General features: G+C 44.9%; 1 protein-coding gene across 1 annotated transcript; it reads right to left on the reverse strand.

Annotated features, from left to right (window-relative positions):
- Positions 1 to 21,484: 21,484 nt before the first annotated feature.
- LOC142290537 (cytochrome P450 4V2-like) lies at positions 21,485 to 115,460 on the reverse strand. Its single transcript, XM_075334502.1, has 11 exons — positions 115,265 to 115,460; positions 103,221 to 103,333; positions 92,431 to 92,516; positions 72,663 to 72,853; positions 72,446 to 72,515; positions 69,376 to 69,502; positions 46,391 to 46,582; positions 42,603 to 42,705; positions 23,775 to 23,909; positions 23,500 to 23,679; positions 21,485 to 21,722 (listed from the first exon to the last, which is right to left on the reverse strand). Exons 1-11 carry the CDS (start codon positions 115,458 to 115,460, stop codon positions 21,547 to 21,549), a joined length of 1,569 nt encoding a protein of 522 aa, XP_075190617.1. The 3' UTR covers positions 21,485 to 21,546.
- Positions 115,461 to 144,179: the final 28,719 nt, after the last annotated feature.

Consider the following 144,179-nt stretch of genomic DNA (forward strand, 5'->3'; position numbering starts at 1 on the left):
GAGGGAGATGGGGGAAAAACAGCCATCAGGCTTTCCCGTTCCTGCCAAGGTTTTAATAGGTTGACATGGTATATTTGTTCAGGTTTCCGCCTACCGGGCTGCAATACTTTATAGTTAACCACCCCAACTCTTTCCTTTATCTCGTAGGGGCCTTGCCACTGAGCCAGGAATTTACTCTCCGCCGTGGGGATTAATACCAACACCCGATCCCTGGGTTTAAAGGTCCGCACGGTGGCTTGTCTATTGTAGCGGCCGCTTTGCGCGGCCTGAGCCTCCTGTAAATGCTCCTTCACAATTGGCATGACCGCGCTTATGCGGTTCTGCATACCCAAAATGTGTTCAATCACACTTTTATGGGGGGTGGGCTCTTGCTCCCATGTTTCCTTTGCCAGGTCCAACAATCCCCGGGGATGTCGCCCGTATAACAATTCAAAAGGCGAAAACCCCGTGGATGCCTGTGGCACCTCACGGATGGCAAACATCAAATAGGGAAGCATCATATCCCAGTCTTTCCCGTCTTTTGAAATCACCCTTTTGAGCATGGTTTTCAGGGTTTTATTGAAACGCTCGACTAAACCGTCCGTTTGAGGATGATACACAGACGTACGCAACTGCTTGATCTGGAGTAGCCGGCATAGCTCTTTGGTCACTTTAGACATGAATGGGGTCCCCTGATCCGTAAGGATCTCCTTGGGCAACCCCACCCGGCAGAAGACAGCAAACAACTCCCGAGCTATAAGCTTTGCTGCAGTATGTCTGAGAGGTATCGCCTCGGGATACCGGGTGGCATAGTCAACGATCACTAGGATGTGTTGGTGCCCTCGAGCGGACTTTACGAGGGGCCCCACCAGATCGATCCCTATCCGTTCAAAAGGGACTTCTATAATGGGTAACGGTACCAACGGACTGCGAAAATGGGTCAGGGGTGCGGTAAGCTGACACTCCGGGCAGGTTTCGCAGAACCGTTTTACCTCCCCAAAAACCCCGGGCCAATAGAACCTTTGCAATATTCGCTCCTGCGTTTTCTTGACCCCTAGGTGGCCACTCATCAGGTGTTTATGAGCCAAGTCGAGGACCCGCCGGCGATACGGCTGGGGCACCACCAACTGTTCTACCCCCACGCCCCGTATTTCATCTACCCGGTAGAGTAAATCTTGCTTAAGAGCGAAATGGGGGTACCTTACCTGGGCACCGGGCAGCTGTGCCACCCCGTCAACTACTGTCACCCGACTCCGGGCATGTATTAACGTAGGGTCCTGGAGTTGGGCTGTCCCAAACGTATCCGGGGACGCCTCCAACTCCGGGATGGGCTCGACCATTTCAGCCTCTCCTGCCAATACCTCTAGGGGTGACCTATCGGGTTCACACTCTGTCCCTATCATGGTGACCCCTACGGCAGGCGTCCCGGATTCAGGATTGTAGGGCTCAGGTCCCGGACTGACCAATATCTGAGGGGACTTAGGGGGTCCCCTCCATAAAGTCCAAAAATAGGGCAGATCCCTTCCTAGGATCACATCATAAGGAAGAGTGTTAAGAAGTCCCACCTCATGTTGCACCTGACCGCAAGGTGCTGTGATGGTGACAATCCCCGTGGGATAGTCTCGGCGGTCCCCATGTATGCAAACCACCCCCACGGTACGTCCTGTGGCCTTTACTTTAGCCCTCAAGGTGGATCGCACAAGGGTCACTAAGCTCCCGGAATCCAACAATCCTGTAACCGGACATCCATTCACCTGTATTTGGCACAAGTGGGGCTCCGTCTTTGGGGAGACCAGGTCAGCGGTACACACCACCTGAGCATACATTGAACCCCGCCGGGTAACCCCACAATGCATGGGCTCCGTGGTGAGTGGACACTGGGCTTCCATATGTCCCACCCGCTGGCACCTCCAACATCTAATGGGGACGGAAACCCCCTTGACGGGTTGTCGTTTAGGGTACAGAACCTTCCGGACCTCAGGAATGGCGGGCGCGGCCTCTGACGGGACGGTAGGGGACTCCTGCACCGTTGTCAGCGGTGGGTCCTTGGCCCTAGGCTTGGAGGGGCCGGACCGACGGGCGGTACGCAAAGTCTCAGTGTCCCGTATCAAGTCCTGCGTAGCCACATGCCGCTCTACCAGGGACACTAATTGGTCCAGGGTACTCGGGTCACCCTGTCCTACCCACCGTTGAACGGTGACGGGTAAAGTGCGCACAAAACGATCCACTACTACCCTTTCCACCATTTGCGCCGGGCTCAGAGTGTCAGGCTGCAACCACTTTTTTACAAGATGCAATAAGTCATAGGCCTGGGAGCGTACGGGTTTGGCTTCCTCATAGAACCACTGATTTACCCGCTGAGCCCGTACATAGGTATTCACCCCCAACCGAGCCAGTATTTCGGCTTTCAGGGTCACATAGTCAATGGCGTCCTCGGTACAGAGGTCCAGGTACGCTTTTTGGGGTTACCCCGTCAGATAGGGCGACAATACCTCAGCCCACTGGGGGGTCGGCAGCTTTTCCCGCTCGGCCACCCGCTCAAACACCGCCAGGAACGCTTCCACATCATCCCCCGGGGTCATCTTTTGCAACGCTTGTCTCACCGCTTTCCGGACGCTGCCGTCGTCACCCGGTCCCGGGGTTGTTGCTGCCGGTCCGGCACGGATCGACTTGGCCAGGAGGACCATCTGTTCTTGGTGCCTCTGTTCCTGCAATTTCAAGGATTGCTGGTGCTGTTGCTGCTGATGATCCAACGTCCGGAGCAGGTGTGTATTTATCTGTTGTTGCTGTGCAGTAGCCTGAGCCAGCTGCTTTAGTATGTCCTCCATGGCGTTGCCGGGTTTGGGCTGTAGTATAGCCGCTTGAATCCAGGACATGTGCTACCGGGTCACCAGAAATGGAAGCTACACCTCACCGGGCTGGCATGCCCGCATTCTCCACCATATGTGAGGTAGCGTGGTCGGCTGCGCAGCAGAAGACACGGGATCCAGGCATTAAGGTTCACAGCACACGGTTTAATGTCCAAACAAAAGTCCACAACAATATACATGTGCCTCTCCGGCAGAGAACTCAGGGAGTTCTGTTCACTCCCTCACACCCGGCACACCTGCCCTTGTTCCTGTTTCCATTTAACCCTTCCTTCAGCCTGTAGGGAAACAGCATTAACCCTAGAGTGGATTTACTTTCTATCATGGAGTGAGCACAACCGGGGCGAGACATACCGGCCGTCATAGATAACCCCGGTCACAGTCTCACAATATATATATATATATATATATATATATATATATATATATATATATATATATACAGTTAGGTCCAGAAATATTTGGACAGTGACACAAGTTTTGTTATTTTGGCTGTTTACAAAAACATGTTCAGAAATACAATTATATATATAATATGGGCTGAAAGTGCACACTCCCAGCTGCGATATGAGAGTTTTCACATCCAAATCGGAGAAAGGGTTTAGGAATCATAGCTCTGTAATGCATAGCCTCCTCTTTTTCAAGGGACCAAAAGTAATTGGACAAGGGACTCTAAGGGCTGCAATTAACTCTGAAGGCGTCTCCCTCGTTAACCTGTAATCAATGAAGTAGTTAAAAGGTCTGGGGTTGATTACAGGTGTGTGGTTTTGCATTTGGAAGCTGTTGCTGTGACCAGACAACATGCGGTCTAAGGAACTCTCAATTGAGGTGAAGCAGAACATCCTGAGGCTGAAATAAAAGAAAAAATCCATCAGAGAGATAGCAGACATGCTTGGAGTAGCAAAATCAACAGTCGGGTACATACTGAGAAAAAAGGAATTGACTGGTGAGCTTGGGAACTCAAAAAGGCCTGGGCGTCCACAGATGACAACAGTGGTGGATGATCGCCGCATACTTTCTTTGGTGAAGAAGAACCCGTTCACAACATTAACTGAAGTCCAGAACACTCTCAGTGAAGTAGGTGTATCTGTCTCTAAGTCAACAGTAAAGAGAAGACTCCATGAAAGTAAATACAAAGGGTTCACATCTAGATGCAAACCATTCATCAATTCCAAAAATAGACAGGCCAGAGTTAAATTTGCTGAAAAACAGCTCATGAAGCCAGCTCAGTTCTGGAAAAGTATTCTATGGACAGATGAGACCAAGATCAACCTGTACCAGAATGATGGGAAGAAAAAAGTTTGGAGAAGAAAGGGAACGGCACATGATCCAAGGCACACCACATCCTCTGTAAAACATGGTGGAGGCAACGTGATGGCATGGGCATGCATGGCTTTCAATGGCACTGGGTCACTTGTGTTTATTGATGACATAACAGCAGATAAGAGTAGCAGGATGAATTCTGAAGTGTACCGGGATATACTTTCAGCCCAGATTCAGCCAAATGCCGCAAAGTTGATCGGACGGCGCTTCATAGTACAGATGGACAATGACCCCAAGCATACAGCCAAAGCTACCCAGGAGTTCATGAGTGCAAAAAAGTGGAACATTCTGCAATGGCCAAGTCAATCACCAGATCTTAACCCAATTGAGCATGCATTTCACTTGCTAAAATCCAGACTTAAGATGGAAAGACCCACAAACAAGCAAGACCTGAAGGCTGCGGCTGTAAAGGCCTGGCAAAGCATTAAGAAGGAGGAAACCCAGCGTTTGGTGATGTCCATGGGTTCCAGACTTAAGGCAGTGATTGCCTCCAAAGGATTCGCAACAAAATATTGAAAATACATTTTTTTTTTTGGGTTTGGTTTATTTGTCCAATTACTTTTGACCTCCTAAAATGTGGAGTGTTTGTAAAGAAATGTGTACAATTCCTACAATTTCTATCAGATATTTTTGTTCAAACCTTCAAATTAAACGTTACAATCTGCACTTGAATTCTGTTGTAGAGGTTTCATTTCAAATCCAATGTGGTGGCATGCAGAGCCCAACTCGCGAAAATTGTGTCACTGTCCAAATATTTCTGGACCTAACTGTATATATAAAATATATATATATATATATATATATATATACATATAAATAATTGTAATACAGTTTTACAATCAGCACCATATAGTAATTTAGGCCAACATCTTGCAGTAGTGTTCCCATCCTGGTTCTCATCGTTTAATGTCCCCCTTCTTTTAGCAATGTGAACTATCCTGTTCCCCATTCTGTAGTAATGTGCTCATCCTTGTCCCCTTGTAGTGTTGTGGTCATCTTTATTTCCATCCTGTAGTAATGTGCCAATCCATGTTCCCTTGTAGTGATGTGCTCATCCTTAATTCCATCTTGTAGTAATGTGCTCATCCTTATTTGCATCCTGTTGTAATGTGCCCATCCTTGTCCGCATCCTGTAATAAAATGTCCATCCTGGTCCCCTTCTTGTAGTAATGTGCCCCTCCTTGTTCTCATCCTGTAGTAATGTACCCATCCTGTAGTAATGTACCCATCCTTGTCCCTATCCAGTAGTAATGTCCCCATCCTGTAGTAATGTGCCTTAGTAATGTGCCTATCCTTGTCTCCTTCTTGTAGTAATGTGCCTCATCCTTGTCCCCATCATGTAGTAATGTCCACATCCTAGTCCTCATCCTGTAGTAATATGCCCCATCCTTGTCCTCATCCAGTAGTAATGTGCCCATCCTTGTCCCCATCTTGTAGTAATGTGCCCCATCCTTGTCCCTATCTTGTAGTATTTTGTCCATCCTTGTTCCCTCCCTATCCTGTAATATTGTGTCAATCCTTTGGCCCATGCTATAGTAATATGCCCCATCCTTGGGCCTATGCTGTAGTAATGTGCCCATCCTGTGGTAATGTATCCATCCTTGTGCCCATACTGTGGTAATAAGTCTATCCTTGTGCCCATCCCGTAGTAATGTCCCTTTTACTGGACCTCTTTTTGCAGCAATATGCCCCTTCTGGTCCTCATCATGCAGCAATGTGTCCATCCTGATCCTCATCAATGTAATGTGCCCATCTTGTAATATTGTACCCCATCCTTGTCCCCATCGTGAACTAATATGCCTATCCTTGTCCCCATCCTGTAGTAATGTGCCTATCCTTGCACCCATCCTGTAGCCATGTGACCTTTCTGTAGTAATGTGCCCATCCTTGTCCCCATCTTAAAATAATATGCCCATCCTTGTACCCATCCTGCAGTAATGTGCCCATCCAATAGTTATGTGCCTTTCCTGTGGTAATGTGCCCTTGCTTGAGCACATCCTGTAGTAATGTGCCCCATCCTTGTCACCATCTTGAAGTAATATGCCCATCCTTGCTCCCATCCTGTAGTAATGTGCCCCATTCTGTGGTAATGTGAACATCCTTGTGCCCATCCTGTAGTAAGGTGGCCATGGAGGTCCTCCTCTTGTAGTAATGTGCCCATGGAGGTCCTCCTCTTATAGTAATGTCCTCTTTACTGGACCTCTTCTTGTAGCAATGTCACATCCTAGTCCCCTATTGTGTCATTACACACACACCCTCTCCTGTGCAGCCTCAGCAGGCAGCACACACACGCACACAAAGGCCAAAACTTTCTTCTCATCTGTCCTTCTTTCCTTTGGCGTCCCCTTTCCTCCTTTATCTGGCCCGCATTCATGTGTACCCGGTAACAATCGCAGCCACTGTCAGCATTATGCTTTGCCGCCGCTGCGCAGAGTCAAGTTCTCACTGCACAACTATTCCCACAGCAGCCGCTAGCCAATCCGAACAGCTGAGGACATACGCATCAGTGGCTTGCCTCTGATTGGCTAGCAGCTGCTATGGAAATAGTTGTGCAGTGAGAACTTGACTCTACAGCGCCAGCAAAATGTTAATCTGAAATAAAGCGTTGATGGCTGCAGCCCAGCATCAGCAGCGGTCATTACCGGGTCCACGGCCTGCGGGCCACAAGAAGAATCTTGAGGGGCCACATGCGGTCCGCAGGCCGGGTGTTTGAGATCTATGGTGTATACAGACTCTTTTCAAAAGAGAACGGCTCTAAACCTATTGAGAGCATGATCTGACAAGCTATAGTCTTCCGGCGTTCCTTCGCTGTACAGTGTGGAAAAGTGAAAAGTTCATATCAGCAGTCAACCATGCCACGTCAGAACTGATAATCTGCAGGACTACGTCACGCCATGGCAAACAGAGAATCGGTGCACTCCCCAAGATGACAAATTAGAACAACCTGTCATGTCTCCACCAAATCCTGCTTCGGTCACCAGGCACTGCCGTGTTCTTGCTGTAGACATTGCTGGTGATAATGGGTGGAGCCTGCTTCCTCCTCTAAGTAAGCAAGGTATCACTGGGACCTGCAGTACCAGTGGCTGACTGGTGGTGTGTGCTTTCCAGGTGAAGTTATCATCTTCTAGCTCCAGCCAATGGGAAGGTACCACACCCTTCTTATACCTTCCGTGGTCTGCTGGAACCTGCCAGATATAGGTTAGTGTTTGTTAGTGCTATACCTTTGTTTGGTCCTGTCCACACCTTGCTGTTTTTCTCCCGTTTGAAGTCGGCCTGTTTTCTGATGATTGTCCTGCCTGCTGTTTTGTACTTTGCTCACATCTCCGTTTTGACCTTGGCTTGATTACCTGACTACTCTTTTGCCTGCTGATTTTGCCCCTTTTTTACCTCCTGCTTTTTGACCCTGCCTGGTGACAGGCTTGCACCTATATTGTCCATGATAGCCGTTTTGTGCCTGTTCTCCAGACAGCCATCACACAACCCTTCAAGAATAACCCACCGCGTTAGAGTACTTTAACACAAAGGGGTTTTTGTTCTTCTCTATGTACAGTGTTGTTGATGCCAAGTTGTTTGTTCACCATAAACTTAACCATCAGGGAATAAAAATCAATTAATTTGAATAAGCACAAGATTATATTTTAATTTCCAGAGGAGCATTGCATGGCATATGTCATGTTATGCCAACTTGGCACTCACCACAAGGAGACATTTTAGTGCCTTCTGTCAGAGTCTCTTGCACAGCCAAACTAGTTATCCTGCTTGGCATTGATGAGGGAACATATATCCCAAGACATGTCTGAAAACATGTTTCATGGTTTCACTTCTTTTCCTGGCAAGTTAAAGGCTTGATTGACACATAGGATTGCAATCTCCAATTCATGGCACTTGAGTTCCTGTTCTCATCATCGCTTAGAAGATTTATATTACATAAGTGCAAATATGAAAAATTTGTTTGGTGTTATCCTTCTTATATACATCCCTATCCCTATTGCACATTTACTGTGCCCACAATGTAACTGTGATGTATAATTATGGTAGTTTACATTAAAGGGGTTCTTCAGTGAAAATAAAATATCACCTTCTGCAGTATGTGTGATAACTTACTGATCGGTGGGAGTCTAAAGGGGACTTTACACGCTACGATATCGTTAATGTTTTATCGTCGGGGTCACGCTGTTAGTGACGCACATCCGGCGTCATTAACGAAATCGCAGCGTGTGACACTTTTGTGCGACCTAAAATGATAGCAAAAGCGGCCAAAATCGTTTGCCGCAGAGAGGTCGTTCTAAAACCAAAAATCGTTTAACGCTCATTAGCTATGTTGTTCCTCGTTCCTGCGGCAGCACACATCGCTGTGTGTGACACTGCAGGAGCGAGGAACATCTCCTTACCTGCCTCCACCGGCTATGCGGAAGGAAGGAGGTGGGCGGGATGTTACGTCCCGCTCATCTCCGCCCTTCCGCTTCTATTGGACGTTTTGCCGTGTGTTCGCAGGGCAGGTAAGTCCGTGTGACGGGGGTGCGTGATTTTGTGCGTGACGGGCAGCGATATGCCTGTGTCGCACAAACGATGGGGGCGGCTATGCACGCTAGTGATATCGGCAATAATATCGTAGTGTGTAAAGCCCCCTTAACTGCTAGTACCAGCACCAATTGAAAGATCTTTTATCCCTGTTTCAATATGGAATGACAGGTTGGATGTCTGACCGCCACTTCATTAATTCGCTATTGGGCTGGAAGAAACAGCCAAGTGCTATGCTTGACAACCACAGAGGGAATGAATGGAGCAGTGGTCGAACATGCTGTTTCATTCTCATGGGGATAACAATTCCCTACTTTGTCCGTGTGGTTTCCAAGAGACAGAAACCCATCAATCAATAAGTTATCATTTGTCCTGTGCATAAAGTGATTACATATTCAAATAATAAATGTAAATAAAGAATCTTCTCCTTATTGAAAATAGACTCCACTCCTCTCCAAACTAATCTCTAAACTGATCTGCCTGCTTTTCCCGCCTCCAGGACTGTGAACTCCTCGGTGGGCGGGGCCAACCGCCTGGCCCACCCCCTGGTGTGATCATCAGCCCCTGGAGGAAGGCAACAAGGGTTTTGTCTCTGACTTAGGTGTGCCTGACCGGGAGTGTGGGGTGTGTTGGTGTTGTTCTCTGTGGCCCCTGGCTTTTCCAGGGCGCCACATAACCAACTTTTTAGACCATTATAGTTTTTTCTTAGTTGGCTAAAGGTTTTTGTTTTTCCGTTTTCATTGAAATCATGTGAAGATAAGCCACCTCTGTAGCCAATTCAGCTGGTCTGGGACCCATGGAGGAGGGGTGCCCAATAACACTACAGGTTGCTCAGACGCTGCTGTTCTTACATTCTCCTTCTCCAGCGATGAGGAAGGAAACCTTTACAATTTATCAAGTATATGCTTTTTTTACAGTGTGGTTGGTCTGTCGAAGAATTCAAAGTCAACCTTTTTCATGACGGGCAAAAATTTTAGCAATGAAACACAGGCTTTGCATCAACATTTAAGGCTCTCTTCACACGTCAGTGTAAAACACACACATTTTTCACTGACGAGATAAAGGTGCGCATGTCCCTCCATGTGCCGGGATATTGGCACATGTGTGATCTCCATGATAATACACAGAGAAGAGGACCTTATACTCACCTGCCCACACCGCTGCTGTCCGTGGTGCTGAAGTCTCCAGCGATGCTGTGTCCGTCCGCTGCTGTCTCACTGCTGCAGCTACTGTGCAGTGAATATGCATGAGAATAACTAGCCAGCCTGGAAGCAGGAGACAGCAGCTGCTGAAGACAGCATCGTGGAGACGGGTGAATTTAAAAAGCTTTTTATTTTAAATGTACCGTATTTTTCGCTTTATAAAACGCACCTGATTATAAGACGCAACCCCAAATTTGGTGAAGGAAAAGAGAATTATTTTTTTTTTAATGTTAAATGAGGTCCATCTTATAATGCCAGTGTCCGTCTAACAAATCATATAGGGTATATGTCCCTCATAGCCCCCCATCCTAAAATTAGCCCCCCTTAATCTGGTTATGGCCCCCTTATATTGAATATAGCCCCCTTGTGCAGGGACACGTCCCCCTGTGCTGCCCATGGCCCCTATAGATGGTACACCTCCCCTGTGTTTGATATGGCCCCCATGTGTGCTGCCCATGGCCCCTATAGATGGCACACCTCCCCTGTGTTAGATATGGCCCCCATGTGTGCTGCCCATGGCCACTATAGATGGCACATCTCCCCTGTGTTTGATATGGCCCCCATGTGTGCTGCCCATGGCCCCTATAGATGGCACATCTCCCCTGTGTTAGATATGCCCCCCATGTGTGCTGCCCATGGCAACTATAGATGGTACATCTCCCCTGTATTAGATATGCCCCCCATGTGTGCTGCCCATGGCAACTATAGATGGCACATCTCCCCTGTGATAGATATGCCCCCCATGTGTGCAGCCCATGGCCACTATAGATGGCACATCTCCCCTGTGTTAGATATGCCCCCAGGCTGCTGCCCATAATAAAATAAAACACTCTTTCCTTACCTTCTCAGCGCTGTCCCTCGCAGTTGAGCTCCGGCTTCCTTACTTCCTGGTTCTTGCTGCCGGTAATGTGATCGGCAGGGCAGAGTGATATTATCTCTGCATGCCTTATCACAGACAAAAGCAGCAGGAGACCGGAGATCAACCCTGGAGGTAAGTAAAGCTTTTTTTTTTTTACTATGGGCAGCAGCACGGGGGCCATATCTAACACAGGGGGGATCATGTGCGATCAAAGGAGGGCGCAGGCAGATATAATATGCCCCGCTGCCCCAGCCCCTCAGCGTGATGCAGTTTCAGCACCACACTGCTGGACAGCGGCTGTGCATATTATATGAGCGGGAGCAGGAGATCAAACGCTGCCGCTCGCAACTGTCACCTGCCCCCAGCACCACTACAGAGCGAACCCTGCAGTATATATATATATATATATAAATATGTACACCCCCTGTATATTCGGTTTATAAGACGCACCCCCTACTTTCCCCCAAACTTTGGGGGAACAAAAGTGTGTCTTATAAAGCGAAAAATACGGTATATGTTTTTTCTGGTATGTGCTTCGCGGATCACAACACTGTGTGGTCCATCGGACATCAGTGATGCTGGAGAAAAATGGACATGTCTCCACACACTGTCAATGATGACACACTGTCAGTGAAAAATCACTGATGTGTGTGCAGACCCATTGATTTTAATGGGTTTGCGTATGTCTGTGATTCTGGTACGTATAAAAACTGCAACATACATACCAGAATCACTGACGTGTGAAGGGGACCTAAGAGGGTTTTTTTGTATCTATAGTTAAGTGGCAGTCTTCTTCAATACTGGCACGTTGTACTAATACATAAATATACTATGTATCGCTACACTATATACCAGTGCATTTCCAAATACCTTTTTTTGAGGTAATAGTCAAAATATTTTTCCCCAATAAAAAAATTATAACATTATAAAAAGAAATACACTGTTTAATACAATTATTAAGACAAACATTACAATTTCGTAAATAGCATGGACATATTTGGTATCCTTGTGATAGTAACGGTGCAAACAATAGCGTGAACAGTCTATTTATGCTGACAGGAAAATGGTGCAAAACTGGGGTTATTGTTTTTTTCTCCCTTAAATCCCTAACAAGTGTAACTTGCACAAATGTGTTTGGCAACATGGCACTTAGAAAAAAAATGAAGACACACTTTGTATGCAGTATATGGGAGACTCCATACAGCTAGTGTCTATGCATCCGCTCAAAGCCAAAAACATTATTTTGAGATAGAGACTGATCGGGGAAAAACTGCTGGAAAATCCAGGATACTGCTTCCTAAATAAATAAAGATTCATTGCAATTGTAATTTTTTGGGAAGTATTTTAGTATCTTTGGGCTCCATTCTGGTATTATTCAATTGTCCAGAGTTTTCTGCTCTTGTAGATAATGAAGAACTATTATAAAAATTAGTGCTGTGTTAAAACTGAAGGAACCCAGTTGTTGTTATTGTAGTACAATGGTACTTGATCCTTAGAAAGTGTGTATAACCCATTCTTTAAAGAACCATTTTAATAATTTGGTTTAATTGTTAAGCTCTAAACCATCTTTATTAATACTGCAAAATGATGGATGAAGTTCTCAACAAATATTTAAATGGCTTATGTCAAGTTGAATGAGGTGTTTGATTGCAATTATTAATGTGGAAGAAATGTGGTGAAACTAAAAATGATACGTTTGGTAATTATTTAGGAATTCAGACACTACTTGTATAATTTTAAACTGCCTGTGGAATGAATCAGCATAATCAAAATCAATGCTTACAATGCTAAGAGGGGTTTCACTTCATTACAGAAAAGCAGATAATAGTAAAGTACTGTAGCATGATGTACTGTTGAATGCAATCTACCGTACTTTTCGTTTTATAAGATGCACCAGATTATAAGACGCACCGCAAATTTAGAGGAAAAAAAAGAGGGGGGGGATATGGGGTCCATTTTATAATCTGGTGCGGTCTTACCAGAGGGAGGCTGGCAGCAGTGGTAGAGCAGGGTCGCAGGAGACAGGAGCGGTGGTGGAGTAAAACAATGCTGCGGGCAGTGCAGCAGGTGTCCAAGATGCTCACTGAGGGCACTATGAGGCAGTAGGAGCATCCAGAAACTGCCGCCTGTGCAGGCTTCAAAGAAATAGGGCCCGGAGTCAGTGCATGCACAAATGACGCTCTCATCTCAATGACATGCCAAGATCCCATCTGTACACACTCCACCTTCAGGCACTATTTTCCTTAAGTTCGCTGTAGGGAGAACAATGGGACAGAGGCGGCATGCACAGATGAGATCTTGAGCCAAGAGCTCCATCTGCGCACGCGCTGACTCCGGGTGCCATTATTTTAAGCCTGCACCGCCGACATTTTCAGAATGGCGGCCCCTGTTTAACAGTCCGCAGCACAGCCCCCAACACAGCCCGTAGCACAGCCCGCAGCACAGTGCACCACCTGCAGTAAGCCAGCAGCACAACGCCCGTGGCCCGCAGCATCTCTCCTTTCTCCTCTCACCTCTCTCCACCACCCCCGGTAAGCTGCATTCAGATTATAAGACTCATCCATCATTTTCCTCTCAAATTTTAGGAAGATGAAGTTCGTCTTATAATCCAAAAAATACAGTACATGCAGTATCAAATAGGTCAAAAGGAAAAATAAATGCACTGAAGAAAGGTCACAAGCACACTTATTTGTAGCATTGTAACTGGCAATGCCAAACATTCGTCTATCCCATCCCCCCCAAAAAAAATAAAATTGTGTACTATTAAGTTAGTAGCATAGAATTGGAAGTGGTAATTAAAACTTCTTCTTGTACCAGTCAAAAATGGCCTTGTCTAGCATTTTAAAATGCCACTGAAATAATTAAGGTGAATATCAAGGGCACAAGATTACTTGCCAGGAAGACTGGTAAGCAAAGGGTTGTCAGGAAGTCCACATCAAAGGCAGAATAGTAAGTCAGGTGACTAGTCTGAAAAACAGACCAAGATCTGAACAAAGATAAACATTAGTATACACAGGGGGATAGAAAGCAGCAGAGCAGCCAGGGACTAATGTCAGGAGGTTTAAATAGGGAGAGTTCCCACTTCTGGTTTGAGCAAAACTAAACACTTAACTATTGAATAGAGTTGAGCGCGGTTCGTGGTTCGAGGTTCTCCAGTTCGCGGTTCGAGTGATTTTGGGGGCTGTTCTAGATCGAACTAGAACTCGAGCTTTTTGCTAAAAGCTCGATAGTTCTAGTTACGTTCGAGAACGGTTCTAGCAGCAAAAAGCCAAGCTAATTACTAGCTGGCTTTTCGCTGTAATAGTGTAAGTCACTCTGTGACTCACACTGTTATGAAATTTCAGTGTATAGTGTGCGGGGACTGCGCATTCAGATCACTGCTGCTGGGATAATGGCGATCGCCATTTTTCATTTTTCCTTGTCTTCCTTCCCTAAGCGCGCGCGTGTAGTGGGGCGGGCCAGCATGTCAGCCAATCCCAGACACACACACAGCTAAGTGGACTTTTAGCCAGAGAAGCAACGGCATCTGTGATAGGATGTCCATGTCACATGTCCCTGCATTATAAATACGGGCATCTGCCCATTTGGACACCATTATCCGCCTTCTGCGTCTGTGTGTCAGTCACCGCTGGCATAGCTCCTGTCTCCGATACTGCTGTGTACGCTCTACACACATACAGAATAGGGATAGAAGTTTCTTTCAGCCCTTGTAAGGGCTAATAACAGCAGGCTCAGAGCCATAGGTGACAGTCAGGTCCGTGGAAAGAGGTTTTAACAGCTACAGATAAGAGCATCTGTGTAGCTAAGGTCAGGGAGTTCCTTGCTGCATTTCACCATTAGGAGAGATAGAAAGTGAGGCTTCCTTTCCTTTACACTGACCCACAACCCGGCCACTGTACCCTCCTGCCCTTTGCACACTTAAGCTCATTGTTACTAAGCCATTATACTAGCAAACACTGAGGAAACTTAGTGGCATCCTAAAAGTGGCTGTTGGACTTCCATTAGTGTCCCACTAGTGCAAATCTATTTGCAGCACCTCTGCATTGCACATTCAAGCTCATTGTTACTAAACCATTATACTAGCAAACACTGAGGAAACTTAGTGGCATCCAAAAAGTGGCTGTTCTACTCCATTTGTGCCACACTGGTGCCAAGCTATTTCTAGCACCTCTGCATTACACCGTCCTGCACATTTTTGTAAAGCCATTTTAATTTAAAAGAGTGCTGCCAGTTAGTGGCATCCAAAAAGTGGCTGTTGTACTCCATTTGTGCCACACTGGTGCCAAGCTATTTCTAGCACCTCTGCATTACACCCTCCTGCTCTGTTTTTAATAAGCTATAACAGCAAAAAATGCTGCCAGTTAATGGCATCCAAAAAGTGGCTGTTGTACTCCATTTGTGCCACACTGGTGCCAAGCTATTTCTAGCACCTCTGCATTACACCCTCCTGCACATTTTTGTAAAGCCATTTTAATTTAAAAGAGTGCTGCCAGTTAGGGGCATCCAAAAAGTGGCTGTTGTACTCCATTTGTGCCATACTGGTGCCAAGCTATTTCTAGCACCTCTGCATTACACCCTCCTGCACATTTTTGTAAAGCCATTTTAATTTAAAAGAGTGCTGCCAGTTAGGGGCATCCAAAAAGTGGCTGTTGTACTCCATTTGTGCCACACTGGTGCCAAGCTATTTCTAGCACCTCTGCATTACACCCTCCTGCACATTTTTATAAAGCCATTTTAATTTAAAAGAGTGCTGCCAGTTAGTGGCATCCAAAAAGTGGCTGTTGTACTCCATTTGTGCCACACTGGTGCCAAGCTATTTATAGCACCTCTGCATTACACCCTCCTGCTCATTTTGCTATGCAAATTTTATACCAAACTATAAAACTATATAACTATAGCCAACAAGAAGGTGCCCAGTCTTCTATTATGCTCCGAAAGAGCACACCTCCATGTGTTGAACCCATTGCGGCTTTAGGCCAGGGGTAGGCAGGGAGAGGGCATCGATGCAGGCCGCCACCACAGTTGGTAACGCAGAACGTTTAAGAACAGCTCCTGTCCTTTCAGTCCTGCTAGTGCAGCCCAGTGGCATAAACAGGCCTGCTGCTGCTGATGCGCCTGCTGTCCACAGGTGTGTCCCCTACGCACACGGACAGCGTACCCAATGGCCCCTGTGTTGCTAACAGTGAGTTCCGGGGCTGGGTGGTCGTGTGGAACCTATGACGCTAACAGGGCTCCCAGTCTCCAGATCCGAGTGGCGTCTAACTCGGTTCAGGCTACTATTTGTTTCAGAGTCAACCTGCTCTATATCCTCCACCTAACCTTCCAGTTGCCAACCTCTCCTTTTCCATCTGTGAGCACGGTGGACACCGAATGGCGATTGGGATATCTACCTTTCTCTTTCTTTTCTTCTTAATATTTTTTATATAGCGGTAACATAGTATATACCACCTTATCCAAATCTGCCAGTCCCACCATACCAGATGTTGTTTCTTCAGCAAATGTTAATGTTGCTTAACCACCAAACCCACGGACACAAACTTTTTTACCCTTTCAACACACCTGTTCCCCTTTCCACCAGCATCTGTCCTTTTTCAACTCAGTTTATATATGACCAAAAATGCAACTCTGCAGAGACACCGTACTCAACGCCGTCTCAGCACAGCAGCCAGCCCTCGGTCCCTCAGATATGGACAAGTAAGACCATTTCCTCCTGTCGATGAAAAAGCATTGAGATTCCCTCTGTGCATCACTGGTGTTTAGTGGAAAAGCAGATGTAAGATTGCGTAACACCTTCTGCTGATACTCCTGCATACGTGCGTCCCTTTCTATGACAGGAGTTATTTCGCAAAATTTTGTGTTGTACCGGGGATCTAACAGTGTGGCAACCCAGTAGTCAGCATGACTTGGAATTCGTACAATCCGAGGGTCATGTTGTAGGTAGTGCAGCAACAAGGCGCTCATGTGTCTTGAGCATCCAGGAGGACCAAGTCCTTGGTGTGTTGGTGGCGGAGAGGTGAGAATCGTGCCTCCTTCCTCTGCCCTCTCCCCACAACCTCGCACAACCGAAATGTGAGCAAGCTCTCACTAATCTGCTGAGTCTTCCATGCCCATCGCCAGTTCGTCCTCCATTTCTTCCTGGGCTCCTGCACCTTCCTCAACTGTTTTGCTGATACTATGCGCCCTTGATAATCCCTCTCCCCCACCGTACTATGACTGCCGCCAAGGTCCGCTGACCGTCTGGACCTTGTAGATCTTGTTATCCTTTCCGCATATGACTCCTCCAGTACTTCCTCCCTTCCTCTTGGACCAACACCTGACTCCGAATAATGCTTACAGTGTGCTCCATCATGTAGATGACCAAAATTGTCACGCTGAAAATGTCATCGCCAGTGATAAACATCTGCGTCGACATTTGTAAACTGTGTAGAATGGTGCATATGTCCTTGATCTGACACCACTCCAGCAGCGTGATCTGCACCACCTCTGAATCAAGTTAGCCCAGGGTATACATCATAACGTATTTCAGCTGAGCTCTGCGGTGCTGCCACAGACGCTGCAAAATGTGCAGATTCAAATTCCTGCGTGTCGGAACATCGCATTTCAGATGTTTAACCGCCAGACCTTAAGACTTCAGGAGCGAGGAAATTTGTTGAGCTACTGGGTGCGAATGATGGAAGTGAGCACATAGCGAGCATGACCGCTGTACAAGGCCATGTAGGTCGGGATGTTGTTTTATAAATTGCTGGAGAATCAGATTAAACACGTGAGCCATACAAGTCACGGGTGTCACATTGGCCTGACGAAGGCACGCTGCCATGTTTGCATCATTGCCGCACACGGCTGTTAAGTCACCACCGTAGTCCGCTACGTCAATTTGTACTCCTGTCGCAAGGTGACAACGTGTTCCTTTCGTGCATAGTGCTGATGATGGGAGAGGAGTCGATGCCAGCGGCGCAGGTGGACGCAGGTTATGCTCACCCATTGGGCTGCGTTACCTTGACATATGCAGAACCAATGGCTGAATGCAGGTGGTGGGTATCTCACAGATGAAGTACCATCATTCAGCTACAACCAATAGGAAGACACAACACCCTTTTCTTAGGCCCCTCCTGTCTGAAGACCACTGCCAGACATAGCTATGAACCTCTGGTTACTGTTACCCCCAGTTTAGTTTTATGAGTTTGTGTGCTTGTTACCTGACTACTTTTCCTGCTTGCTGTTTAGGTACCTCGTTGGCCGATTTGCATTTCACGTCTGCTTGTTTTCTGATTAAGTCCTGTCCCTCCCATTCTGTTCCTCTTCCTCAATTAATGTTTTGACCCTGCATGACTACTATTCTCTGGAACTGCAGCCTTCCGCAGGTATTGATCAACTTGGGCCCTGTGTCATTCAAAATCACTGTATAGGGGTTAAAGGGTTTCAGGGTTCTGGGGGTCCAGCTTGGTGAGTGGGTTCCCTCTAGCCTATCCTTTACAGCCCGTCTGAGTGTGTCGATCCAGGCAGGCGTTACACCGTGCCCTCGACAGAAGGACATGTAGGCCAGGATAGTGTTTTAAAAATTGCTGGAGATTCGGATTCAACACGTGAGCCATACAAGGCACGTGTGTCACACAGCCCTGAAGAAGGGCCGCAGACTGTTTAGCATCATTGTCGCACCCGGCATTCCCTGGCTGCTGGTTGAGTGGAGACAACCATTGATGAAACTCAGTCTCACTCTACAGAGCTAACCGTCCACAACTTCTCAGCGGTGTCTCACATTTCCCCTACATTTCAAAGTAAACATTTGACCGCCTAATGGCCTTGAGCTCTGCTGCCAGCATAGTAAGGAGGTGTGTGGGATTCCTTGGGCGCAGTTACAAGGAAGGGTGGCCTGACCACACAGGGTTTGGTCTGAGGTGCAGGAACAACATGAAGTTGATGAGGCAGAAGCAGTGGAGGAACTTGTACATACAGAGGAAGGATTGAAACACACAACTCGTGGGGACGGAAAGACTTGTACAGCAGACACTTCTCCATCTATCACCATAGTTACCCAGTGCCCAGTCAGCGACATGTAACACCCCTGTCCATGCTTACTGTTCCAAGTATCTGTGGTGAAATGCACCCTGTCACACACAGAGTTTCTCAAGGAAGCGGTGATGTTGTGTGCGACCTGCTGTGTTAGCGCGGGCATCCCTTTCTTGGAGAAGGAGTGACAAATGGCCATCAGCTCTTGGGGCACTGCAATGGGCATAAGGTCTCAAAAATCCTCGGTGACAAAAGAGTGTAAAGGCAGCCTTTCTGTAGTCAACAAGTTTGAGATGCTGAAACTAAACCTCTTAGGCATGTCATGCACTTCGAAAATCATGTAAAAAACAGCGAGGGGACTCCAACCACAGTCTCCCTCGTTGCCACTAATTGGGCCACACACACCCCACTTGACTGGCATCAGTTGACCCCCCTTTTCAAGATGAAAAAGATGCTTTGCATGAAGCACTCTCAAAAATACGCGTGCCTTTCGCCTCCCCAGGCTGACCCAGGGGAAGAAAAGTCCTCTGAGAGCCATGACTTGTTCATCTTGGTTCTTTTAGAAACACAGCGAGGGGACTCCAACCACAGTCTCCCTCGTTTCCACTAATTGGGCCACACACACCCCACTTGACTGGCATCAGTTGACCCTCTTTTCAAAATGAAAAAGATGCTTTGCATGAAGCACTCTCAAAAATACACGTGCCTTTCGCCTCCCCTGGATGACCCAGGGGAAGAAAAGTCCTCTGAGAGCCATGACTTGTTCATCTTGGTTCTTTTAGAAACACAGCGAGGGGACTCCAAACACAGTCTCCCTCGTTTCCAATAATTGGGCCACACACACCCCACTTGACTGGCATCAGTTGATCCCCCTTTTCAAAATAAAAAAGATGCTTTGCATGAAGCACTCTCAAAAATACGCGTGCCTTTCGCCTCCCCTAAATGACCCAGGGGAAGAAAAGTCCTCTGAGAGCCATGACTTGTTCATCTTGGTTCTTTTAGAAACACAGCGAGGGGACTCCAACCACAGTCTCCCTCGTTTCCACTAATTGGGCCACACACACCCCACTTGACTGTCATCAGTTGACCCCCCTTTTCAAAATGAAAAAGATGCTTTGCATGAAGCACTCTCAAAAATACGCATGCCTTTTGCCTCCCCTGGATGACCCAGGGGAAGAAAAGTCCTCTGAGAGCCATGACTTGTTCATCTTGGTTCTTTTAGAAACACAGCGAGGGGACTCCAACCACAGTCTCCCTCGTTTCCACTAATTGGGCCACACACACCCCACTTGACTGGCATCAGTTGATCCCCCTTTTCAAAATGAAAAAGATGCTTTGCATGAAGCACTCTCAAAAATACGCGTGCCTTTCGCCTCCCCTGGATGACCCAGGGGAAGAAAAGTCCTCTGAGAGCCATGACTTGTTCATCTTGGTTCTTTGAGAAACACAGCGAGGGGACTCCAACCACAGTATCCCTCGTTGCCACTAATTGGGCCACACACACACCACTTGACTGTCATCAGTTGACCCCCCTTTTCAAAATGAAAAAGATGCTTTGCATAAAGCACTCTCAAAAATACGCGTGCCTTTCGCCTCCCCTGGATGACCCAGGGGAAGAAAAGTCCTCTGAGAGCCATGACTTGTTCATCTTGGTTCTTTTAGAAACACAGCGAGGGGACTCCAATGACAGACTCCCTCGTTTCCAATAATTGGGCCACACACACCCCACTTGACTGGCATCAGTTGATCCCCCTTTTCAAAATGAAAAAGATGCTTTGCATGAAGCACTCTCAAAAATACGTGTGCCTTTCGCCTCCCCTGGATGACCCAGGGGAAGAAAAGTCCTCTGAGAGCCATGTCCACATTGTCAGTGGACAGACGCATTGCTTTTCTGTCAGCAGACCCCCAGCAGCACTGAAGACAGGTTCCGAGAGAACGCTGGCTGCAGGACACGACAAGAACCCCAAGGCATACGTGGCGAGCTCAGGCAATTTATCCAGATTGGAAGCCTAAAATGAGCAAGGCTCAAGTTGCACAGTAATGGCATCGATGTTCCCTTGCATATACTCATATATCTGTGTCTCCTCTTTTTCCTCGTAACGCTGTTTTGTTTTCGCATGAGAATTTGTTCTTGTCACTTTCCCATGTGTTTGTGTTCTGAGTTGTTTGTCACCTTTTGGACACCTTTGAGGATGTTTTCTAGGTGTTTTTATGTGTTTGTGATTGCCTCCCATTGTTTCCTATGCGGTTCGAGCAGTTCGCCGAACCGGTTCGCCGAACCGAACTCGAACGAGACCTCCGTTCGGCGGACCGAACTCGAGCCGAACCACGACCGATTCGCTCATCTCTACTATTGAAGTCCCAGAATACACACAAGGGAAACTGGAATGAGCATAAATAGTGCTACCCGCTTACCTTACCCCACGGCAACCACAGTCTCACTGCTGTGCCGCCTAACACGAAAAGCAGGAATAGAGCTCTGTCATAGATGGTACAGATATATAGCAAAGCTGACATAATTGATGAAATGATAATTGGTCCTATTTTTATTATTGATTATGTAACCAATTGAAAGCACAATAAACACTATAAATTTTATGTATAATTCTAAGTTTTACATATATATGTAGTGTTATATAAATGAAGTTTATAATAGCCAGTATGTATGAAAAACACCAAACCAAGACAATGTTGTGATATCACAAAGTACTGTATAACATTCAGAAACTGTATAAACTTTTATTTAGTCTCAATAATATCACAATTTTTTTTTTATTTAGCGATTTTCTTATTCACTTAGAAATTGTCTTCTGTCTTTTAGCTGAATCCAAATACCTTCCTGCGGACGAAGGATGAGCTCTCCTACAAGACCCAATTCATCACGTTTTTGATTTGTTTCAATCCAGAACTTACGCAATATAGTAGATAGAACAACTTTTTCTTCCATTAAAGCAAACCGTTGACCTAGATGGCACATTACAAAATAGAAGAACTATGTAAGATGCTTGATAGATCACTCTTCGTCTTAAATGGAATCTGTCAGCAGGTTTTTGCTATGTAATCTGAAGACAACAGGTGATAGAGGCTGACACACAGATGTCAGCAATCTGTCATTTATTACCCTGCTGTGCTGTAATTTACTTACAGTGAAGGTTTTATGACCTGCCTGGACTACACTAGTCTGACTATGTCCCCTCCCCCTCTGATTAGCACCTTCTGTCTATAGACCTTGTTCATTGACAGCATGGTGCGGGCTTCTGAGCCCTACTGTATTGCTAAATCTAAAATCTGATTGTGTTAGAACTGCTGCACCTAGTAAACTAAATCATACATCATTGGATTCAGAGACTCTTTGCCTACATCATACTGCTCTCAGATGAGTTAGCAAAAACCTGCTCAAAGATTCCATTCAAATTTGCAATTTTCAATCCATATGCCTCACTTTGACATGACCCAATCATCACTGTCTCAGTGAAAATAGTTTACTACATAATAATACTCAACTCTAAATAATCGGAAAAACTTCTCTGTGGTTCCGCCATTGTTTATAACACTATAAATTCTCATTAGCATTTGTTGTCTCTCACAATCTGCCCCACTAAATACTTTTTGCCATTCAAGGTGTGTGAATACATTTCTAAAACTTTATATAGTTAGGTCCTGAAATATTTGCGACTGAAACTTTCTTTTTTGGGCTCTGTATTAGAGATGAGTGATCCTGCCAAGTGATGTGTTGTAAAATGGTGTAGGAGGACTGTAAAAGAAAGAAAATAAAAAAGGGTTAAAGCAGTATATACTTACCGAGTCTCCCGGCGGCTGCAGCGCTATTTCCAGGGCCGCCAATTATTCCTCATCCATATTCACTTTTCTCCCCTTACACCGTCGCCTTTAATTTGCTGCCGTTGGACCACGCCCCCACCCTCTGAGACAGAATCTGTGATTGGTTGGAATCACAAATGCTGTCTGTGTCCTTATACTGGCGATAAATAAATAAATAAAACAATTGGTGTAGGGTCCCCCTGTATTGATTCTAGCACAGATAAAGACACGGTGCTACTGGCTGCAGTCCCCAGCCGTGCATTTATCTTGGCTGTGTATCAAAATAAGAGGAACCGCATGCATTTTTTTTTTAAATACATTTAAATAAATAAATCATTTTAAAAAACTGTGTGACATTCCCCCCAATTTTGACACCCAGTCAAGATAAAGCCTGACAGCTGGGGCTGGTTGTCATGGTCATCTCCCTTTGACAGGCTCAGGCTCAGAGTATCTTATTACTATCTGAGACTCTACACATTAAATGTGCTTTTTCCTTTTGGCATGCACGGGGTTAATGTCAGTTTTCTTGCTAGAAGAAAGCTCATTACCCCTCCTCAGGTGTTTCCACTGACAACCACTCACACCCTGGATAAATACCCTCTGCTCCCAGCAGAGGGTGCCAGTTATTCAGAATTTATTCTGGAGCTTGGTCTTGAGTGGGAAGGAGTTGTTTCCTGCCGCTGCTGCTGACATCTTCAGTTGTTTGCTATGGATGTACTCTGTTATTTAGTTACCTTCCCCTCACCTTATTAATCCCCTATACACCTTCTTGTAGTCCCCCTGGTATTTGTTTTTGGGGTGTGTGAGTTTTGCTGTTTCCCCCAGTCTGTGTTGTTTGCTAGTGGGGTATATATATATATATATATATATATATATATTAAATATTATATTTATATATTAATAAGTACTATTTTTTACTTACCAATACAGTTTCGGAGTCCTGCAGAAAAAGGAATATAGGCATAGGGGTTGCGACCATTTGTGGCTTCAGGAAAAAACCTCTCTGGTCTAAATTCTTCTGGCTCTGGAAAGTATTCTGGGTCCCGGTGTAATGCATATGGAACAATTAACACATTAACTCCTTTAGGAACCTTAAATCCCCCTGAACAAAAAAAAATTGATTATTTCTGATTGAAAAGTGAAGATCTGATTTGTTGTAGGATTACAATGACTGATAATTTGATATGAGACTCATACGGATAATGCAGTCTTCACAAATAGTGCGGGCATAGAAAGGAACTGATGGGAACAATCGCAGGGCCTCCTTGATCACTGCTTCAAGATATCGCAGGTTTTTCAGATCTTCCATTGTGACAGGCCGATCCGATTCACCTGATAAAAAATAGGGTAAAATACATTCAAGAAAATGTTTAAAAAAATAATAGAACTTGCAATTAACATATAAATATCAGGAAATATTAAAAAGTTTTACTTTTGGGTGAATATTTCTGAATATCAAATACATGCCTTTTTTAGTTAACCATTAAAATGTTATTCTACATGTAGATTTATTTGACATTCCAGGTTTTACAGATGTGTAAAATCTTGATAGAACAGTAGTATGGTTCAAATTTCTTTTTTCTTCTGTCTTGTTCTATTAGTTGCCATTTTTTACACCAAATTCTTCAAAATGCTGCATGTGATTCAGGAATTTGGAACAAAGTAAAAATGGTCTTTTTTTCTGACTTGAAGTGTTTTTGCGATTTTTGTTTTGGAGCCAAATGTCACACAATTCTTTTGTGCTCAAAAATACACCAGGGGGGAAATTGGAGGGGAGTTGTGTCAAATTTTGCAAATTTGTAAAAAGCTGTAATTGATGAATCAGGTGAAAACATTTTACATCCCTAACATTCACTAACAAACCTCACCACCCTAGATACCATCCGCACCTATGCACCGAGTAGGATACCTGACGCTGACTGATCCTAGAACTGGGCCTGATGTGGGGAATGGATTGGATGAGCGCTTAGTCATCCCCACTAAGCAGTAAAGATGACATAGGGACCATACACATAAAAAAACTAAAAGTTGCCCCATTTTTGCCCATTGAAAATAAAACAATAATAATAATAATACAAATATATGCATGTTTGGTATCGCCGCTTTTGGAAATGCCAGTCTATCAAAATATAACATCAATTAATTGATTCATACATGTCATGGCACAAAAAAGTTTAAATTGCCAAAATTACAGTTTTTTGGTGGCTAAAACATTTAATTAAAATGCAATATCAGGCAATCACAACATCACATTTACACAATAATGGTCTAATTAAAAGCCAGCTCATGACGCAAAACAAATGCCCAGATCCCAAAAAATCAGAATGCTACGGGTCTCAGAAAATGGTGACAAAATGTGCTATTTTCTTTTTGACAAACACCTGAATTTTTTTTTCACCACTTAGATAAAAGTAAACCTATTCATGATTGGTGTCTATGTACTCGCGCTGACCTGGGGAATCATATTGCTAGGTCATTTTTTCAAAATAGCGAACACGGTAAATTAAAAATCCCAAAAACCAGTGTGCAATTGTACTTTTTTTTTTTTTTGCAATTTCATCGCATTTGGATTTTTTTTTCTCTTTTTTTCCAGTACAATATGGGGCAGAATGAAAAGTGTGAAAAAACAAGCCCCTTATAGGACTATAAAAATGGAAAAATAAAAGTTATGGCTCTGGGAAGAAGGGGAGGAAAAAACAAAAGTGAAAAACGGAAAATCACCGGGGGGTGAAGGGGTTAACATATGTCAGGCCCACAGTGAAAGGCAATTGGTCATTTCCCCTTTAAAATTAGGTTCCCTAGACATGTCACACATACTATGATTAGGGATGCCCAGCGCAACAGAAACGCGTCAGTTTTTCTATCCTGTTCATCATTACTTTACTTTAATGGACTGAATTAAAATAAATATTTTAACTACCATTTGTATGTGCTGAAAAATCCTTGTTTCTCCAGTCACATTGCTGTTCTCCGAGCACCCACCGGTAACGTCTTAACCTGGCACTTCAACATCGACCGGCATGTTGACCTTCACTTCCCTTTTTTTTTACCAAATGATTGATAATATCCAACGTTTCGCATAAACTGTCTTAGAAATTCAAAATAAATGTATTCTATATATAATTTTTCTTGTTTTAGTCCATAGATCATACGTTGGTGTATCTCTGCCCATAAATCATACTTAGCTACGTCTTTCCTTGTAGATCACTTTATTCTATCTCTTCCCATACATCATACTTTGTTGTATCACTTGATGTTTAGGACACTATGTCAGAAATACTTTATGGTGAGGCCTTTATATTTTACTCCATGGTATTATTTCTTAGTACATACATTTTACTATGTATTTATGCAGGATATTAATTCAAGGCTGAGAAAATTTTCAATTTAATCAACTGTTTATATAAGAAAAAGAATATTGCACGTACAGTGAATGCATTTCCAAATCCCACCGGCTGATGCATTAACGATGAATTCTTTGATGTTTTAGGAATTAATTACACATCATTCTGGTTGTTCTTCAGGGTAGCAAAATGCATGTTTTATTGGATTTTAAAATTAATTATTATGAACTAACACAAAGAATAAAGAGCATCTGCTTGCCTTATTTACCAAAGACTTATAGAGGCAACAGACAATGGTCTAATGGTGCTAGGTACAAAATGGGTACAGTGCTGAACCAATTGGACCCAACTTTCTAATTCTACCAGAGCTATATTAATAGCATGTCAAGACTCATGGGATGGAAAGCTACAGCCACATAAATTCCACTGAAAAACTTTGTTAGCACCCGATTTTTGCCCTATATTTTACCCTGACAAAGTTACCAATGTACAAGCTAACTGTAACGGGTGTGTCACGGGTGACAGATAGTGGTTTCTGGCCATAAAAGGTCACAGCATTTGGCTTTTGGACCCAGCAGGAGCTCGTATTCCACCCAGCTGTTGATTGTCAGTATTCCCTTGGTGTTTAAATACCTCTTCTTTCCATTGGACTGGTGCTGGTGATATTTTCAGTTCCTTTAAGCCGAGGTTGAAAGCAGGAGGCTTGTACTTCTCTGTGGTATCGTTACTGTTACTTTACTGAACTTCTACCTGAGTCATCTGTAGATAAGTAGTTCATGCTATTCCCCTGTGTCTTCTCCTTGTGTCTTCTATAGTGGTTAGTGGGGTTGATGAAGAGCTCATCCCATTCATTCCCTATTTAGAGCCCGGCATTAGGAATACCTAGAGTCAGGTATCCGGCTTGGCGCATAGGTGCGAAACCTATCGAAGATGGTGAGGGACCCCAGGGACCAGCAGTAGGTTTGGTCAGGGGTTGCCATCTTCCCTCTCCCTAGACACAGGGTTTCCCTTACCTTTCGCCATGCGCTTGGTACCTCGCTGTACCTAGTGTGACACTGATGTACCCATGGGGTTCTAGACCCAGATGAGAGCAAAACATTTTTTTTTTTCATTTTGTATGGCCATTGTACTTTAGGATGCCACAAAACAAGGCAGAGAATAGTTTGTTTTTGTTTACATCTACCATATGGTTCCAGAAATATGGGCATAATGCTAAGACTTTCCCCTATAGAATCCTGTGAGCCATATCCAGTTGGTTAAGACCATAGAAATTAGCACTATAAAGACCCATATCTGTGAAACCAATTAAAAAAAGCAATTGATTATTCAGGGGAGCAGCAAGAATTAAATCAGCGCAAACTCTGGTCACTTTTGACCTGGCAACAGATTATTTTTTAATAACACTGCTATATGAAAATTGAATAATGCTAATATACAATACAATGATGACAGGATTATCAACCTCCTTAACAAATTTTTCTGGGCAAGTGAAGCAAAAATCACAGGAGGTTGCAATTTTTCAAAAACATATTTATATTCCTAAATATAGAGACCACTCATACATGCCACATCCTGAAAGCGTCCTCAGCATAAGGCCCTTGACTCACAAAGACCCCCATGTGTGTCTTGTATTGGCATATGCCCAGTTCAGAGAATCAGAAGCAGTATTTCTCTTTCACATGTACACCAAAGAGGGCAGAAAAAAATACTCTGTTTTTATGGATTATTCTTAAATGTCACATGTCATGTATAGAGTTAATCTTCAGACACCCGCACTCTGAACACGACTACTCGGAGGAAAAAACTTTAATCCTCCTGACAGCGTTTCAGTTTCAGTCATCGGGGGTGAAACCAGCGAGGGTTCAGTCACCGCTCAGTGTATCAAGAACGGCTCACAGAAAAGGGCATGAATTTAAAAAAATCATAGAAAAAGAAGTAGCCATTACAAAAAAAGTGGTTGTTTCATCAATATTTTGCACCTCTGCTCGCCCATCCTTTATCATGGGGACCCGCTAGTGCATTGGTAATCTGATCTTGTTTTGGTAATAGCTGTTTCTTTTTATTTTTATTTTTTTTACATTTATGTTCTTTTCTGTCAGCCCATTTTTTAATTTAGTTATGGGCAAAAATGAGGTAGTCTTGCCACTGACTGTTGGGTTCAATTAAAACTGGCCATTTTTGTGTGCTAAGTATTACAATTTTTCCATGTTTTTTCATAGCAGAAATGCATGTCAATATTCTCATATTCATTGTTCCACATATCTTAGCACTGCAGTGTGCAACTGTCTCCTTTTTATTAACATTGTTAATAAGTCATAAGTCACAGGGTAACATCCACCACTTGCCCTTCAGGTGACATGGTGTAATTGTGGCCCCCCTGGGCTTCAGGCGCCACAGGGTATTGCACCTCATTTCATGGGTAAAATTCCTCCCGGGTTAGGAGGGGGTTAACTGCAAAACACACACATATAACAGTAAACTATAACAATGTGCTTTCCCACAGGGAGATGGACTAGGACAGACAGGGTGGTTAGCCATCACGAAGCATGGGACTTCTCCAGTCGCTAGGATAACCACTGGAGTTGGGCACCACTTGGGGTAAAAAGTAGGCACAACCATCACACTAGAGTAGACTTCCCTGGGCACAGCTTGAGATAACATCTAGCACAGACAAGAGGAGTTGAGCATTCCTCTCTCTTTGTGGGCCCTTGGCTTGGAACTGGAGGCTTGGCCCGGGTTCCGGATAGCAATCGAGGGACACCGCACTAGAAAGACTTTCATGGGCACTGACAGTGACCGCCGACTATCTGGGATCGGCTGGAGCACATTGGAAAAGACCTGAAACCGCAGCCCCTGCCTCTGTCTCTCAATTGCCGTCGCCGTCACTCAGCACTGCAGCGCCAACGGGGACTACCACCACCCATCATCCTCCCTGGGGTTACCCCAGTGACACCATCCCAGCTGTGACCCTCACCATCAGCCCCCGAGAGCAGCACCCGCAGTGGTGGCTCATTTCAGGCTGCGGACCACAGGTAGCGTCACGATCTAAAAAGACTTTCCTCACCATCACTACCACCCCATCCTCCATCCTTTCTCCCGTCCACCACCTTCCCTCCCTTCTGTATGCCTCAGGGTTACGAAACCAAGCCAGATCAGCCCGTGACGACGCAGCGGATCTGCACCCCCGGCCCGGTGATGAGTCGGGTGAAAACCCCTCGACCCCAGGGTGTTACATTTGGCGTCACAAACAGGATATTCATGCCTGCAACAACCGGGTACTGTGCGCCTATTGAACTTTCTGTTTATGGACTGCATGTGGCATATTCACTGGGAAGGAACAACCACGGGAAGGGCAGTCTCCAGTCAAGGAAACCGCCTATACCAAAACATGGTATCCATCCACAGACAGCTGTTTTGGGGTATTTGCCCCTCTTCAGTGGGGAGTAGGAAACTGGCTAGTGGGAGCAATGCCTAATAGAAGACTACATAGGTAAGGATGGTTGACCTCGGGGAGATCAACATCCAACACCGCGGAAACACCATCACGTGTTTCTCAACGCAGTGACACTAGAACAAGGCCCCCTGAGAAAATATGCAAAACAAGAATGCCATGGAGACACCATCACATGTTTCTCAAGTAAGTAAATAACAGCACAGCGTGTGATAAGAGAGTCACAGCTTATTTTTGATTAGTAACTTGAGTTGAGCGAGCATTAATATTCGCATATTTATTCTGAATAGTGTGTGCAACGCAAGTCAATGGGAAATTCTCGCAATGTAACGAGTAACCCAAATACTATACTATTCGCTACTCGCATGAATAGTGTGCCATTCGGGTTACTCGTTACATTTCGAGTTTTCCCCATTGACTTGCGTTCCACACACTATTCGGAATGAATACGCGAGTATTAGACAGTACTTGTATGAGTATAGCGAGTACAAATAGTTAGGTACTCGCACAACTCTATTTTTAACCCCTACAGCATGCTGTCCTCAGATTACACACCTGACTTGCTGACAGATTCCCTGTAAGTGGAGGTAAAACGCTAAAACATTATATTAATTTAACATTCTTTTATTGTTAAATACCATTTAAATGCTACATGCAAAAGTACAAAAACTATGGTGAAGTGAAATATAATTAAAAAGTACAAATCCATAGCAGTTATTCTCCTTTGATGTGACTTTGTGTAAAAACTTCAAAAATGTAATTTTATAGTAAAAGCCAATTCCGGATATAATACAATTGAAATACAATTATGCTATCAAATGTCAGACCCTTTTGAATCTTTTCTTTAGGATTTCCAAATTTTGGGGTTTTAACATCCCCCGTAATGGATGCGTGTGTTATTATATGCAGTTTTAGATATGGAAGCTGCACAAACTTTGGTAGACTTAAGTAGAAAATCACCATACCGTCTGCATTAATCAGTGTCATCGGCTGCTCTAAATGAGTTCCCTTGATGCTTAAACAAATTTGAGCTTTCATTACACTGAATTTATAGAGTTAAAATATTTCCAGTATGTAGGACACAGAAAATTCATTACCTGTAAACATGTAGCTACAGATTAAATCAAAATTATCCAACCCCCATTGTAAATTAGGTTTATTAGCAAAATTTACAAACTTCCTGCTTTTTACAATAAACCAATGAGACAAGAACAATTTAAATGGCTCCGTACAGCCAGTATATAATGGATTACTCCAAATTCAACACAAAAATACACTTTTACCAAGTCTACCAAGGTTGGGTTTCAAAATAAGTCATAGCAGATTCTGGAGTGCTCTTCACTAGTGATGCGCGAGCACTAAAATGCCTGGGTGCTCGTTACTCAAGCCAGGCAATGTGTAATGCTTTAGTCCTCATCTCGAGTAACGAGCATTATAGAAGTCAATGGGAGATTCAAATACCGCCAGGTCCACCATGAGTTCTGCTGGGAGGGATAGAAATCACTGTGGAGATGATAGAGAATGCTGGCAGAGGAGAGAGAGAAAGATCTTGGCATTTATTTCCTAAAATACTCTGTGCTGCGGGTGGAACCAGCACTTTCCAGCATGTGACCTACTACAGTATCTCATCACTCATTTCCTGAAATACTCTGTGCTGCACGAACACTATTCTCATTAAACTGTGTAACTCTCAGGCTGTGACCAGCCGCAAGATTATCATACCCTGAAATAATCTGTGCTGCAGGTGGAACCTGCATTTTCCAGCTTGTGACCTACTACAATATCTCAACATTCCTGTCCTGAAATACTCTGTGCTGCAAGGGGCCCTGCATCATTCACATTGTAATGTTTCTTCTGTGACCTACCACAACATCAGCTTACTGTTTTTCTGAAATAATCTGTACCTCTGACCTCTTATAAGACTGTGACATTACTTTGCTGAATTACTCTGTGCTGCTGGGAGACCCTTCTTTTTCCACTATGAAACTCTCAGTCTGTGACCTACCCTAAGATCAGTACACTCCTCTATTGAAATGCTTTGTGTGGTTGGGAGACCCCACTTTACTCTCCCCATTGTATAGACCCAGCATAATACCACCATATAGTAACGAAATTGCATTGTAAAGACCCAGCATAATAGCACCTTATAATAATGAGATTGCATTGTATAGACCCAGCATAATACTACCATATGGTAACAAAATTGCATTGTACAGATCTATCATAATAATATTATGTAGTAACCACATTACATTGCATTTCATTGACACAGCATAATACTGCCATATAGTAACCACATTACATTGAATTGTGTAGACCAAGCATAATACTGCCATATAGTAACAAGATTGTATTGTAGAGATCAAGCATAATACCACCATATAGTAACGAGATTGCATTGAAAAGACCCAGCATAATACCACTATATAGTTACAAGATTGTATTGTATAAACCAAGCATAATACCGCCATATAGTAATGAGATTGCATTGCAAATACCCAGCATATTATTGCCATATAGCAACCACATTACATTGCATTTTATAGACCCAATATAGATCCACCAAATAGTAACCACATTCCATTGCGTTTAATAGACCCAACATAATACTACCATGTAGTAACCACTTTACATTGCATTGGATAGAATCGGCATAATACTGCCATATAGTAATCACATTGCATTGTATAGACCCAAACACTGTGAAACACTGGCACAAGATCGACCAACATGGCGCATGCTGATCCACAAAGGCTGCAAGACTTCTGAGGCCAGAAAAACATTTAGAGCAGAAGAGAAGCGAGTACTCTGCAAAGTTAAGGGTGCTTTACACGCTGCGACATCGCTAATGATATATCGTCGGGATCACGGTGTTTGTGACGCACATCCGGCGTTAGCGACATCACAGCGTGTGACAGCGAGGAGCGACGATTAATGATCGCACAAATGGCAAAAATCGTTGATCGTTGACACGTCGCTCCAAATCATAATGTCGTTGGTGTTTCATTCCACAGGTTGTTCATCGTTCCTGCGGCGTCAAACATCGCTGTGTGTAACACCGTAGAAATGACGAACATCATCCTACCTGCGTCCACCGAAAAGGAGGAAGGAAGGAGGTGGGCGGCATGTACCGGCTGCTCATCTCCTCCCCTCCTCTTCTATTGGGCGGCCGTTTTGTGACGTCGCTGTGACACCGAACGCACCTCCCCCTTGAAGGAGGGAGTGTTCGGCAGTCATAGCGACGTCGCTCAACAGGTATGTGCGTGTGACGCTGCCATAGCAATATTGTTCGCTACGGCAGCGATCACCACATGTCGCACGAACGACGGAGGCGGGTGCTATCGCTCGCAACATCGCTAGCAATCACTAGCGATGTCACAGCGTGTAAAGCACCCTTTAGGGCTGCAAATGCTGAGACAATGGTGCCCACACATGACTGCCCAACATGTGACATTTTGTGCCCGCATAGCCCTTATCAGTCACTTGGGGACACATCGCGCACAGCCCACAATCCTTTAGATGTCAAGGTCTTCTTCGAATACGATGGAAAAACATAATCATTATGCTGGGGTCTATACAGCGCAATCTTTTTACTATATGGCCACCTCAGCTTTGCTACAGCTGAGTGAGTGGAGATGTAGCAGAGCAGAGACAGTAAGAGATGCTCAAGGACGCTCCATCAGTCTTTGCTCTGCAACATCTGACTGTCTCACTCAAATGTAGCAGAGCTGAAATGGTCAGATGTAGCAGAGCAGAGACAGTCAGAGATGCTACATCTGTCTCTGCACTGCTTTTTCTGACTATCTCAGATGTAGTAGAGCTGAGATGGTGAGATATAGCAGAGCAGAGATGGTCAGAGACGCAACATCTGTCTCTGCTCTGCTACATTTGACTGTCTCACTTAGATATAGCAGAGCTGAAACAGTCATATGTAGCAGAGCAGAGATGGTCAGAGATGCTACATGTGTCTCTGCACTGCTATATCTGACCATCTTACCCAGTTGTAGCAGAGCTGAGATGGTTAGATGTAGCAGATGTGAGACTGTCAGATGTAGTAAAGCAGAAATGGTCAGATGGTCAGATGTAGGAGAGTGGGTAGAGTAAGGGGTACTTTGCACGTTGCGAAATCGCTACTACGATCTCGTCGGGGTCAAATCGAAAGTGACGCACATCCAGCGCCAGTAACGACGTTGCAACGTGTAAAGCCTAGAAGCACCGATAAACGATCGCAAAAGCATCGAAAATCGGTGATCTGTGTAGTGTCGGTCCTTTCCATAATTTCGCTGCAGCGACAAGTACAATGTTGTTCCTTGTTCCTGCAGCAGCACACATCTCTGTGTATGAAGCCGCAGGAGCGAGGAACATCTCCTTACCTGCATACCGCCTGCAATGAGGAAGGAAGAAGGTGGGCGGGATGTTTACCTCCCGCTCATCTCCGCCCCTGCGCTTCTATTGGCCGCCTACCGTGTGACGACGTTGTGACGCCGCACGACCCGCCCCCTTAGGAAGGAGGCGGGTTGCCGGCCAGAGCGACGTCGCAGGGCAGGTAAGTGCGTGTGAAGCTGCCGTAGTGATAATGTTCGCTACGGCAGCTATCACAAGAGATCGCATGTGCGACAGGGGCGGGGACTACCGCGCTCGGCATCGCTACCAGTGGCTAGCGATGTCGCAGCGTACAAAGTACCCCTAAGAGATGCTACATCTGTTGTAGCATCTCTAATCGTCTTTGCTTTGCTACATCTGACCACCTCTGCTCTGTTACATCTGAGTGAAACCATCAGATGTAGCAGAGCAGAGACAGATAGATGTAAGAGAGAGATAGAGAGAACTAACCTGGGAGTTCTTCAGCTCTAAAAGAGTCCAGCTGAGAGGAGTCCCTGAACTCAGCTGGGGAAATCCCTGACTTCAGTGTGTGGCATTGAAAGAAGCTGCTTCACTTTAACCCAAGCACCACCAATGCTTAGTACTGCTTGCTACTTGATCGAGCATCCTAATGCATGATCAAATAACAAGCAGTGCTGACCACACTTGCTCATCCCTACTCATCCTATTCGCAAGAATTGAACCCTATAGAAAATCTTTGGTTGCTTGTCTATATTTTCGCCTTGTCCTTTTATTCTTCTGACCATTATGTTCTTCTCCAGGGATTGCTCTCTTTGTATGATGTGTCAAAGTAGGAAAGTCATAGATTGGTGATCCTTGCTTCGAGTGACATGTGTGGCTTGATTTGTTTCAAAATTGATTTGTTTGTTCTTCTTACCATCCATGGTAATGATAACATCCTTCTCGTATTTCGATTCTTGTTATATTTTGTTCCTTTATCATCTAGGTTTCGCATCCATATGATACTACAGAAATGACCAGACTATGTATGAGCCATGATTTCATCACAAGTGAGTTGGTCCTCAAATTGAAGACCTTGTCCAGTAACTTCATTGTTGAATTTCCAACAGCTATCCTCCTATTGACTTCAGATGTCGTTATTGCATCTTGAGTGATCATTGATCCGAGTAGGTTGAAGAGCTTTACAACTTCCAGTTAGTCGCTGTTGATCTTAAAAGTGTCCCAGTCATACCTGGCAGTAGTCAATATCTTTGTATTGCATACGAGTCCCATATTCGAGCTTTCAATCATGATACTGTAATAAGTCTTCCATTCCATCTATGTTTGTTGCTATCAATGTTGTATCATCTGTGTATTTAAGATTGTTGATCATTCGTCCAGTAATTTTGATTCCTCCTTTTTCGGCAAGTTCAGCTTTCCTGAATATAGCTTTTGCATATAAATTGAAGAGAAATGGTGCAGGATGCAGCCTTGTCTTCTGCCTTGCTCTACTTTGAACCATGCCGTGTCATCACGTTCTGTTAGGACTGTTGGTTCTTGGTTGATATAAAAATTACGGAAGAGGCTGACCAGATGGTTCAGCACATCCATATCCTTCATGGTATTCCAAAGTTTCTGGTGATTAACACAGACGAAGGCTTTGCTGTAGTCAATGAAAAAAGAAATAGATCTTGTTCTTGTATTCTTTGGCCATTTTCTATTATTTATCTGTCAGCAATTACATAATTAGTTACTCTGCCTTTTCTGATTCTTGCTTGGCCCTCTGGCGTGTTCCTTTGTCAAAGTAAGGCCTTTTTTACATGCCAAAAACAAACACGTTTTTCATTGACATGTATGTGCCATGATTTCGGCACATGTGTGTTCTCCGTGTGCTCTCCGTGGTGCTGATGTCTCCGGCTCTCCTGTCTCTGGCTGCTGCTGTCTCCCCTCTGCTGTTACTTCTGGATTGCAGTGCAGTAAATATTCATGAGCATAATTATCCGGCCTGGAGGCAGGAGACAGCAGCGGCCAGATACAGCAGCGCTGGAGACAGGTGAATATAAAAATCATTTTATTTCAAAGAACGTGTTTTCTCTGGTACTAGAGATGGGCGGACTTGCAGAAAAGCAGGACTGGCGGATCCCTGTTATCTTTTTTTTATATTCCAATCTGGAATCCGGTCCCCATATAAGTTTATGGGGATCAGAAACTAGAGATTAAAAATGTTGGTAGAAGAGATAGGGAGATAAGAGTGTGGTATACTCACCAAGGCTCTGTCATGGCGGCAAGCTGCTTTCAGGTTGCGCATTCACTTCCGAAGCAGCGTTCATTGAATATGCATTGCTTTCCCATCCCATCAGTGCCTGTGATTGGTTGCAGTCAGCTGTGCCCCTATACTGAGTGGCAGTGTGACAGCTGACTGCTTCCATTCACAGGCACTTTGCTCGTCTGTATCGTAGGCCGGGGTCACACTGGCATATGGTATCCGATGCAAGAGCATTGGATGCGATATGCTAATGACCCTCGGCTCAGGCTCTGCTGCGAGCTTGGTCCGAGTGTCATGTGACTGTGACCCAATCCTGTGATCAGATGATAGCTGTGAAGGAGAGTGAGGGATTAATTCCTCCACCTCCTCCATTGTCAGCCTGTGTGTATATTTCACTTGGATAACAGCAGAGTGCAGTCTGATGTTTCTCTCGCACCCATAGACTTGTATGGGAGCAAGTGATTAGGAGACTCGCAGACAGGCAGGTGTTACACTTGTGTGTGACTCGCGCGAGTATTGAGTCGCATCTCCTGGCATGGCCTGCCGATCTCTGGACAGGAGCGTTCACCTGCATGTATTTCTATACAGCTGCACACTTGTGTCCAAAGTCTGGCAGGCCATTCCAGGAACTGCGAATTATTATTATTACTCACGTGAGTAACAAGCAAGTGCAACACCATCCAGAATCGCAGCATGCTGCAATTTTTTCCCCCAGTCCGATTAGGGCTGAGGAAAAACTCGCAGATGTGAGTTGCAGCATTGTCTTACATGGGGGCGAGTGCAATGCGGACGCCGACGCCCCCTTCATGGGAGAGACAACAACAAAAGCTACACTTGGAGATCACAACAGGAGAACAGCGACGACGGGAGATTGCTGGTCACACCAAACAAGAATAGGAGCACTTCAGGAATGCCACCTTCCGGGTCAGAGGCCCACAGTACCATGGCCTAGTGGAGCGATTTGACCCCGACAAAGGATGGGGGTTCAGTTGGAATTGGGCTGGGGTATTTGTTTCCGGAGAGATGTGGAAGGGCACCTTCCGAGGGGGCATCCGGGACGTAACATGGAGCCGAGGGAGGTGGTTTCCTACACCCGGCATTGTGGAGAGCGGGACTGGTATGCCCTAAATGTAAAGAGGCATGTCCTCCTGGATGCAAAAGCTATGCCAGCCTCTGCCGTGAATTATGGGTTGTAATGGTAGCGGGACCCGGCTATCTAATTCTAATGTTGTGTTTTTTCTTTTGTTATTTTTCTAAGTTTGTTATTTTCCTGAAAATGATAAGTAAAATTTGAAAAATGCTAAAAATGTTGATTATCTGGGAAAGTCACACAATTTTCTGCCAAATATTTAAAAGTTAAAAATGGACCATGGCCGTGGGACTGGCAGCAGCCAGCACAAACTTCTGCTTTTGTATATAGTTGTGCCCAGTGCGCCCAACAGAGTCGTCTTTTAAGCCTCCAGGACTTCAACTCCGTCACGTACCCAAGTAGGAAGCAGCGGGTTAGGTTGTTTGGGTGGCAGGTTGAAGGGAAAGGGACAATGGGAATGGACTGCAGTACAGTAGGCTGAGCCACCGACTACCGCTACAACCGGTAGCGTTCCCACAGTTCTTTTAATAAAAAATTAACTCTGCGGGTTTAAAATGTAATGTTTAAGTAATGTGCCTCCCCTGTGAGGGAAGTGAAATTGTAAATTGAACCTGTTATCTTTTCTCTTTTCTAGTTAACAAAATAAACCTCTGGTTGTCCTGTAGCTCGGGGACGAGCTACATTTTTCCAAGGGGGAATGTGATGCCCCTGGACTAGTCAGGGCGTCACAGGGGACTGCATGCTCTTTATTCTTGCAGGACTCATCCCCTCTTGGTTCTGGGTTCCCAACTTGCAGCACTGCCTCCATCAGCATCCAAAAATCCTAATCACACCTCACACCACACCCTGTCAGACACACCAGTGGGCTGCTAAGCTGGAATAGAGCCACCCGAGGGGTCAAGCAGACTGATGGGAGATGACAAGTCAGAACAGTGTAGTCCTCAAGCAGAGAGGAGCTAGGAGGGTGCATGTGGCTCCCGGGGAGGAGAAGATTGGGTTGTAGACGGTGGTCTGGACCCGGAGGAGTCGGAGACCTGGTCACGGGATATTGGGACTGGGTTCCTGACTTAGTCTTGGAGGATGGTAAGCAGCAAGTACAATAGCCAGTCTGGGACCGAAAGTATGGCGGATTACTGGACCCTGCCATCTGAAAAGCCGCCTATTTGAATTCAACTTTACTTTTTTCAATTTGGAAGGGGATCATGTGACACATCAAACACAGAGAATTGCACAAGAAAAATAATGGTGTGCTCATTTTTAACGTAGCTTTATTCATTATCGAGTTATTGACATGTTTGTGACATGGAACAACGACAGTAACCCACTAAAGGATGTGCTCAAAGTGCTGCCCATTGTGTTGAATTGTCGACGTAATTCTCTTTTCCCACTCTTGACACAATAGAGCAATACCGCAGAAAAAATGCCATCACAGGCCTCCTGTATCCGTTGTGTCAGGTCCCCTAATCATGGATCCTGGATCTGCGGTATTGCTCTCAGTGTGTCAAGAGTGGGAGAAGAAAATTGTGTTGACAATTCAACACAATGGGCAGCACTTTGAGCCCATCCTTTAGTGGGTTACTGTTGTTGCTCCATGTCACAAACGTGTCAATAACTCAATAATGAATAAAGATACGTTAAAAATGAGCACACCATTGTTTTTCTTATGCAATTCTGTGTTTGATGTGTCACATGATCCCCTTTCAAATTGAAAAAAGTAAAGTTGAATTCAAATAGGCGGCTTTGCAGATGGCCGCCATGGGCGTTACTCAGTCTCAAATGTTTGGCCCCTCTCAATGTAGTAATATGCCACAAATGGTAAGATGATATTTGCAACCCCTTCCATTTCATCACGGTGTATTCATACTTATGGCCCACCCTGTACAATGTCCATATAATACCAACAACACAAATATCAACATAAAATGCCCAAATAATAATGTACGGTCCCCAAATAATACTAATTTACTGTGCCCAAGTATTACAAACCAAATAATACAGTAAACAAAATATACCAGTCTACCATGTCTACAGGGGTCCAAAAAGCATATAACGAAGTGAGGTTTGGGCCATATATATGTCTGGGACACCATGAAGTTCACAAAATTCTTAGAGAAAAAGATTTTGAAAAAAGTAGATTTCTGTGAGGTCGGCAGTGTCAAATTAGATTCCTGATGGGGCAACAACATCAGGTATCTGAGGCTCATATTTTTAAGGAAGTGAAGTCCATAGGGGGTTACTAACAATAGGCACTGACTCATTTGCTGTCCTGTAGCATCTGCGTGGGATTTCATTATCATTAGAGGGAGAAGAGGAGGAGGAATAATAGAGTAAGGTAGCATTATCTCCCTCAACATTAGTGTTGGCGGCAAGGAAGGCATATGTCTTTTCGGCTGAATACCTTCTTTGGGACGAGCTGGACATTTCATTCTTCCCATGTAAGGTGTGTGTAAAATAACCAAATTTTGTTCAGGTGTGTGTGTGTTTCGTGTAAACTTTTTTATTAGTTTATTAGTATCAGTATCAGCGTGCAATCCCTGGAATAATAATGAACTGGATGCTAATGCCCATGAGGAATGGGCTGAGATTCGTCAGGAACACTGCCAGAAGCTGGTGTCTGGCTACCTTTCAGGTGTTCAGCAGGTCATAACAAAGAATGGGGTTGAATAATTATGAGACCTCAGTTATTACTGAAAGTGGAATTTTGTGTTGAATTTGGAGAAACCACTTGTAATATTAGTTGTGTTAAGCTACTTTAATAGTTTTTGTCACGCTCACCACCTGGGGATGAAGCGGCGAGTATGGTTATGTTGCATCCCAAAGGTGAGGTGGACCCACTTCACCAGAAGGGGGGGACCTGGATCCATCCAGGCAAGGAAAGTGCGGCGTTCAGGGACTGTGGCAACTGAGCCTGGGCTAGGTGACAGTGTGGCGCCCTGGACTAGCCAGGTCGTCACAGGTAACACTCAAACACCCCCACCCCCACTAGACAGTAACATTAGCCAAACACAAAATCCTTGTTGCCTCCCTCCAGGGTCTGATGTCCACACCAGGTGGGGCGGAGCCAAGCGGTTGGCTCCACCCACCGAGGTGTTTACAGGCCTGGAGGCGGGAAAAGAGACAGTTTAGTCCAGGAGGTGGAAGAGAGAGGAGTAAACACTTGGGTGTCTGGGTTTGTGGCCCAGGCACTGACAGCAAGGTTGGCAGACGGTGGTGGCCGTCTGCAGGGGTGGTGAAGCAACGCGGAACCGTAGGACCGGGGTCGGGCGTTGGCCTGCCAGTACCGACCGGGGAGTGAAGTGAAGCCAGCACACACAGGCAGGGCCATCGGACCCTGACCAGGCTTGGAGCCGCCGACAATAGTCCAATCCGAATGTGACCGGAACCCCAGGGGTTTCCTAACAACCAAAGACCCGATAGAAGGCAACCGCCCACACCGTGAGGGTATACAGCTACCGCCTAAGGCTAGAGACCCAAGGTCCAGCGCCTGCGGGCAAACGGGCTCCTCCGGCATCCATACACCGGGGAGTGGACTACCGTTGGGGATCCATCGTAGTCAAACAAGTACATCAAGGTGCAGGGAAAGACAGCCACCATCATCTATCCGGGGAGAAACCCTGCAGCCGGCTGCGGGACCCGTCCATCCAGCTGTTTGGTTTACCGAGGACTTTGTGCATCTCTTGCTGAGTGAGTACACTCATGCCATCTGGCACCGCACCGCGCTGTCACTGCAACCCTGCACCTCACCAACCCTGCCTCCCCGTCACACCACCGGGCCCCGGGACCACCGACCCCTACCCACGGAGGGGAAAACAACATCCCAGCTGCTCCCTACCATCGCTCCCGTGATCCCCGTCACCAGCAGCGGTGGTGCCCATCTTCACCACAACCCGTGGGTGGCATCACGGACTAAATCACCCAAACCAACCACCTCTTTCACTCACGGGCAAGGAGCGCCGCTCGAGTTCCCGAATCCGGCCCACCGCTCGAGCCACCGAGCAGCAGCAGCCGCAGCAGCACCAGACCCGAGCGTTAGCGAGCGCGCAGCAGCGGCGGCGTCCTCCCAGCCCGCGACAACAGCAGGACAGGGGACAGCCTACGGTCAGACAGGACTGGTATGGAACACAGTACAGTTCAGGAATGGGTCAGGATCATTCTGGTCCCAGGAAGCAGGAACATATACAGGGCAGGCAAGGAATACTGGCAGTCCTGGCCACAGAAACAGACAGGAAGACAGGACAGAAGAGACTGGAAGTCATCAGGCAAAGCTCCAGACATCGGGCAGAGGTTGTCAAACAACAGACATTGGCATAGCTCCACTCATCGGGCAGAGGTCGTCAGACACCAGACATCGGGCAAGGCTCTAGACATTGGGCAGAGGTTGTCAGACAACGAACATCAGGCATGGCTCCAGGCATCGGGCAGAGGTTGTCTGACACTGGACATCGGGCAAGGCTTGACTTCGGGCAGAGATCGTCAGACACCGGACATTAGGCATGGCTCCAGGCATCGGGCAGAGGTCATCTGACACCGTAAATTGGGCATGGACCACAGCAGGAGTGGTGCAAGCACAGCAGGCTTGGACCATAACAGGGTGGTTGCAAGCACACCAGGTTTGGACCACAACAGGGTGGTGCAGGCACAGTGGGCTTAGACCGCAACAGAGTGGTGCAGGCTCAGCAGGAACTTCGGTCATGAGGTTTAAAACACAAACGGGACTTTATTTACAGAAACAGGACATAGCAGGGTTTCAAGTACAGAAAACAGCAGGAATTCATAACAGGACACAAACTTGTACCAGGGGAAAACATGGACAGGACAGGTTCAGGGTAGACATAAGCAGGCCAGAACTAATTACACAAAGGATTGGTGCTGGATACAGGGAGATCAGAGTAACATGGCAGGACTAACACAAGGCTAGGTTATGGAACCTAAGGCAGTTGCTTGGCCATGCCCATCAGCAAAGAGGAAATAGCAAAGAGGAATTTTTATACCAGATGTCTGCCATCCAAAAGCTCGGGACACCAATTCAAGGTGCATACACAGCCCCAATATAAGCGGGGAAGGTGAGCGTGCACACAGCCTAGGCTTTAACCAGGAACCCAGCAGGAGACGTTCAGGGCCTGGGACCTAGGGACCGAACACATATGGATGGCCATATGGGACAGCAGAGGTCCACACAACACATCAGTGGCAGTGCAGCAGAGCAGGGAACCGTGCAAGCAACCAAAAGTAAACAGCAACAGTATCCCAGCTGGGTAAGGGGAGGAGAGTGCAGGGACATCAATGCTAGGATGCACCGGGATGCGGGTATAAGTTTGGAACCAGAACACTGACGTTACAGTTCTTATTTGGTTTGCAAAGGGGTTGAATACTTTGCTTGCAGCTGTACATGAATGGATGTATTATGATAAGCAATGCTATAGTTTTCATAATTTTAAAAAATAAATCATGTTTTGAAAGTTGTACATTATGATATAAAATAGTAAGAAAAGTAGCCCTGTATTTAGTCCAGAAATAAGGAGAAGAAAATACAAATGTAAGGAAGACATACCAAATACTTCATCTAACTCTTTATGGACTTCTAGCTGTGCCTCTGGGTGAGATCCCAACAAATATAAAGACCAATTCATAGCAGCAGCCGTTGTATCATGGCCCTGGTAAAAAATAGAAATTAGGTCATCATTTTATTAAAGATCATTAATCTAGTTTTCCTAAAATCACAAGTATTTCCTAATCCCAAGGAATCGAGAAAATGGGGCAGAACTGAGCCTCATCTTCAATGTAGCTCTATGGGACTGCTGGAGGACTGAATGGAGCCAAGGCATGCATATCTCCATTCTAATCAAGACAGGACTCTGCAGGGCCCTGTTCTTGGAATTTGAAGATACCATCTACCCAACGGAACTTGTGGTTTTGAGAAAACTCCTTTATTTATCGCCTTACCGCCAAAGCCTCTTTTCACCTTCCCACCAGGCCAAATCTTACAATTGTGACCAGTGTCTATTTATGAAGATCAAAAGGGTGTACCAAATCTAAAATGAAGATTAGGAATGGGGACATCAAGGGAACGCCAAAACAATAAATGGTTCAAAAATATAATTTTTACTGAAAAAATATATTAAAAGTTAACTGAATTAAAATACAGAAAGGTGGCTGACAAAGGAAAGCAAAAGTTTAATTAAGCTATCAGGTACAGGATTGTATACCCAGATCAGAATACATCAACATCCTACTATAAATTATTACCCCAAAGTTAATTAGCATGTGCGATACCATAAGTAAGTGCCAGCATGCAGTAAGTGAATACCAAGACTAGGGAGATTAATGAACAGTAATTACCTGGAAATGTAGCTTAGCAAATACAGTTGAAACTAGAAGTTTCAACCAGAACATACACTATCTAAGGCTAGCGCCACACATCCGTGCTGCCGGCACGTGTTTGTCATTTTTTACACGTACCGGCGGCACGGAGACACGTTAACCAATGCTACCCTATTGTAGCAGGCACACACACGTAAAACCACACGGAACGTGTGTCCGTGTGCGTTTGTACGTGTGTGCGTTTTTCAAAGCGCTGACATGTCAGTGTTTTCTCCGGCAGCACGGGTGTCACACGGCCCGCACCCGTACCACACGGGTGTAGTGTGGATGCGGTCCCGTGTGACACGCGCCGGAGAAAACACACATGTCAGTGAAAAAAACAAAAAACATTAACTCACCTTCTCCAGCCCTCCTGTCTCTGCTGCTGCTGCCTCTTGCTGCTGACCGCCGCTCATTATTCTCATTGAATATTCACTTCACTGCCTGGCAGCAGCAGCAGCGGAGAGACGGGAGGGCTGGAGACCGAAGATCAGCACCACGGACAGCAGCGCGGACATCAGGAAGGACCAGGTGAGTATGATAATTACCGGTTCTACGTGTGCTATCGCGGATAGCACACGTAGAACACACGTGTCACGCACGTACCAGAGACACGTACTTACCTGCACGCAACACGCAGGGAAAATACGTGTCTCTCGGCACGTGCGTGATTTTCACGTGAGTGTGGCAGAAGCCTAAAAAGACACATCTGCACGTTTTTCTCACTATCTGACATGAAATCAGAATAAATCAATTAGGAACCAAAATTATTTCTATTTGCCAAATGACCAAATAATGATATTATCAGGCAGGGAGAGACCATGGACATTGGCCCCTTCCCAGAATGATATCAGCCTGGAGCTGCTGCTTTATCTGGTTAGTAAAATATGAAGGACCCTAAGTCATTTTTTTTTAATTATTTATTTACTTTTACACTACACTTGTAGCTGTCACGATCAGGTTAGGTGACCAGGTAGGCAGTATGAGAAGGAATACAACAGGCTGACTGCAGCCAATCATAGAGGGTGGGTGGGGAATCAGTGAATATTAATTTTGTTTAAACAGTGGGGGGCATGTATAACAGTCTGACTGCAGCCAATAACAGACACTGACACATAGGGTGGGCAGGGGAAGCAGTGAATATTTATTTTGTTTAAACAGCAGGCAAGTACAGCAGTCTGACTGCTGTGTTATCTTTGGGAAACATAGTATGTATAATATTACTGCTCTTACCCCCATTTGCTCTCTTTTGCAGCCTTCTAGACCTTACTAGGACTAATTTACCGCATTTAAATTTGAGTCCCATTGACATGTATGGGGTTCGGGTCCAGGTTCTGATGCGGGTACCCGAACTGAACTTTAGACTAAAGTCCGGCCGAACCTGGCGAACCCAAACAATCACTGGTCTGCTCATCCCTAAACCTGACGTCTCTTTAAGCTTATGGTGCTTAGTAAAATGCACAACAGGCTGACATTACAAAAGGGCCTTCCAGGTCACAGTCTAGTGTGATCCGGTGAATCTGAAGAGCAGTGACGTCACTCAGAACAGGATTGGAACTGCAGGTGGTAGGTGAGTATATTAACAGACTATCACTATAGTACAAGTACATACACAGGTTTGAGGGAAAAAAATATAATTGGAGGACTTTTTTAGTCAATGAATTCAAGTTTTTCATTCAATCCCATTACAATATGGGTATAAAATCTTGTCCATAGCCATGCAGTCTGCCTTTGCGAACAGATGAATTAATCAGTTGGTCTAAAAAGATCAAATTGAAGTATGGTAACCACTACAATAATCTGTGATATTTCATGCCTCCTAAATATTCCACAATAAACTGTGTTATTATTGAAAATTGGAAGCATTTTGGAACCACAGGTACTCAGCATTTAAAGTGGTGGACTGTATAGTTACAGAGTGAGGTTACTGAGTGCTAAGACAGAAAGTGCACAGAGTTTGCCAGTGCTATGCTGAATTAATAACTACAGGGCTTCAAACCTCCTCTGGCATTTACATCAGCACGAGAGCTGTGCACCACAAGCTCTACGGCATGGTCAAGCAGGCACATGCAAGCCTTACATCACCAAGCACAATGCCATGTGCCAGACGGAATGATGTAGAGCACATCACCATTGGACTCGGGAGCACTGTAAAGTGGCATGTGTTCTGTGGAGTAAGGAATAACACTTCTTTATCTGGTAGCAGGAATTACGAGTCTGGGTTTGGCAATTGCCAGTAGGACGTTACCTGCCTGACTGTGCAAATTGTAAAGTTTAATTGTGAACGGAAAATGAGATGGTGTTTTTCAAGGGTTGGCCTGGGTTCCTTCGTTCCCATGAAGGGACAGACATCTTATTGTTTCAGCATAACAAGACATTTTGGACAATGCTATGCTTTCAGCTTTATGGGAACAAATTGGGGAAGGCCATTTTCTGTACCATATAAAAATACCAAGTATATAAAGCAATGTCCATAAAGGCATGGTTGGTTGACTTTGATCTTAATGAACTAAACTGGGCTCACAAGGCCATGACATCAACCCTATGATTGAACATCAGTGTTTGACATTTCAAATGCCTTTCTGCATGAATGGGAACATTTCCTAGATATATACTCCAAAATATTTTAGAAAGTTTTTCCCAGAAGAGCTGAGGCTGTTTTTGCTGCAAAGAGAGGAACAACTCAACATTAATATCTATGAATTTAGATGTGATAAAGGCTCCTGTTGGTGGCCCGATACAATATAGTGTATTTATATTGCTTAAGGTGAACCTGTCAGCTCGACTATTATCTGTGTTTTAGTAAATAGGAAAAAACTATGCTGGAGCATCCTTTCTAAGAACTCTGCATTGTGTACCATTCTTTCTGTATTGCTCCTTCAATTGTATGATGGATATGTTGACAAGTAGGCATTACTGTTCGTCTTGTCAATAGACTATTTCATTGCACAATGTGGCACTGTCAACACTTAAACATACCTCAAACATAAAGGTATCGACTTCTTCTCGGATGTCCTGGTAATTTAATGCATTTCCTGATTCATCTGTTGTATTCAGAAGCATATCTAAGAAAGCACTCCGCTTCTTTCTTTGAATGGTTTCTAGCTCACCGGTTAAGTCTTGTCCTTGTGATCGTTGTGTCTCCATCTCTCTGGCTCTTTCTTGAATGACCTTATTATAAAAATACATTTGAGAGGAAGTTTTAAATATTCAGCTCATCATTTATATGGTGTATTCTTCATACATGCTGTCTTATATGTTAATCTGGTAGTTTTACAACTCTAAACATTCTATCCATAAAATAACTGTAAAGTAGAAGTTAAATTGAAGTAGTCATGGCTCTCAGTTATGGTTGTTATTTATATGATATTACTTCTACTTTAGTTTTCCAACATCCTTGTACATGATGGTGATGACGAGAGGCAAAGAACCTATGTGTAACACTAAACACTGGAGAAGGCAGTGAGTGAGAATGGACCCACCGGAACACAGGGGGGATTCAGACTTACCCTGTAGTGAGAGGGGCTTAATTAAGCGCCCGCCACGAGGCAGAACACCAGTTGCCACTCCTGTGGTTGCAGAGTGGAGCAGGGTGACAGAAAAACACGGACACAATCACAGACAGGATGGACAGGATGGGCTTTGGCAGGACAAACAAGGCAGAATTAGGGAGCACAGTCTGGATGGGAAACAGACAGGATGGGTGCAGGCAGATACAGAACTTCCGGCACTGGTCATCAGGCTCAGGTCACCAGGCATTGCACATCAGGCACAGGACATCAGATGGGCAGCCAGGATAGGATCTCAGGAAGAACTCTGGTTATCAAGCTCAGGTCACCAGGCACGGGACATCAGGCACAAAAGATCAGACAGGCATAAAAGATCAGACAGGCGCAGTCAGAATAGGACCTCAAGAAGAACCCCGGTCATCAGAGTCCAGGTCATCATGCACGGAACGCCAGTCGTCAGGGTCCAGGTCATCATGCACAGATCACCAGTCACGGGACAAAAGTCACAGGCCATCAAACACAGGTCCGATTTATATGAGCCATTAAAGTAATTTTGTCAACAGGTTTTAATACCCCTGATTGATCTAATCTGTATTAAATCGCCGTTATTAGGAGAACAATAATTGTGCCCCATGTGTATTTTACAAACTGTCTAATATTCAGATTTGTGCTAATTTATTTAAATTCGGTGAATGCAGCAAATTCGAAATTTCAGAAGATCCACTCATCTCTTGTACAGTTCCTGTTTAGCAATCTTTGAATATTAGAAATATAGGTGTCTATCACAGTACATCATTCCTGCTGTATTCGGAGGTGTATGTCATCTGGGTCCAGTACTTCATCTATTTTAATGTTATTTTAATGTTATTTTAGGCAATGCTGTACTTCCTATTGGATTAAACAAGTGAGATTTAATGGAGAATTTATAGAATCCATTCCTATATGTTATGGGATTTTCTTGTGTAAATGCTTTAGAAAAGAAGGCTTTAAAATACATTAGCCTTTCCCTCATCTTCTTTCTTCATTATATCCAGATTATTTTTTAGAGATTCAATGCTATCATTTTTGAGTCTTTTACTGTTTATGTAGTTGAAGAATATTTTTATTTTTACTTTTGTTGACATTGAGTTTTTATGTCACAATAGTTACTTGATTTTTACACAATTTATTTGTTTCCCTATAATTTTTTTGTCCCCCAACTGATACTGTTGGATACTCTGTCTGGCCTATTTGTTAAAGTGTCCCTCTCTTGTTGTTTCCTACACTATTTGCGAAGGTTTATTGTCTTTGGGCAGCATGATGGCTCAATGGTTAGTATTGTTGCTTCCCAGTGGTCTTGAATTCAAATCCCACCAAGGACAATATCTGCAAGGAGTTTGTATGTTCTCCCCAAGGTTACAAAGACATACTGAAGGGAAATTTATCTTGTGAGCCCCAAAGGGAACAGAGATGCTGATGACTTCAATAATGTTATAAGAAGTGAGTAACATTACCAAATACAGTGGAACCTCGCTTAATGAGTAACCCAGTTAGCGAGTATTTTGCCTAACGGGCAAGGCTTTCTGTAAATTTGTAACTCGATTTACGAGAAAGCCTTGCTGTACGAGCAAAATACTCACCGCACACACTTCCGGTTCCGTACATCCACCGCGCTCTAACCCGCTCTTGCAGTCCACAGAAACACACACAAGCACACACAAACACACACAAGCACGCACAAACACACACAAACAAACACGCACGCACACACACACACAAATTATGCTCACCTTACCTTCCATTCCCTCGCCGGCTTCCTGGAACTTGCATGTATCGGGTAACAAAGGCGACCGATGCCGAACCTTCCGCACCTCAGCGCGCTGACTTCAAAGGCAGGAGCCGCTTCCCTCTGATTGGCCAGCGTGCTGCCTTTGAGTAGCGGCTGACAGGGGAAGGTCCTCCCTTCACAGGATGTGTATCCGGTAACTATCGCGACAAGGGAGGAACTTCCCCTGTCAGGTGCTACTCAAAGGCAGCGCGCTGGCCAATCAGAGGCAAGCGGCTCCTGCCTTTGACATCAGCTCGCTGAGTGTGGAAGGTCCGGCATCGGTCGCCTTGGTTACCCGATACACGTCTTGTACAAGCGCACTGCAAGAGACCGGCGAGGGAACTGAAGGTAAGGGGAGCATAATCTGTGTTTGTGCGTGTTTGTGCTTATTTGTGCGTGTGTGGAATGGCACCAGGATGGGACATTTAACAAGTTGTGGAACGAATTGTCTGCATTGCAATGATTTCCTATGGGAAATCTTGCTTTGCTGAACGAGTAACTTGGTTAACAAGCACACTCCCAGAACAGATTTTTCTCATTAACCAAGGTTCCACTGTATTTTATTATTGTCAAAAAATGATCCCGCAATGGAATCCTCCTAAGTACTTGGAACTTGCTGGACTATATTGTGCACCCTGAAACCTTTCTCTCAGTATCTGAACCTTAGTATTGAAATTCTTAATGATGAATTGTAGGTTTAGGGTCAATCTCATAAGCAGCAATGTCCTTGCCTGTAAAGCCCTCTTCATACAGATCAATGATAACTGCAGATGTTTCCTTTTGAGATAACCATGGCTAACAGAAGAAGACAATGTTTTCAAACTCACTTTTAAAGTAATCAGTCTAATAATGTAATCACTATGAAAGATCGATATTAAGTTCCTTTTTCTTGATAACACTTTTTCCTGTACTAACTAATAGCTCACTAAAATTATTTAAGCAGGTAATTTTATGGCAGGGATTAAATTCAGTGTAAATTAAAAAAAAATCATGACAAGAAATGACTAACATTTTTTTTTGCAATTTATCTATTACTCATTTATTCATTGCAATCTACAGTTTATGCAAATTGCCACTATAAAAACTGAAACATCAAACTTTCTGAAAATCGAAACTTTTGGCCCTGACTGTACATTTTGACATAACTATTATCAGAAAATCATCTCTGCATTATTTTCTATGATACATAACTGGATGTGAATTAAACCTTGACCTCATTTCCACAGCTATCATTTGCTATATATTTAGCAGTTAATTAAACTTAACAGACTGTACAGTTCTTTAGTAGAATAGAAGTAAATCACTAAATAGTGCTCCCTTTTAGAATACATTTAGAGTAGATCTAATGGTGTCAATACAAATAATTACTGTTATTAGTAAGAACTAGTCCCATCTATTTTACTAAGGAAAGTGTATTATATTTATGCATTAAAACAGATTAACATTGTGTGAGTTCTGGTAAGAATATGTACAGCCATTATTCTCCAGTGTTTTATTGTATATACTCCTGTTGTTATGTAGGTCAGAGCGGCACATTAAATTGCTGGTCTTTAGGAGGGTAATTTTCAATAAATATAAAAGTATGTTAGCTAACAAAAGAACTATAAATGAATAATGATACTAGTGTGAGATCAAGAGTCATTGAGACTTTTTTCTGATTTATGTAGAGCAATAGAGCAACAACTTTGTTTCATGTTTTTATTTTTAGATTTTTTTTTGAAAACTTAAAAAAAATAATAATCACAAATCAACCATAACTTTAAAATCAGTGGCTTAGTAAACATTGACCAATGAGCTCCACAAAACCCTTAAAGATGTCCTGTGATGCTTAGCATTAACAGAATATTCTGTAAGTTCTGAAGGGCGTGCTCTTGGACAACTTTAGTGTTTCGAACCGTTCTTGGCCGTGCCTCAGGTCATCCAGTTGGCTGCTTCTTCCACCACGTCTAAGTGTGGAGAGGCGGCTAGTGCGCATGCGTGCGTCGATTTACCCCAGCCAGAGTCTAAGTCCGGTGTTTTGCCTACTGAGCATGCTCAGTCTGATTGTGTCATTTCTGAGACTAAGTCCTCAGTTCAGGCTACTGAGCATGCTCCCACAATTAATCCTAACAGCCTCTTTGCACAGTTACTTGGACTTCGTGCTGTGTCTAAGTTCTGGGATGTGCCTACTGAGCATGCTAAGGCAGATAGTCTGATTTCTGAGGCTGTTGTTCAGGCTACTGAGCATGCTCAGGCACTTAGTGCATCAGAGGCTAGGTCTGGTAAGGACCTCACTGAGCATGTCCGTGAGGTGGCAGGCCCTGATAAGGCAGAGGGTGTCAGGTGTCCTGATGACGTGGCAACTCCGGACTGGCTCGCAGAGGACCACCCCTATGATCTGGCACCTCACCATTGGTCGTTAGACGATGACTGGTGAGGTGTTTGGGGTGTGGCTGCCATGAGGTCATCAATGATGTGGCGGTTCTGGATAGGCCGCTGGTGACGTCGCTGATGATATGGCACTCTGCTATTGGACCGTGGTGGTTCCACCCTGGGTTTGGGGCGGATCTAGGTTATAAAAGGGGCTGGAGACAACATGGAGGTGCGCAGTCTTCACTCATATTCACTTAGAATTCATGGTGGCTTAAGCCTTGTTGGAAGCGGTAGGTAGGGATAGGCGAACAGTGCCTGTCATGCCAAGATTCGTGGCTCAGCACATGAGGGTCAGGCGCCTTGCTACCGGTCCTGTTGTGCTATAGCAGTCCAGTGGCATTAACTGGGCTGCGGCTGCTGCGTCACCTGTCCAGTTGTGCCTCCTACGCACACGGACAGCATACCTGCTGCGTCTCCTGTCCGGTTGTGCCTCCTATGCACACGGACAGCATACCTGTTGTGACACCTGTCCGGTTGTGCCTCCTACGCGCACGGACAGCATACCCCAGAACCCCTGTGGAGTTAACAGGGTGTTCCAGGATTGGGTGTGTGAACCTATTATCCTCCTTGGCTTCCCAGTCAACGCTACTGGTGTGATCCCTTGGCCTGACGTGTCCTCTACACTTGTGGCCATTCGTGTAGTGACCAGAAACGCTAATCGAAGGACCGCTCGGCCTGTCGTGTCTGACACACGTGGCCGACAGGGCGCTGTCGCAGCGGTCTTCTCGGTCAACGCTACCTGGTCACCATCCGGCCTGATGTGCTCCCTGCACACGTGGTCGGGGTTGCGCCAATTCCACCGAAACGCTAACTGGGTTGTCGGCCGGTCTGACATCTCACTACACACGTGACCGGTTCCCTGGATTATCTCAGAGCAATCCAGCTCTATAGTCTACGCCTAACCCACAGGGTGCCAGCAGCTCCATTAGCATCTGGAGCACGGTGGGCCCTGACTGGCGATTGGGATATATACCCCCTGGTCCTAATATGCCGGCTCCCCCGTAACACTTAGATCTAACTTCTTTTCCAGCTTAAACGTGCTCAACTGGATTAAATTCTGGGGAACTTGAAACCTTGAAATCATTATCATGTTCCTCAAACCATTCCTCAACAATTTTCAAGACTGAAGCGTCTTACTGCCTTTTATCACACCTCCTTTTATCAAACTTCCTCCGGTGGCTTGTCTTCTTCTTATAGTGAAAATCCTGAAGTCATGTCTTTATCTAAGTGATGCATTTGCACCTGACAATGAACATAATGTTACAATGTAGTGTGACATGGGGTGGTAGTTGTAGGTGGGGTAGTCATCTGCGACATCACGGCACATTACATAAACATGGAGATCCTGCTTGGGTGTGTGGATTTTCACTATTCGGCCGTTGATTTCGGTTGGCCGGGAGTTGTTACACAATTCACTGAGAGAGACCACTGCTTCTTTAAAAATGTTATTTTACTTAACATTAGTTTGATGAAAAATGTATACACATGACAGCGGGCACGTATCTTTTCTGACATTTTGTTTTTATTACAGAGTATCTCCAAACATATTTCCTCTATCTCACATATTTTTTCTCTTCATAATCCTTCATGTTTCTCCACCACGTTGCACGGCACAACAACACCATCCAAGAAAGTCATCCTGTCCTCCCTGCGGCTTTGCATCTTTTCCTTTTTAAAAGGAATAATGTCAATATGGTCAGACTGAGCTGCAAGATCTGCTACGCTTAGTGGACACCTGACTTGGACACTCATCTCATCTTTCACCCTATTCTGTCCTTGTCCATTACTTTATGAGCTATCTCACATTGTCACTCAGTTGCCAGCTAAATTCTTTAATCAGTATCTGGCAGAATTCTTTGTGCTTCAGTTACCTCTCTCTTTCTTTTGATCATGCTATCATGGTTCTTGGTCTCCTGTCTCTTCCTCAGGACACCCACGTCATGCAGCTCTGCTCAGACCTAAGGTCTGGCTCTGTCACAGGCTGGGCCCTATATGATATTGTAACAGAAACTGTCTTTCTCCTTATGCACTAGCTCCTCCTCTATGGGCTAGCCTCAACACTTAACTATTCCTTACCCTACTTATTTTCTGTTGATGGGCAGAACATAGCTTCCTCAAAGTTCAGAGCATTACAACAAGATTATATATTTGTGTTCAAAAACATGCATTAAGCCCCATATAATAGTTTTTATTTCCATACATTGGGAACATTGCACACCGCTTTCTAAATTAAAGCATGCATTGAATTGCATTACATTTTTACATTTTTAAAACTATTTTACAGAAAATATAAAAAAATGAACATTGGGTTGTTCCCAAAAATACCAGTGTCTTTAGAGTAAGACCTATACAACCAACCTCAGCACAGCCAAGGGGAAAAGACAGCAGGCTGATCTGAAACTCATCGTCTGGGGTCAAATCCCACAGAGCGCAGTAGCTGAGGACGGGGATCAAACAACAGACAGATGAGCGGCTCTTCCCGATGAGCCTGAAGCCCAGCCAGGTAGTGTGCGATATTGAGTGAAATCTTGCAGCAGCTCTGGGACTAGGCAGTTTAAATCATATCTCTTTAAAAAATGTGTACGTCTGGAACACCAATGGTGTGAACAAGGTGCAAGACTCAAAAATATACAACTAAACAATAGGATAAAGAGTTGCACACCAGTCACAATGTATAGGGGAATAATGAAAAACAAAACTGCTATGGGAATACTAGACTGAAAAATTCAATGGACTATCTGAAAAAAGTGAAAAACATGAAAATGATATGTGCATAACTGCTATGAATAATAGGAATGAGAGATGTTTACACATTGTATTGATCAATGCAAAGGAGCCCCAAACCAAACGCCAAGGTAATCTCTATTTTTGGGGTCCCTAACTTATGTGTAACCTCACCTGCAGTTAAAAAACATGCTCAGTATGGGAAGCAAAGGACCAAGCTATATATGTGAAATAAGACACATGGCTATGGGTGGGGCAGGTTTCTCAGACAGAAAATGCATACTAATTAAAAAATGTGTACGTCTGGAACACCAATTTTTCAGTCTAGTATTCCCATAGAAGTTTTGCTTTTCATTATTCCCCTATACATTGTGACTAGCGTGCAACTCTTTATCCTATTGTTTAACTCATATCTCTTGACCATCACATGTGCTGAATTTGGTGGTTAAGAGCTTCCTTAAAAATGACCCACATATATATATCGGAGCTGCTGCTGCTGAACGTGCGAGCAGTCTCTGCGCACTTTCAGTGTTCTCACCCTGCTGCTGCTCACCTGTCTGCACTACAGAGTCACTTTGGCCTTCCAGCTCACTACGTCATCTGCGACGTACCAACAAGATGGAACTATGGAACTACACCTTCATATGCTGAAGAGGCTGTGGATCTCTGGCATCTTGGCTGTAGGGGTTAACAGGGAAAAAGAGGCTATTTAGTGGCCTTTTTAAAAATTGTATAGTCTGTACTGGATCTCGGACAATTTTGACTAAGAGGGTCAATCAGCAAAATAGGCTGTTTAGAGTTTTTTTTAAACAATGTGTGCTCTGTGGTGGATCTCAGGCAATCTTAGCTGTGATGATCAACAGGGAAAAGAGGCTGTTTAGGGGCCCTTTTTAAAAATTTGGTGTTCTGCGGTGGAACTTAGGGAGGCGTTACACGGTACGATATATCGTGCGATCGCATGAGCGATCGCACCCGCCCCCTACGTTTGTGCGTCACGGGCAATTTGTGGCGCACAAAGTCGTTTACCCCTGTCACACGTACTTACCTCCCGAACGAACTTGCTGTGAGCGGTGAGCATACTCTTCCTGAAGGGGGAGGGGCGTTCGGCGTCACAGAAACATCAAACAGCGGCCGCCCAATAGATGCGGAGGGGTGGAGATGAGCGGGACGTAACATCCCGCCCACCTCCTTCCTCCCTCATTGCTGGCGGGACGCAGGTAAGCTGTGTTCGTCGCTCCCGGGGTGTCACACGGAGCGATGTGTGCTGCCACGGGAACGACAAACAACCGGCGTGCAGAAGGAGGAACGACTTTATGAAAATGAGCGACGTGTCAACGAGCAACGATAAGGTGAGTATTTTTGCTCGTTCACAGTAGTTCTGTCTCCCTGGCAACCACTGAACTGTCTGCACCTGTCCTACCCTAATCTAAGCAACTTGCTATTCTTCGTGTGTTCCTGCTGAGCCCTATTATAGCTAACTAACTACTCCTCTCATCTTCCTCCTGCTGCTTGTTTCCCTAGTTGCCTACAATAAACATCCTAAATCCTTACCTAATGATTACTAACTGCAGTTCTATAATATTAATACTCTATCTATCTTACATATTAGTCTTTCTCTATATTGCTCCTGGCTGACACTGCACAAGGGGCCAATCCCTATTTAAATTACACATTGTTTGTATAATAATACACACATAACATACATGCATGCACATGGGGAATACACCTACGTATTGGAGGTGTCTGTTCTGTGTAACAATACCCTGTAATAAAACACATAAATAAACAGACGCTAGAGGGTGCCGCCTGACACGCCCATCCAGCTCTGCTACATCGCTGACACAGCAATGTATTTACCCAACCATTCACATTCAATATACTACTCTGTACAGTTCTATGGAAGTTGCTCTTCTATGTAGGGGTGGACATGGCGCTGCCACCTCCTACACACTCAAGCCACAGGAGGTCCCTCAGCACACCACAACATTCAGCACCACCATCTGATACACTCCGTAGTAGGAGGAGGCAGAGTTTCAACAACATGGTAGAAGAGTATGTGTCCACCTGTATGATCGTACTAAGTGATGGGTCTTCTCCATGTAGTTATGGTTCCTTCGCTTTGACTTACACATGGTACACTCTTAATGATGGCCCCATTTCCGACAACAAACAATGAAAACATAGTGCTTTTCCATTATTCATAGCAATGTATTCAGGCATGGCTGCTTGCTTTGAACAACATTTTTTTCAAAACAAATACATTGAGTCCCAAGGATACTCAGTCTAGAGCATTGGGGAGGTGAAAAGCTATCTGGCGGATCGCCAGCTCGATCCAAAATACAATGACTAGCTTTTCATCTGCAACTGCTATAGTGTACGCAACTGGAGCTGAACATTAGGCTCTGTTAAGGGAACTTGGAAAACAGGCTCTCTAGCTGCCTTTTTCAAAATTGTTGGTCTGTGGGGATACTCTTCGAATCTTGGCTGTGATGGTCAAATTTGAAAACAGATGATGTAGTGGCCTTTTGTTAAAATTGTTGCTTCATGGGGGAACTTTGCCAATCTTGACTGTGTGGGTGAACTGGGAATACAGGCTATATAGGGGCCTTTTGTTAAATGCATTGCTCTGTGGGAGTACTCTGCCAATCTTGACTGTGTGGGTGAATTTGGAATACAGAGTCTGTAGGGGACTTTTGTTAAACTTGTTGTTCTGTGGGGGAAACTCAGCCAATCTTAGCTGTGTGGGAGAACTGGGAATACAGGCTATAAAGGGGCTTTTTGTTAAACTTGCTACTCCGTGGGAAATCTCTGCCAATCCCATTTGGTAGATACTAACCAATATATATATCTGGAAACACCCCTCAGCTCCTGCCATTTTGAATATGCTTTGACCAGGTCATTTATACATCACAATTTGCATTCTGTCATAGTCCATACATATACTTCCCAGTCTGAATATCAGGCAAAGCCAAAGCCTGTGGGAGTTGAAAGAGTTCTCTGTAAATAAGATTAAATGGCTTCACTGATATAATTCAAAGTGCAGCCCGTCCTAGTCACATGTAACTACGGGTTGCAGACTGAAGATATACGGTTCTCAACAGCAGTATCAGATACCTCAGCTGCTGGCTGTGATGTGTAAAGAAATATTTTAACCCATTTACTGCTTGATGAAAAGTTCTCCAATTTCATTCCCGTTCTCCATTAGTCTGAGAGCTAAATAGCAGTGCATGGAGACTAATACGGGCGTCACATGGTCCGATATATCGGGCGATATGTTGGCGGGGTCACGTCGTAAGTGACGCACATCCGGCATTGTTTGATATATCGTAGCGTGTGACAGCTACGAGCGACGGTGAACGAGCAAAAATACTCACCTTATCGTTGTTCGTTGACACGTCGCTCATTTTCAAAAAGTCGTTTCATCTTCTGTGCGCCGGTTGTTCATCGTTCCCAGAGCAGCACACATCGCTCCGTGTGACACCCTGGGAACGATGAACTGCAGCTTACCTGCGTCCCGCTGGCAATACTGAAAGAAGAAGGTGGGCGGGATGTTTACTTCCCGCTCATCTCCGCCCCTCCACGTCTATTGGTCAACGGCTGTGTGACATCGCTGTGACGCCGAACGTCCCTCACCCTTCAGGAAGAGGATGCTCGCTGCCCACAGCGAGGTTGTTTGGAAGGTAAGTGCGTGTGACGGGGTTAACGACTTTGTGCGCCACTGGCAAGTAATTGCCCGTGACGCACAAATGACGGATGCAAGTACGATCGCTCTTGCGATCGCACGATAGATCGTCTAATGTGACGCCTGCTTTACACGCTACAACATCGCTAGCAATTGCTAGCGATGTCAGTCACGATAGTACCCGCCCCCGTCATTGTAACGATATGTGGTGATCGCTGCCGTAGCGAACATTATTGCTACGGCATCGTCACACGCACATACTTGCTCTGTGACGTCACTGTGACTGCCGAACAATCCCTCCCTCAAGGGGGAGGTGCGTTCGGTGTCACCGCGACGTCACAGCAACGTCACTAAGCGGCCGGCCAATCAAAGCGGAGGGGTGGAGATGAGCAGGACGAACATCCCGCCCACCTCCTTCCTTACTCATTGCTCGCGGGACGCAGGTAAGGAGAGGTTCCTCCTTCCTGCGGTGTCACACGTAGCGATGTGTGCTGCCGCAGAAACGAGGAACAACATCGTTACTGCAGCAGCAACGATAATTGAGATTAGGTGGGGATGTCACCGATTAGCGATTTTGAACGTTTTTGCAACGATTCAAAATCGCTAAGAGGTGTCACACGCAACGACATCGCTAACGCGGCCGGATGGGCGTCACAAAATCCGTGACCTCAACGACATCGCTTTAGCGATGTCGTAGCATGCAAAACCACCTTAAGTGCACCCAACTGGGAAAGAAATATTGAGGAGAATGAACCTGAATTTGACAATCTTTGTAAACAGCAAGGAAGAGATATTTTCTTCACATATGACAGCCTGACTTGCAGGTTAACACACCATTGTTGGGAGCTATATATCTTCAGTATGCCATGTGTACTGAGTAAGGGTGGCTTTACATGCTGCGATATCCTGCCCGATATCGCTAGCATGAGACCCAGCCCCATCGTTTGTGCGCGACGGGCATATCGCTGCCCGTCGCACACAAAATCGCGCACCCCCGTCACACATACTTACCTGCCCTTTGACATTGCTGTGACCGCCAAACCGCCTCCTTTCTAAGGGGGCGGTCCGTTTGGCGTCACAGCGACATCACTAATTGGCCGCCCAATGAAAGCGGAGGGGCAGAGATGAGCGGGACATAACATCCCGCCCACCTCCTTCCTTCCGCATTGTGGCCGGGAGGCAGGTAAGGAGATGATCCTCGTTCCTGCGGTGTCACACGTAGTGATGTGTGCTGCCGCAGGGACGAGGATCAACTTCGCCCCAGCGACAGCTGGCAGCGAACCCCCATGTCAGCGAGGAGCGATTTTGGACGTTTTTGTAACGATCCAAAATCGCTCCTAGAAGTCACACGCTACGACATCGCTACAGCGGCCAGATGTGCGTCACAAAATCCGTGACCCCAACGAGATCGCTGTAGCGAAATCGTAGCGTGTAAAGCCCGCTTTAGGAGTAAGAAAATGTATAGACCATATGGGCAGTAGGCTTATAATCTGTATCATAAAAGGTCTCCACAGTGCCTTGATAAAGTATTTATACCCCGTCAACTTTTCCACAACTTTTCACATTACACCCGCAAACATAAATGTATTTTTTGGGAAATTATGTGATATACCAGCAGCAAGTATTTGTGAAGTGTAAAGAAAATGACATGTGGTTTTCGTATTTTAAAAAAGTATCAATATGAAAATTGTGCTATATATTTGTATTCAGCCCCCCAAGTCAATATTTTGTAGCACCAACAGAAATTACTGTTGCAAGTCTTTTGAGGTATTACCAGCTTTGCACATCTAGAGGCTGAAATTTTTGCTCTTTCTTAAATTTCAAAATATCTCTACCTCAGTGAGGTTGGATGGAGGTGTCTGAACAGCAATTTTCAAGTCTTACCACAAATTCTCAGTGGGATTTAGGTCTGAACTTTAACTGCGCCATTCACACACATGAATATGTTTTAATCTCAACCATCCATTGTAGCTCTGGCAGTATGTTTAGGGTCGTTGTCCTGCTGGAAGGTGAACCTACCCTCAGTCTTACATCTTTTGCAGTCTCTAACAGGTTTTCTTCCAGGATTGCCCTGTATTTATCTCCATCCATCTTCCCATCAACTCTGACCAGCTTCCCTGTCATTGCTGAAGAAAAGCATTCCCACAGAATGCTGCCACAACCATGTTTGATAGTTGGGATGTTGTTTTCATGGTTATATATAGAGTTAAGGCTGCTTTACACGCTGCGATATCATTACTGATATCGCTAGCGTGCGTACCCGCCCCCATCAGTTGTGCAACACGGGCAAATCGTTGCCCATGGCGCACAACATCGCTCAGAACCATCCACTACTTACCTGCCTAAGGGGGCGGTTCTTTCGGCCTCACAGCAACATCACTAAGCGGCTGCCCAATAGAAGCGGAGGGGCGGAGATGAGCGGGACAAACATCCCGCCCACCTCCTTCCTTCCTCATTGTGGGTGGGACACAGGTAAGGAGAGGTTCCTCGTTCCTGCGGTGTCACACGTAGCGATGTGTGCTGCCACAGGAACGACGAACTACATCGTTACTGCAGCAGCAACGATAATCGAGATTAGGGGGGCATGTCACCGATTAGCGATTTTGAACGTTTTTGCAATGATTCAAAATCGCTAATAGTTGTCACATGCAACGATATTGCTAATGCGGACGGATGTGCGTCTCAAAATCTGTGACCCCAACGAGATCGCTTTAGCGATGTCGCAGCGTGTAAAGCCACCTTTAGGCGGGTTTACACGTTACGACATTGCTACCGATATATCGTCGGGGTCACGTCGTTAGTGACACACATCCAGCGCCGGTAGCGACATCGCAATGTGTAAATCCTAGGTGCGACGTTGAACGAGCTCAAAAGCGTAAAAAATCGCTGATCTGTGTCACGTCGTTCATTTCCATAATGTCGTTACTGCTGCAGATATAATGTTGTTTGTCGTTCATGCAGCACCACACATCTCTGTGTGTGAAACCGCAGGAACGACAAACATCTCCTTACCTGCGTCCACCGGTAATGCGGAAGGAAGAATGTGGGCTGGGATGTATGTCCCACTCATCTCCGCCCCTCCGCTTCTATTGGACGGCCGCTTAGTGATGTCGCGGTGACATCGCTGTGATGCCGAACGCACCTCCCCCTTGAAGAAGGGATTGTTCGACAGTCAGAGCGTCGTCGCCGAGCAGGTATGTGCGTGTGAACCTGCCATAGCGAAAATGTTCGCTACGGCAGCAAGCACCAGATATCGCATGTACGTCGGGGGCGGGTGCTATCGCGCTCGACATCGCTAGCAATTGCTAGCGATGTCGCAGCGTGTAAACCCCGCCTTGGTGTCCACCAAACATAGCAGTTTGAATTTAGCCCAAAAACTTCTACTTTGGTCTCATCTGACCAGAACACATTCTTCCACATTCTAGCTGTGTCTTGTGCATGGCATGTGGAAGAAGATGCTTCAACTTCATAATTCACAAATACTTGCTACTTAGCTTTGGTATATCACATAAAATCCCAATGAAATACATTTAAATGGGGTAATCTCATCTCTAATATCAAATCCCAAGATTTAGTATGTCCAATAATTATAGTATTAGGAAATAGCTCCAAATAGAAATGTAGTATAGTTCTTCTGCTTAGTTATGTCACTTTCCTCATGTGCAGGGCATGGCAGTTTCGGTATCCATGGTTACAACGAATAGCAACTTATTAGCTGACGAACTGTCACTATATGTGTGGTGTTATCCATGGATACCTAAGTTGCAATGCAATGCACATGTCATGTGGTGTCCGGCTCTGCACACACCAGCTGGCATGGTGTCATCAGACTCTGTTCACAATACTGAGTCTGACAACATGAGGCTTCTGAATTGGTCAGCCTGAGCTGGGCATCGGCTGGTTCAGGTTTACTGATCTTCATTACAGAAGTTAATTTCTGCAGACTGCTGAGTAGGACCTAAGTGCTCAGGTTGCTAATTGCCAAATGCAGCTGTTGCTTCCCTATTTAACCTTTGGTCCCCTGAATAGGTACAATTGTAACTATTCTGTTTTAAAATTGCAATACATTTTTTTTTCCAAAAGCCGTAGAGGGCTGAAATTTCGGGACATCTCTGCAGCTTTGGTCCAGAATATATTGGCCAAATTTCAATAAAATATCTCCACCCCCTTCCGAGATAAGGGGTCACTGTTAACGTTGTAAAATTATGCAGCCTGACGAGGGTTAAGGCACTGCCTTCTTCCAGGAGGTATTGACGTTAGCTTCAGTTTTTACTCCAGCGATCCCGGTCTTGGTGTTTTTCCTCTATATGGTGATTCGTGCTGTGCTTCTGAGTGGCGTGGACATTGCCCTGTTGTGCATTACTTCCTCCCCTTTTGCATTGCCCCATGGTACACATATTGTCTCTCCTTTGTGTTTTGAGTGCTGTGTGTACGAGTTTCCGTTATCCCTCGTCTGTGTCATTTTGTGGGGTTTTGTCTTCCTGTTTTCTGGCCCGTCCCGAGGGAGTGGGAGAGGGAGAGTAAGATCAGGGTCCGGACAGGAGTTAGGGTCACACTGGGGGCTCAAACCTGGTTACCATCAAACCTACCTGCAAGATAAGGGACAAAGCAGGGTTGAAACCCTTAGGACCAGCCTATAGACCCCTGTCCTGTATCTGTATATCCTGTGACAGCACATTAGGTAAGAGACATAGCTTATGAGGAGCAATATACTACATTTCTCATTTGAGGTATTTCATAATATTTGTTTTTATTACTATTACACCTTCTACATTTCACAGGATATGATTTTTTTTTCAAGGCACTGTATATGCAATCATTAGTTAGTGGCTAGAGGGTCAAGGATTTATTCTTCTACAATGTTGTACGGAGTATTTATAAATGAAAATGATAGAGTCAATTTGTGTGCTAGTGAAGTATGTTATCTTTTCTATAGAATAAATATATGCCAAAGTAGTATGTGTTATTATGGGTAATGAATTAGAGTGCTAGTAAAAGAAATATTTTTTTTTAATTTTTTTTCTATAACCCCAAGACTCATTGGAATCAAGACAATCATGGCATTTCATTAGCATTACATAAAAGTGTTCATGATCACAAGAAAGCACTTAGTCCTAAATGCTAGAATCTTAAAAGTTAAAGTACATCTTCACAGAAACAAGTCTCTCTTCTACTCAGTAAAAGCTATCTGCATATATTGGCCATTGGCATAACGGAACATGATTCTATGTAGGAGCTAAGTGCATAAATGTGGCCACTAAAGACTAGAGTTGAGCGCGGTTCGTGGTTTGTGGTTCTCCAGTTCGCGGTTCGAGTGATTTTGGGGGCTGTTCTAGATCGAACTAGAACTCGAGCTTTTTGCTAAAGCTCGATAGTTCTAGTTACGTTCGAGAACGGTTCTAGCAGCAAAAAGCCAAGCTAATCACTCTGTGACTCACACTATTACGAAATTTCAGTGTATAGTGTGCGGGAACAGCGCATTCAGATCACTGCTGCTGGGATAATGGCGATCGCCATTTTTTTTTTTCCTTGTCTTCCTTCCCTAAGCGCACGCGTGTAGTGGGGTGGGCCAGCATGTCAGCCAATCCCAGACACACACACAGCTAAGTGGACTTTTAGCCAGAGAAGCAACGGCATGTGTGATAGGATGTCCATGTCACATGTCCCTGCATTATAAAAACGGGTATCTTCCCGTCCGGACGCCATTATCTGCCTTCTGCGTCTGGGTGTCAGTCACCGCTGGCGTAGCTCCTGTCTCCGATACTGCTGTGTACGCTCTACACACAGCGCTATACAGAATAGGGATAGAAGTTTCTATTAGCCCTTGTAAGAGCTAATAACAGCAGGCTCAGAGCCATAGGTGACAGTCAGGTCCGTGGAAAGAGGTTTTAAAAGCTACAGAAGATAACAGCGTCTGTGTAGCTAAGCTCAGGGACATTCTCACTGCATTTCCTTATTAGGAAGGATAGAAAGTGAGGCTTCCTTTCCTGTACACTAATCCACAACCCTGCCACTGTACCCTCCTGTCCTTTGAACACTCAAGCTCATTGTTACTAAGCCATTATACTAGCAAACACTGAGTAAACTTAGTGGCATCCCAAAAGTGGCTGTTGGACTTCCATTAGAGTCCCACTAGTGCAAATCTATTTGCAGCACCTCTGCATTGCACACTCAAACTCATTGTTACTAAGCCATTATACTAGCAAACACTGAGTAAACTTAGTGGTATCCTAAAAGTGGCTGTTGGACTTCCATTATTGTCCCACTGGTGCAAAGCTATTTGCAGCACCACTGCATTGCACACTCAAACTCATTGTTACTAAGCCATTATACTAGCAAACACTGAGTAAACAGTGGCATCCTAAAAGTGGCTGTTGGACTTCCATTATTGTCCCACTGGTGAAAAGCTATTTGCAGCACCTCTGCATTGCACACTCAAACTCATTGTTATTAAGCCATTATACTAGCAAACACTGAGTAAACTTAGTGACATCCTAAAAGTGGCTGTTGGACTTCTATTATTGTCCCACTGGTGCAAAGCTATTTGCAGCACCACTGCATTGCACACTCAAACTCATTGTTATTAAGCCATTTTACTAGCAAACACTGAGGAAACTTAGTGGCATCCTAAAAGTGGCTGTTGGACTTCCATTATAGTCCCACTGGTGCAAAGCTATTTGCAGCACCACTGCATTGCACACTCAAACTCACTGTTACTAAGCCATTCTAATAGCAAACTATGCTGCCAGTTTAAGGGCCGTAGTTGCATTGTCAGGGATAGTTATTGTTGTTTATTCTGCTGTTAATAAAGATAGACCACCGCTGCAATCTACACCACCTCTCAATTTTTACTACCACATTTTAAGTGCACAATCTTGTTGCAATCAAAATGAGTGGCAAAATGACAGATGCTGGTGGAAAGGGGAAGAGGCATGTTGGAAAAGGAAAAAAAGGGTTTGTCCGTAGGGAAGGTGGCAAAGCTCCATTAACATAGGCTGAAGATAGACAATCTTCCAGCAAAAGTAAAATGTCTACTACTTACTGTGGACAATCCGATGTGCTCCCTTTTTTACGGACACGAACAACTGGAACAAAGGTAGATGATGGCCAAAAAAAGAAAATGCTTGAATGGATCTCAAGTGGTCCAACAAGTACCCACTCCGCCACCTCAACTACCGCATCCAAAAAACACCAGTCCTCTGAGTTGTCATCCTAATCACACTTGCTTTCTCCCAGCTCTGAAGTCTCCATCCGCCCTGCACAGTATGGTGGATCTGAGATGGCTGAGTCTGCAGAGTTGTTCAGTCACACTATAGCCTGGGAATCAGAGGTGTGCTCCCAAGCTACAGTGAGTACAGACCAGGAAATGGTCTGCAGTGATGCCCAGAACCTTTGTGACTCTGATTCAGGCCGTGAGGACCAAGTTTCTGAGCATAATGTTGACCCTTATTCACAAACTGTAACACCTGTTGTTATAGACAATGAGGAACATACTGATGACGATGAGACGCAGATACCAGATTGGGATGAGAACTTAAATATTCGGTCAGGGCAAGAAGAGGCTTGGTCTGAGGGTGAGGGGAGTGCAAACACAACAATTGATGAGGAAGTTCTAGATCCCACCTACTGTCAACCCACAGTCAGGCACTCGAGGAGGTCAACAGAGGCGGTGGAGGAGGATGCAACTGACGACGAAGTTACCTTGCGCCTTCCTGGACAGAGTTGGAGTACTGGTAGCACATCTACAACTGCATCCTCAGCCACCACTGTGCCTCTGAGCACTAGTCGGGGTGGATCAGCAGGTCACATGCCCTCTAAGCCTTGCCTTGCCTGGTCCTTTTTTGACATAGCAAAAGATCGCCCAAATTATGTGATCTGTAAAATTTGTCGTCCTTCTGTTAGTAGAGGGAAAAACCTCAGCAGTTTGACAAATTCTTCCATGAATCGTCACATGAAACATAAATATCATATGTCCCAGTGGGAAGCTCACCGTGCTGCAATGCGGCCTAGCGGAGCGACCCATCCACCGCCTGCCCTTTCCAGTGCATCCGCGCGCTCTTCATCTTCTAGGACTGTGGGGACAGCTGTCACACCTAGTTTTCCGCGCACAACTTCCACCACTGTAACCGCAACAGGCAGTTTGCTTGGTAGGTCGTCAGTTGGTTTGGAAGGGGAAAAAGTGCATGTGTACAGCTCTCTCAGACATCGATAGCACCAACGTTGGATGAAGGCAACATCATGTCTACGCCTGCACTTTCCTCACAAACCTGCATTTTTCCAGGGACACCCTACTCAACACCGTCTACACACAGCAGCCAGACCTCTGTCCCTCAGATGTGGACAAATAAAAGGCCATTTCCTGCAACCCATGACAAAGCTAAGAGGTTGACTTTATCCCTCTGTAAGGATTTTAGAGACCTTATGTCTGTCGCTGTGCCCCAGTACCAGATGCCCAGTCACCACTACTTCTCTAAGAAAGGTGTGCCTGCGCTACACCAGCATGTCGCACACAACATCACCGCTTCCTTGAGAAACTCTGTGTGTGAACGGGTGCATTTCACCACCGATACTTGGACCAGTAAGCATGGACAGGGACGTTACATGTCGCTGACAGGGCACTGGGTAACTATGGTGATAGATGGTGAAGGGTCTGCTGCACAAGTCTTGCCGTCCCCACGACTTGTGTCTCAATCCTCTGTCTGTCCAAGTTCCACCACTGCTTCTGCCTCCTCCACCTCGTCTGGGTCCTCCACCTCCGCCCCAAGCCTGCCTGGTCAGGCCACCAGCGTTCTAACTGCGCAGAAGGAATCACGCACCCCTCATTACTATGCTGGCAGCAGAGCGCAACGGAATCAGGCGGTCTTTAGCTTGAAATGTCTTGGAACTAAGAGTCACACAGCGGCTGAGTTGTGGGAGCTCTGGAGACTGAGTTTGGTAAATGGTTGTCTCCACTCAACCTGCAGCCTGGTAAGGCCGTGTGTGACAATGCTGCAAACCTGGGTGCGGCCCTTCGCCTGGGCAAGGTGACACACGTGCCTTGTATGGCTCACGTGTTGAACCTTGTTATCCAGCAATTTTTAACACACTATCCCGGCCTAGATGGCCTTCTGAACAGGGCACGAAAACTGTCTGCTCACTTCCGCCGTTCAACCACCGCTGCTGAGCGACTTGCATCGCTCCAGAAGTCTTTCAGCCTGCCGGTTCATCGCCTGAAATGTGATGTGCCGACACGCTGGAATTCGACTCTCCACATTACAGCGACTGTGGCAGCACCGTCGAGCCCTGGTGCAATACGTCATGACGTAAAGCCTGGGCCAACGAGATGCAGAGGTGGGGCAGATCACCCTGATGGAGTGGTCTCAGATCAAGGACATATGTACCCTTCTGCACAGTTTCGACATGGCGACGAAAATGTTTAGCGCTGACAATGCCATTATCAGCATGACAATTCCAGTCATTTACATGCTGGAGCACACGCTAAACACCATTCGGTGTCAGGGGGTGGGAAAACAGGAAGGGGAGGAACTACAGGAGGATTCATATGCGCAAGAGACACCAACATCACCAAGGTCCAGACGTTCATCATCACCAACGCGGCAGGCATGGGACCATGGGGGACAGGGATCAACAAGGGCACATGGTAGCAGGCGAAATGTTGAGGAAGGTGCAGGAGAACATGAAGAAATGGAGGACGAACTGTCCATGGACATGGAAGACTCAGCGGATGAGGGAGACCTTGTTCAAATTTCAGTTGAAAGAGGTTGGGGGGCGATGTCAGAGGAAGAAAGAACGGTTAGCACCTCTATGCCACAAACACAATGTGGACTTGGTCCGCATGGCTGCGCAAGACACATGAGCGCCTTCTTGCTGCATTACCTCCAACATGACCCTCGTATTGTCAAAATTAGAAGTGATGATGACTACTGGCTTGCCACACTATTAGATCCCCGGTACAAGTCCAAATTTTGTGACATAATTCCAGCCATAGAAAGGGACGCACGTCTGCAGGAGTATCAGCAAAAGCTGTTACTCGATCTTAGCTCGGCTTTTCCACCAAACAACCGTGCAGGTGCAGCGAGTGAATCTCCCAGTTGTAACTTGACAAACATGGGACGGTCTCGTCATCTTTAACAGTCTACCCGTACCAGCAGCACCGTATCTTGTGCTGGTAACAGCAATTTTATGGAATCTTTTCATAATTTTTTTAGACCGTCCTTTGCAAGGCCACCAGAGACAACAAGTCTGACACATAGTCAACGGCTGGAGAGGATGATACAGGAGTATCTCCAAATGAACATCGATGCCATGACTTTGCAAATGGAGCCTTGCTCATTTTGGGCTTCAAATCTTGAAAAATGGCCAGAGCTCTCCACTTACGCCTTGGAGATTTTGTCATGTCCAGCTGCCAGCGTTGTCTCTGAACGTGTCTTCAGTGCTGCTGGGTGTGTGCTGACAGATAAGCGCACGCGTCTGTCCAGTGACAATGTGGACAGACTAACGTTCATCAAAATGAACAAGTTATGGATCCAGAAGGAATTTACTACCCCTGTGTCATCCTGGGGAGAGTACATGCTTGTGTATTTTGAATGTGCTTGATGCAAATCTAGCTGTGAAGTGTACAACTGGGGCACAAGTGCTGCCACTGAATGGGTGGGTGTCTGTGTGGCCCAATTTTTGGAAAAAAGGGAGACTCCGCTTGGAGTAACCCTTGCTTGCTGTGTTTTTTAAAAGGAGCCAAGATGAACAAGTCATGGTTCAGCAAAGACTTTGCTACCTACCCCGGGGTCATCCTGGGAACGGTTAAGAATGGCGTATTTTTGAATGTGCTTGATGCAAATCTAGCTGTGAAGTGTACAACTGGGGCACAAGTGCTGCCACTGAATGGGTGGGTGTGTGTGCGGCCCAATTTTTGTAAAAAAGGGAGACTCCGCTTGGAGTCACCTTGCGGTGTTTTACATAATTTTAGAAGGGCGTGCCATGCCTATATCTGTGTCTCATCCTCTTTTCCTTGTAACGCTGTTTTGTTTTCGCATGAGAATTTGTTCTTGTCACTTTCCCATGTGTTTGTGTTGTGTTGTGAGTTGTTTGTCACCTTTTGGACACCTTTGAGGGTGTTTTCTAGGTGTTTTTATGTGTTTGTGATTGCCTCCCATTGTTTTCTATGTGGTTCGAGTGGTTCGCCGAACCGAACTCGAACGAGACCTCCGTTCGGCGAACCAAACTGGAGCCGAACCACGGCCGGTTCTACTAAAGACCAGGCATCTGGAATAACATCCACACATTATTTATCATCATGTCTTATTACTGAATGATTCTGTACTATAATGGGAACTCACGTTTACATGATAACAGAGAATAACGTGTATCTACAAGTCCATTGTACACAAATGTCTGTAGGCATGCTGTGCTGTACAGGTTCCAGATGGTTTTGCCATGTGAATGAGATCCAAATCTGTCACCAGGTTTTTACTCCCCCATCTAAAAGCAGCATAATGTAGATACAGAGACCCTGATTCCAGCGATGTGTCACTTATTGAGCTGTCTCAATTATGAAAACAATGTTTTCTCTGCTTCAGATCTAGCAGTTATACAGAGCTCATGAATATGCTGGATAACCTGCAGCACACCACGTAGTCCTGTTATGATAATCTACTGCTGATTAAACAGTGATTTTATCAACACTACACTAAGTAGCCCAGTAAGTGACACATCGCTGGAATCAGGATCTCTGTATCTCCTTTATTATGCTATCAGATTAGGTGGCAAAATCCTGGTGACAGATTCCCTTTAAGTGACTGCCACAACCATGAATAGTAGAAAATCTACTTACACTGTCAGTAAATGAATGAAGGATGCGCAGGTTCCTGTCATGTTCCTTTCCTTCTTTTAGCTTTGAGTACAGAAAGTCTGGCCATAACCACGGCATTTTCTGTCTGCGGTGGATGATATCACTCATTCTTGATAAAAAAAAGGCAAATATAAGTATAAATGGGCATCACACATCTTTGGACAACTAATATCCAAGGGAAAAGATAATGTGTTTATGTGCAACATGTTTGGTAAAGGTTCAGTTCACGCTACTATCCTGATTTTCTATCAGACCTGGTTATTTTTGTAACATTCATAACAAGAAACAAAATTGTTTGTGTGACACCCCTGAACTAGTCACTGTGTTACAGGGTACTGTACTTCTTTCTCTTCTGGTGGAGGACTCAATTCCCCATGGTTCTGGGATCCTAACCTTTGGTATTGCTCCAGCAGCATCTAAATCCTAGTCACACCTCACACCACACCCTGTCAGGCACACCAGTGGATAGTCTAGCTGGAACAGGGCCACCCGCCTAGGGGTCAGGCAGACTGAAGGAGGGAGCAAGTCAGAGAGAGGAAGTGAGGGAGAGTTGAGTGGTAGCCCTCAAAGAGTGAGCAGCTGGGAGTTGGAGCTCCTTGGGGACTTTTGGCTAGGTCGTGGATGGTGGTCTAGGACCGAAGGAGTCGGAGACCCAGTTGCAGGGTATTGGAGAAAGGTGCCAGGCTTGGAAACTCCACACTGATGAGGGGCAAATACCCCGAAACAGCTGTCTGTGGCTGGATACCATGTTTGGCATAGGTGGTCTCCTTGACTGGAGACTGCCCTTCCCGTGGTTGTTCATTCCCGGTGAAAGACCTGGCTAGTTTCCTGCCAGCGTTGAGAAACATGTGATGGTGTCTCCGCAAGCTTTCTTGTTTTGAATATTTCCCAGGGGGCATTGCTCTAGAATCACTGCGTTGAGAAACACATGATGGTGTCTCCGTGGTGCCGGATGTTGATCTCCCTAAGGTCAACCATCCTTGCTTATGTAGTCTTCTACTAGGCATTGCTCCCACTAGCCAGTTTCCTACTCCACACTGATGAGGGGCAAATACCCCGAAACAGCTGTCTGTGGATGGATACCATGTTTGGCATAGGTGGTCTCCTTGACTGGAGACTGCCCTTCCCGTGGTTGTTCCTTCCCGGTGAAGACCTGGCTAGTTTCCTGCCAGCGTTGAGAAACATATGATTGTGTTTCCGCAGGCTTTCTTGTTTTGAAGGCTAGGAAGTCAGTCAGGAAAGAGACACAGGAGGGGTGCATCGGTATTGACCTCAGAACTACCCGGGATCGGCGGAGGCACCTGACAGTGGATCCCAGCATACTGTGGGCAACTGGACAGCTGCCGAATTGAGACCTAACAGTGAGTAAAGACCTTAACTGCAAGCCCTGTGTCGTCTGTTTTATCCTGCACTGCATCTACAACACCATAGACTTTACCAAGCACCAAAGGTTGCCCCGGGGTACCCGCTCTACCTGTGGAGAGCAAGAAACACCTTAGCTGCCATAACATCAGCCCCGGAGGTCCCTTCCAGCAGCTGCGGCTCCATAGCTGCAAATTACCACAGGTGGCGTCACGAATCATATATAAACTTTATCATCATCTCCCCAATATTGCCACATTAATTGACTCCACCATGGTCACGGAATCGGGCCCCGCCACCGCTGACTACCCCGGACTAGTCCGGACCGACACTGAGTCACTTAAGGCCCTGGGGTGGGCGAGTCACATCCATTGTCCCATTGATGCGGCAAAGTAGTCCTGTGTCCTTGGCAGAGAAACACCCCCAAAACGTAATGTTGTCACCTCCGTGCGTGGTGTGGGGACAGTGTTTTTTGGGTCATGGACAGCATTTCTCTTCCTCCAAACATGGCGAATTGAGTTAAGGTCAAAGAGCTTCATTTTTGTCTCATCTGACCACAGGACCTTCTCCAAATTACTCTCAAAATCATCCAAGTGTTAATTGGCAAACTTCAGACGGGCCTGCACATGTGCCATCTTGAGCAGTGGGACTGTGTGGGCACTGCACGATTTTAAGCCATTATGGTGTAGAGTGTTACCAATGGTTTTCTTAATGACAGTGGTCTCAGCTGTCTTGAGATCACTAACAAGTTCCCCCGTGTAGTCTTAGGCTGATCTCTCACCTTTCTCATGATCCTTGATACCTCACAAGGTGAGATTTTGCATGGAGCCCCAGATCGATGTTGATTGACAGTCATTTTGTATTTCTTCCATTTTCTTACTATTGTACCAACAGTTGTCTCCTTCTCACCCAGCACCTTACTTATGGTTTAGTAGCCCATTCCAGCCTTGTGCAGGTTTATGATCTTGTCCCTGACATCCTTAGAAAGCTTTTTGATCTTGTCCATGTTGTAGAGGTTAGAGTCTGACTGATTAATTTGGACAAGAGTCTTTTATACAAGTGACAATTTAAGACAGCTGTCTTTAATGCAGGGAATGAGTTGATTAGGAGCATCTAAGTGGTCTGTAGGAGGCAGAACCCTTAATGGTTGTTGGGGATCAAACACTTATTTCTCTCTGCAAAATGCAAATAAATTTATATAATTTATATAATGTGATCTTCTGGATTTTATTTTGGAAATTCTATCTCTCACTGTTAAAATTAACCTACCCTTAAAATTATAGACTGTTCATGTCTTTGTCAGTGGGCAAACTTACAAAATCAGCAAGGGATCAAATACGTCTTCCCCCTACTGTAGCTGTAGAAAAAGATATGGACTGCACATTTATATGTACAATTATGCCATTTTTAGTCATGTGGGTAACAGGGTAAATCTAAATCAACCCCTATAGCTATGTTTTCATGCTGACTAGCTGACATAGCTACAAATATTTGTGTTTATATGTGAACCTAGATTCTGATCTAAGCTTTCACTGCAACAGAAAATCATGGAAAATATGGTGAGGCACCGATGTCCGGCAGATATGTCCTGCTCTTTCGTAGATTGAAATTATGGACTTTGAGAAAAAGATTGTAAAGTCATTCACTGTAGAAAAAAAGAAGACAAATCAAAAAAGAAGAAAAGCCTTACTTATAAATTGCGTGTATATAATCAGAATTGCTGTTACTCTGGGCATATATTTTCTTTCCCATAGCAGTTTCTGTAAAACCAGCAAGAAGAATATATTACTAAACAAAAATAATAATTTGAATAAGGGATAGGTAGATAGATGGATAGATAGATAGATAGATAGATAGATAGATAGATAGATAGATAGATAGATAGATAGATAGACTATTAAACCTACCAGATATTATGTCCAAAGCGCAAAGGGTTACATCCATAAAGCAATTGAAAGCTTCTTTGTCCATTTTTACCTTGAATTTTTCCACCAACACTTTTGATTGCTCATTCATGACCTCCAAGAATTCAGACAGAATCGCAAAATGAAAAGTTGGAGTTATCATTTTCCTTCGGGAATGCCATTTTTTCCCTGTACTGTAAACATTGAAAGAAATATTACATGACTTATTTATTTTGCACAGACTTTTATGGTTGTTCAACTGTATTGGAATGTGAAAATAGTGAGTGTTATTTCTTATGCTACTCATATACCAACTATTCTCTTACTTAGGTTCCAGAGGGTCCACAAACCTTTAGTCCTTGTAAGGCCGAAGTCCAACAGCCGTATAACATGGACGACGATAGCATCAAAATGCCTGGACTGGCCGACGGCTCTCCTGACCTGAGCTTCAGAGCTGCATAAAAATACAAGAAGCTGTCATGCTCAGATCAGGAGATCCGCCGGCCAGTGCACGCACTACGATGTGATCCTCGTCTGTCTGACCCAGCCTAAAGGTAAAACTGATTTTCAATTTGTAGGAAGGTTTCATCATTTCCATATGTGTTCCAAATATAAGTAGGCAATTTCATTCAAAATTAGTAGCTGTGTACACAATATTTTCATGTGGAATATAAGGAAGCAAGTAGTTAGAGGCAATTAGTTATTAGAGTAAAATGAAAAATATATATTGTTGCTCTAATATAGCATAGCTTGGGTGTGTCGTAGCAGTAGCCTTCATGCAGTATGATCAGAATCTAAAATTAATGATGTAGTGTTCCATTTTGTCAGTACATTAATATATAAGTTTTACATTTACACTGGCATATACAGGTTTTGGCACCCCTGGTTAAAATTAATGTTATTGTAAACAGTTTAGCAAGCTAAAGATAAAATGATGTTTAAAAGGCCTAAAGTTAAGGATGACAAGTATCCTTTGTATTTTAAGAAGAAAAAAAAAAAATAATATATATATATATATATATATATATATATATATATATATATATATATATATAGTTAATCTTTTACATGTTAAAAATTACAAAAAGGAAAATGGGCAAATGCAAAAGTTTGGGCACCCTTGGAGATTTGTGTGCTCAGATAACGACCTTAATGAGCCTGTTAGAGTTATGGCTTGTTCACTATCATCATTAGTAAGGGTCAGGTGATGCAAATTTCACAGCTTTATAAATGCCCAGCCTCCTCTAACCTTGTGCCAAAAAACAGCAGCCATGGGTTTCTTCTAAGTAGCTGCCTAGCACCCTGAAAAGGAGAAGACTATAAGAAGATAGCAAAGTGTTTTCAAGTTGCCTTTTCCTCAGTTTGAAATGTATTTAAGAAATGACAGTTAACAGGAACATTGGAGGTCAAGTTAAACAAGCAAAACGTCTCTAAGAGCTGCTTGTAGGATTGCTAGAGAGGTAAATCAATATCCCCACTTAATTGCACAAGACCTTTAGGATGATGTAGCAGACACTGAGGTTGTGGTACATTGTTCTACTGTTCAGAGACACCTGCACAAATATGGAGAGAAAGTATGCACACCAATGACTATGTAAGGGGAATATATGAAAAGCAGAAACTGCTGTGTGAATAGTGACGTGAAAAATCCAATAGCTATATGTAAGAATGAAGGTATGAAAAATGGAATCTGCATTACTGCCATGAACATATGAATAAAGAGAAATTTAGCTATTGAAGTGATCAATGCAACAGAGCCCCAACACCTCGTCACGGTATTCTCTTACATTGGGGTCCCCAGCTAATGTGTCTCCTCTCGTGCAGTTAAAAAACTTACCGTGTTGGGAAGCTGAGAACCCGGCTATATGCTGGGTGCTCATTTTCCTTTTTTTGTTCATTTAAAAATGTAAAAGATTTAAGCTTAATATGATTTTTTTGCCTAAAATACTAACAAAATATATCTTTAACTTTTAGAGATCATTTCATCTTCAACTTGCTTAACTGTTCAAAATATCAGTAATTCTAACAAAGGGTCCCGAAACTCTTGCATGCCACTGTACGGTCCATGTCTTTTTCTATAGCTATGATTTATTGCTCTCATATATTTACAATAAAACATAAGAATCACAGCAAATAGTCTTGATTACAATAAGTATTGCTTTGTGTCTACAACGCTTATATAGACATTTTGTGTCTCCATAGTAACAGACTACAAACCTTGAGTAGTCGGATCTTGCAGTTATGTATTATTCCACACATTCAGTTTAGCTAAATGAAAAATTAGTGAAAGAAAGTAATGCATGACTATGATGTCAGACAACTAAAAAAATTTATGAAGTACGTATTACATAAATACTATGATTTACTTTTTAAAACAGACTGAATCAAGAAAAAATAAATACATACCAAGTTGTACATGCCAACAGTGTATAAATTTAAATTCTAAAATAGTTCTACTTCTAATGAAGGATTCTCTATTCACAATCGCTAATGCATTTTTTTGGTTTGGATCAAAGTCTTGTACGTGTAGTACCAGAATTGAAATTAAAATCCACAAAATTTTATTTATTACATATTGAAAATACTGATGTTAGTTACAGCAAGTTCTACACATTTTGAGCTCTTAGTCATATCTACCGGTAGTTTGGTACCAACAATATTTCAAAACAATAGCCAACCAATCAGAACACAAGATGAAAAATATACTAGAACATTCCTAGTAACAGCCATTATATACTCATTTCCTGGAGTTGTTTGATTTAAAATTATCACTTGACAATACACACTAGCTGAAATGTTACTAACAAAAATGGATACCGAACATCAAACCTGAACATAAAAAAGAAGGTACTATGCAGGTGTGTACATAGAAATCAATTAAAATTAATTAATTTTTGGCTGGGTCATATAAGCACATATCACAACTGCACCCCTTACAATTTAATTTTCCTCCTATTGAAGCCCCTACATTCCCCATTTATTGCACCCAAAAACTATTATGCCAACAAAAGTGCACCACATTGTATGATACCCCCAAAGTGAATTCCTCCACAGTACCCCCCACACGCACAGTATGATGCCCCTACTGTACCCACTCTCAACTACCCTGGCAAGGTATGGTGACCCCAACATAGTATGATCCCCAACTGTGACCCCCACACAGTCCTCCATGCAGTATAATGAGCCAACATACAGTATAATGGCCCCAATACCTCTTCATACTGTATAATGGCTCCCACTAGCCCACCAAACAGTATAATGGCCCCCACGTAGCCCTCCATACAGTAAGATTGACCACACACAAACCTTCAGACTGTACAATTGCTTGCATATGTACCGCCCCTGCAGCAGTCGGACTGCTCGGATCCGGGGTCTCCGGACCCGGGGGCTTGCGGACACTTGAAAATGAAAAATTGACTATTTAGTGGTTCGCGATAAGAGGAGTACCGCCGATGGGAGTACCCGGGGAAGATGGAGTGGGCAGCCAGATGACGTTCCCTCCACAGGTAGTGTAGACCCCGTGACTCTGGATGGTGGTGGCGCAGGGAAGCGTGGTGCTCACCATGCAGCAGGCAGGATGAAGGGGGGAGGCAGCGTGCTCACTCAGGCTGTGTGGATGTTGGTGCGACCATTAAGTAGACTGACACAGGAGTAAACCAAGTTTCTGGGTGCCGCTGCCACTCTGGGGAGCTTGTCCAGGAATCCGTTCCCGTTGGTATTGCTGATGGTCCTGGCCTGCCTCCATGCACTGATGTTTAGACGTTTCTGAGTGACCCCTTGGCCTGAAGCTCTCGGGGTCCTGCTCCCTATATATTAATAGAGGAGCTGTGCTCTAGATGGCTGACACTTGGGATTTCAGTTGGCTGCATGGGTTGGAAAGCCCTATCCCCCTTGTTGTGTTGGTGCCTTTGATCTCTGAGCTCTTGGGGAAAGTTCATAAAGAGACTATCCTCAACAGGTTAATTATCAGGTTGCATGAAGCTACTCCCTGCAACAGTCGGCACAGCAGCCACAGCTCAGTTAACTCCACTGGGCTGCACAACAGGATTGGAGGGATAGGAGGGGAAGCGCGGCTCCTGACCCTAACGTACTTAGCCACAAATCTTAGCGTGAAAGGCACTGGATGCATCACCCTACCTACTGCTTCCAGAACTAGTGGGTGTAGGAAAAAATGTGGCTCTACCATGTGCATAAGGGCAAGAGCATATGAACACAGCGCACCATGGTGCGGTCTCCAGGCCCTTTTAACACCTAAGGTCCACCCAATACCCAGTGTGAGCCTCAATGGTGCCTCCAGGGGTCAATAGTGGAGTGCCACATCATCAGTGACATCACCAATGGCCTATCCGGAACCGCCATGTCACTGATGACACAATTGCAGCACAGCCCCAAACATCCTACCAGTCATCCTCTGATGACCAATGGTGGGGTGCCAGGTCAGAGGGGCGGGCTTCTCCAGTCCGGAGTGGCCACATCATCAGGACACCTGATGCTATCCAGCCTATCAGGGCCTGTCAACTTACGGACATGCCCAGTGGAGTCCTTACCGGACTTAGCCTCTGATGCTCTAAGTGCCTGATCATGCTCAGTAGCCTGAACAACAGACTTAAAGCTGCTTTACACGCAGCAACATCACTAGCCCCCGTCGTGTGTGCATCACGGGCAAATCGCTGCCCGTGGCGAACAATATCGCTAGTACGCGTCACACGCACATACCTTACTAACAACAGCGCTGTAGCGGCGAACAAACTTTTTTTAAAGGGGGAGGTTCATGCGGCATCACAACAACATCACACAGCGGGCCACCAATAGAAGCGGAGGGGCGGAGAGCAGCCGCATTAATGTCACTCCCACCTCGTTGCCGGAGGACGCAGGAACGCTGTTGTTCGTCAATCCCGGGGTGTCACACGTAGCGATGTGTGCTGCCCCAGGAACGACTAACAACCTGCGTCCAAAACGAGCAATGATATTTTGAAAATGAACGACATGTCATCAATCAATGATTTGTGCCGCTTTTCAGATCGTTAGTGGTCGCTCGTAGTTGTCACATGCAACAACGTCGCTAACGACGCCGGATGTGCGTCACGAATTCTGTGACCCTAGCGATATCTCGTTAGAGATGTTGTTGCGTGTAACGGGGCCTTTAGTCTCAGAAACAAGACTATCAGCCTAAGCTTGCTCAGTAGGCACAACACAGGACTTGGACACGGAACGGAGTCAAACTACCTGAGCAAAGAGGCTTTTCGCACAAAGTGTGGGAGCAAGCTCAGTAGCCTGAACTGAGGACTTATCCTCAGAAATGGTACTAACAGGCTGAGCATGCTCACCAGGCGAAACACTGGACTTCGGATCTGGCTGGGGCAAATCGGCAAGCACATGCGCCCTAGCCGCTTCTCCACACTTATACGTGCAGGAAGCAGCCAGCTGGATGACCCGAGGCGCGGCCAAAAATTGTGGCGCAGCAGGAACCGCAGCAGGCTGCTTGTGGCTACGGCGGCGCCGATGTGTAACAATTATAATGCACATTATAGTCCTCCATATAGTATTATAGGCCCCAATTGCATTTCATTTAGTATATTCCACCCCATACTCCTACAGGTAGTATAATGGCCCCAACATAGCCTTCCATGTAGTATAATTGACCCCACATAGTCCTCCATATAGTTTTATCCCCCCATAGTCTTCCATATAGTATAATGGGCCCCACATTACCTTCCGTATAGTATAATGCACCCCTCATAGTCCATTGTGACCATTGGCCACCAGTGTACTCACTGATTTAAAAAAATATATAAATAAATACTCATATCTCCTCTTTCCCCTGCTGTTTCGGTCTCTGCAGTGGCATGTATTCTTTAGATCTGCACATCTCGGCACAGCAGGTGCGCAGTAGTGATGTCATCGCACCCCCTGCACTGAGACCAGGGCCGGTTTTAGACAAAGTGGGGCCCCAAATGGTAAGATATTGCACCATCACACAGCAGCCTTATGACGGAGGCTAAGGCCCTGTGCGCACTTACCGGATTTTGCCGCAGATTTTCTGCGTATTTGCTGCATGTTTCGCTGCAGAAAATGTTCATAACATCTCTGCAGTGAATCACCAGCAAAACCTATGGGAAAAAAAAATCCTGTGCGCACTAGGCGGATTTTGACAGCTGCATGTTTTGCTGCGGGATTCCCGCAGCAAAAACAATTGCATGTCAATTCTTTTCCGCACATCGCTGGGGGATTTCACTCCATTGACTCCAATGTAATTGTGAAATCCCGCAGGGAATAACGCAGGCAGCAAATTCTGTGCGGTTCACTGCATTTTCCGGCGTTATTCTTTGCGGTATTTCGCGGTTTACCTCCGGTAATGTACATCGCGTGCCTGCAGTTTTGCAGGGAAGTGATGTCATTACAGGAAGAGGAAGCGGAGCAGAGAGTAAACACACACACATCACAGACACACAGACATAGGACACAGACACAGACATATAGAACACACATAGAAAGCAAACGGAAATATAGAAAACAAAGCATGTGGGCTCCGCTGTATATTTACCGTCCAGCCGAGGTAAGCACACAGCGGCGGCCTGGTATTCTCAGGCTTGGGAGGGAGAGGGGCAGGATTAATGTCCCCCGCCTCCCTCCCACCTCCCGCAGCCGAGAATATCAGCCGCAGCAGCCCCGGGACTGTCGCATGCATTATGCGGCAGTACCGGAGTGTCCCCGGCTCTTCTTGCTGCCGTGTAGCAGTGGCAGTCAAGGTAATACAAGGAGTTAATGGTGGCGGATCACCGCCATTAACTCCAGGCTTGATCATGGCAGCGTCTATGAGACAGCTGACATGATCAACCCGTAAGTAAAGTGAAAAAACACACACACCGAAAAATCCTTTATTTTAAATAAAACACAAATAAGCCTTGTTCACCCTTTTATTAACCCCTCCCGAAACAAAGCTCTGACGTAATCCACAGCTCCGGCGTCCTGCGATGCTTGCATCCAGCCGCGACTGACACAGACACTGCTGAATGCAGCCTCGCAGCGAGACAGCAGAGGTAACTCCAGGGCATTTCCCACGGCCGGTAATGTGAACTCACTGCCGACCGTGAGAAATGCAGAGTGTGCTCACAGGGACTCTATCTATCTATCATCCTTCTATCTATCCCTCTGTCTGTCTATCTATCTATTCTTCTGTCTATTTCTCTATCTCAGAATGAAATGACTTTTTTTTTTCAATGTGCTTTATTGCATTGAATGCAATAAAGCACATACCAACCCGCACGCGGCAAAACCGCGGCAATACCGCGAACAATGCCGCGGTATAACCGCAGCAAACCGCATGCAGTTTTCTGGTGCGGTTTGCCGCGGTTTTTTACCACGGGTGCAGTAATCTTTGAATACCTGCGGAATTTTCTTGAGAAAATTCCATTTTCCAGTGCGCACAGGGCCTAAAGGTTGACTCCTGGTTAAATGTTTATCTATAAAATGAGAACCTCTGAGGATACATAGAATTCATTAAAAGTGTGCTAGCTGGAGTGGTACTCTTTTTCTACAGATCTCAAAAGAGCCACAGAAACTGCAACTATAATACACATATCCTGTATATGCTCAATCTGCGCTGTATTGTATACAGCTGAAACCAGACGTTTACATACGCTATCTAAAAAGACACATCAGCATGTTTTTATAACTATCTGACATGAAATCAGAATAAACCTTTCCCATTTTAGGTCAATTAGGATTAACAAAATTATTTATATTTGCCAAATTCCAAAACAATTAGAGAGAGAATATTTTAAAGCATTTTTATTACTTTCTGCAAAGTCAAACGTTTTCTTACATTTCATTAGTATTTGGTACAATTTCCCTTAAACTGTATGACTTGGGTCAAACATTTTGCATATCCTTCCACAAGCTTCTCACAATAGTTGGTAGGAATTTGGGTCCATTCCTCGAGACAGAACTGGTGGTACTGAGCCATGTTTGTAGGTTGCCTTCCTCGCACCTGCCTTCTCATCTTTGCCCATAAATTTTAAATAGGATTGATATCAGGGTTTTCTGATGACCACTCCAAATCATTGACTTTGTTATCATTAAGAAAACCTAAAGAAAAAACTCCTAAAAACAGTATTTATTATATTTAAATTTAAAAATGCTCTAGAAGACAGAGCATAATAACTCTTAATCTGTCAAAAAAACTGGTCAAGTGAGGTGAATAACAGGACAGAAGAGATTCAAACCAGAGTGAACAAATGAGGGAAACTATTGTCTCAACACTCAGGGTAGGGTTCTAGGTAACATAAATCAGAGGATTTTTTGGTTCTTACTAGATGGAATGCCCTCTGATTCTAGAAGATGTAGAGAGGGGGATAGTCTAACCCTCTCTTTTACCTGCCTACCAGCGGAGGTGCACCATAAAGTATTGGGTACCCCCCGCTCCTCGTCGGCTCTCCCTATTCTGTCCCTTAAACCCGCAAGTCGCAGGAGCACCCACCACCAAGAATAAAAGGTGCAAATATAGTCATAAGGTCATTATCATAATCTGGTTACCTAAGCAGCTAGGCAACCCTGATGCAACTTATCCTTTATAGTAAATAGGAAAAAACAAGAAAGGTGATGCTTGTTAGTGTATTTGCATCAGATATGGAAATCCATAAATATTGACTAAAAATTGGTCACGATGAATATGATAGCTAGATCATAAACTGTGCACAGGTACATTCCTGCACAGTTATGCAGATGACATTTGGTAATGATATACCAGTGATATTAATTATTAGCAAAAATCCCAGCAGGGAACTTATCTGCTAGGATCACTGTAGCAAATCCTAATCCCGACACGTTTGCCCCCTAAATATTTCTTCTAGGGGTTCATCAGGGGAAGAACAAAGGATTTCATCATATCCAGATAGTAGTAATGCCAATTTTCTTTCTAAATAGAAAAAGATCAGACATATCCCGATCCTGTACTGTTATTTGTTATGGGCTGTTAATACGGGTGCCTTTCTTCCCTTACAAGTGCGCATGCGCGTGAGTCATGTCGCCGTAATGGTATTGTGGTTATGGCTTCCTTTACTGAGGAATTTGGAGGCGGAGGGTCGGAAGTGACATCTATGTATCATTAGAGCACCTCCGACGCCGCCTCCGTCTGTATGCACGGATGTTGAGATGACGTCTGTGCTATCACCTGACCACCCTGGACGTGCACTTTTGCCAGGGTGCGCAGCTGCGGAAATGACATACCTAACATTCAGTGACCACTTCCGGTGTCTTACCGCGGGACAGGAAGTTATTTCAAAATAAGAAGCTGGCGTGACACATAAAAAGATACCACCGGGGAAGGTATACCGTGCTTCTATACGGTGGATTGGGGGTCATTATACCTCAGCAATAGTGGGTAATACATACTACAAATCTTGCCCACCACTGAAGACTATCGATGTCGGTCTAATATTCCAGGAAAGCCAAACTAAGTAAGGTATGATATTATGGATAATTTGGCACAATAGTGTTTGATCTAGAGAATGCATATGGATTGTTTTGGACGTGATACTATGTCCTAATCTGGGAAATGGATATCTTTTTCTATTTAGAAAGAAAATTGGCATTACTACTATCTGGATATGATGAAATCCTTTGTTCTTCCCCTGATGAACCCCTAGAAGAAATATTTAGGGGGGAGACGCGTCGGGATTAGGATTTGCTACAGTGATCCTAGCAGATAAGTTCCCTGCTGGGATTTTTGCTAATAATTAATATCACTGGTATATCATTACCAAATGTCATGTGCATAACTGTGCAGGAATGTACCTGTGCACAGTTTATGATCTAGCTATCATATTCATCGTGACCAATTTTTAGTCAATATTTATGGATTTCCATATCTGATGCAAATACACTAACAAGCATCACCTTTCTTGTTTTTTCCTATTTACTATAAAGGATAAGTTGCATCAGGGTTGCCTAGCTGCTTAGGTAACCAGATTATGATAATGACCTTATGACTATATTTGCACCTTTTATTCTTGGTGGTGGGTGCTCCTGCGACTTGCGGGTTTAAGGGACAGAATAGGGAGAGCCGACGAGGAGCGGGGGGTACCCAATACTTTATGGTGCACCTCCGCTGGTAGGCAGGTAAAAGAGAGGGTTAGACTATCCCCCTCTCTACATCTTCTAGAATCAGAGGGCATTCCATCTAGTAAGAACCAAAAAATCCTCTGATTTATGTTACCTAGAACCCTACCCTGAGTGTTGAGACAATAGTTTCCCTCATTTGTTCACTCTGGTTTGAATCTCTTCTGTCCTGTTATTCACCTCACTTGACCAGTGTTTTTTGACAGATTAAGAGTTATTATGCTCTGTCTTCTAGAGCATTTTTAAATTTAAATATAATAAATACTGTTTTTAGGAGTTTTTTCTTTAGGTTTTCTGCACTTATACTCCTAGGTTTTCACCTGTGTTGGTTTATATTTGTTATCATTAAGCCACTTTGTAACCAGTTTGGCAGTATGCTTCAGGTCATTATATATTTGGAAGACCCATTTCCGCCCAAGCTTTAAGTTTCTGGCTGATGTCTTAAGATGTTGCTTCAGTATTGCCACATAATCTTCTTTTCTCATCATTCCATCTTTTTTGTGAAATGCACCAGTCCCTCATGCAGCTAAACAACCCCACAACGTGATGCTGCCACCCCTGTGTTTCACCATTGGGATGGTGTTCTTAGGCTTCAAAGCTTCTCGCTTTTTCTTCCAAATGTAAAGATGGTCATTATGGCCAAACAGTTCAATTTTAGCTTAGTCAGACCACAGGATATGTCTCCAAAAATTAAGGTCTGTGTTACTGTGTGCATTTCCAATCAGTCTGGCTTTTTTTAAAGGGAACCAATCATCAGGATTTTCGTGTATAAGCTGCAGCCAGTGCAGTGCTGGCACTATCATGCACAGTGTGTACATACCATTGGGGTGCAGCTCGGGTGTTTAGGCAGTGAAATTCATCTTTATAAAGTTTGAAATTTCGTGCACTTTTTGATTGACGTGTGCACCTCTGCAGATAATGTCCGGGCGGGTTATGCAGGAGTTCCCCGCCCCCCCTCCAGCCTGTTCCTCCCTCTCTCATGATGCCCGGGCGGGTTATGCACGTGTTCCCCGCCCCCCCCCGCGCCGCCTGTTCCTCCCTCCCTCCCTCTGGCTGTATGTAAATATCTAATCTTCAGAAACATGGCGCATAGCGCTTATCTCCGGCGCCATGTTTCTGAAGCCCCCGCATTACACAACTTGGTGTCTGAGAGGGCGGCGCCACAGCGATGTCACACCGGCTGGTGTGTTGGCCCGGTGTCCTGGGGCGGCACGATACAGGAGCAGCAGGTAATCGCGTCCTCCGATCACCTGTTCTGCAGTCCTGTTGTGATCGCGCTCGCTCCTGCGGTCACAACGGGATCTGAAGGAGCGAGGGCGCATGCGCCGCCCTCTAACACCAAGCTGTGTGATGCGGGCTTCAGAAACACGGCGCCGGAGATAAGCGCTGTGCGCAGAGGCCCACTCCGGCGCCATGTTTCTGAAGAATAGATATTTACATACAGCCAGAGGGAGGGAGGGAGGAACAGGCAGCGCGGGGGGGCGGGGAACACGTGCATAACCCGCCCGGGCATCATGAGAGAGGGAGGAACAGGCTGGAGGGGGGGCGGGGAACTCCTGCATAACACGCCCGGACATTATCTGCAGAGGTGCACACGTCAATCAAAAAGTGCACGAAATTTCAAACTTTATAAAGATGAATTTCACTGCCTAAACACCCGAGCTGCCCCCTGATGGTATGTACAACCTGTGCATGATAGTGCCAGCACTGCACTGGCTTCAGCTTATACACGAAAATCCTGATGATTGGTTCCCTTTAAGTTTCTTTTGGATTAATGGTTTATTTCTGGCAGAGTGGCCTTTCAACCCATGTTGATACAGTGCTCGTTTCACTGTGGATAATCACACAATCTTACCAGCTTCCGCCAGCATCTTCACAAGGTCTTTTGCTTTTGTTCTTCAGTTGATATGCATATGTCTGACCAAAGCACATTCATCTATGTTACACAGAACCCGTCTCCTTCCTGAGTGGTAAGATGGTTGGACATTTCCATCTTGTTTGTACTTGTTTACAGTTTTTGTACAGATGAACAAGGCAACTTCAGGTATCTGGAAATTGCACCCAAGGATGAACCAAACTTGTGCAAGTACACCGTTCTTTTCTTGAGATCTTGGCTGATTTCTTTTGACTTTACCATGATGCTACACAAAGAAGCAGTGTGTTTCAGGTGTGCATTAAAATACATCCACAGGTGTATCTCTAATTAACTCAGATGTTCCCAATAAACCTATCAAAAGCTTCCAAAGACATGAAATCATCATATGGGCTGCCCCACATTGTTTAAAGGCATTGTACTGTTAGTTTATGTAAACTTTTGACTTTGCAAAAAATAATAAAAATGCCTTAAAAACATTCTCTCTCTCTCTCTCTCTCTCTCTCTCTCTCTCTCTCTCTCTCTCTCTGTCTCTCTCTCACCTCATTATTCTGGCATTTAGGCAACTATAAATAAATTTGGTTCCTAATTGACCTAAAAGAGAAAAGGTTCATTCTGCTTTTATGTCAGATAGTGAGAAAAACATGCAGATGTGTCTTTTGAGAAAGTGTATATAAACTTTTAGTTTCAATTGTACATAACATAATATACATAATCTATACCATATTTACATTGTCTACGCTATATACACAGGAAGAGTGTAGAGCGCTCACCATAATCTCTCCTCTTCAGTTACTACAGGTTCCAACACAGTGAAGGACCATTGGTCACATGATAATGATGTCAGAAAGGTCATTCAACTCTTGGCTTAGCTTTGAAACTACACTGATATTGCAGGTCTGGCATTATCAGTGCAGCTTTTAGTTTTTTAAGGCGGGCATCCTCTGCAAACCTTCACCTACAGCTTCCAACTTTATCTCCAATTTTAGTTTAACATGTAACTGATTATAGCATTCTTTTTGTTTGCTAATTCCCACAAAGTGTTTACCATCCTGCAGGTAGCCAATCATAACTAGAAAACATTGCTCCAAATGTATGGGAATTGCATCTACTTCCAACAGTATTTTTATATATGTGTTAAGTGATTTATTTTTTTTTTGTTTTGATCTCACTCTTGGTGATGGATGTAAAACTCTTGGATCTCCTCCATCTTTGAATTCGAACCAAGCTATTGATGCACCCTACCACAACCCTGTCAATTATTGGAACTGAATGGTTTGTTAATTGAGAGCTTACTACTTTTTGTTTTTCTATAGTTACAATACAATTTTGTGGACTAGTGTCAGTTTGATATTTCCTATTTCTACCTTACAACAGGTGGTTAGTTTTTGTATTCTACTCTACTTTTCTACTCTATTCCATTGTATACATCGAAATAACTGTGCAACCTTGAACATATGAACATTGACCTCTTGAAGTCTTGTTTATTTTGATAGCATGGCTGTGTGATAACCTCATTGCACTCTAGTAGTTATATGGATCCTTTAACGTGAACTGGTGGATTAATAGTCAAATTTATTGTATACATTCCTGTAAAACTAAACATGAAAATTCTTTTAATACAATTGTGAAAAACCTTTTGCTGAATCCAGTTTAACTTCCAACCCTTTTTGCATATTAAAGTCAGACACATTAGACAGACTGGGAAGTGTAAGCCCTGATTCTGTAGTACAACCTATGGAGCTGTGTTCTGAGAATGACACTTGAAATGTCACTCCCAATGACTGTGATGAACTTTGATGACCTCAGTAATGTTACCGTTCATCATCGCTCTCGATGGATCACACAGAGACTGGTGTAGCGCCCCTCGGGGCAGGCACATTTAACCTACTCATCACTGGGCCGTCGACTGTCGTCGTCACGGGCAGCCTAACCCGGCTCCGTTGCCCCTTGGCGTACAGATGATGGCAGGGGAGAGATGTTGGGGGTAGTTGTTAGGTATTTGTCGCGATGCCACCTGTGGTATGTGGCCAGGGAATGAGCCGCAGCTGCTATCGCTGTCCTCCAGGGCAGATGGTAGTAGCAGCTATGGGTGGTATCGCTCCCCACAGGTAGAGTGGGCCCCCGGGAGGATGATGAGGGAAGTAGTGATGGCAGCTCGGAGCGGCAGTACGGGTAATAAAGAGTCAGAGTCTATGACTACGGTTCCAGGTTGTTTACTCACTTTTGTACTATGCCGCTCACCCAGGTAATACCTGTCACTTGCTAAGATGGGCTCCGTCAAACCCGAATACCTTTAGAGATCAGTCCGGTTTGGTGTTCGGTGGGTTCCTCCTTGTAACGCTTGTCTGTGGATCCCCTGGCTTGAAGCTACGAGGGGACCCTGGGTTTCACGAGCTTTACTATTGTCCCTATCTACCGGTGCCATGGTTCCGATGTGGGGTTCGGCTTCATGCGAAAGCCCATCCTATATGGCACTGTTCTGTCGGGCGCTGTGTGGTCAGGGAAACTTGAAACTTTCGCCGTCCAGGCAGATTCTGGAAAACCGTGAACTATGATCTTCCTTAGGGTCTTGCCGCCCTGCGTGGCGTCGGTTCCGAGGGGAGCAGATTCACTCTCCCCACGGCAACCGTGTGAACTTTCTCCTCCTTCCCACTGGAGCACCTGTAAGATGCGATTGCTCCCTTCCTCTCCTACTGGAGAACTCCTCTAGACTGTTGTGTTGGCTCCTGACTACCCCTACTGGCTGCATCTCCCCCTCCCAGATCCTAAGCTAGTGGGACTGGGGCCCCTGTTGAGGGCATCCTGTAAAAGCCTCTCTGTTAGCGACACCTTTATTCCTGACCCTAGCCCAGTCCCCAGTGGGAACAGGACAACCTGGTGTGTATTTGAGTGTGTAATGTGGTGTAACCGGGATTGACCTCCTCAGGAACCAGGTTTAGCATTACACCCAACTGGTTATTACAAATAGGGGGGAACCTCAAGTCATTTTTTTTAATAATTTATGTATTAGTTTCCAGCAGTGACCTAACAGTCAGAGATGTGTTTAGGCATCTTCCTGATGATGTTCCTATTCCATTTGAGCACTTTTTCCATCCATTTCAGAAATTTTCCAGTCCTCCTACCTTCCTGTTAGGGTCTCCAGGTATTTCCCTTTGACTCTCATTATATTCGGTACTCAAAACGAACCCTTCCGAGTGTCCAACCTGCTCTACTCAAGTAACGAGCAGTCAAGCATTTCAATGCTCGCTCATCACCATAACACATGCTTTCTAACTTTTTTGCTGGTAAAATATTTCAATATACTTTACATACTTGAATAGGAAATCTTTTATTTTAGCTGCTCTATAACACAACTTTTTGAATATTATAGGACACTTTGTGAAGTTTTTCACACATTTCCCCTGTCCTTTATAAGTAGTAAGAACCCCAGTGTTTAATAACTGGTATTGCTCATTCCAGCAGACTTAATTTAAAACTATTTGCCTGAGTTCACATGTCCTGTATTCATCTGTTAGAATGGATCCTGCAGAGATCTGTTGGGAAAAAAGTTCTGAAAACACAACTTTTTGTCCGTTTTTAAATATCTGATATCTGCCGGATCCATTTTTTTAACATTGGTACCTATTGAGAATGGATACTTTAAGGGATTGCTATTTAGTCATCCGTTTTTTAAGCAAAGTGCTTTGCTTAGTTACCCAATATTTACCCTGGTTACCAAGCGTAGCATCGTTACATGAGTCGCCGGTGGCTGGTCGCTGGCCGTTGGGAAGAGCTGACTGTTTGACAGCTCACTAACAACCCTGTAGCGACGTACCAGCGATCCTGACCAGGTTGTATCGTGGTCGGAATCACTGGTACGTCGTTTAGTGAGACGGTACCCTTACTCATCCTGAAAAGTCTCCTTAAGCCCTATTTAAAGATAACATTAGTACTGCACTACAAAATCACCTGACAGATTCCCTTTAAGGACCTGATTAAAGTGTAACTGTAGCGCCCCACGTGGCCTGCAGGGCTACTCGTCACCGGGCCAGTGGTATTTTAGGGTTGCTGTGACTGGCCTGACCTTGCTCTGTGGCCCTGTTCGCTATTTGAAAAGAGGGTGCAAGGAGGATGGGTGTTTTGCTTTGCAGCACCACCCATGGTGCGCGGCCAGGGATTAGCCACTGCTGCAAGATGTTGCTCTCCTTCGGGGCTGATGTTACCACAGCTCAGATACTCCAGCTCCCCACAGAGCGAGCCCTAGGGAGGACGGTGGCGACGGACCATTGGTGCCAAAGCGTAGAGCGATGGCGCTGGTAATAAGACGTTGAGGCAGCGGTTGCGGGTCTAGGTCTTTTACTCACAGTTCTTAGGATGCTTCCCTCAGGGTATCGGTCACTGCCATGCTGGGCCACAGCCGATCCCGATGAATCAGAAGTCACCATCGGTGTTGTGGAGTGTGTGAGACCTTCCTCCTTGCGCCTTGTAGTGTGGATCCCCGTAGCATGAAGCTACTTGGGGACCCCGGCGTCCTTAGCTTTAGTTACCATGCCATTCACTGGCAGCGCGAAACAATTATGGGCCTGACCATGGTCTTGACTCCTGTCTCTATATCCTGCTGTGCCCTGGGATCTCTGTGAAGGTGGGCAATGGGACATGAAATCCCCCTTCCATGCAGATTCTGGTAGTCCAACCTGGAGTATGTTCTACCCTAGGGCTCTGCACCCTGATGGCGCCTGTCCCGAAGGGGCTATTGGGGCTCACCCTCTGGATACCGAGTTGCTCCTCTGTCTCACCAGCTCCACTCGGTCGTCTCTTGTTTCTCCCAGTATGCCCGATCCTTTCCAGTCTGCCCAGTCCTAATGGAGGGAGCTCTGAAGCACGCCCCTCCGCTGCTGTGGTCCTATGAGGCCATGATGGCCTGGCACTCTCCTTCTCTCCTTCGTCGGGATAGCTCTGAAGCACTCATCCTGGACGGTCTTTCTGAGAGGAGCTGTGACCTGGCTTCTCCTGCATCTCAGACTGATCTGAATTGATTTCCTGTGTGTTCTGTAACTTCCCCAGTCAGCTCCCACCTTCCTGATGACTCACCCTGCCCAGGAAAAACCCACTGCCACGGTGCCCACCTTTGTTGTGTAACTGCTGGCTGGCTGTGTTGTGTAAGCCAAGAGCCCAGGATGTTCTGTAAGGTATGAACACCAGTATGCTAATCTCTTCTTACCCGGGATAAGTACTGCACCTTAAGGCAGATGCAATACCCTGTGGCGGCTGAAGCCTCAGGGGCGCCACATTACCATCATTTTCATTTTTATTTTATAAATCAACTTTACACATGAAAATAAGCAACTTTGTAATATTTTGTATCTGAGAAATTTGTTTCTTTTTCTACCAGAATTGATCTGTTATGATCAAAATTCTCATTTCTGAGGTCAAATCTGTATTCAATGAAGACTTTCCCATTAGATAGGAGATGGTAGCTGTTACTGAGGAGATTCTTTGATGATGGGACAAGGGAGTGGCTAGAGGCAGAGCTCCAACCCCTCTACCATCTACATAGAATCTCATTAGTAACAGATGTATCTCCTATCTAATGGGAAAGTCTTCACTAGAGATAAGTAAACTTTTGGAAGTTCAGTTCGGAGGGCACAGTCGAACTTTAGATAAGGTTCGGATTGTGACCTGGACTTGACCCGAACCTTGATGGATGTCAGTTATTGGGCAGTTTGTGTCTCCGCACACATGCAGCCAGCCATAAGCAGAACACTTCCGGGGGCTGGTGGGTGACCTTTTTCAGGTTTTTGTTTTTTTGAGTGTGGATGCACATTACATCTGATCACGATGATTTTACCCCAATTGTGAGCCGATCAAACACTGCCCCAGCAGATGGGGTTCAGTTTGTGACCTGGACTTGACCCGAACCTCGATGGATATTGTGACGCCCTGGACTAGCCAGGTAGTCACAGGTAGGCCCTTACACAAACACCTTCCCCTAATAAGGTGACAGCAGACAACCTAAAAACCCTTGTCACCTCTCTGTGTTCAATGGTCACACCAGGGGGGCGGAGCCAGGCGGTTGACCATGCCCACCTAGGAGTCCAGAGAGCCTGAGACAGGAAACAAACAGTTCTATTCAGTTAGTGAAGTGGAGTGGAGTTCTAGTTCAAGTCCAGCAGGCCTGAGGCGTCAGGTCTGCAGCGACAAGACTAACCGGTGCCGGGGTCGTAGCCCTAGTACCGTGTCAAGGTGGCAGACAGTGGTGGCCGCTTGCAGGAGCTGGGATTACAGCCGGTGGAACCATAAGGGACCGGGACTGGGTAGTGGCCCGCCGGTACTGAACCGGGGAATCAATTGGAAACCGGAGCACCAGGAGGGGTACTCAGACCCAGTACGAGGCCTAGAAACCACTGGACCAAGTTGAATTCACTGATTGGGGTCTGGACTTTAGGTCCTTTACCACCCAAGACCTGACTAAATACAACAGCCCAACCAGAGGGATAGAAAGCCACCGCCCAGGCATCGAGATCCCACGGGCCAGCATCTGCGGGCACACGGGCTCTGCCGACACACACAAAGCTGGGGAGCGGACTACCGTTGCTCAGGCATAGGAGTCACCATTCTACTAAAAGTGAGGTGCAGGAAAAAAGCGGAAACCACCAACCTGAAAAAGGGGAAAAGCGCAGCCGGCTGCGGGCACCGTCCACCATCTTGTTTGGTTTACCAGAGACTCCAGTGTGTCTGTAATAGTGAATACAACATTGCCCTCGGGCCGCGCACCGCGCCACACCGCACCAACACGCCAGCACGCATCCATCCCCCCGCCTCAGCAGATCCCTCGGGCCCCCAGGACCCTCACCCCCTACCCACGGAGGGGTCAACACCAAGCTGCAGAACACCATCCCCGGGAGCCTAGTCAATGGCAGCGGTGGTGTCCATCCATTCACCACAACCCGTGAGTGGCGTCACGAACTTAACCCCCAAAAACAACCGCGTCCTCGACCGTGGACCTCCCCACCGAACACCACCCCTCACGTAGCGACAGCATCCCTTCAGAGCGACGTGACCCCCTGGGTCCGGGAGGAGCTCGAGCCACCCACCGACGAGCCCGGATCCGAGCGGTTCAGCAGCCGGCCGAGCCCCGGGGCGGTACAATATCAGTTATTGGGCAGTTTGTGTCTCCGCACACGTGCAACCAGCCATACGCAGAACACTTCCGGGGGCTGGTGGGTGAGCTTTTTCAGGTTTTTGTTTTTTATGTGTGTGTGCACATTACATCTGATCACGCTGATTTTACCCCAATTGTGAGCCGATCAAACACTGCCCCCCCTCGCATAGGGCTGAGCACCGAGCGTACCCAAGTACAGCGTTGCTCGCTTGAGTGTTTTGCACTCGTAACTCACTCAAACTTCGAACCCGAACTCTGTTTTTTTGTAGGCTTTGTTCGAACCTGAACTTCAGGTTCCATCATCTCTAGTCTTCACTGAATACAGATTTTTTTCAAAATAATTGAGAATTTTGATAATGACTGATCAATTCTGGCAGAGAAAGAAGTAAATTTGCCTGATTAGATACATTACATAGTTGCTTACTAGTCCTTCAATAACAATTGTCAGCAGATAACACAATGATATTTACAAAAGTGCAGTGAGCGGCCGAGTAAAACACATCACTAGAATCAAGGTCACCTGCCCCTACATTATATTGCTGTCAAATTAGGTAGTAAAAATCCGTTGACAGGTTCCATTAAATCCACAGTTCTACAACTGCTAGTATTCTGAGTTGACTCGTATAATAACATACCTGGTGAGCAGTCCTGTGCCAAGCCACGGATGAAGAAACTTGTATGGATATGCCTTGTCCATATGTTTTGATGTGTTTAGTATAGGCTATAAAATGACAAAAAGTATTTTATGAGAATAGAACAAATTTGGACATACTGTAAAATGGTACCATATTATTTGTATATATAGACTACACCCCAACCTGAAGAATTTTTAAAGACAAGAGAACTAATGGTAGTCAGAGCCATATAAATGACTCACATATAAATAAATCACATAAGACCTCATTGCAAAAAATAGAGAAAACCTTTATTAGAAAAAGTTATCACAGCAAGAGGTAAAATACAATATGTAACATCTACTTACTGAGGATCAAGTGAACAGAGGGCGTCCCTAGGAAAACACTAGGTGTAAAACATGATAGTTGGGAACAATGTTACATTACTGGGCATACTCCAATGGGTAAATAATATAGTCAGCCAGGTATCAAAAAGATCTCATATACCACTAAATGGCACAATAATTACTATATATAGTGAAGGCCCATTTTATCTAATAATTCAATGACTATAGTGTAAAAATGTCATCCCCCAAAAAAATCAAGGCATTATTGATATAACTTAGTCCACCAAAACATTATACCCATTAGTATGCCACAAAGAAGGTAAGAAAAAACCCAAACATTTCCATGATAACAGCTCACCCATATCAAGTTATACACCCTGGGGCACGTTGCACGAGGTATATAACTTGATAAGGGTGAGTTGTTATCATGCTTATATTATGTTACCTCTTGCTGTGATAACTTTTTCTAATAAAGATTTTCTCTATTTTTTTGCAATGAGGTCTTATGTGATTTATTTATGAGTCATTTATATGGCTCTGACTACCATAACCCCTAGTTCTCTTGTCTTTAAGGCTAGGATCGCACTTTGCGTTTCCAACTGCGTTTCAGCTGCTTTTTAGGTCCGTTTTGAGAAGCACCTTTTTTCTGCCAAAATGCATCCGTTTTGATTTTCCAGCAAAGTCAATGGAAAATGTTCAGACCGCACTTTGCGTTTCAAAACGCTGCGTTTAATTTGTATATTTTGTGGCAAAAACCATGCGTTCAAAGAAGTAGCATGTCAGTTGTTTTTGCCATTTTAGGTCAGTTTTGCTAACATGGAAGTCAATGAGAAATGGCAAAAAACAAGTTTTCTTCAAAGTTCCTGCGTTTTACCTGCTTTTTCAGTGCAGAAAACATAAGTTTTGGACATCAAAATAATAATTTCATATGTCCCTTTACACACACACATAATCCGACAATTTTATTTAGGAAAAATATGCATTTATTGCTATTTTAGTGATAAAATGTATATTACCGCTATAATTTTATGAAATATATCTATTATCATTATTTTTTCAATTAATATAGATTTGATTCTTTTTTTTCTCTTTTTCCATTTTGTTTGACTTTATTTACCAGTGTCTTGATGTTCAAAACGCATCTGTCAAAACGCAGGTGAAAAAGCATGCAAAAAGCGCTGAAAACGCATCTAATACGCGGCCAAAACACATACGTTTTCAGCTCTAAAGTTCTGAAAAAGGCAACTTTGGTCAAACCAATTACCGTAAGCCCAAAACGTGCGTTCTAAACTGCAAGTAGGTGAACGCAAAGTGCGTTCCTAGCCTAAAAGTATTTTATGTAGCAGGATAACAGGATAAATAGTGATAAATATCCCAAATATAAAAAAGTAACCAATAAAATGTATATACAACATCATAACAATAACCTTTATGAGACCACATGGGAGGACATTAAATTAAGGGAAATAATATTGCACCAAACCACTAATCTATATGGAACTGGGACTTGAGAGGTTAGATTGGACAGAGAGATCTAGTAACCATGGTTTTTATTTAATAGCACTAACAACATACTAAAGGTACCTTTTAGAAATTACGTATTTAGTTATGTTGTATTTCAGTAGATTCAGACTGTGGACAAAATTGGCTGCTGAATAGTAAGGTACAGATGTGGCTGTATGGGTTTGAAAAGAAAAAAAAATGGACAAAAAACAATACTTTGCCTTTAATAATTTTTTTTCAATCAATAAAAGGCTGTGTCTGAAGAGCTGATAATACTGTATGGTCCACAGCACAATGAACACTTTTTTTTTGTGCACTAATAAGATAACAAAGGACATGAATAAAACTATGTGACGCATATTGATTTATTCATTGTAGTGTTCCTGGGGAGCAGTCGATTGCTCTCTTAGAAGGACTAGATTAGGGTTAGTAGATCCCATCCCGCCTCTGAGACCTTGGTCCCACTCAGTGGTGTAACTAGAGTTTGATGGGCCCCGGTGCAAAGTTCAGACCTGGGTCCCCCCTCCACATACACTGACACTTCGGGTACGGGATAATGACACTGACACTCGGGGTACAGGATAATGATGCTGACAGGCTCTTACCCACAGCACCCAGATTTCCCATGATCTGAAATCCCTCTATCATCACCCAGCTTTCCTATGTTCTGATATCCATCTTGTCCTCGGCACACTGCTTCCCATGCTCTGCTATACATCTTTCCCTCAGCACCCAGCTTTCCCATATCAGAGCATGGGAAAGCTGGGTACTGAGAAATGATGTATAGCAGAGCATGGGAAAGCTGGGTGCTGAGGGAAAGAGCCTTTTTCCCTCAGCACAAAACATTCCCATCCCATGGTTGTATCTTTGCCCCCCCTTGTATATAGTTCTCCAAATACAATAATGGCCCCCACATAGCCTTCCAAATAGTATAAAGGGTCCCACATAACCCTTCATATATTAGAATACACTTCCATAGTCCTCCATGTATTATAATTCACCCCATAGTACTCAATATATAATACTGCACCACATAGTCCTCCATATATTATAATGCACCCCCATAATCCTCTATGTATAAAGTAGCCCTTCAATTAATATCATGAATTTCTCATAGTTCTCCATATATTATAATTCACCCCATAGTTCTCCATGTATTATACTGCACCACATAGTCCTCCATATATTATAATGCATTCCCATAATCCTCCATATATTATACTGCACCCCATATTCCTCCATATATTATATGCACCCCCATAATCCTCCATGTATAAAGTAGCCCTTCAATTATTATCGTGAATTTCTCATAGTTCTCCATATATTATAATTCACCCCATAGTTCTCCATATATTATACTGCACCACATAGTCCCCAATGTTTTATAATGCACCCCCATAGTCTATGTATAAGGTAGGCTCCATAGTCCTCCATATAGTATAATGTAGCCCCCATAGTCCTATATGTATTATAACCCAACCCCATAAAACTTCATATTGCATTATGCAGCCGCATACTCCTCCATGCATAATGTACCCCTATATTCCATGTATAAGGTGTCCTTCATTTTGTATTATGCAGCCCCCCAGACCTCCATATATAATAATGCAGCCAGCCTCTCCAGGCCTCCATGTATAATAATGCAGCCAGCCTCCTCAGGCCTCCATGTATAATGTAGCAGCCAGCCTCCCCAGGCTTCCATGCATAACAATGCACCTAGCCTCCTCAGGCCTCCATGTATAATGCAGTATCTCCAGGCCTCCATGTATAATGCAGCCTCTCCAGGCCTCCATGTATAACAATGCACCCAGCCTCCTCAGGCCTCCATGTATAATGCAATATCTCCAGGCCTCCATGTATAATGCAGCCTCTCCAGGCCTCCATGTATAATGCAGCCTCTCCAGGCCTCCATGTATAACAATGCACCAAGCCTCCTCAGGCCTCCATGTATAATGCAGCCTCTCCAGGCCTCCATGTATAATGCAGTATATCCAGGCCTCCATGTATAATGCAGTATCTCCAGGCCTCCATGTATAATGCAGTATCTCCAGGCCTCCATGTATAATGCAGTATCTCCAGGCCTCCATGTATAATGCAGTATCTCCAGGCCTCCATGTATAATGCAGTATCTCCAGGCCTCCATGTATATTGCAGTATCTCCAGGCCTCCATGTATAATGCAGTATCTCCAGGCCTCCATGTATAATGCAGCCTCTCCAGGCCTCCATGTATAATGCAGCCTCTCCAGGCCTCCATGTATAATGCAGCCTCTCCAGGCCTCCATGTATAATGCAGCCTCTCCAGGCCTCCATGTATAATGCAGCCTCTCCAGGCCCCCATGTATAATAATGCAGCCTCCCCAGACCTCCATGTATAATAATGCAGCCTCCCCAGACCTCCATGTATAATAATGCAGCCTCCCCAGACCTCCATGTATAATAATGCAGCCTCCCCAGACCTCCATGTATAATAATGCAGCCTCCCCAGACCTCCATATATAATGCAGCCTCTCCAGGCCTCCATGTATAATAATGCAGCTTCCCCAGACCTCCATGTATAAAGCAGCCTCTCCAAGCCTCCATGTATAATAATGCAGCCTTCCCAGACCTCCATATATAATGCAGCCTCCCCAGGCCTCCATGTATAAAGCAGCCTCTCCAGACCTCCATGTATAAAGCAGCCTCTCCAGACCTCCATGTATAAAGCAGCCTCTCCAGACCTCCATATATAATGCAGCCTCCTCAGACCTCCATGTATAAAGCAGCCTCTCCAGGCCTCCATGTATAATAATGCAGCTTCCCCAGACCTCCATATATAATGCCGCCTCCTCAGACCTCCATGTATAAAGCAGCCTCTCCAGGCTTCCATGTATAATAATGCAGCTTCCCCAGAACTGCCTTCCCAAGCCTCTGGCCACCGTTTACTCACTTATATTAAAAAAAAACCAAAAAAAAAAACAAGTACTCACCTTCTCTCTTCCGTCTACCGCTGCTGTCCTCCCCGCTGCTCGTTCTCCCGGTGCTGCGGTCGGCGTCCTCCCGTCCTGCACTCTGTGCACTCAGCATAGCAGTCGCTCGGGAGTGACGTCACCGCACAGGGGGAGAATGGTGATGCATAGCGCGGCACCGGCCGCGCTATGCTTCATCATTACTGTGCGCGGTGACAGGTGAGACGCTGCAGCTGCTGACACCAGGTAGGGGGCCCCGGTGCCGCCGCTGACACCAGGCAGGGGGGCCCGGTGTTGGCGGTGGCAGTGGGTCAAATAGCGGCCGCGTGGTCTGTGACAGATCAGCGCGGCTCCTCTCACACAGACAGGAGCTGGCTGCTGATCTGCCTGGTGGCCGCCAGGCCCCTATCCTCCCGGGCCCGGTCGCGATCGCGACCGCTGCGACCCCGGTAGTTACGCCACTGGTCCCACTAGACCACAATCACAACATTCTGGTACATTAAACCAGCCGATGGCGGCCGTCAAATGACAGCCAGCCGGCTTACATATAGTTACCTAATAACCTATTACAGAGGCAGATAAGAAGTCTATGGCATAGAATGATCATTTGATTATTCGAGCAATTAGAAGTAAGCAGCTGCAGCACAGTAGAGAACGTGCTGCACTGGATCCTACAGCAGTATATGCTCATAGGCCAAAGTTTTCTATTCTGACAGTACTGACTGTGGCGCTGTCCATTTACAAAGAGGGAGGTGGCCAGGTATGGTAATTGAAGAGTGGACCAGTGTATGGAGTTAGTGCATGTGCTCCCTCATTTGCACATCAGAAAAACAGCTTTTAAGCCTGCTTTACACGTTGCAATTTCGCATACGATATCGTATGCGATTTGCAACGCCCCCATCGTATGGGCAGCATGTTCAATTTGTTGAACGTGCCGCACAAACGATTAACCCCCGTCACACATACTTACCTTCCATATGACCTCGATGTGGGCGGCGAACGTCCACTTCCTGGAGTGGGAGGGACGTTTGGTGTCACATCGATGTCACGCGGCAGCCGGCCAATAGAAGCGGAGGGGCGGATATGAGCGAACGTAAACATCCCGCCCACCTCCTTCCTTCCGCATTGTGGGCTGGGAGCCGCAGGAGGCAGGTGAGATCTGTTCATCGTTCCCGGGGTGTCACACACTGCAATGTGCGCTACCCCGGGTACGATGAACAATCTGACAATCAATTCGTCAGGAATGAACGACGTGCATGCAATGAACGATTTTTCGTTCAATCGCAATTTCACGTCGCTGTCACACGCTACAACATACCTTACGATGCCGGATGTGCGTCACTTACGACGTGACCCCGCCGACACATCGTAAGATATCTTGTAGCGTGTAAAGCGGGCTTTACTGTACATCCAAGGCAATGATTTATTACATCAATGGTAAAATTGTGTGTGTGTGTGTGTGTATGAGATTTCTGGAATCTCATAGGTTTTGCTGGGACTGTAAACAGTAGCTTTATATTTCCATTTATTTGCATAAAACCAATGAAAAAAATGCAAAAAAAACCAGCAGCAAAAATGCCCTGTGTGAACATACCCTAAATACTTTGGCAAATCTGCCTCATTTCAGTGGAAGTACATTGAGCTGCTATTCGTTAGTGATAAGTCTGAGTATGGGTCAGCACACTGTTCTATGGTACATTGGTATTAAAAATGTTCAGTCAATGTAATGTAATGTATAATGTATATCATAGTCAGCCAATTTAAAGAAAACGCAACAACATATATTTTAGGTGTACCTAGGCCAAAATCTTGGATAAAAAAGGTAATTTTTCTTGACACATGAGAAAACATGCAGAACATCACAGGAGTGATGGGTCTAATCCTTCTTTGGGTTTACCCTGTTTAGTTTCTAAGAAAAGTAGGTATACATTGTAGATGGAAAAACAGATAAATGTTCCCTTTTTTATATCTTGTGATATGTTTTATAAAAAATATAAACAAATGAGTATGAGAATCTCTATATAAATGGCCCCAACTGCACATTAAACAATTTTCCTGTAATAATAGTCACTGGAGTTTGCTGTATCATCATTTAAATGTCATTGTCCTGTGATTTTGGTGCCAATGGGCCCCCATGGCTGCCATATTAGTCCTCCTGTGAAGCTCAGTCTGTGACTTGGCTTCATAGGAGAACATCATTTTGCCTTCATACTGCAATGCAGACACTATATAAAAAATTGATCTAAGGTAGTGATGGGCGGACCTGGACTGTAAAAGTCCGGATCCACACGTTTTCATATTTGCACAGGTGCTGGGCCCAGGATTCTGGGTGCTTGATCCAGATCCGGCACTCGAGAAATAAAAAAAAAAATAAAGGAAAAATAAAGAAAATAAGAATGAAGCGAGCATTTCATACTAACCAAGGCTTTGTAGTGGCTGTACACTACTTCTGCCCAGCTCATAATTGCTCATCTATATACACTGCTTTCCCCGCCCACCGGCCAGCCTGGTCTCTGTGATTGGTTGCAGTCAGAGATGCCCCTCAGCCTATGTTGCGTCTGCCTGCAACCAGTTATCGCTCATCACGGCTCAGTCATTGTCTGTCTGCACTCACAGCGGGCAGTCATGCTCTCTGGCCGCTCACTGTGATTGAGATGTAGCACAGCTGGAATCGCCATGGAACCTCGTGTGGATTACATCAGACGTGCAGGGGTTTTTATGGTTTAATAGAGTGGTGAAAGAGGGTGTTATTTGTATTTTTTCAAAATAAAGGATTTTTCGGTGTCTGTGTTTATTTAGTTTCACTTACAGATTTGTGATGGGGGTCTCATAGATGCCTGATATCACTAATCTAGAGCTTAGTAGAAGCTCTGGGCTGTTATTAACTCCTTATTACCCCGATTGCCACCGCACCAGGGCAACAAGAAGAGCCGGGTAAAGTGCCAGATTTGTCACATCTAATGGATGCTACCATCCTGGGTGGCTGCAGGTTGCTAATTTTAGGCTAGGGGGCGGCCAATAACCATGGCCCTCCCCAATCTGAGAATACCAGCCCCCAGCTGTCGGGCTTTATCTTGGCTGAGTCTTAAAATTGTGGGGGACCGCACACTGTTTTTTTAATTATTTATTTAAATAATTTTGAAACAAAAGCCACATGCGATTCCTCTTATTTTGATACACAGTCAAGATATATACGGGGCTGGGGGCTTCAGCCTGTGGCCGTGGGCTTTATTTGTGCTGGTAACATAATATGGGGTGACCCTACGCCAATTTTTTTATCTATTTATTTTTACTGCACAGGTAGAGTCACACCGATGAATGACTTGCACGAGTGCAGTGGGAAAATCTTGCATCGCACTCTGCCCATGTAAGACAATGCTGCAGCTCACATCTGCGAGTTTTTCCTCAGCCCTAATCGGATTTACATGAGCGAGGTCTTCGTCAGCTCATGGAGATCCCACAAGTGCACACTTCTCATTCATGCAACCTTCAGAAGATCATGTGCAGTGCGCTTGTGAAGCTGACAAGCAAACACCCAAATAAGAAGGCTGCACGAATGAGAAGTGCACACGCGCGGAATCTCCAGGAGCTGACGGTGATGTCGCTCATGCAAATTCATGGTATCATGCCCACAGGGGCGTGATACCATGGAAAGCATGCAAATGTCCATGGGGCAAAGTGACGCCCAGGGGGCTAGAGCCTCTGCTCCCACCACCGTGCGGAGCTGCCGCCCCACCACCGTGCGGAGCTGCCGCCCCACCACCGTGCGGAGCTGCCGCCCCACCACCGTGCGGAGCTGCCGCCCCACCACCGTGCGGAGCTGCCGCCCCACCACCGTGCGGAGCTGCCGCCCCACCACCGTGCGGAGCTGCCGCCCCACCACCGTGCGGAGCTGCCGCCCCACCACCGTGCGGAGCTGCCGCCCCACCACCGTGCGGAGCTGCCGCCCAACCTACACCCCACCTACTGTCTCCTCCCCAAAATCCTTTAGGATGTAAGCCCGCAAGGGCAGGGCCCTCTTCCCTCTGTGCTAGTCTGTCTATTGTAACGTGTATATGTATTCTGTATGTAACCCCCTCATGTACAGCACCATGGAATCAATGGTGCTTTATAAATAAACAATAATAATAATAATAATAATAATTTACATAGGGAACACATAAGTTATAAAACATTTTTTTATATATTCATATTACACAATATTACAACACAGGGATGGGTAGGAAGGAGTTTCTAGGCCACACATCACCCCGCTTGTAGGTTACAACGCATAAGGGACCTGACAGGTTACCTTTAAGAAAAACATTTTTTTTATAAATATAAAAAATATATTAAACAAATTTGCATTCTCCTACTTTTTTCCATTAAAAAATAAATAAATAAATAAAAGAAAAAATCTATTTGGCAACGTCAGGTTCAATCTATTAAAATATAAAATGAACTAACCTGTATGGAAAATTCCATAAAGAAAAAAAATTAGCCTTATAAAAGTGCAATAAAAGGCAATTAAAACATTCTATCTACCCCGAAATATTGATTGACAGATAAATGAAGGTAAAGGGCCCGTTACACGCTACGATATATCTAACGATGTGTCGTCGGGGTCACGTCGTTAGTGACGCACATCCGGCATCGTCAGACATATCGTACCGTGTGACAGCTACGAGTGACTGTGAACAAGCAAAAATACTCACCTTATCGTTGTTCGTTGACACGTCGCTCATTTTCAAAAAATCAAACGTCCTTCTGCGTGCCGGTTGTTCATTGATCCCGAGGCAGCACACATCGCTCCATGCGAAACCCCGGGAACGATGAACTGCAGCTTACCTGCATCCCGCCGGCAATGCAGAAGGAAGGAGGTGGGCGGGATGTTACATCCCGCTCATCTCCGCCCCTCTGCTTCTATTGGCCGGACGCTGTGTGACGTCGCTGTGACGCCAAACATCCCTCCCCCTTCAGGAAGAGGATGTTCGCCGCCCACAGCTTGGTCGTTTGGAAGGTAAGTACGTGTGACAGGGGTTACCGACTTTGTGCAACACGGGCAACAAATTGCCCATGTTGCACAAACGATGGGGGCGGGTGCGATCGTACATGCAATCGCACGATAAATCGCTGTGTGTAAAGCGGCCTTAAAAGGTCTCAGAAAATGGCAGCACAAACCAAAATTATTTTTTACAGATTTCTTATTTTTTTTGTTATCAAGGTAATAAAAAAAAGTTTATACAAGTTTAATAAAGCCATAATAATGGTGACCTGGACAAATCATATTGGCAGGTTGGTAGGTCATTTTTTGCTCAAAATAAGCAAAGTAAAAGAAAAATTCAAAATACAATAGCAGAATTTAGCTTTCTATGTTCTCTATTTTATCACACTTAGAATTTGTTCTCCATTTTACAGTTAATTTTATGGTAAAATAAATGCTATCAATAAAAACTGCAACTAGTACTGCATAAAACAAGCTCTTAAGTTGATGGTAAATGAAATAGCACCATGGAAAAAAACAAAAACTCAATAATGAAAAAAAATAAATTGTCTAATCAGAATGGGTTAATTACCTGGTTCTCTTTCTCAGTATTTCTCATTATGTAGCATTATATGTGAGCACTGGGGCCGATTCATTAAGACTGACGTTGTATACAAAATTCATTAAGAGGCTCGCACCACTGAATTAATTTAGTGCATCTTTTCAGTGACGTGCGTCTCCATGTATCTCACCAGAAATACTACTACAGCCGGGGGACTGCAGTTGCATTTCTGGCATAAGAAATGTAGGCACTTTTGCTGAACTTGATGGGCTGGAGTAGCCAAACCCCATCCGCTTCTTCCCAGTTCTGCCAAAATGGCAAGGAAAGGCCAAAAGTGGCAACATTTTTGTACAAATCCTCATTGCACATAAAATGTGATTTTTCAAAGTGTTTTATGCCAGTTTTTTGGCTAAAACACTGTGATGAATTGCTCCCATTATGTTTCAACAGCCCAGCAGCAAACATATTAAGGGATGTAAAAGTTGCTAACCTCTACAGTTTCTGCATGGTATAATATCAGGAAGGGTACCGGTCCAACCCAGATTTTCATCAGTGGCAGGTGTCTGAAAGCCTCTGTGTGCTCAACCAATCCAAGGAAAAAGTCTAAAGAATTGATAAACATAAAAAAGGCATGATTAGGTAGTTGGGTATAAGGGCTTTTTTATGTAAGTGCAACACCTAATGCAAACCATAGCAGCATTTCCACAAATTAACATTGTAAGCTAGTGTACCATGTAGAAGTGTGATGCTAAGGATCTAACCCAGCAACACTTACTAATGAACACCTTCCTCCTCAAACTAATGAACATACTGCTTGATCTACCAAGTGAAGCTCTGAGAGGGGCAGTAAGCTCTGGGAAAGTACATGATGAAGTGCTGACTAGTGATGGGCGGATCTGCGCAGATTCTCAGGAACTCTAGGTACCGATCTGGATCCAGCCATCTGGGTAATTAACAAAATAAAGGAAAAATATAGAAAGCAAATGGGAAAAGCAGGCACGTTATATTTACCAGTGTTCCACACGGCTGTAACGCTACTTCCAGGGCCGCTCATTATCCTTCATATATATGCACTGCTTTCCCTGCCCACCGGCAGTCCCAGCGTCTCTGATTGGTGGAAGTCAGACAATGCCCTCACTCTGTGTTACAGTGTGTCTGACTGGTTGCAATCACAGGCACTGTGTGTGTCCCTAGCATGGTGTAAAAATAAATAAATAAAAAAATTGGCCTAGAGTCTCCCCATATTATGAGACTCAGGACAGATAAAGCATATGGTTATAGGCTGCAGCCCCCAGCCGTGTGCTTATCTTGGCTGTGTATCAAAATAACCGAGACCGCATGCAGCTTTTTAAAATTATTTAAACAGAAAGTTGAAAAAAGGTCCCCCCAGTTTTGATACCCAGCCATGATAAAACCAATAGCTGGGGACTGGTATTCTCAGGCTGGGGAGACTCATGATTATTGGGTCTCCATCCTAAAAAATAAAAGCATGCAGCCACCCAGGAGTGTTGCATCAAATAGATGTGATAATACCGAAACTTACCAGACTTATCTGATTGGCCTGGTGCTAAGTCAATCGGGGCAATAGGGGTTAATCACAGCTCACAGCTGTCACTAATTCCTAGATTAGTAATGGAAGGCATCTATAAGACCACTCATTACTAATCTGTAAGTGAAAAGAAATATAACACATAAAAAATACATTATTTTAAATAAAATAAAAACACACCCTCTTTCTCCCCTTTATTAACCCCCAAAACACCCAGTTCTAACGTAATCCACACAAAGTCCCATGAAGATTCCAGACATACTGAAGGCACACGCGTGGGCACAAAACATGCCCACATGCTGTGGGCTTCAGGCAGAGACTGAACCACAGCAATGTGCAGTGACGTTACTCAGTTTATTTGCGGTCACAGCTGGAATTTTCCACGGTACCTCAGTTTTGACCGCAGGTAACCTGACCTTAGGTAACCTTATTAAACTCAGTGACCTCACTTCAAAGACCTGCATCTCCTGGCAGAAAACCTAATTATTTTTGCCACGAGATTCAGATTTGTTGCTGAAATTTCTACACCATAATCCTGCACCTACTTTACATCACCTGTCAAAAAATGCATCAAAACAGCATTGTAAAGCATACAGGTTTGATGCAATTTTTTTGCCAAGAAATGCAGATTTGGTGTAGAAATATGGTGTAGAAATTTCAGCACCAAATCTGCATCTCTTTGCAAAAAAACCCACACAAAAACGGTTTTGACTTTGTTTCGGTGTGGTTTTCTGCCAGTAGATACAAATTTGGTGTATAAATCTGGTGCAGACATTTCAGCACCAAATTTTCATCTCCTGACAGAAAACCACTTTGAAATGGCGTTTGTGCATTTTTTGGACAAGAGATGCAGATTTGGTCCTGAAATTTATAAACTATATTCCTGCATCTACTGGCAAAAGATCACATCATTGTGTGTTTTTTGTCAGAAGATGCTGATTAGGTGCAGGTATATGGTGTATAAAGTTCAGCATAAAATCTGCATTTCTTGGCAAAAAAACATATTTTTTTGGAGTGTGTGGGTACTCTTTAACAATTGAAATAATATATAATACTGTATATAGATTTATCTACAAGTGTTAATCACACTGGTGCTCTTTTATCATTATGGGGTCTATATACCTCTGTAAAACACCTAAAGCCATAACAAGATAATGGTGAAACTTAATTAAGGACTAAAGCGGGCTTTACATGCTACGATATTTCTAGCAATTGCTAGCAATATCGTACACAAAAACACCAGCCCCCGTCGTGCTTGCGATATTGTGTGATCGCTTCTGCAGCGAACATTAACGCTACGGCAGCGTCACACGCACTTACCTGGTCAGCGGCGTCGCTGTGACTGCCGAACAATCCCTCCCTCAAGGGGGAGATGCGTTCGGCGTCACGGCGACGTCGCCGCGACGTCACTAAACAGCCGGCCAATCAAAACGGAGAGGCGGAGATGAGCGGGACGAACATCCCGCCCACCTCCTTCCTTCCTCATTGCGGGCGGGACGCAGGTAAGGTGAGGTTCCTCGCTCCTGCGGTGTCACACACAGCAATGTGTGCTGCCGCAGGAACGAGGAACAACATCTTTAAACAACCATTAACAATTTTTGGTTTTGGGATGACCTCTCCATGGTGAACGATTTTCACCACTTTGGAATATGTTTAAGGTCGCTGGTAAGTGTTACACGCTGCGATACCGTTAATGACGCCGGATGTGCGTCACTAACGATGTGACCCTGACGATAAAACATTAACGATATCGTAGCTAGAGATGAGCGAACAGGCCGCGGTTCGGCTCAAGTTCGGTTCGTCGAACGGAGGTCCCGTTCGAGTTCAGTTCGTCGAACGTTTCGACGAACCGAACTCGAACCGCATAGGAAACAATGGCAGGCAATCACAAACACAGAAAAACACCTAGAAAACACCCTCAAAGGTGTCCAAAACGTGACAAACAACTCACAACACAACACAAACATATGGGAAAGTGACAAGGACATATACTCATGCGAAAACAAAAGAGCTGGACAAGGAAAAAGAGGAGGAGACACAGATATAGGCATGGCACGCCCTTCTAAAATCATGTAAAACACCGCAAGGTGACTCCAAGCAGAGTTCTCCCTTTTTTCCAAAAATTGGGCCCCACACACACCCACCCCTTCAGTGGCAGCAGTTGTGCCCCAGTTGTACACTTCACAGCTAGATTTGCATCAAGCACATTCAAAAATATGCCATTCTTAACCGTCCCCAGGATGACACCGGGGTAGGTAGCTAAGTCTTTGCTGAACCATGACTTGTTCATCTTGGCTCCTTTTAAAAAACACAGCAAGCAAGGGTTACTCCAAGCGGAGTCTCCCTTTTTTCCAAAAATTGGGCCCCACACACACCCACCCATTCAGTGGCAGCAGTTGTGCCCCAGTTGTACACTTCACAGCTAGATTTGCATCAAGGACATTCAAAAATACGCCATTTTTAACCGTCCCCAGGATGACACCGGGGTAGGTAGCTAAGTCTTTGCTGTACCATGACTTGTTCATCTTGGCTCCTTTTAAAAAACACAGCAAGCAAGGGTTACTGCAAGCGGAGTCTCCCTTTTTTCCAAAAATTGGGCCCCACACACACCCACCCATTCAGTGGCAGCAGTTGTGCCCCAGTTGTACACTTCACAGCTAGATTTGCATCAAGCACATTCAAAAATACGCCATTCTTAACCGTCCCCAGGATGACACCGGGGTAGGTAGCTAAGTCTTTGCTGAACCATAACTTGTTCATCTTGGCTCCTTTTAAAAAACACAGCAAGCAAGGGTTACTCCAAGCGGAGTCTCTCTTTTTTCCAAAATTTGGGCCCCACACACACCCACCCATTCAGTGGCAGCAGTTGTGCCCCAGTTGTACACTTCATAGCTAGATTTGCATCAAGCACATTCAAAAATACGCCATTCTTAACCGTCCCCAGGATGACACCGGGGTAGGTAGCTAAGTCTTTGCTGGACCATGACTTGTTCATCTTCGCTCCTTTTAAAAAACACAGCAAGCAAGGGTTACTCCAAGCGGAGTCTCCCTTTTTTCCAAAAATTGGGCCCCACACACACCCACCCATTCAGTGGCAGCAGTTGTGCCCCAGTTGTACACTTCACAGCTAGATTTGCATCAAGCGCATTCAAAAATACGCCATCCTTAACCGTCCCCAGGATGACACTGGGGTAGGTAGCTAAGTCTTTCCTGATCCCAGCTCTGTTCATCTTGGATCATTTTAAAAAACACAGCAAGCAAGGGTTACTCCAAGCAGAGTCTCCCTTTTTTTCAAAAAATTGGGCCACACAGACACCCCACCAGTGGCAGCACTTGTGCCATAGTTGCAAACAGGATGTTTTGATTTGCAGCAAGCACATTCCAAATCCACAAGCATTTACTCTCCCCAGGATGACACAGGGGTAGTAAATTCCTGGTGGATCCATGACTTGTTCATTTTTATGATTGTTAGTCTGTCCACATTGTCACTGGACAGACGCGTGCGCTTATCTGTCAGCACACACCCAGCAGCACTGAAGACACGTTCAGAGACAACGCTGGCAGCTGGACACGACAAAATCTCCAAGGCGTAAGTTGAGAGCTCTGGCCATTTTTCAAGATTTGAAGCCCAAAATGAGCAAGGCTCCATTTGCAAAGTCATGGCATCGATGTTCATTTGGAGATACTCCTGTATCATCCTCTCCAGCCGTTGACTATGTGTCAGACTTGTTGTCTCTGGTGGCCTTGCAAAGGACGGTCTAAAAAAATTATGAAAAGATTCCATAAAATTGCTGTTACCAGCACCAGATACGGTGCTACTGGGATGGGTAGACTGTTGAAGATGACGAGACCGTCCCATGTTTGTCAAGTTACAACTGGAAGATTCACTCCCTGCACCTGCACGGTTGTTTGGTGGAAAAGCCAAGCTAAGATCGACTAGCACCTTCTGCTGATATTCCTGCATACGTGCGTCCCTTTCTATGGCTGGAATTATGTCACAAAATTTGGACTTGTACTGGGGATCTAATAGTGTGGCAAGCCAGTAGTCATCATCGCTTCTAATTTTGACAATACGAGGGTCATGTTGTGGTAGTGCAGCAAAAAGGCGCTCATGTGTCTTGCGCAGCCATGCGGACCAAGTCCACGCTGTGTTTGTGGCATAGAGGTGCTAACCGTTCTTTCTTCCTCTGACATCTCCCCCCAACCTCTTTCAACTGAAATTTGACCAAGGTCTCCCTCATCCGCTGAGTCTTCCATGTCCATGGACAGTTCGTCCTCCATTTCTTCATGTTCTCCTGCACCTTCCTCAACATCTCGCCTACTACCATGAGCCCTTGTTGATCCCTGTTCCCCATGGTCCCATGCCTGCCGCGTTGGTGATGATGAACGTCTGGACCTTGGTGATGTTGTTGTCCCTTGCGCATATGAATCCTCCTGTAGTTCCTCCCCTTCCTGTTGTCTCACCCCCTGACTCCGAATAGTGTTTAGCGTGTGCTCCAGCATGTAAATGACTGGAATTGTCATGCTGATAATGGCATTGTCAGCGCTAAACATATTCGTCGCCATGTCGAAACTGTGCAGAAGGGTGCATAGGTCCTTGATCTGAGACCACTCCATCAGGGTGATCTGCCCCACCTCAGTCGCAAGTCGCTCAGCTGCGGCGCTTGAACGGCGGAAGTGAGCAGACTGTTTTCGTCCCCTGGTCAGAAGGCCATCTAGGCCGGGATAGTGTGTTAAAAATTGCCGGACAACAAGGTTCAACACGTGAGCCATACAAGGCACGTGTGTCACCTTGCCCAGGCGAAGGGCCGCACCCAGGTTTGCAGCATTGTTGCACACGGCCTTACCAGGCTGTAGGTTGAGTGGAGACAACCATTTATTAAACTCAGTCTCCAGAGCTGCCCACAACTCAGCCGCTGTGTGACTCCTATTTCCAAGACATGTCAAGCTAAAGACCACCTGATGCCGTTGCGCTCTGCTGCCAGCATAGTAATGAGGGGTGCATGATTCCTTCTGCACAGTGAGAACGCTGGTGGCCTGACCAGGCAGGCTTGGGGCGGAGGTGGAGGACCCAGATGAGGTGGAGGAGGCAGAAGCAGTGGCGGAACTTGGACAGACAGAGGATTGACACACAAGTTGTGGGGACGGCAAGACTTGTGCAGCAGACCCTTCACCATCTATCACCATAGTTACCCAGTGCCCAGTCAGCGAAATGTAACGTCCCTGTCCATGCTTACTGGTCCAAGTATCGGTGGTGAAATGCACCCGTTCACACACAGAGTTTCTCAAGGAATCGGTGATGTTGTGTGCGACATGCTGGTGTAGCGCGGGCACACCTTTCTTAGAGAAGTAGTGGCGACTGGGCATCTGGTACTGGGGCACAGCGACAGACATAAGGTCTCTAAAATCCTGTGTGTCCACCAGGCGGAAAGGCAGCATTTCGGTAGCCAAGAGCTTACAGAGGGATAAAGTCAACCTCTTAGCTTTTTCATGGGTCGGAGGAAATGGCCTTTTATTTGTCCACATCTGAGGGACAGAGATCTGGCTGCTGTGTGTAGACGGTGTTGAGTGGGGTGTCCCTGGAAAAATGCAGCTTTGTGAGGAAAGTGCAGGCGTAGACATGATGTCGCCTTCATCAAACGTTGGTGCTATCGATGTCTGAGAGAGCTGTACACACGTACTTGTTTCCCCTTCCAAACCAACTGACTACCTACCAAGCAAACTGCCTGTTGCGGTTACAGTGGTGGAAGTTGTGCGTGGAAAACCAGGTGTGACAGCTGTCCCCACAGTCCTAGAAGATGAAGAGCGTGCGGATGCACTAGAAGGGGCAGGCGGTGGATGGTTCGCTCCGCTAGGCCGCATTGCAGCACGGTGAGCTTCCCACCGGGACATATGATATTTATTCATGTGACGATTCATGGAAGAAGTTGTCAAACTGCTGAGGTTTTGCCCTCTACTAACAGAATCATGACAAATTTTACAGATCACATAATTTGGGCGATCTTTTGCCATGTCAAAAAAAGACCAGGCTAGGCAAGGCTTAGCGGGCATGCGACCTGCTGATCCACCCCGACTAGTGCTCAGAGGCACAGTGGTGGCTGAGGATGCAGTTGTAGACGTGCTACCAGTACTCCTACTCTGTCCAGGAAGGCGCAAGGTAACTTCGTCGTCAGTTGCATCCTCCTCCACCGTCTCTGTTGACCTCCTCGAGGGCCTGACTGTGGGTTGACAGTAGGTGGGATCTAGAACTTCCTCATCAATTGTTGTGTTTGCACTCCCCTCACCCTCAGACCGAGCCTGTTCTTGCCCTGACCGAATATTTAAGTTGTCATCCCAATCTGGTATCTGCGTCTCATCGTCATCAGTATGTTCCTCATTGTCTATAACAACAGGTGTTACAGTTTGCGAAAAAGGGTCAACATTATGCTCAGAAACTTGGTCCTCACGGCCTGAATCAGAGTGACAAAGGTTCTGGGCATCACTGCAGACCATTTCCTGGTCTGTACTCACTGTAGCTTGGGAGCAGACCTCTGATTCCCAGGCTATAGTGTAACTGAACAGCTCTGCAGACTCAGCCATCTCAGTTCCACCATACTGTGCAGGGCGGATGGAGACTTCAGAGCTGGGAGAAAGCAAGTTTGATTGGGATGACAACTCAGAGGACTGGTGTTTTTTGGATGCGGTAGTTGAGGTGGCGGAGAGGGCACTTGTTGGACCACTTGAGATCCATTCAAGCATTTTCCTTTTTTGGCCATCATCTACCTTTGTTCCAGTTGTCCGTCTCCGTATAAAAGGGAGCACATCGGATTGTCAACGGTAAGTAGTAGAAATCTTACTTTTGCTGGAAAATGGTCTATCTTCAGCAGATGTTAATGGAGCTTTGCCACCTTCCCCACGGACAAACCCTTTTTTTCCTTTTCCAACACGCCTCTTCCCCTTTCCACCAGCATCTGTCATTTTGCCACTCATTTTGATTGCGACAAGATTGTGCACTTAAAATGTGGTAGTAAAAATTGAGAGGTGGTGTAGCTAGCTTTATTAACAGGAGAATAAACAACAATAATTATTCCTGACAATGCAACTACGGCCCTTAAACTGGCAGCAGTGTTTGCTAGTATAATGGCTTAGAGTTAGTAACTATCAGTTTGAGTGTGCAATGCAGGCAGACGTGCTGCAAATATCTTTGCACTAGTGGGACAATACAGAAGTCCAACAGCCACTTTTAGGATGCCACTAAGTTCACTCAGTGTTTGCTAGTATAATGGCTTAGTAACTATCAGTTTGAGTGTGCAATGCAGGCAGACGTGCTGCAAATATCTTTGCACCAGTGGGACAATACAGAAGTCCAAAAGCCACTTTTAGGATGCCACTAAGTTCACTCAGTGTTTGCTAGTATAATGGCTTAGTAACAATGAGTTTGAGTGTGCAATGTGGCTGTGTATTCTCCTGCTCCTGTCACCTGCATGCAGCAGAGCTGGAAGCGACGCTGGAGGTCCGTGGATTACGCCGGACAAGGAGGGCTTTTTGGGGCTTATTAAATTGGTAATGAGGGAATGTGTTTGTGTTTTTTATTTCTAATAAAAATCCTTTAGGATTTTTTCGGGTGTGTGTGTTTATTTACTGTAATTTACAGATTAATCATGGAAGGAATCTCGGGGAGACGCCTGACATGATTAATCTAGGACTTATTGGCAGCTATGGGCTGCCAATAACTCCTTATTACCCCGATTTGCCAACGCACCAGGGCAAATCGGGAAGAGCCGGGTACAGTCCCAGAACTGTCGCATATAATATATGCGGCAATTCTGGGCGGCTGCTGACTGATATTGTTAGACTGGGGGCTCCCCATAACGTGGAGCTCGCCATCCTGAGAATACCAGCCTTCAGCCGTATGGCTTTATCTGGCTGGTATTAAAATTGGGGGGGCCGCACGCTGTTTTTTTTAATTATTTAATTATTTATTTCACTGCACAGTATAGACACGCCCACCGGCTGCTGTGATTGGGTGCAGTGAGACACCTGTCACTCAGCGTGGGGGCGTGTCTCACTGGAACCAATCATAGGCGCCTGTGGGCGGGGAAAGAAGGGAATACGAAATTGTTTAATGAGCGGCCGGCTTTTTCAAAAGAGGAAAAGCCGCCGCAGCAGTGTGAATGCCGTGCAGCGCCGCGCCGGGGATCGGGGATCGGTGAGTATGAGAGAGGAGGGGAAAATGACCGACAGACTGTGAGAGAGGGACAGAGATAGTGACGGACCGACAGAGAGAGAATAGAGACCGAGAAGGAGAGACCGACTGATAGAGAATAGTGATTGACAGATATTGTGACACATCACTCGTTTCCAGTGTTTTAAGTCTCCTTTACACACTGAGACTTTGCTGCACAGCGGGAAACAAAGGACCAAAGAATGGTCCTGAACGATTTGTAGCGATCAGCAACTTCACAGCAGGGGCCAGGTCGCTGATGTGTTTCACACACTGCAATGTCGCTGGGGAGGTCGCTATTACGTCACAAAACCGGTGACGTTACAGCGATGTCGTTTGAGACGTTGCAGTGTGTAAAGCCACCTTTAGGAACAGGTGGAGGTATTTCTTGACATCAACACCTCATGGCTCCTTATCTCCTAATGAGAACATTTGAACACACTCATATCTATTAAAGTATAAATAGGTAAAATTACAAAGCAAGTGACTGCAATTTACTTATTAAAGATTATCTTTTGTCTTTATTGTTTTCTGCTCATCAGCAGTGGTCTAATACGCAAAAAGTGTAGTCCTTACAAGCTCTTTTCTGTTTTCAGCTGGATGAATTACTGATTCCTGCCAGCTCTAGTGCCTCTTGCCTTAAAGTTGCCTTTGCTTGCAGCATCAGAGAATGCACAGTTCAGACAGTTAGGCTAAGACCCCACTTTGCGTTTCCACCTGCGTTTCAGGTGCTTTTTAGGTCCGTTTTGAGAAGCACATTTTTCATGCCAAAAGGCATGCGTTTTGATTTTACAGCGAAGTCTATGGAAAATGGGGATTTCTAGAGCGCATTTTGCGTTTTAAAACGCTGCGTTTAATTTACATATTTTGTGGCAAAAACCATGCGTTCAAAGAAGCAGCATGTCAATTGTTTTTGCCATTTTGGGTGAGTTTTGCTAACATTGAAGTCAATGAGAAATGGCAAAAACCAAGATTCCTTCAAATGCCTGCGTTTTACCTGCTGTTATGTGCAGAAAACATGCGTTTTGAACTACCAAAACGCATGCTTTTTGGACATTAACATAATGATTTCATATGTCCCTTTACACACACATATAGTCCGACAATTAAATTTAAGAAAAATAATAATTTATTGCTATTTGTACAATAATTAGTATATTACCGCTATAATTTTATTAAATATTTTTATTTCCTTAATTATTTCTAAAATTCTGTGTTCCTTTTTTTCTCTTTTTTCATTCTGTTTGACTGTTTAAACTTTATTTAGCAGTGTCTTGATGTTCAAAACGCATCTGTCAAAACGCAGGTGAATGAGTAAAAAGCTGTGGAGAAGAAGCGCAATAGGGTTTTACCCCAATAACACACGGGGTAGAGACAGGGAGCAGTAATACTCACCAAGTGAAGTTGTGAAAGTCACAACTACTATGCAGGCATGGAAAGTTTTGATCAAGGCAGCAGCAACCCAGACGGCAGATAACAGAGAACAATAGAGGAAAATAGGGTTTATTTGAGCCGCGCCAATGATCACTTCTCAGGTATTCAGATTAATGGATCTTTATTTTGCACAGGTCTACGCGTTTCTGGAGTCTCAGCTCCCTTCCTCAGGACCATCAGGCATAAGAACACATCAAATCTACCATAATGGAGACTAACACAGTATAAATACATTTGATGACATCACAGGACCGCCCCTGACAAAAAAAAAAAAAAAAAAAGGCGGGAAAGGGTGCATTGCAGTGAAGCATGATGCAATACAAGTAACTTCATGAAGGATGTGAAAAATAAAATCAATTATAGTGGCGATAACACATATCTCAGTATCTCAGATCGTGAAATAATGAAATTACTCAAAACATAAAAACACCAAAAATAATAGATCTATGTGTGATCATGATTATCTCTCAAAAAATATACATATGTATGTGCAGGGAGGACATGAAATGAGCCTAGAACTCACTTAGACATGTCAGTGCTGGAAAACCCGGGAACATAGGATAGATCAGTGAGAGCATGAGACCACGCAGCCAACAAGGCAATTACTGTTGCTGGGTGATGGAAGAAAAGAAACAGTCAAAATGCCCTGAATCCGTGAAAAAAATATATAAGAGAAAAAAATCCATAGCCTAGGTTCCAGATGGAAAAAAGTCCAAGGATCAAGGAACCGCTTAGGAACATGATGTACTTGTATTGCATCATGCTTCACTGCAATGCACCCTTTCCCGCCTTTTTTTTTTTTTTTTTGTCAGGGGCGGTCCTGTGATGTCATCAAATGTATTTATACTGTGTTAGTCTCCATTATGGTAGATTTGATGTGTTCTTATGCCTGATGGTCCTGAGGAAGGGAGCTGAGACTCCAGAAACGCGTAGACCTGTGCAAAATAAAGATCCATTAATCTGAATACCTGAGAAGTGATCATTGGCGCGGCTCAAATAAACCCTATTTTCCTCTATTGTTCTCTGTTAAAATGCAGGTGAAAAAGCATGTAAAAAGCGCTGAAAACGTATCTAAAACGCGGTAAATACGCATGCGTTTTCAGCACTAAATTTCTGAAAAAGGCATCTTTGATCAAATCAATTAAGCCCAAAACATGCGTTTAGAACTGCAAGTAGGAGAACGCAAAGTGGGGTCTTAAGGTGGTGTCACACACAGCGACGACGGCAACGACGTCGCTGCTACGTCACCATTTTAAACACTAGGTGCCTAGTGCAGGGTCTGAGAGGTAGTCCATGTAAAGAATTAAAAAACTAAAGAAAAAAGAAAAAGATAAAAAAAATTCTGTACCTCCACCATTTGGCTTGAATTGCAGAGCATTTCCAATTATTGGGTAGGTTGGACTGAATCCAGGAATTGGTTTCATTATTCTCCATTTTCTAATATATTCAGTGAGAAAAGGTGTAAGAGAAATAGCCAGCGAGGTCAACAAGATGATAGCTGCAGACAGCCAGACCAGGAGATGTACATCTTCACTGAGAGCCATGAGAGGACATTCAGCAACATCAGATGATTTCTCCAGACTGTGGATCCAAGGTGTGAAGTGTGAGCTCTTGTCAGCACAAACTAGTATGTTACTCTGATCTATTAGTATTTTTTGTCATTTCATGCAAATATTAACGATCCCCACATGCTATTTTATGACTATATGTCATGCTCTCCTGGTAAGGCATTTGTGAAACATTAACCATACTGCTTTATCTAATCAGGACAGTGCAGTGTAGTGATATTGCATGTCAAGGCTGTATTTTTCAAATTAACGTTTTATTGATTTTCAATTTCAAGGCTGTATTTTTATTCCTTAAAGAAATATAGATGGGATTTTGCTGCACAACCGTGGAAAGATTCAGACAAAATTATAAGATGGTGACACGTTTATGAGAGGAATTTCTCCTTCTTCAGGAAAAAATCAAATATATCAAAAGTACAGACAGAAGGGGTATATTTACACATGGCATGGATGATTTCATCCTGAAGAGGGAGAAATTGCTCTCAGAAATGCGTCAACAATAAAAATCATCATCTTATCATCTTGTCTAGATTTTTCCATAGTTGCACCGCAAAATCCCATCTTTGTTTCTTTAAGGAATACTACTACCCCAGAGCTGCTGCAGTAGCCATCTTTGCCTTCTCAGTAGTAGTGGCTTTCACAACTATCCCAGGTGAGCCTGTTTTTGTCTCTCCACATAATCCCCTATCTTCAGATAAAACCCTATTTGCACTACTTTTTCTTTCCAGATTATTGCCTTCCCAATTAAAGGCTGTATTTTTAGCATGTTTTGAAAGTTTTTTTCAGTTTGAATGTAAAAAGTGCTTAACCCCTTCAGCCCCCGGGCACTTTCCGTTTTTGCGTTTTTGTTTTTTGCTCCCCTTCTTCCGAGAGGCGTAACGTTTTTATTTTTCCATCAATCTTGCCATATGAGGGCTTGTTTTTTGTGGAACGAGTTGTACTTTTAAATGAAACCATAAGTTTTACCATATAGTGTACTGGAAAACGGCAAAAAAATTCCAAGTGCGGAAAAGTTGCAAAAAAAGTGTGATCATACAATAGTTTTTGGGATATTTTATTCACTGTGTTTACTATATGGTAAAACTGAGGTATCTATGTGATGCCTCAGGTCAGTGCGAGTTTGTAGACGCCAAACATGTATAGGTTTACTTGTATCTAAGGGGTTAAAAAAATTCACAAGCTTGTCCAAAAAAAGTGGCGCACGTTTTGCGCCATTTTCCAAAACCCGTAGCGTTCTCATTTTTCGGGATCTGAGGCTCAGTGATAGCTTATTTTTTGCGTCTCGACCTGACGCTTTTAACGGTACCATTTTTGCGCAGTTGCTACGTTTTGATCGCGTGTTATTGCATTTTGCGCAAAATTTGCGGCAACCAAAAACCGTAATTTTGGCATTTGGAATTTTTTTGCCGCTACGCCGTTTACTGATCAGATTCAGTGATTTTATATTTTGATAGATCGGGCATTTCTGAACGCGGAGATACCAAATATGTGTGTATTTTTTATTTTTTTAACCCTTTAATTTTCAATGGGGTGAAAGGGGGGTGATTTGAACTTTTAGGTTTTTTTATTTTTTTTTAATTTTTTAAAACTTTTTTTTTTACTTTTTTTTTTTATTTTACTAGTCCCCCTAGGGGGCTATAGCGATCAGCAATCCGATCGCTCTGCACTATCTGCAGATCTCAGCTACAGAGCTGAGAACTGCAGATTTGCTGCTTTACTTTCAATGCCGGCTGTATTCCGGCATTGAGAGGAAGTGAGTCATGTTAGCTACAGGCGTCATCACATGACCCTGTGCTACCATGGCAACCACCGAAAGTCACATGATCATGTCACGTGACTTCCGGTGGGGGCGGGGTAAGTGACTGTCATGGCGGCGCCCATATACATATCGCTGCCAGATTTTGGCAGCAAAATGTAAGGGATTAATGGCCGCGGGTGGAAGCGATTCCACCCGCGGCTAGCAGGCACACATGTCAGCTGTTGATAACAGCTGATATGTGCGCGGTTCGCCGCCGCCTTCCGGCGGCAGGGGGCGGGGCTTACCGGCACACGATCCATGACGTACCCAGTATTTTGGGGGAAAGTAGGGGCTGTGATTATAATCCAAATATACGGGGTCCAGGGGAGGTGGGGACAACTCTGGAGCGGTACTGGGGGCTGCTGGAGGCTGGTAGAGGCTTGTGAAGGCTGCTGGAGGCAGCGGGAGATCTCCTGCTCCCGCTCATATAATATGCACAGCCGCTGTCCATCACCATGGTGACTGGGGGAGCGCCGCATATTATATGTGCCTGCGCCCCACTTTGATCGCACATGCCCCCTGTGTTAGATATGGCCACCATGCTGCTGCCCATCCTAAAATAAAAACTCTTTACTTATCTCCTCCAGCGTGTCTCCCGTTGTCTCCCTGATCTCACTGCTGCCGCTGTCATCAGGCACGCAGAGATCATGTCACTCTGCGGGTGCCGATCACATGACCGGCACCGAGAATCAGGAAGTGCAGGAGATCAGAGCACGGAGGGAGACACGCGGGATTACAGCACTGGAGAAGGTAAAGTAAAGTGTTTATTTTACTATGGGCAGCAGCATGGGGGCGATATCTAACACAGGGGGATGTGTGCCAGCAATAGGAGACCTGTGCCACCTCTATGGGATGTGTGCCAGCAATAGGAGACCTGTGCCACCTGTATGGGATGTGTGCCAGCAATAGGAGACCTGTGCCACCTGTATTGGATGTGTGCCAGCAATAGGAGACCTGTGCCACCTGTATTGGATGTGTGCCAGCAATAGGAGACCTGTGCCACCTGTATTGGATGTGTGCCAGCAATAGGAGATCTGTGCCACCTGTATGCGATGTGTGCCAGCTATAGGAGACTTGTGCCAGCACAAGGGGGCTATATTCAATATAAGGGGGCCATATCCAGATTAAAAAGGCTAATTATAGGAAGGGGGGCTATAAGAGACATACCCTATATGATTTGTTAGACGGACACTGGCATTATAAGACGGACCCCATTTAACATTAAAAAAAAAAATTGTCTTTTCCTTCACCAAATTTCGGGGTGCGTCTTATAATCAGGTGCGTCTTATAAAGCAAAAAAATACGGTATCTGTTGGCTAGGTGATCATTTAAACAGCCCCAATTTAAAAAAAAAGTTAGGAAGCTACATAAAATGTAAACAAAACAAGAATGCAATAATTTGGAAATCTTTTATAGCAATATTTTATTCACAACAGATGTTTGAAAAACTTTAATTAATTTGAAAACTAATTACTTCAACCACTTCATGCCTTTTGACTTAACCATACGTCGTAATTTGGGAAAGGGTTCCGGACCATCATGGCTACATCATGACGCTCATGTAGCCACCGTGACTGAAGACACCATTACTGAATCTGACAGCAGGGCAACGGAACGCGTCACCATGGGGGGTATTGCTGCATTGTTACTGTTTTGCTCCTAAAATACTAAATATTAATTTTAATTATTTTGTTAGTATATTGTAACTCCTCCTTGACTTTTAACACTACCTGAATCCATCTGGGTATGCTCTCAATCAAATTTAAGCACTGAAATCGGATCACAGGTCTCTATACATGTTCCCAAAGTTGGTGCATACTGGTCGACTCACTTAGGTATATATACAGCTTTTTCTCCAACTCTACCTGCAAATGTTCAATGAGCTGGATGATGCTGTTTCTCTTTTCTTGAGAAATCTTCTTCATGGCTGTTCATCGATTTAAATTTTGCTTGGGAATCAACCTAATAACATAGTGAGCTATAAGGGAATGTGAGAACAGGTTGTAATTTGTAATATACAAGAAGAAAAAAGATTGTTTCACCCCCAGGAGCTAAACAGTAACAATGCAGTAACAAGAATCTGAATAAATAATCATATGCTAAATAGCTGCAAGTCAAATTTATGTATGATAAAGCGAAGATGATGCCCGTAAACAATTCCATCAAAGTCTGCTCTTCAAAATGTCACTCCTTCCTTTTGGAGCCCGGCAGTGTGCCCAAACAGTAGAATTACAGCACATGTGGGGCATCGGTGTACTCAATAGAAATTGCACACCAGATCTTGGGGTCCATTTTATTCTGTTACCCTTGTGAAACAAAAATTGGGGCTAAAGCAACATTTTTGTGGGAAAAATGTTTTTTTGTTTATTTTCATGGCTGAATTTTATAAATTCTGTGAAGCACCGTTGAGTTCAAGATACTTACCACATCTCTAGATAAATGCCTTGAGGAGTTTAGTTACACATAATGGGGTCACTTGTAGGGGATTTGCAATGCTTAGGCACAGGGGTTCTGCAAATGTGACATGGCCTCTGCTATCTTTTCCAGATAATCTTGCACTCCAAAAGTAAAATGGTGCTTCTTCCCTTCCAAGGCCTGCCATGCACTATTCCATCACATATGGGGCATACCCAGGAGAAATTGCACAACAAATTTTATTGTCCATTTTCTCCTATTACACTTGTGAAAGTAAAAAATGTGGGGCTAAAGAAACATTTTTGAGGGGAAAATATAGTTTTTTTTATTTTCATAGCGTAACGATATAAAATTCTGTGAAACCCCGGGGGTTCAAGGTGCTCCCAACACATCCAGTTAAAGTCCTTGGGGGGTGTACTTTTCAAAATGGGGTTACTTGTTGGGTATTTCCCCTGTTTAGGCACATCAGGGGTCCTGCAAACACGACATGGTGTCCACTATCGATTCCAGATGATCTTGCAGTCCAAAAGTGAAATAGTGCTTCTTCCCTTCCGAGCCCAGTTTTCCACCAAATATAGCTTGTTGGCATACTCTGGAGAAATTGCTCAACACATCTTGGGGTCCATTTTCTCTGGTTACCCTTGTAAAAAAATGAATACTTTGCGACTAAAGCAACATTTTTGTGGGAAAAATCCCAATAACATACAACTACATTTGTTTGTGTAACATGAAAAAAATGTGGAAAAGTTCACGGGGTATGAATACTTTTTAAAAGCACTGTATCACATATAAAAAAATTGTTTAAAAGAACTGAGAGTCCTCAGTGGTTGATACCTTTTAATGGCTAACTGAAAAGATGGTAATAATTGCAAGCTTTCGAGACTACTCATGTCTCTTCATCAGGCAGTCAGTACTGGAGGGCATCATGAAGGGTGATGCTGGCCGATTATAACATCTTCTTCTCTTGGAGTTCTCTCCACTCCCTAAGCAGACGTCACTTCTATGGCACAAGCTTAGTAAGTTTCACTTTTATACCTTTTATTTTAATGTAACTGTCTATGCCGTAATGTGTATTGTTCCCTTTTGTAAATTCTTGTATATTCTTTAAACACTGCCTATTTTCGGATTAAATATATAAAAATGTAAGAGTTTCTTTCCTTATGCTTTATATACGAATCCAATAAACCCGAAGGGCCTTATGCTATCTGAAACGGGTCCCCAGCTACCTGTAGAAAGTCTGGGTGGTGGCAGCGTAATTGTATTGCATTGAATTATTGGAGTGCTATCATTAAGGGTACCGAGGTATATAAATAATCCATTAGCAGGAATCGGGGATATACAGTTAGGTCCAGAAATATTTGGACAGTGACACAGTTTTCGCGAGTTGGGCTCTGCATGCCACCACATTGGATTTGAAATGAAACCTCTACAACAGAATTCAAGTGCAGATTGTAACGTTTAATTTGAAGGTTTGAACAAAAATATCTGATAGAAATTGTAGGAATTGTACACATTTCTTTACAAACACTCCACATTTTAGGAGGTCAAAAGTAATTGGACAAATAAACCAAACCCAAACAAAATATTTTTATTTTCAATATTTTGTTGCGAATCCTTTGGAGGCAATCAGTGCCTTAAGTCTGGAACCCATGGACATCACCAAACGCTGGGTTTCCTCATTCTTAATGCTTTGCCAGGCCTTTACAGCCGCAGCCTTCAGGTCTTGCTTGTTTGTGGGTCTTTCCGTCTTAAGTCTGGATTTGAGCAAGTGAAATGCATGCTCAATTGGGTTAACATCTGGTGATTGACTTGGCCATTGCAGAATGTTCCACTTTTTTGCACTCATGAACTCCTGGGTAGCTTTGGCTGTATGCTTGGGGTCATTGTCCATCTGTACTATGAAGCGCCGTCCGATCAACTTTGCGGCATTTGGCTGAATCTGGGCTGAAAGTATATCCCGGTACACTTCAGAATTCATCCGGCTACTCTTGTCTGCTGTTATGTCATCAATAAACACAAGTGACCCAGTGCCATTGAAAGCCATGCATGCCCATGCCATCACGTTGCCTCCACCATGTTTTACAGAGGATGTGCCGTTCCCTTTCTTCTCCAAACTTTTTTCTTCCCATCATTCTGGTACAGGTTGATCTTTGTCTCATCTGTCCATAGAATACTTTTCCAGAACTGAGCTGGCTTCATGAGGTGTTTTTCAGCAAATTTAACTCTGGCCTGTCTATTTTTGGAATTGATGAATGGTTTGCATCTAGATGTGAACCCTTTGTATTTACTTTCATGGAGTCTTCTCTTTACTGTTGACTTAGAGACAGATACACCTACTTCACTGAGAGTGTTCTGGACTTCAGTTGATGTTGTGAACGGGTTCTTCTTCACCAAAGAAAGTATGCGGCGATCATCCACCACTGTTGTCATCCGTGGACGCCCAGGCCTTTTTGAGTTCCCAAGCTCACCAGTCAATTCCTTTTTTCTCAGAATGTACCCGACTGTTGATTTTGCTACTCCAAGCATGTCTGCTATCTCTCTGATGGATTTTTTCTTTTTTTTCTGCCTCAGGATGTTCTGCTTCACCTCAATTGAGAGTTCCTTAGACCGCATGTTGTCTGGTCACAGCAACAGCTTCCAAATGCAAAACCACACACCTGTAATCAACCCCAGACCTTTTAACTACTTCATTGATTACAGGTTAACGAGGGAGACGCCTTCAGAGTTAATTGCAGCCCTTAGAGTCCCTTGTCCAATTACTTTTGGTCCCTTGAAAAAGAGGAGGCTATGCATTACAGAGCTATGATTCCTAAACCCTTTCTCCGATTTGGATGTGAAAACTCTCATATTGCAGCTGGGAGTGTGCACTTTCAGCCCATATTATATATATATAATTGTATTTCTGAACATGTTTTTGTAAACAGCTAAAATAACAAAACTTGTGTCACTGTCCAAATATTTCTGGCCCTGACTGTATACATTTACCCTTGCTGTGAAACCTCCAATATTTGGCATTATCAGCTCAGCAGCCTTATCTTATGCATTGTTCTGCAGTACCAAAAGTGGCCTGCAGACAAGGGGGCGCTAGAGAGTAGTCGTGTGTGACGAATCAGTGAACAGCTGCGGATTTCTGAGTGACTTCCCCGGCTGTTCGTGACAAATTAGCTGATGAAGAGACCTGAGTAGTCTCGAAAGCTTGCAATTATTACCATCTTTTCAGTTAGCCATTAAAAGGTATCAACCACTGAGGACTCTCAGTTCTTTTAAACAATTTTTTTTATCTCTACTGGCTAACACGGTACAAAGATATATTTTACTTGTATCACATATAGTTATAAGAAGAGTGCTTCTACCAACAATGTGAAATAGGCCTAACCGTAATTTTAGACATTTTTAAGTATAAGCATAGGGCAAAAAATGTGTAGGATAAAATATAACTTTTAATATAAATGTATTAAAAATGGCTCACTGGCCAGAAAACAGAAAGTTTACACACATGCCACAATTGTATTCTTGAAGCCACTATCCTCATTAGTATAACAGGATGTCAGGCCTGCAACATACATGACACGGAGACACGTTGACCAATGTTGCCCTATGGTAGATGGCACACACATGTAAAATCACACGTAACGTGTGTCCGTGTGGTTAGTACGTGTGTGCGTTTTCCCACACGGCCGAGATGTCCATTTTTGGCGGTCAGCACGCAGGCACGGACCCGCTAAAGTAAATGGGTCCGTGCCTGCACGGACGGCACACGTAGCATGTCCGTGTTCAGCACGTACCGTCCGTGTGCGTTTTTAAATGAACGATGTCGGGTTTTTGTTTTTTTTTTGTTAAATGTCAGTCTACTTACCTTTTTTTCTGTTGTTCTCAGTCATCATCCCTTTTGCGCTCGGTCTGTATCTTCCCCTGTCGCATACTCACTGATCCCCGATCATCAGCGCGGCGAAGAACAGCTGTTCCAAAGATACACGGCTTCAATTAATTTGAAAATGCCGGGTGCTCATGAATCAATCTCGTATTCCCTGCTTCCGCCGCCCACAGGCACCTATGATTGGTTGCAGTTAGACACGCCCACATGCTGAGTGACAGCTGTCTCACTGCAACCAATCACAGCCGTCGGTGGGTGGGTCTATACTGTGCAGTAAAATAAATAATTAATTAAAAAAAAACGACGTTTGGTTCCCCCCAAGTTTGATACCAGCCAGGGTAAAGCCATACGGCTGAAGGCTGGTATTCTCAGGATGAGGAGCTCCACGTTATGGGAGCCTCGCAGCCTAAAAATATCAGCCAGCAGTCGCCCAGAATTGCCGCATCCATTAGATGCGATAGTTCTGGAACTCTACCCGGCTCTTCCTGATTTGCCCTGGTGCGTTGGCAATCGGGGTAATAAGGAGTTAATGGCAGCAACCCATAGCTGCCACTAAGTCCTAGATTAATCATTGCAGGCATCTATGAGACACCCCCAATGATTAACCTGTAATTTAAAGTTAATAAACACACACAACGAAAAATCCTTTATTTGCAATAAAAAACAATAACAAATACCCTCGTTCACCAATTTTTTTAAGCCCCAAAAACCCATCCATGTCCAGCGTAATCCATGGAGGTCCCGCGTCGCTTCCAGCTCTGCTACATGAAGGTGACAAGAGCTGCAGAAGAACACCGCCGCTCCTGACTGCTCCACGCAGCAACTGAGGTGAGTAGCGCGATCAGCTGTGCTGTCACTGAGGTTACTCACGGCCACCGCTGGATCCTCCAACTGTGAAAGCAAGTCGCCCAAGTGACAGCGATGAAGTCACAGGTGAGTTGCGGTCTCGGGGGGAGGACTCCAGCTGGCCGCGGGTAGCCTGAGTGACAGCAGCGCTAATCGCGCTGCTCACTTTAGTCACTCAGGGGATTAGCGGTCAACAGTGAGTCCTGCACGGGTGACCGCTAATCAGTACACGACACCCAGACAGAGCCGTGGTATGACAATGAAGTCGGGTGAAGTTCACCCAAGTTCATTCTCATCACGCAACTCTATCTGCTGTCAGCCGACATGTATCAACGGAACATTTCACACGGACATTACACGTATGCATACACAGCCATTCCACACACACACACGGCAAGCATACGCCATAACACGGATGTCATACGTACCGGAGAAACGCCAATAAAAAACAGAACACGGACCCGAAAAACGGAACATGAGACACATGCTTTTTTATGCGGAAGTGTGTTTTAGGCCTCAAATAGAGATTACCTTGTCATTGAGCCATTAATAGTTTTTTGGATTACAATGAGAAAATAAGAATAATCTCACCCAAGTCCCGTCTGGGTAAATGTGGGTGCTGAATAAGAAAACTGAGACTTCTCGAGGAGTAGAGGCTTGTCACGTAGCTATATCCCCCTTGTCTATCAGGTCCTTATGGCCATCAAATTAGTTAACAAAAAAAAATCCTAAAACTTAAAAATTTATTAAATATGCTTTAAAAACACAATAAGTGAAGATATCATTGGAAAAACTCCATTAAAAAATGTAACAGACAGGAAACTAGATGATATAAAGGAGTGAGAGTAAACGTATACAAATTCTACAGGGCCCTATGAATGTCCCTAAGGGATGGCCCTACCTTGCTGTGGAGGTAGGCACCCTAAAAAGTGAAAATGGCGCCCCTGCTCACCGATGACTCTCCCTGAGATTCCCTAAGGAGTCCTTAAACTAGAACCTGCCCGTACTAAAAGTTATGCAAAAAATGAAGATTTGTCTGTGAGGGGTTAAATAACCAAAATAGCCAAAGCAAACACCACAATTAGTGTAGTCACTACAAATAGCCAAATAGAATCACAAAAAAGCAAACTGTCCATAAAAAATGGCTATGGTTAACTGGTGTGCACCACAGTGCCCAGTTAAAGAGTTAAGTGGAACTTCAAAATGATGAGCAAAACAATTACAAGTCAAACCAGTGAAAAAAAGGAAACAAACAAAAAAAACTTTCCTTATTGATGCATTTGTGCAGAAAGGACGGACACAACATGCCTCTCCTGTGCTTCAGGTTCATCAGGAGGCCATGAGTAGGTAGTGGATGTCCCAGGATGAGGTGGATACTCCCATATTATTAATTGTAAGCTTCATCATGGCCATCAATTTCTCCTGACACATTTCATCTGTGAGAAGATTTATCAGTAGAGCTTTCAAGCAGGCCTAATTCATACTTAAGGCCGCTTTACACGCAACGACATTGCAAACGAGATGTCGTTGGGGTCACGGAATTCGTAACGCACATCTGGCCTCATTAGCGACGTCATTGCGTGTGAAACGCAGGAACGACCGCTAACGATCAAAATTACTCACCTAATTGTTGATCGTTGACACGTCGTTCTAATTCCAAATATCATTGCTGTTGCAGGACGCAGGTTGTTCGTCATTCCTGCGGCAGCACACATCGCTGTGTGACACCGCAGGAACGAGGAACAACCTCGTACCTGCGGCCGCCAGCAATGAGAAAGGAAGGAGGTGGGCGGGATGTTATGGCCACTCATCTCCGCCCCTCCGCTTCTATTGAGCGGCCGCTTAGTGACACCACACAAACCACCCCCTTAGAAAGGAGGCAGTTCGCCGGCCACAGCGACGTCGCTAGGCAGGTAAGTACGTGTGACGGGTGTTAGCGATGTGCGCCACGGGTAGCAATTTGCCCGTGACGCACAATCGACAGGGGAGGGTACTTTTACCAGTGACATTGCTAGCTTTAGTCTAGGAGTGTACATGACACTGTCACTGCTGCTGCTCTAAAATGTCTCCTAGCTTCTTTTTTTGTCTTTTTTTTGTAATTTTAATTAAAAAAAACTAGAAATGGCCCAATGGCACTGGGTAATCTCTATGTGACATCCTGTTATACTAATGAGGAAGGGGACTTCGGGCGTGAATTGCTAAGAATACAATCGTGGTCTGTGTTCACTTTATGTTTTCTGGACAGGGAGCCATTTTTGCTAAATATTTATTAAAAGTTATATTTTATACTACTGTATCACATTTAGTTGACAAAGGCCACTGTGCTGTTCGATATGTCATGGAGCCTCAATAAATGACTCTGTTTTTGCTTGAATGCTGGTGAACCTCTACCTTTTTTTGCTGATACATAATTCTGTTTTAAGCTTTCCTGACTCTTCCCATTGAGCTATATTGAATATATTACAAATTCAATATTTATTCTGTATCTGACATTTAAAAATCCTTAGGTCTAAATTATTTTCCAATGACAAATTAGAGTCTAACTCCATTGAAGAATTTTTGATGCAAAAAATTGTCCCTTCACTTTCTTCTCTACTTTAGGTCATAAAATTAGGACAATACTAGGAGCATGACCCATCTTAAGTCAATTTATCATATTTTAGTGTAACACGTGGAAAAATTACTCAATACTGTATATTGTTTCAAAATAATATAAATTATACATTGTCAATGGTAAAAATACCTTCAATGACAATGATGGATGATCTACTGTACTATAGGAGCCAAGCTATATATTAAGAACATTTTTGGCAACGTCAAAGAGATCAGGAGGGATTGCAGAGATTCAAGGCTTGCCTGAGTCATTCATGCATTGTCATATCATATACTGTATGTATCTTCCATCTGTGGATACAGGGCAGGTATCAGGAAATTATGACTCCTACATAGTCAAGACATCTATGCTCCTGCCCCTCTTGGTTCACATATTAAACACACACAGTACACACACTTCTTAGATATTAGATGTACATAGTACACGCACCGCTCACAGAGTAGGATCCAGCAAATACTACACATATACTAGATGTATACAGCACACAATGCTCACATACTAGACGTATACAGCACACACTGCTCATATACTAGACGTATACAGCACACACCGCTCATATACTACATGTATACAACACACACTGCTCATAAATTAGACAAATACATATCAATATATCCCATTATGTCATGTATACACCTCTATAGAGCCCTATTATTGATTATACTCCTCCTCTGGTTTATTGTAACAGGCTTTGAACACAAGGTTTCCTCCTGTTTACTTATCCTGAACGGTATGACTGACATCAAGTCTCCATGGCAATGCATCCTCTGGTGCTGTCTGCTCCCCATCATTTTCCTCTGCTGCGTCAGTTCTGAGTGGAGATGTAAGCGCCGACCCCATGGTTTATCGTGGGTGGCTCTGTTGACGCAAGCACCACTCATTACCACAGCATACTTTAATTGGTAAATCACCATACAGTTAGGTCCAGAAATATTTGGACAGTGACACAATTTTCGCGAGTTGGGCTCTGCATGCCACCACATTGGATTTGAAATTAAACCTCTACAACAGAATTCAAGTGCAGATTGTAACGTTTAATTTGAAGGTTTGAACAAAAATATCTGATAGAAATTGTAGGAATTGTACACATTTCTTTACAAACACTCCACATTTTAGGAGGTCAAAAGTAATTGGACAAATAAACCAAACCCAACCAAAATATTTTTATTTTCAATATTTTGTTGCGAATCCTTTGGAGGCAATCACTGCCTTAAGTCTGGAACCCATGGACATCACCAAACGCTGGGTTTCCTCCTTCTTAATGCTTTGCCAGGCCTTTACAGCCGCAGCCTTCAGGTCTTGCTTGTTTGTGGGTCTTTCCGTCTTAAGTCTGGATTTGAGCAAGTGAAATGCATGCTCAATTGGGTTAAGATCTGGTGATTGACTTGGCCATTGCAGAATGTTCCACTTTTTTGCACTCATGAACTCCTGGGTAGCTTTGGCTGTATGCTTGGGGTCATTGTCCATCTGTACTATGAAGTGCCGTCCGATCAACTTTGCAGCATTTGGCTGAATCTGGGCTGAAAGTATATCCCGGTACACTTCAGAATTCATCCGGCTACTCTTGTCTGCTGTTATGTCATCAATAAACACAAGTGACCCAGTGCCATTGAAAGCCATGCATGCCAATGCCATCACGTTGCCTCCACCATGTTTTACAGAGGATGTGGTGTGCCTTGGATCATGTGCCATTCCCTTTCTTCTCCAAACTTTTTTCTTCCTATCATTCTGGTACAGGTTGATCTTTGTCTCATCTGTCCATAGAATACTTTTCCAGAACTGAGCTGGCTTCATGAGGTGTTTTTCAGCAAATTTAACTCTGGCCTGTCTATTTTTGGAATTGATGAATGGTTTGCACCTAGATGTGAACCCTTTGTATTTACTTTCATGGAGTCTTCTCTTTACAGTTGACTTCGAGACAGATACACCTACTTCACTGAGAGTGTTCTGGACTTCAGTTGATGTTGTGAACGGGTTCTTCTTCACCAAAGAAAGTATGCGGCGATCATCCACCACTGTTGTCATCCGTGGACGCCCAGGCCTTTTTGAGTTCCCAAGCTCACCAGTCAATTCCTTTTTTCTCAGAATGTACCCGACTGTTGATTTTGCTACTCCAAGCATGTCTGCTATCTCTCTGATGGATTTTTTCTTTTTTTTCAGCCTCAGGATGTTCTGCTTCACCTCAATTGAGAGTTCCTTAGACCGCATGTTGTCTGGTCACAGCAACAGCTTCCAAATGCAAACCACACACCTGTAATCAACCCCAGACCTTTTAACTACTTCATTGATTACTGGTTAACGAGGGAGACGCCTTCAGAGTTAATTGCAGCCCTTAGAGTCCCTTGTCCAATTACTTTTGGTCCCTTGAAAAAGAGGAGGCTATGCATTACAGAGCTATGATTCCTAAACCCTTTCTCCGATTTGGATGTGAAAACTCTCATATTGCAGCTGGAAGTGTGCACTTTCAGCCCATATTATATATATAATTGTATTTCTGAACATGTTTTTGTAAACAGCTAAAATAACAAAACTTGTGTCACTGTTCAAATATTTCTGGACCTAACTGTATATAAATATACCCATATCACCATACACTCATACTCTTTGGACGGAAATTTAAAGGAGGAAAATAATAATTTTTACTGTTAAAATGAGGGTCCGTCCTATAATCCTAGTGCCTCTTATATTAGCTCACCAGGGGGGAGTGGCAGTGGTGGAGCGTCTCAGAAAGGTAACAGGAGGCAGCGGAGGGTCGGCGATACTGCAGGCTCATGGGTTGTCGCAAGGCGAATGGCATTGATCTGCCGACGGACTGCGGGCTCCATTGAATTGCCGGCCGTTGATGTGATAGACTTCAAGCAGCGCATCTGCAGATTGGCCTCTGTGGCCATTTTTCTTTAAGTCCATGGCGTCAATCACTGGTGATACTAAGCAGCTCACAGATCAATGGCGCCCGTCACCGCAACACCCCACAAGCCAGCAGTATTGCTGACCCCACTGACCCTCTTGAGCCAGGAGCCCCACTCCTCCAAGCCCGCCGGAAGATCAATGGAGCCCGCTGCCATGACATCCAACAAGACTGTAGTATCGCCGACCCTTCGCTGCCTCATACTGATCCTCCTGAGCTGCTCCACTGCAGTGACACCCCCTCTGACCCGTCCGTATCGCCAACTCTGCGCCACCACTGCTGCCCCGATAAAGCCATATGAGGAATGTAAGACGCACCCCCATTTTTCCCACCTACAAAGAATGGAGAGGAGTGTAATTTTTATCATAGGTACACTTCAACTATGACACACAGAATAAAAAAATAATTTCAGAAATTCACAAATTTCATTTATAAATCATTGTATGATAGTGTGGCGCCCTGGACTAGCCAGGTCGTCACAGGTACTACAACACGACACCCCCACCCCGAGACAGGCACATCAGCCAAACACAAAATCCTTGTTGCCTCCCTCCAGAGGCTGATCTCCACACCAGGTGAGGTGGAGCCAGGCGCTTGGCCCCACCCACTGAGGAGTACACAGTCCTGGAGGCGGGAAAAGGAAGTCAGTGCAGTTAGGGAAGTGAAGGAGTATTGGAGCAGCAAACTGACAGTGTCCGGGTACGTGGCCCGGGCACTTAGAACAAGGTTGGCAGACGGTGGTGTCCGTCTGCAGGAGAGGCAGATCAACGCAGAACCGTAGGACCGGGGACGGGTGTGGGCCCGCCGGTACCGAACCGGGGAGCGAAGTGAAGCCAGCACAAACCGGCAGGGCCTGCGGACCCTGACCAGGCTTGGAGTCGCCGTTAATAAGGTCAAATCCGTCAGTGACCGGAACCCCAGGGGTTTCCTAGCAGCCAAGACCCGATTGAAGGCAACCGTCCAACCAACAAAAGGAAATACAGCTACCGCCACAGCTAGAGTTCCAAGGGCCATAGCCTGCGGGCAAAAGGGCTCCTCCGGCACATACACACGCTGGGGAGCGGGTTACCGGTGGGAAGCCATCGGGACCAAACATCCACAAAAGGTGCAGGGAAAGGCAGCCACCACCAACCATCCGGGAGAAGTCACAGCAGCCGGCTGCGGGACCCGTCCATCCAGCCGTTTAGTTTACCAGAGACTTTGCGTACATTTGTGGCTGAGTGAGTACAACTGTGCCTTCGGGCACCGCGCTGCGCAGTCCCCGCGACCCTGCACCTTGCCAGCCCTGCCTTCCCGTCACCTCACCGGGCCCCGGAACCACCAACCACTACACACGGAGGGGGGGAACAACATCCCAGCTGCTCCCTACCATCGCTCCCGGGATCCCCGTCAATAGCAGCGGTCAGGGCCGGATTAAGGTTGGTGGGGGCCCCTGGGCAGAAAATCTGGTGGGGGCCCCATAAAAGTTAACATTTTTAGCCATAACAGTAGAGCGCGAACTGTAGCATTTAGATATAAATCCAATGAACATGTGTCTTATCCTGTTCTACCACATTCAGATTTCCAGTACTACAATACAGATACAGTCCAGGATAACTCATAGCTAGAGTTGAGCGCGGTTCGCGGTTCGAGGTTCTCCAGTTCTAGGCTCGAGTGATTTTGGGGCCTGTTCTAGATCGAACTAGAACTCGAGCTTTTTGCAAAAGCTCGATAGTTCTAGAAACGTTCGAGAACGGTTCTAGCAGCAAAAAAACAGCTAATTCCTAGCTGGCTTCCGCTGTAATAGTGTAAGTCACTCTGTGACTCACACTATTATGACATTTCAGTGTATAGTGTGCGTGAACAGCGCCTTCAGATCACTGCTGTTTGTATAATGGCGATCACCATTTTTTTTTTTTTTCCTTGTCTTCCTTCCCTAAGCGCGTGCGTCTTGTGGGGTGGGCCAGCATGTCAGCCAATCCCAGACACACACACAGCTAAGTGGACTTTTAGCCAGAGAAGCAACGGCATGTGTGATAGGATGTCCATGTCACATGTCCCTGCATTATAAAACCGGACATTTTCCTCCAGGACGCCATTATCTCTTCTGCGTCTTTGGTGTCAGACATCACTGTCGCAGCTCCGTCCTTTGTCCTATCGCTGATACAGCTGTATGCGCTCCATACACAGCGCTGGACAGCTTAGGGATAGCACTTTCCATCAGTCCTTTTAAGGGCTCAAACCGGCAGGGTCAGAGCCATAGGTGACAGGTCCTGAAAACAGCGACAGCGTCTGTGTAGCAAAGGTCAGGGATTTCCTCCCTGCATTTCCCTATTAGGAGGGAATAGAAAGGCAGGCTTCCATTCCTCTACCCAGAGCCCCACAATCCTGCCACTGTACCCTCCTGTCCTCTGCACACTCCAACTCATTATAACTAAGCCATTATACTAGCAAACACTCAGTGTACCTAGTGGCATCCAAAACGTGGCTATTGGACATTTGTCTAGTCACACTAGTGCAAAGACATTTGCAGCACCTCTGCCTGCATTGCACACTCCAACTCATTATAACTAAGCCATTATACTAGCAAACAGTCAGTGTACCTAGTGGCATCCTAAACGTGGCAATTGGACTTTGCTATAGTCCCACTAGTGCAAAGACATTTGCAGCACCTCTGCCTGCATTGCACACTCCAACTCATTATAACTAAGCCATTATACTAGCAAACACTCAGTGTACCTAGTGGCATCCTAAACGTGGCTATTGGACATTTGTCTAGTCACACTAGTGCAAAGACATTTGCAGCACCTCTGCCTGCATTGCACACTCCAACTCATTATAACTAAGCCATTATACTAGCAAACACTCAGTGTACCTAGTGGCATCCTAAACGTGGCAATTGGACTTTGCTATAGTCCCACTAGTGCAAAGACATTTGCAGCACCTTTGCCTGCATTGCACACTCCAACTCATTATAACTAAGCCATTATACTAGCAAACACTCAGTGTACCTAGTGGCATCCTAAACGTGGCTATTGGACATTTGTCTAGTCACACTAGTGCAAAGACATTTGCAGCACCTCTGCCTGCATTTTACACTCCAACTCATTATAATTAAGCCATTATACTAGCAAACACTCAGTGTACCTAGTGGCATCCTAAACGTGGCAATTGGACTTTGCTATAGTCCCACTAGTGCAAAGACATTTGCAGCACCTCTGCCTGCATTGCACACTCCAACTCATTATAACTAAGCCATTATACTAGCAAACACTCAGTGTACCTAGTGGCATCCTAAACGTGGCTATTGGACATTTGTCTAGTCCCACTAGTGCAAAGACATTTGCAGCACCTCTGCCTGCATTGCACACTCCAACTCATTATAACTAAGCCATTATACTAGCAAACACTCAGTGTACCTAGTGGCATCCTAAACGTGGCTATTGGACTTTGCTATAGTCCCACTAGTGCAAAGACATTTGCAGCACCTCTGCCTGCATTGCACACTCCAACTCATTATAACTAAGCCATTATACTAGCAAACACTCAGTGTACCTAGTGGCATCCTAAACGTGGCTATTGGACATTTGTCTAGTCCCACTAGTGCAAAGACATTTGCAGCACCTCTGCCTGCATTGCACACTCCAACTCATTATAACTAAGCCATTATACTAGCAAACACTCAGTGTACCTAGTGGCATCCTAAACGTGGCAATTGGACTTTTCTATAGTCCCACTAGTGCAAAGACATTTGCAGCACCTCTGCCTGCATTGCACACTCCAACTCATTATAACTAAGCCATTATACTAGCAAACACTCAGTGTACCTAGTGGCATCCTAAACGTGGCAATTGGACTTTTCTATAGTCCCACTAGTGCAAAGACATTTGCAGCACCTCTGCCTGCATTGCACACTCCAACTCATTATAACTAAGCCATTATACTAGCAAACACTCAGTGTACCTAGTGGCATCCTAAACGTGGCAATTGGACTTTTCTATAGTCCCACTAGTGCAAAGACATTTGCAGCACCTCTGCCTGCATTGCACACTCCAACTCATTATAACTAAGCCATTATACTAGCAAACACTCAGTGTACCTAGTGGCATCCTAAACGTGGCAATTGGACTTTTCTATAGTCCCACTAGTGCAAAGACATTTGCAGCACCTCTGCCTGCATTGCACACTCCAACTCATTATAACTAAGCCATTATACTAGCAAACACTCAGTGTACCTAGTGGCATCCTAAACGTGGCTATTGGACATTTGTCTAGTCACACTAGTGCAAAGACATTTGCAGCACCTCTGCCTGCATTGCACACTCCAACTCATTATAACTAAGCCATTATACTAGCAAACACTCAGTGTACCTAGTGGCATCCTAAACGTGGCTATTGGACATTTGTCTAGTCCCACTAGTGCAAAGACATTTGCAGCACCTCTGCCTGCATTGCACACTCCAACTCATTATAACTAAGCCATTATACTAGCAAACACTCAGTGTACCTAGTGGCATCCTAAACGTGGCTATTGGACATTTGTCTAGTCACACTAGTGCAAAGACATTTGCAGCACCTCTGCCTGCATTGCACACTCCAACTCATTATAACTAAGCCATTATACTAGCAAACACTCAGTGTACCTAGTGGCATCCTAAACGTGGCTATTGGACATTTGTCTAGTCCCACTAGTGCAAAGACATTTGCAGCACCTCTGCCTGCATTGCACACTCCAACTCATTATAACTAAGCCATTATACTAGCAAACACTCAGTGTACCTAGTGGCATCCTAAACGTGGCTATTGGACTTTGCTATAGTCCCACTAGTGCAAAGACATTGGCAGCACCTCTGCCTGCATTGCACACTCCAACTCATTATAACTAAGCCATTATACTAGCAAACACTCAGTGTACCTAGTGGCATCCTAAACGTGGCAATTGGACATTTGTCTAGTCCCACTAGTGCAAAGACATTTGCAGCACCTCTGCCTGCATTGCACACTCCAACTCATTATAACTAAGCCATTATACTAGCAAACACTCAGTGTACCTAGTGGCATCCTAAACGTGGCAATTGGACTTTGCTATAGTCCCACTAGTGCAAAGACATTTGCAGCACCTCTGCCTGCATTGCACACTCCAACTCATAATAACTAAGCCATTATACTAGCAAACACTCAGTGTACCTAGTGGCATCCTAAACGTGGCTATTGGACATTTGTCTAGTCACACTAGTGCAAAGACATTTGCAGCACCTCTGCCTGCATTGCACACTCCAACTCATTATAACTAAGCCATTATACTAGCAAACACTCAGTGTACCTAGTGACATCCTAAACGTGGCAATTGGACTTTGCTATAGTCCCACTAGTGCAAAGACATTTGCAGCACCTCTGCCTGCATTGCACACTCCAACTCATTATAACTAAGCCATTATACTAGCAAACACTCAGTGTACCTAGTGGCATCCTAAACGTGGCTATTGGACATTTGTCTAGTCCCACTAGTGCAAAGACATTTGCAGCACCTCTGCCTGCATTGCACACTCCAACTCATTATAACTAAGCCATTATACTAGCAAACACTCAGTGTACCTAGTGGCATCCTAAACGTGGCTATTGGACATTTGTCTAGTCACACTAGTGCAAAGACATTTGCAGCACCTCTGCCTGCATTGCACACTCCAACTCATTATAACTAAGCCATTATACTAGCAAACACTCAGTGTACCTAGTGGCATCCTAAACGTGGCTATTGGACTTTGCTATAGTCCCACTAGTGCAAAGACATTTGCAGCAGCTCTGCCTGCATTGCACACTCCAACTCATTATAACTAAGCCATTATACTAGCAATTTTTGCTGCCAGTTTAAGGGCCGTAGTTGCATTGTCAGGGATATTTATTCTTTATTATTCTGCTGTTAATAAAGCTAGACCACCACTGCAATCTACACCACCTCTCAATTTTTACTACCACATTTTCAGTGCACAATCTTGTCGCAATCAACATGAGTGGCAAAATGACAGATGCTGGTGGAAAGGGGAAGAGGCGTGGTGGAAAAGGCAAAAAAGGTTTTGTCCGTGGGGAAGGTGGCAAAGCTCCATTATCATCTGCTGAAGATAGACCATCTACCAGCAAAAGTAAGATGTCTACTACTTACCGTGGACAATCCGATGTGCTCCCTTTTTTACGGACACGAACAACAGGAACAAAGGTAGATGATGGCCAAAAAAGGAAAATGCTTGAATGGATCTCAAGTGGTCCAACAAGTGCCCTCTCAGCCACTTCAAGTACCGCATCCAAAAAACACCAGTCCTCTGAGTTGTCATCCCAATCAAACTTGCTTTCTCCCAGCTCTGAAGTCTCCATCAGCCCTGCACAGTATGGTGGAACTGAGATGGCTGAGTCTGCAGAGCTGTTCAGTCACACTATAGCCTGGGAGTCAGAGGTCTGCTCCCAAGCTACAGTGAGTACAGAACAGGAAATGGTCTGCAGTGATGCCCAGAACCTTTGTGACTCTGATTCAGGCCGTGAGGACCAAGTTTCTGAGCATAATGTTGACCCTTTGTCACAAACTGTAACACCTGTGGTTATAGACAATGAGGAACATACTGATGAAGATGAGACGCAGATACCCGATTGGGATGACAACTTAAATATTCGGTCAGGGCAAGAAGAGGCTTGGTCTGAGGGGGAGGGGAGTGCAAACACAACAATTGATGATGAAGTTCTAGATCCCACCTACTGTCAACCCACAGTCAGGCACTCGAGGAGGTCAACAGAGGTGGTGGAGGAGGATGCAACTGATGACGAAGTTACCTTGCGCCTTCCTGGACAGAGTCGGAGTACTGGTAGCACGTCTACAACTGCATCCTCAGCCACCACTCTGCCTCTGAGCATTATTCGGGGTGGATCAACAGGTCGCATGGCCTCTAAGCCTTGCCTAGCCTGGTCCTTTTTTGACATAGAAAAAGATCGCCCAAATTATGTGATCTGTAAAATTTGTCATGGTTCTCCTAGTAGAGGTCAAAACCTCAGCAGTTTGACAACTTCTTCCATGAATCGTCACATGAATAAATATCATATGGCCCGGTGGGAAGCTCACCGTGCTGCAATGCGGCCTAGCGGAGTGAACCATCCACCGCCTGCCCCTTCCAGTGCATCCGCGCGCTCGTCATCTTCTAGGACTGTGGGGACAGCTGTCACACCTGTTTTTCCACCCACAACTTCCACCACTGTAACCGCAACAGGCAGTTTGCTTGGTAGGTCGTCAGTTGGTTTGGAAGGGGAAACAAGTGAGTGTGTACAGCTCTCTCAGACATCGATAGCACCAACGTTGGATGAAGGCAACATCATGTCTCCGCCTGCACTTTCCTCACAAACCTGCATTTTTCCAGGGACACCCTACTCAACACCGTCTACACACAGCAGCCAGATCTCTGTCCCTCAGATGTGGTCAAATAAAAGGCCACTTCCTGCGACCCATGACAAAGCTAAGAGGTTGACTCTATCCCTCTGTAAGCTGTTGGCTACCGAAATGCTGCCTTTCCGCCTAGTGGACACACAGGATTTTAGAGACCTTATGTCTGTCACTATGCCCCAGTACCAGATGCCTAGTCGCCACTACTTCTCTAAGAAAGGTGTGCCCGCGCTACAACAGCATGTCGCAGACAACATCACCGCTTCATTGAGAAACTCTGTGTGTGAACGGGTGCATTTCACCACCGATACTTGGACCAGTAAGCATGGACAGGGACGTTACATGTCGCTCACTGGGCACTGGGTAACTATGGTGATAGATGGTGAAGGGTCTGCTGCACAAGTCTTGCCGTCCCCACGACTTGTGTGTCAAGGACCTATGCACCCTTCTGCACAGTTTCGACATGGCGACGAATATGTTTAGCGCTGACAATGCCATTATCAGCATGACGATTCCAGTCATTTACATGCTGGAGCACACGCTAAACACTATTCGGAGTCAGGGGGTGGGACAACAGGAAGGGGATGAACTACAGGAGGATTCATATGCGCAAGACACAACAACATCACCAAGGTCCAGACGTTCATCATCACCAAGGCGCCAGGCATGGGAACATGGGGGACAGGGATCAACAAGGGCGCATGGTAGCAGGCGAGATGTTGAGGAAGGTGCAGGAGGACATGAAGAAATGGAGGACGAACTATCCATGGACATGGAAGACTCAGCAGATGAGGGAGACCTTGGTCAAATTTCAGTTGAAAGAGGTTGGGGGGAGATGTCAGAGGAAGAAAGAATGGTTAGCACCTCTATGCCACAAACACAGCGTGGACTTGGTCCGCATGGCTGCGCAAGACACATGTGTGCCTTCTTGTTGCACTACCTCCAACATGACCCTCGTATTGTCAAAATTAGAAGTGATGATGACTACTGGCTTGCCACACTATTAGATCCCCGGTACAAGTCCAAATTTTGTGACATAATTCCAGCCACAGAAAGGGACGCACGTATACAGGAGTATCAGCAGAAGCTGTTACTCGATCTTAGATCCGCTTTTCCACCAAACAACCGTGCAGGTGCAGGGAGTGAATCTCCCAGTTGTAACTTGACAAACATGGGACGGTCTCGTCATCTTCAACAGTCTACACGTACCAGTAGGACCGTATCTGGTGCTGGTAACAGCAATTTTATGGAATCTTTTCATAATTTTTTTAGACCCTCCTTTGCAAGGCCACCAGAGACAACAAGTCTGACACATAGTCAACGGCTGGAGAGGATGATACAGGAGTATCTACAAATGAACATCGATGCCATGACTTTGCAAATGGAGCCTTGCTCATTTTGGGCTTCAAATCTAGAAAAATGGCCAGAGCTATCCAGTTACGCCTTGGAGATTTTGTCGTGTCCAGCTGCCAGCGTTGTCTCTGAACGTGTCTTCAGTGCTGCTGGGTGTGTGCTGACAGATAAGCGCACGCGTCTGTCCAGTGACAATGTGGACAGACTGACGTTCATCAAAATGAACAAGTCATGGATCCAGAAGGAATTTACAACCCCTGTGTCATCCTGGGGAGAGTAAATGCTTGTGGATTTGGAATGTGCTTGATGCAAATCTAGCTGTGAAGTGTACAACTAGGGCACAAGTGCTGCCACTGAATGGGTGGGTGTGTGTGGGGCACAATTTTTGGAAAAAAGGGAGGCTCCGCTTGGAGTAACCCTTGCTTGATGTGTTTTTAAAAGAAGCCAAGATGAACAGAGCTGGGATCAGGAAAGACTTTGCTACCTACCCCGGTGTCATCCTGGGGACGGATAAGAATGGCGTATTTTGGAATGTGCTTGATGCAAATCTAGCTGTGAAGTGTACAACTAGGGCACAAGTGCTGCCACTGAATGGGTGGGTGTGTGTGGGGCACAATTTTTGGAAAAAAGGGAGGCTCCGCTTGGAGTAACCCTTGCTTGATGTGTTTTTAAAAGTAGCCAAGATGAACAGAGCTGGGATCAGGAAAGACTTTGCTACCTACCCCGGTGTCATCCTGGGGACGGATAAGAATGGCGTATTTTGGAATGTGCTTGATGCAAATCTATCTGTAAAGTGTACAACTAGGGCACAAGTGCTGCCACTGAATGGGTGGGTGTGTGTGGGGCACAATTTTTGGAAAAAAGGGAGGCTCCGCTTGGAGTAACCCTTGCTTGATGTGTTTTTAAAAGTAGCCAAGATGAACAGAGCTGGGATCAGGAAAGACTTTGCTACCTACCCCGGTGTCATCCTGGGGACGGATAAGAATGGCGTATTTTGGAATGTGCTTGATGCAAATCTAGCTGTGAAGTGTACAACTAGGGCACAAGTGCTGCCACTGAATGGGTGGGTGTGTGTGGGGCACAATTTTTGGAAAAAAGGGAGGCTCCGCTTGGAGTAACCCTTGCTTGATGTGTTTTTAAAAGAAGCCAAGATGAACAGAGCTGGGATCAGGAAAGACTTTGCTACCTACCCCGGTGTCATCCTGGGGACGGTTAAGTATGGCGTATTTTTGAATGTGCTTGATGCAAATCTAGCTGTGAAGTGTACAACTAGGGCACAAGTGCTGCCACTGAATGGGTGGGTGTGTGTGGGGCACAATTTTTGGAAAAAAGGGAGGCTCCGCTTGGAGTAACCCTTGCTTACATTGTTTTTAAAAGAAGCCAAGATGAACAGAGCTGGGATCAGGAAAGACTTTGCTACCTACCCCGGTGTCATCCTGGGGACGGATAAGAATGGCGTATTTTGGAATGTGCTTGATGCAAATCTAGCTGTGAAGTGTACAACTAGGGCACAAGTGCTGCCACTGAATGGGTGGGTGTGTGTGGGGCACAATTTTTGGAAAAAAAGGGAGGCTCCGCTTGGAGTAACCCTTGCTTGATGTGTTTTTAAAAGTAGCCAAGATGAACAGAGCTGGGATCAGGAAAGACTTTGCTACCTACCCCGGTGTCATCCTGGGGACGGATAAGAATGGCGTATTTTGGAATGTGCTTGATGCAAATCTAGCTGTGAAGTGTACAACTAGGGCACAAGTGCTGCCACTGAATGGGTGGGTGTGTGTGGGGCACAATTTTTGGAAAAAAGGGAGGCTCCGCTTGGAGTAACCCTTGCTTGATGTGTTTTTAAAAGTAGCCAAGATGAACAGAGCTGGGATCAGGAAAGACTTTGCTACCTACCCCGGTGTCATCCTGGGGACGGATACGAATGGCGTATTTTGGAATGTGCTTGATGCAAATCAAAACATCCTGTTTGCAACTAGGGCACAAGTGCTGCCACTGATGGGGTGTCTGTGTGGCCCAATTTTTGGAAAAAAGGGAGACTCCGCTTGGAGTAACCCTTGCTTACATTGTTTTTAAAAGGAGCCAAGATGAACAAGTCATGGTTCAGCAAAGACTTTATCTACCTACCCCGGTGTCATGCTGGGGACGGTTAATTATGGCGTATTTTTGAATGTGCTTGATGCAAATCAAAACATCCTGTTTGCAACTAGGGCACAAGTGCTGCCACTGATGGGGTGTCTGTGTGCCCAATTTTTGGAAAAAAGGGAGACTCCGCTTGGAGTAACCCTTGCTTGCTGTGTTTTTTAAAAATGATCCAAGATGAACAGAGCTGGGATCAGGAAAGACTTTGCTACCTACCCCGGTGTCATCCTGGGGACGGATAAGAATGGCGTATTTTGGAATGTGCTTGATGCAAATCTAGCTGTGAAGTGTACAACTAGGGCACAAGTGCTGCCACTGAATGGGTGGGTGTGTGTGGGGCACAATTTTTGGAAACAAGGGAGGCTCCGCTTGGAGTAACCCTTGCTTGATGTGTTTTTAAAAGAAGCCAAGATGAACAGAGCTGGGATCAGGAAAGACTTTGCTACCTACCCCGGTGTCATCCTGGGGACGGTTAAGTATGGCATATTTTTGAATGTGCTTGATGCAAATCTAGCTGTGAAGTGTACAACTAGGGCACAAGTGCTGCCACTGAATGGGTGGGTGTGTGTGGGGCCCAATTTTTGGAAAAAAAGGGAGACTACGCTTGGAGTCACCTTGCGGTGTTTTACATGATTTTAGAAGGGCGTGCCATGCCTATATCTGTGTGTCCTCCTCTTTTTCCTTGTCCAGCTGTTTTGTTTTCGCATGAGTATATGTCCTTGTCACTTTCCCATGTGTTTGTGTTGTGTTGTGAGTTGTTTGTCACCTTTTGGACACCTTTGAGGGTGTTTTCTAGGTGTTTTTATGTGTTTGTGATTGCCTGCCATTGTTTCCTATGCAGTTCGAGTACGGTTCGTCGAACGTTCGACGAGCCGAACTCGAACGGGACCTCCGTTCGGCGAACCGACCTCGAGCCAAACCGGGACCGGTTCGCTCATCTCTACTCACAGCTGTCCACTTAGACACAGAAAGATCGAGGATCGCGCTGTTCCCTGCCGCCATTGGTGGCCCCTTGACACGATCACGGGAAGTCGATGGTTGCTATGGTAGCGGCGGGCCATGTAATGACCCCTGTTGCTATCATGACATTTTTTCTGTCACAGTCGATAGACCGCCGACTCACACAGGAATGCTGTATTTCTGCTAATCAGAGCTGTACAGCTCTGATCAACAGGGATGCAAAAGCGATCAGACTGCTGATCCTTATAGCTCTCAAGGGGACTAGTAAAATAAATACAAAATGTAAAAAAATAAATAAAAAGTTCAAATCATGCCTCATTCGCCCCACTGAAAATAAAACAGTTAAAAAAATATACACATATTTGATATCTCAGAGTTTAGAAATGCCCGATCAATAAAAATATAAAATCAATTAATCAGATCGGTAAATGGTGTAGCGAGAAAAAAATCCAAATGCCAAAATTATGTTTTTGGGTAGCCACAAAATTTTTAAAAAGATCCAATAACAGGCGATCAAAAAGTAGCAACTACATAAAAATTGTATAATTGAAAACACCAGCTCAAGACGCAAAAATATTAGCAGTCACTGGGCCTCACATCTCAAAAAATTAGAACACTACGGGTTTCAAAAAATGGCACCAAAAGCACAATTCTTTTTTTTAACAAACTTCTGAATACTTTTTAACCCCTTAGATAAAAGTAAGAGTATACCTGTTTGGTATCTATGAACTCGGCATCATACTGACATGGTAGTTTTACAATATAGTGAACATGGTGAATAAAATAACCCAAAAACAATCGTGCAATTGCACTTTTTTTGCAATTTTATCGCACTTGGATTTTTTTCCCTGTTTCCTAGTACAATATATGGTAAAACTGATGATTTCACTCAAAAGTACAATTTGTCACGCAAAAAATAAGCCCTTATGCCTGCTTTACACGCTTCAATAAATCTTTCAATCCGTCGTAGGGGTCAAGTTGTAAGTGACGCACATCCTGCATCGTTCGTGACGTATTTGCGTGTGACACCTACGTGCAATCAAGCTAGAACGAAAATACGGTGATCGCATACACGTCGTTTATTCCTCATACATTGGACGTTTTGTTGTATGAACCTAGTCAATTGAAACGTGTGACATCCCTCATACGATTTTGATGTCTGAGGCTATGTGCGCAGGTGTGCTCTCTGCACCACAGCTTAAAAAAGGTCTGCTTCAGAGCGCAGCTGAATAGCTGCGTTCTGAAGCGCCTCACAATGTCTGTCATTCACTAATCTCTGTCAGTCCGTCACTATCTCTGTCCCTCACTCTCTGTCCATGTCAGTCTATCCCTCTTACCCCCTCTCTCATACTCACTGATCTCCGATCCCCGGCCCGGCTCTGCACGACATTCACACTGCTCCGGCGGCTTTTACTGTTTTGAAAAAGCCGGCCGCCCATTAAACAATCTTGTATTCCCTGCTTTCCCCGCCCACCGGCGCCTATGATTGGTTACAGTGAGACACGCCCCCACGCTGAGTGACAGGTGTCATACTGCACCCAATCACAGCAGCCGGTGGGCGTGTCTATACTGTGTAGTGAAATAAATATTTAAATAATTAAAAAAAACGGCGTGCGGTCCCCCCCAATTTTAAAACCAGCCAGATAAAGCCATACGGCTGAAGGCTGGTATTCTCAGGATGGGGAGCTCCACGTTATGGGGAGCCCCCCAGCCTAACAATATCAGCCAACAGCCGCCCAGAATTGCCGCATACATTAGATGCGACAGTTCTAGGACTGTACCCGGCTCTTCCCGATTTGCCCTGGTGCGTTGGCAAATCGGGGTAATAAGGAGTTATTGGCAGCCCATAGCTGCCAATAAGTCCTAGATTAATCATGTCAGGCGTCTATGAGACACCTTCCATGATTAATCTGTAAATTACAGTAAATAAACACACACACGCCCGAAAAAATCCTTTATTAGAAATAAAAAACACAAACATATACCCTGGTTAACCACTTTAATCAGCCCAAAAAAGCCCTCCATGTCCGTCGTACTCCAGGATGGTCCAGCGTCGCATCCAGCGCTGCTGCATGGAGGTGACCGGAGCTGCAGCAGACACAGCCGCTCCGGTCACCTCCACACAGCAAATGAAGACAGCCGCGCGATCGGCTGAGCTGTCACTGAGGTTACCCGCTGTCACTGGATCCAGCGGTGGATGCAGCGGTGGCCGCGGGTAACCTCAGTGACAGCTCAGCTGATCGCGCTACTCACCTCAGTTGCTGCGTGGAGGTGAGAGGAGCAGCGATGAGTAGCGCGATCAGCTGAGCTGTCACTCAGGTTACCCGCGGCCACCGCTGCATCCACCGCTGGATCCAGTGACAGCGGGTAACCTCAGTGACAGCTCAGC

Source organism: Anomaloglossus baeobatrachus, chromosome 1, assembly GCF_048569485.1.
Source record: "Anomaloglossus baeobatrachus isolate aAnoBae1 chromosome 1, aAnoBae1.hap1, whole genome shotgun sequence".
Taxonomy (NCBI): domain Eukaryota; kingdom Metazoa; phylum Chordata; class Amphibia; order Anura; family Aromobatidae; genus Anomaloglossus; species Anomaloglossus baeobatrachus.

Coding starts and splice junctions, on each gene's coding strand:
- LOC142290537 (XM_075334502.1), bottom strand. CDS start 115,460: ATGGCTCTCAGTGAAGATGTACATCTCCTGGTCTGGCTGTCTGCAGCT. Junction 103,334..115,264: donor ATTCAAGCCAAATGGTGGAG/GTACAGAATTTT, acceptor TCAATTCTTTAG/ACTTTTTCCTTGGATTGGTT. Junction 21,723..23,499: donor AGGACTCCGAAACTGTATTG/GTAAGTAAAAAA, acceptor TGTGCCATCTAG/GTCAACGGTTTGCTTTAATG.